The 122871-nt window shown below is 42.4% G+C and overlaps 1 protein-coding gene across 2 annotated transcripts; it reads left to right on the top strand.

Annotated features, from left to right (window-relative positions):
- The first annotated feature begins 33623 nt into the window (after positions 1 to 33623).
- acss1 (acyl-CoA synthetase short chain family member 1) lies at positions 33624 to 107542 on the top strand. 2 transcript variants are annotated; one of them, XM_072265662.1, is made up of 14 exons: positions 33625 to 34153; positions 52856 to 52952; positions 63450 to 63649; positions 65295 to 65470; positions 69396 to 69548; positions 74639 to 74786; positions 78318 to 78455; positions 79751 to 79843; positions 83023 to 83135; positions 88363 to 88489; positions 91777 to 91904; positions 93809 to 93872; positions 97735 to 97856; positions 103317 to 107542. In XM_072265662.1, the coding sequence occupies exons 1-14, from the start codon at positions 33775 to 33777 to the stop codon at positions 103494 to 103496; spliced, it is 2118 nt and encodes a 705-aa protein (XP_072121763.1). In that variant the 5' UTR covers positions 33625 to 33774; the 3' UTR covers positions 103497 to 107542. The 2 variants fall into 2 exon arrangements, with proteins under 2 accessions (XP_072121764.1, XP_072121763.1); XM_072265663.1 differs by lacking the exons at positions 88363 to 88489; positions 91777 to 91904 and having other exon boundaries at positions 33624 to 34153.
- Positions 107543 to 122871: the final 15329 nt, after the last annotated feature.

Raw genomic sequence — 122871 nt, 5'->3', positions numbered from 1 at the left:
ACCTTTATCCTAATGCTGCAGTACCTCTTGCCTGAAGGTAGGAGGTCAATGAGATTGGAGGACAGATGGGAGGGATCCTTGACAAGTGTTATTTCACCGATGTAAAACTTATTTTCCCAAGTGCTTCAGTGATCAGGTTGATAACGTGAGGAAAGTTTGGGCAACGCAATGGATGGAAGGAGATAAGATGCATCTTATCGTGCTCTAATTCAATGTTGGCTCATGTTTGGGGATTGAATAGATCAGTCCTGTTCTTTAGATTATATGGATTAAGTAAAGCATGGACTCTAGGGCATAGAGCATATGATTATACCACTAGATTAATTATCTGGAGATCTGGTATAATGATCCAAAGGCAAGAGTTCGAATCCCTTTATAAACAGTAGAGAATTTAGATTCAATGAAGTAAATACTGTAAATATGGAATAAAATATGTCAATAATGGTACCATTGAAACTACTAGATTGTCATAAAAACCTACCCGGGCCAGTGGTGGCTGTTTCAGGAAGTATTAGAAACCTCAACCAGCTTATATCCAGTTCCACATTCCCGTCAATTTAGTTGACTCTTAATTACTCTCCGAAGTCATTTAGCAAGCTACTAAACTCTAAGGCAATTAGGAATGGGGAATACATTCTTTTCCTGTCGACGTCAACCACTTGAAATGAATTTGAGAAGGCAAGGCAGAGTGCATGGGACTTAGTGTGCAGTGCTCTGGGTCGCAGATGGGTTCTGGGGTTTTTACGTTGTGGGTAATGTGCGGTGCTGGCTCTGATGCACCAGGTGTAATAGGAAGCAATGTTGGCTATAGAATGCAATGGATAATGCTAGAGTACTGTGGGATTTAAAGAGATTAAAGATCTTAACAATTAGATTTATTACAGATACATTGAAAATACAGGCACAAGCTTCAGTGAGAGATGGATGACCGCTGAGGAATGCAATCCAGTGGCTAATGGATCTGTGTAAAACTACTTCAGTGTTCAGAAGCCGTGCTAAAGGATTTATACATTATTTCAAGTTGGACTGTTCTAAAGCCTTGCATCAGTCTTACCTCCCAAACATTTTAGTTAGGTGTTTAATATTCCGTTTACCTCCCTGGGTGGAATGCAGAGTCTGAACCCGACCTAATCCTGAAAGCTTCAAAGTTCAACAATGATCCTGTGACACAAGCTGACCTAAGAGGAAACAACGAGAAATTAGGAGGCAGACTTTGCAGATGGTCTTTTTGATTCTGTTAATAAGATTTCCAACTGTTAGGTTTGGTTATGAAGTGAATATTTGTGTGATTAATGATAAATTGTATATATTTTAAAACTTCTGTTAAAGTTTTGTTTTGACAAAAAACGTTACATTCCTGTGTACTGTTCAAGATCAGTGTTACTTGTTAATGTTTTGTTCAGAGCCATAATCCTAAACATTGTCTTGTCCTTTGGGATATCTTCAAGTGGATGGACAGAAGAGTGGACAACAGGCCATTGTGATTCTTCCTAATAGTGTCAACTCTTCCTTTCCTATTGTAGCCATTGCAGCAGAATTTTCATGTATTCATGCTGTTAAAACATAAGAAAGTCACCTCTGCTCCATCTGCCAAAAGTGGAATTTCCTGGTGGCCAAGCATTTTAATTCCAATTCCTAACCCTGTTCTGGCATGTCAGTCCACGGCCTCCTCTTTTGCCAAGATGGGGCCACCCTCAGGGTGGAGGAGCAACACTTTATATTCCGTCTGGGTAGCTTCCAACCCGATGGCATGAATATTGATTTCTCCTTCTGGTAAAAATTTTTTTTTCTCTTCCTCCCCAATTAGGCCCCTTACCTCTTCTCACCTGGCTATCACCTCCTACTGGGTCTGCTCCTCCTTCCTTTAGTCCTATGGTCCACCCTCCTCTCCTATCAGATTCCTTCCTCTTCAGCCCTTTCCCTTTCCTTTCACCTTCTGGCTATCCTCCTTCCCCTCTCCCCACCTTTTTATTCTGTCATCGTCTCCCTCCCTTTCCAGTCCTGAAGAAGAGTCTCGGCCCAAATTGCCGACTGTTTATTCATTTCCATAAATGCTGCCTGACCTGCTGAGTTCCTCTTGCACATTGAGTGTGTTGCTAAGAAAGTAAATGGCGAGGCTTTTCCTGGAAGAGCTGCGATGAGGATACTCTGATTGTACTGATAGCTAGGGAGGTATTAGAGTCTGGCTGAGCGACAACAACATGTTGGAATTAGAGTGACGACTGTAACTTGTGAGATCAGATTAAAGATGACGCTGTTCCTAATGGCTAGAGAGAGAGGCAGACATAAAGGTGCAGTATGCCAGGTAGAGAGAATTAACAAAAATGCAGAGCATATGGGGAACATGAACCTGAGAGTGAGGGACCCGCATGGTGATTAATCTCAAAGTTATTGCTACAGATGGAGAAAATACCAATGGCGGATGGTGGAGGAGTTTGATAAGCAACTACTTATCAGCAACACACTCAAAATGCCAGAGGAACTCAGCAGGTCAGGCAGCATCATGTGGGTAAAGAGAAAGAGATGGTACAGGCTTGATCGAATGAATGATCTACTTTGGCATGGTGAAGCAGTCTTTGACTCCACATTTGGTTGGCAAAGAGCGTCCTTAAAACAGACTGTGGAGTGGGTGGTAGATATTCCTCAAATCGTAATGGCACAAGTTGATGTAATGTCAAAGCAAGTCCTTCAAGGCAAACTGAGACCTTTTGATCATGACTGACTGACCCCAGTATCACCCAATATAAATCAGATTGGCTCCAATGGTGAGTTTATTTCAATTAAAATGCTCCAGCAGAATATAAAGAATTGACATCTCAAGTTTTTTTTCTCAGTGTAGTTTTTTCCCAACTTTAATATCATATTCAACCAATACTCAGGATGATTAGTAAGCCATCCTTATTTCAAAATGACCTATGGTTGGAAATATGCCTCAGGATGAACATTCTCAAAAGTAGGAACTATAAATTATTCTACAGCAAATAAAGCTACAATCTGTGGGACTAGTCCAGTTTTAGACCAATGGTTTGTTGTGTTCTCATAAAGCACTTTTGCTGTATGGATATATAAAAATTTTATATGTAATCTATTTTCCTTTCTTAAGAATTGATAAGTATTAGACATTAATGTGTAAAGCAGAATAAAGTTACAATTTTCAGTATTCATGTTTTGCCTTTTCATTGTATGTGTTTTGCACTCAGTGGCCACATTATTAGGTACACCTACTTGTTAATAAAACTATCTAATCAGCCAATCAGGTGGCAGTAACTCAACGCATAAACGTATGCAGATATGGTCAAGAAGTTCAGTGGTTATTCAGAATGCGGAAGAAATCTAAGTGGCTCTGACCATGGAATGATTGTTAGTGCCAGATGGGATGATTTGAGTATCTCAGGAACTGCTGATCTCCTATAATTTCCACAAACAACAGTCTCTAGAGTTTACAGAGAATGGTGCAAGAAACAAAGAACATCCAGTAAGGCCACACTTGGAGTACTGTGTCTAGTTCTGGTCGCCTCACTATAGGAAGGATGTGGAAGCATTGGAAAGGGTACAGAGAAGATTTACCAGGATGCTGCCTGGTTTAGAGAGTATGGATTATGATCAGAGATTAAGGGAGCTAGGGCTTTACTCTTTGGAGAGAAGGAGGATGAGAGGAGACATGATAGAGGTGTACAAGATAATAAGAGAAATAGATAGAGTGGACAGCCAGTGCCTCTTCCCCAGGGCACCACCGCTCAATACAAGGGGACATGGCTTTAAGGTAAGGGGTGGGAAGTTCAGGGGGGATATTGGAGGAAGGTTTTTCACTCAGAGAGTGGTTGGTGCATGGAATACACTGCCTGAGTCAGTGGTGGAGGCAGATACACTAGTGAAATTTAAGAGACTACTGGACAGGTATATGGAGGAATTTAAGGTGGAGGGTTATATGGGAGGCAGGGTTTGAGGGTCAGCACAACAATGTGGACCGAAGGGCCTGTACTGTGCTGTACTATTCTATGTTCTATGTAAACGGCTGTTCTGTGGGTGGAAACACCCTGTTGATGAGAGAGGTCAGAGGAAAATGGCCAGGCTGGTGCAACCTGACAGGAAGGTGACAGTAACTCAAATAACCTCACATTACAACAGTGATGTGCAGAACAGCAACCCTGAAAGCACAAAACACCGAACCTTGAAGTGGATGGGCTACAGCAGCAGAAGCCCACAAACATACACTGGTGTCCACTTTATTAAGTGCAGGAAATACCTGATAAAGTGGCCAGTGAGTGTATTTGGTTGCGCTACAGTAATTGGTTGTGGAATACAACTAATAGTATTCATGTTGAAAGGAGTGCGGGAACTGTAACAGAGAGTCAAATAGCACAGATGAATGCCATTCGGCCCATCTTGATAATCTGGACTGTCTACACTTCACTACCCTTTCTCATAGATGTGACTTGCTTTTTCTTTTCATGTATTCCATTCCATTTTGCAACTTGTTACTAAACTTCCTTTTACTGTCCTTTCAACCAGTGTGTAACAATTCACTGTGTGAAAAATATTATTTTTATTTCTCTGTGTCTGCTGGTTACTGCTTCTGCCAGTGTAAACACAAATCTATTAAAGCTCATTAAATTTGAACACCTCTACTCACTTCCCCATTTCCTCCCCTGTTCTAAGGGACAAAATCCTAGCTCCTCTAATCTCTCCACTCTGCTACCATTTTGGAAAATCTTGCAGGTTCACGAGGGAATCCGACTCATTTGTTCACTAGGAATCGGAGAAGGCAAAAGTAAACCAAATGGAATTGGTTTCATTTCTCTGAAGCAGACTCCATATGAATCTAGTCTGGATGTTACCAAAAGCGCTAAACACTGGAATTCAAATCTGGCACAGAATAAAGGGGACACAGAGTCAGTTGCAAGGGACTTAATTACATCTCAGTTCACCTTTGCTCCTTTGTTAATCTTAGAATTGATTTCCCAGCACAAAGTAAATTGTCATCATTGTATTCCCAAGTTAAAGCCTGCTCCTTGTGGTTGTTCAGTAATGCTTATCATTACTTGTAGACTCAATTTGCTGTCAATTTCAAAAAGATATTTTAATTTATTACTGGCTCATACACCTTGAGGTTATGTTCAGTATGATTTGCAGCAGAAGGAAGAGAAATGAAGGAAAACAAAATGGCAGTAAAATTTCCAGTAATGTGCAGGTGATTGTTAATGTGCAGCTCTGATGGGATCAAATGTTCCTGTTTAGGACAACTACAGCTGAAATCCACAGTCAGAGTGGCAGGTACCGTAGTAAGCGGCATCATCTTAAGTCATGCAAGAAACCTACTGAACCTTGGACTGCAGAGTTGGGTCATGAGTGCAATTCCTCTTTAAGAAAATGGAAACGGGGAAGCTGTGCCATTCTACAAGTATGATTGAAATGCAGAGGCCTTAGACTTCCACTCCACATTATCCTGCTGGTGAATGTACTGTCTCTGGAAAGTAAAACTGAAAACCTCAGAGCAAGATTACTGTACCAGAGGGACCATAAGAGACATAGGAGCAGAATTAGGCCATTCAGCCCATCGAGTCTGCTCCGCCATTTCATCATGACTGATCCTGGATCCCATTCAACCCCATACACCTGCCCTCTAACTATATCCCTTCATGCCCTGACCAATCAGGTATCTGTCAAGTCCCACTTTGAATACACCCATGGACTTGGCCTCCACCGCAGTCTGTGGCAGAGCATTCCACGGATTCACCACTCTTTGGCTAAAAAAAAAACTCCTTCTTACTTCTGTTCCAAATGGTCGCCCCTCTGTTCTGAGGCTGTGGCCTCTGTTTCTGGATACCCTCACCAGGGGAAACATCCTCTCCATGTCCACCTTATCTAGTCTTTTCAACATTCAGTAGGTTTCAAAGAGATCCCCACACATTCTTCTAAATTCCAGCGAGTACAGGCCCAAAGCTGCTAAACGCTCCTCAGATGTTAACTTCATTCCTGGAATCATCACTGTGAACCTCCTCTGGACTCACTCAAGGATAATACATCCTTTCTGCGATAAGGGGCCCAAAACTGTTGACAATACTCCAAGTGCTGCCTGACTAGTGACTTATAAAGCTTCAGTATTATCTCCTTTCTTTTATATTCTATTTTCCTTGGAATAAATGCCAACATTGCACCTGCCTTCTTTACAACAGACTCAACCTGTAAATTAACCTTCTGGGAGTCTTGCACAAAGACTCCCAAGTCTTTTTCTCCTTTTACCAAAATGCATTATCATACATTTCCCAACATTGTATCCATCTACCACATTTTTGCCCATTTTTCCAATTTGTCTAAGTCCTGCTGCAATTGCATTGCTTCCTCAGCATTACTTACCCCTCCACCTATCTTTGTAGCATTCACAAACTTTGCCACAAAGCCATCAATTCCATTATCTAAACTGTAGTAACTTCTACTTTGAAAAAGGCACACTCGACAACTTCATGCCCAAGAAACAACTTTATCTCGAACTTCAAAACCGTTATGTATATACATAGGCTTTTTACAACCCGTACGGCATGGCAGGAACACTATATACAAAGCCCACCAGAAGTAAAAAGAACGGAAGTTAAACCCCCCCATTATCCTAATTAGTATTAACTTACTTTTAATAATGCTCACATTACAACATAAACCATTGACAAACAACATGAAAAATAGCTGAGCTAATACTGACCCAGAGGAATAGCACTAGTCACTGGCAGTCAACCAGAAAATCACCCCTTTATTCCCAATTGCTGCCTCCTGCTTGTCAGCCATTCTGCTATCCATGCCAGTATCTTTCCTGTAACACCATAGGATTTTGTCTTGTTAAGCAGCCTCATGTGAGGGCACCTTATCAAATGCCTTCTGAAAATCTAAGTAAATGACATCCACTGCCTCTCCATTGTCCACCTTGCTTGTTATTTCCTCGAAGAACTCTAACAGATTTGTCAGTCAAGATCTCCCTTTACAGAAACCATACTGACTTTGACTTATTTTATCATTAGTCTCCAAGTACCACGAAACCTCGTCCTTAATAATGGTCTCCAACACTTTCCCAACTACTGAGTTAGGCCAACTGGCCTATAATTTCCTTTCTTTTGCCTTCCTCCCTTCTTAAAGAGCAGATTGATATTTGCAATTTTCCAGTCCTCTGGGACCACGCCACAATCAAGTGATTCTTGAAAGATCATGAGCAATGCATCCGTTATCTCTTCAGCAACATCTCTCAGGACACTGGGATGTAGTCCATCTGACCCAGGTGACTTATCCACCTTATGACCTTTCAGTTTGCCTAGCACTCTTTCCTTTGTAATAGCACTCCTGCTTCCTGACACTCTTGGACCTCTGGCATGCAGCTAGTGTCTTCCACAGTAAAGAATGAAGCAAAGTACTTATTAAGTTCATCTGCCATTTCTTTGTCCCCCATTACTACCTCACCAGCATCATTTTCCAGTGGTCCAATATCAACTCTTACCTCCCTTTTATTCTTTATATAACTGAAAAAAACTTCATATCCCACTTTATATCATTGGCTTGTTTGTCCTTATATTTTATCCTTTCCCTTATGACTGTTTTAGTTGCCTTTTATTGGATTTTAAAAGCTTCCCAATCATCCAGCTTCCCACTCACCTTTGCTACCTTATATGCCCTTTCCTTGGTTTTTATGCAGTCCTTAACTCCCCTTCTCAGCCACAGTTGCTTGGCTCTGCCACTTGAGAACTTCTTCCTCTGTGGGACATATCTATCCTGTGTCTTGTGAACTATTCCCAGGAACTTCAGCCACTTCTGCTCTGCCATCATCCTAGTCAGTATCCTTTTCCAATCCACCTGGGCAAGCTCCTCTCTCCTGCCTCTGTAATTTCCTTTATTCCATTGCGATACTGATACATGTGAGTTATGCTTCTCCCTTACAAACTGCAGAATGAGTTCAATCATATTGTGATCACTGTCTCCAAAGGGTTCCTTTACATTAAGCTGACTGATAAGATCTGGGTTGTTACACAACACCCAATATAAGATTGCCTTTCCCCGAGTAGGCTGAAGCACAAGCTGCTCTAAAAAGTCATCTCTGCGGCTATAAGAGCGGAAATCGCAGACACCTGACTCCAATTGTCTGCAGTGAGCTGCTGAACCGTTGCTGTGAGGGATGATACCTGTTCCTCCAGATGCAACTGGGCTTGTCAGCATGAAATTACCTATCGTATTGCTTCAGTAACTTCACCCAGAACAGATTTAATTGCCTATTGCTTGACACCCTGCCTGACCAATGACTCTCAGGGTCAAGGTCAGCTGTTGTCTCTCTGCTGGGTCCATCTTTGTGTGGTTGAGGCTTGCTGTCACCGAGTTCAGATATGGCTCGAGTGCAGAGCAAGAGAGAGAGGGACACCAAAACGGGTCGGCAGTTCACAGATTTGAATGTGAACAGGATTTTAAGGGAAAGGAAAACAATAACCACTAGGCCAAATTGGGTTGTTAACCAAAACTCTCAAATGGAAAACTAGATGCCAACATGGCGGCTGAAAGGAATAACTAATTACAAAATGAATATCACTTGTCTTCAGCATCAGCCAACTGAATAGTCCACTTTCTCAGACAAGGCTGAATGCAAGTAGGCAGCGTAACATTGCTGTGCTTTGCTGAAGTCTCCACAAGTGCTACAATGAAAAGAAGGGAGTTAAATGCTGTCATAATAAAACAGTGATTAACTGACGAGTGCAATTGCCAAACCTGTTGCACAGCCCGCCTGTGTGGGCCGTAGACCTTGCAGCAGACCCCGTGGTTGTGACAAATGGACTGCTGTGTACTCTGCTTTATGGAAACATGGCTATCTCCCGCTATTGTGGACACAGTGCTGCAGCTCGATGGTTTCACTATTTTCTGCAAAGACAGGACAGCTCAGTCTTTTAAAGGCAGAGGAGCTGGAGTGTGCTTTATGAGCAACTCATCATGGTGCACAGAAGACTTGATGATTCTGTCTCTGTTCTGCTCACCTGTTGGTCAAATGTCATCCATTTTATCCACCGAGGAAGTTTACCACCATTATCTTGGTAGCACTGTATATTCCACCTCAGGCCAACATCAGACAGGCACTGGAGGAGATGAGCAACTTAATCTACAGGCACAAAACCATGCACTCTGGTACCTTCACTATCACTGTGGGAAATTTCAACCAGGCCAGCTCTGAACAACTACCACCAACACATCACCTGTGGAATTAGAGGAGCCAAAACACTTGACCACTCTTGCACTGACTGTGCCATCCCCTGATCACACTTTGAAAAGTCCGATCACCTGGCTGTACTTCTACTCTCTGCATATAGACAGAGGCTAAAGACTGTAACACCAGTGGTGAGGACCAAGGAAGTATGGTCAACGGAGGTGGAGGAGTGCTTACAGGACTGCTGTGAATTAATGGACTGGATGGCATTCAAGGATTCATCTTTGAATCTGAATGAATACGCCACAGTTGTCACCAACTTCATCTGGACCTGTGTGCCTTCAAGAGCATACCAGACATACTGAAACCAAAAGCCAGGGGTGAACCAGGAGATTCCGAGTCAGCCGATGGCTAGGTCAGTGGCATTCATGACCAGTGATCCAGAACTACACAAGAAGTCCAAGAACAGCAGGGTGAGCTGCCTCAGTGACTATCGCCCAGTGGCACTCACGTCTACTGTGATAAAGTGCTTTGAGAGGTTAGTCACAGCTAGAATCAGCTCCTGACTAAGCAAGGCTCTGGACCTGCTGCAATTTGCCTATCGCCACAAAAAGTCTAGAGTGATGGAATCTCATTAGCTCTCCACTCGAAGTTGGATCACCTGGACTATAGTAAAACCAAAATCAGTCTGCTGCTTATTGAGTACAGCTCAGCGTTCAACACAGTCATCCCCTCAGTACTCAGCAACAAGATCCAGAACCTGGGCCTCAGTACCTCCTTCTGCAACTGGATCCTTGACTTCCTCACCTGGAGACCACAGTCAGTGTGGTTTGGAAGTAACAGCTCCTCTTTGTTGAAAATGCCTTGTTGAAAAGGACAATGGCCAGACTGGAAAAAACTGTCAGGGAGGCAACAGTAAGTCAAATAACCATGTGTTACAACATTGTAGTGCAGACGAGCATCTCTGAACACGGAGCATGTCGAAACATGAAGTGGATGGGCTACAGCAGCAGAAGACCATGAGCATACACTCAGTGATCACTTTATTATGTACAGGAAGGTATCTAATAAAGTGACCATTGAGTGTAATTTCACTGTTCTTCGACTGTTAGACTAGATTAGATTAGATTCAACTTTATGTTGTCATTGTGCAATTAAGTTGTCACTTGTTGTTGTATTTAGAAGTTTCAGTCAGGTTGTAAACATGATTTATTGTGCTGGAATGGCTTTAATATATAACAAATTCTGGCTCTTCTTGTCAACTCAAACTTCTCCAACCACTTCTCTGATTATTGTTACCTATAACTGATATTAAGCTTACTGGCTTAAATCTGTTGGCTAGACTTTACACCCCATTTGCCATTTTCCAGTACTTTGGCAACAGTCCTGAATCTAGGAAGTACTGGGAGATTGCAAGCCATTTAAAATTCTCCATTAGCACCTCCTTCAGCAACCTTTGCTGTTTCCTTCTAGACCAGGTGATTTATGTACATTAAGCATAGGCAGTCTTTCTATCCAGCTCCTCCTCCTTATCACTTTCACTCTATATATTATTACTCCTCACTCTTTCTGCTGGCATTTTGTCAGTGACTCTTCCTGATATAAAAATGCATTTAGTATTCCAACTACACCTCCTACCCAGTCCCAGCCTTGCTACAACCCACCTGGGTTCAAGTCTCTCTACAGTTGCAGAGTGCAGCAGGCCGCGCTGTTGGAAGGTTGAGGTGTTAAATTGCTTGTCCTCTCTGGTGAAGGGATCCAGAGGAAGCATTTTCCTCAGTGAAAAACATTTCACTGTACTGTTTCCGTGGGAGTTTCCTGCGCATAGATTGTTTGCTGCACGTTCTACACTACAACTGTGACTACAATTCTAATGTTTACAATTAGTGTTATTCGTCACATGCACATTGAAACATACAGTGGAGTGTGCCGTTTGCATCAAGGACCAACACAGTCCGAGGATTGCCTGGGGGCAGCCTGCAAGTATCGCCATGCCCCTGATGCCAACATAGGATTCCCACAACTCAGTAGCCTTAACCCTAACTCATGTGCCTTCTTAATATGGGAGGAAACTGGAGCACCGGATGAAAACCCAGCATCACGGGAGAGAATGTACAGATTCCTTACGCACAGCGGCAGGAATTGAAGTCCGATTGGGGATCACAGGTGCTGTTCAGATTTGCACTAACCACAGGCTACCATGCTACACCAAGAGTATATACTGAGTGTAAAAAAACTTTGTTATCTCCCATAATGGACATGAAAACAAGAATATAATCGCAAGTAACATTTACGCTCTGTCCGCCAGAGAAAGCAGGATCTCCCAGTGGCCACACATTTTAATTCCACATCCCATTCCCATTCTGACATGTCTATCCACGGCCTCCTCTACTGTAAAGATGAAGCCACACTCAGGTTGGAGGAACAACACCTTATATTCCATCTGGGTAGCCTCCAACCTGATGGCATGAACATTGACTTCTCTAACTTCGGCTAGGCCCCCCCTCCCCCTCGTACCCCATCTGTTACTTATTTTATGCACACATTCTTTCTCTCACTCTCCTTTTTCTCCCTCTGTCCCTCTGAATATACCTCTTGCCCATCCTCTGGGTCCCCCCCCCCGTCTTTCTTCCCGGACCTCCTGTCCCATGATCCTCTCGTATCCCCTTTTGCCTATCACCTGTCCAGCTCTTGGCTCTATCCCTCCCCCTCCTGTCTTCTCCTATCATTTTGGATCTCCCCCTCCCCCTCCCACTTTCAAATCCCTTACTCACTCTTCCTTCAGTTAGTCCTGATGAAGGGTCTCGGCCTGAAACGTCGACTGCACCTCTTTCTACAGATGCTGTCTGGCCTGCTGCGTTCACCAGCAACTTTGATGTGTGTTGCATATAATCGCAAGTGTTTCTTTTAATCACTAAACCATCCAAAACTTTCTGTAAAGGGCATATTTTGGACATGTTCTAGTTTTGTTTAGTACGTTAACATCTATAAAAGATTGACTATAAGATTTATTAATATTTCAACATTGTGTACACACCAAAAATATTGTCGAAGTAAAACGAAATGTTAAAGCTTCCTTTGGTATCTGAAGCAGTATGGAAGCTGTACACCAGAGGGCGCTAGATCTCTTCCCTCCCCATCCAACAGCCCAGTGATCCAGTGTTTGCAGAGTCACAACAGTTTACAGAGAATGATGCAAAAAATAAAAAACTTCCAGTGAGCAGCAGTTCTGTTGACAAAACTGCACTGTTAATGAGAGAGGTCAGAAGGGAATGGCCAGACTGGTTCAAGTTGAAAGTAACTCAAATAACCAAGTGTTGCGGAAGAGCATCTCTGAATGCACAACGCATGAAGTGATTGGGCTCAGCAGCAGAAAACCACAAACAAGTACTCAATTGCAACCTTATTACGTACAGGAGGTACCTAGTAAAGTAACCACTGACTGTGAAGTGTTGGCGCGTGGTTAAGGCATTGGACTAGTGATCTGAAGGTCGCAAGTTCGAGCCTCAGCCGAGGCAACGTGTGGTGTCCTTGAGCAAGGCACTTAACCACACATTGCTCCTGCACGTTTATAGCCCAGCGGCGGTGGTTGGTGCAGTACGGACAAGACAAGAATATAACCTTAAGCTCTGCCAATCATGTATGATACTAATGAAACCCTTCTCTTCCAACACCTCTCTACAAAAAGACCCAAACCTTGACCACTGTCCCTCAGAAATCTGATCCCACCCACCCAGCTCTCTTGAATGTTCCATGGCATCCCATTGGGCAGCATGTTACAGGACGTTATTACGACAAACCCGATCAGTTTTCACAGCATTCCAAACACCTCCTTCTCTTAGCAGAAGCCAAAACACTAATCTATGAAGCTTAACTAACAGAATACATTACATTTTGCAGAAAAACTGCTAAACTATCTAACAGCCTGGAAGTAGAAATACAATAAAACATACTGTTAACTAGGGCATTACACTCCTGAGGCCAGTAGTCAATGAATGGCAAAGTTAGCAATGTCAATCCCTACTGTTTGAAAAAAAGGGAGGGAGATAAAATAGGGAACTACATGCAGACCCCTCAGCAGAAAAGCTGCAGCTCTCTACAATAATGGATGTGATACTAGAACAGAGAAACATTCAACAGGATGAGAAAAGGTCAACAAGGATTTATGGTCGTGGTCCATGTAGGTACCAATGACATGGGTAGGATGAGTGACAAGGTCTGCATAGGGAACTCAGGGAGTTAGGCACTAAGTTGAAAAGTTCAAAGTTCAAAGTAAAATTTATTAACAGAGTACATGCATGTCACAACATAAAACCCTGAGATTCTTTTTCCTGCGGGCATACTCTGCAAGTCTACAGGACAGTAACCGTAAACAGGAACAATGAACTGCAGCTGTGTAAATGCAAATATAAATAGCAATAAATAATGAGCATGAAATAACAGGATAAAGAGACCTTAAAGTGAGACCATTGGTTGTAGGAACGCCACAAATAGAATGAGTGTAGACATTCTCTGCGTTCTAGAGCCTGATGGCTGAGGGGTAATAACTGTTCTTGAACCTGGTGATACGAGTCCTGAGGCACTTTTACCTTCTTCCTAATGGCAACAGCAAGAAAAGGGTATGCCCTGGGTGGTGAGGATCTTTGGTGATGGATGCTGTTTCTCTATGGCAATGTTTCATATAGACGTGCTCAATAGTTGGGAGGATTTTACCTGTGGTGTACTGGGTGAATCTATAATCTTTTGAAGGATTTTCCACTCAAAAGCATTAGTGTTCCCATACTAGGTTGCAATGCAGCCAGCCAGCAGATGTTCCACCACACAGAACGTCCTGGGCTGTGATCTCAGGATTGCTACTTGTGCCAAGTGATAGTGAGGCCAGAACTAGGAGGGTTATACAGGTTAATATGTGGCTAAAGATTTGGTGCAGGAGGGAGGGTATAAGATTTTTAGATCATTGGGCTGTCTTCCAGGGAAGGTGGGACCTGTACAGAAGGGACGGTTTGCACCTGAACTGGAGGGGGGAGAAGATGGCGGCGCGATGAAAGCGCGCATGGCCACTTGGGTGATGAATATCTGTTATCTGTCAAGTAGGGGACCGTGCACAATCCTGATTTGATGGAGACAGACGTGAGAGCATTGCGGAACATCTGGAAAACTTCTGAAATGTCTACTTTGCTACCGCCGCTACTGTGTGGTAACCGGAATCTCCGGAGCTGAAGGCCCCAAAATCCTCGGCTTTGCGTGTTTCAGCGGTTGTGGCGGGGTCGAAGGTGCTCAGCAGAGGATGGCGCTCGGGAGGCTGTATCGAAGAGGCTGCTCGGAAGCTCGGAGTTTTCGGATGGATGGACTCAGTGTCGGCTGGGGTTGGCTGCTTCCAAGGTATCGGCAAGTTGACGGTGCCTGGAGGTTTATGGCAAGGAATTTCTCCCTTTTGCTGCCTGCTATCGGGGACTCGGGAGTCGATCGACTCGGGACTTTGAGACTTTTTTTGACTGTGCCTATGGTCTGTTCTTTATCAAATTATGGTATTGTTTTGCACTGCTGTAACTATATGTTATAATTATGTGGTTCTGTCAGTGTTAGTCTTTGGTCTGTCTTGTTTTCTGTGATATCACTCTGGAGAAACATTGTATCCTTTCTTAATGCATGTATGCATTTCTAAATGACAATAAAAGAGGACTGAGTGTCCTCATAATCTAATCCTAGCAGGAAGGTTTGTTAATGCTGCACAGTGAGGTTTAAACTAAAGTTGCAGGGGATGGAACCAGAGTGCCAGAACAGTTAGTGGAGAGGTTGTGGAGGCAGATGTTGGTAAGACCTCAGAGAAAATCAGGAATCAAAAGGTTGAGCATGGTGCGAATAGTGTTCTAAGATGCATATACTTCAAAGCAAGAAGTATCGTGGGAAAGGCAGATGAGCTCAGGCTACAGATCAACATCTGGAATTATGGCTTAGTCATCAGTGAGACTTGGCTGTAGGAGGGGGAGGACTGGCAGCTCAGTACTCTGGCTTTCATTGTTTTAGACGTGACAGTGTGCGAGGGGTTAAAGGAGAAGGGGTGGCATTACCAGTCAGGGAAAATGTCACCGCAGTGCTCAGTCACAACAATTGGAGAACTCAACCAGTGAGATGTTATGGGTGGAACTGAGATATGAGAAAGGTATGACCACGTTAATGGGGCTATATTATAGACCATCCAACAGTCCGAGGGATTTAGAGGAGCAAGTTCGTAAAGAGATCACAGACTGTTGGAAGAAACATAAGATTATTATAGTAGGTGATTTTAATTTTCCACATATTGACTGGGAATCCCATACTGTAAAAGGACTAGATGGGATAGAGTTTGTCAAATTTGTTCAGGAAAGTTTCCTTCAACAGTATGTAGAAGTCTCAACAAGAGAGCATGCAATACTGGATCTGCTATTAGGGAATGAGACAGGGCAGGTGACAGAAGTTTGTGTAGAGGAACACTATGCATCTAGTAGTTTCAAAGTAAATATGGGTTGAGATTCTTAACTGGAGAAAGGCCAATGTTGATGGCATCAGAAGATGATGTGGCAAGCGTGGATTGCCACAGGCTGTTTTCTCGCAAAGGTGTACTTGGAAAATGGGAGGCCTTTAAAAACAAAATTTTGAGAGTACAAAGGTTGTATGTGCCTGTCAGAATAAAAGGTAAAGATAACAAGTTTGAGAGATATTGAGGCCCTGGTTAAGAGAAAAAAGGAGGTGCATAGCAGGTATAGGCAAGTAGGAACAAATGAGATGCTTATGGAGTACGAGAAATGTAAGAAAGAAATCAGGAAGGCTAAAAGAAGGCAAGAGGTTGCTCAGGCAGACAAAGTGAAGGAGAATCCTAAGGGATTCTATAGATATGTTATGAGCAAAAGGATTGCAAGAACCAAATTGGTCCTCTAGAAGACCAGAATGGTAATCCAGGTGGGTGTGGAGCCATAACAGAAGGGGGAGATCTTCAGTGGATTCTTTGCATTTGTATTTACTCAGGAGATGGACACAGAGTCTATAGAAGTGAGACAAAGTGGCACCAACTTCATGGACTCTGTACAGATTACAGAGGAGGAGGTGTTTGCTACACAGAGTCAAATCAGGATAAATCCCCAGGGCCTGAAAGGCGTTCCCTCAGACCCTACAGGAGGCAAGTGCAGAAATATTTAAAACATCCATAGCGACAGGACAGGTACCAGAGGATTGGAGGATAGTCAATCTTGTTCCACTGTTTAAAAAAGGCTCTAAACAGAAACCAGGAAATTATAAGCCAGTGAGTCCGACATCAGTTGTGGGAAAGTTATTGGAAGGTATTCTAACGGACTGGATATATGACTATTTGGATAGACATGGACTGATTAGGGATAGTCAGCATGGCTTGGGCATGGTAGGCCATGTCTAACCAATCTTATAGCATTTTTCGAAGAAGTTATCAGGAAAGTTACTGAAGGATAGGCAGTGAAAGTTGTCTACATGGACTATAGCAAGGCTTTTGACAAGGTCCCGCATGGGAGGCTGGTCAGGTGGGTTCATTCGCTCAGCATTCAGGATGAGGTAATAAACTGGTTTAGACATTGGCTTTGTGGGACGAGCCAGAGAGTGGTAGTAGAGGGTTGCCTCTTTGACTGGAGGCCTGAGATTAGTGGTGGGCCGCAGTTGTCAGTATTGGGTCCGTTGCTGTTTGTCATCTCTCAATGATCTGGATGATAACGTGGTTAACTGGATCAGCAAATTTGCAAATGACACCAAGATTGGGGGTGCAGAGGACTGTGGGGAAGGCTATCTGACTTGCAGAAGGTTCTGCATCAGCTGGAAAAATGGGCTGAAAAATGGCAGGTGGTATTTAATGCAGACAAGTGAGAAGTTTTGCACTTTGGTAGGACTAACCAAACACAGTGAATGGTAGAGCACTGAGGAGTGTGATAGAATAAAGGCATCTGGGAATACAGGTTCATAGTTCATTGAAAGTTGCGTCACAGGTAGGTAGTTTATAAAGAAAGCTTTTGGCATATTGGCCTTCATAAATTAATGCATTGAGATGGGATGTTATGTTGAAGTTGTATCATTGAAGCCTAATTTGGAGTATTGTGTGCAGTTTTGGTCACTGACGTACAGGAAGGATATAAACAAGGTTGAAAGAGTACAGAGAAAATTCACAAGGATGTTGCTGGGTCTGGAGGATCTGAGTTATAAGGAAAGATTGAATAGGTCAGGAATGCATTGTTTAGAACAAAGAAGATTGTGAGGAAATTTGAGAGAGGTGTACAAAATTATGAGCGATATGGATAGGGTAAATGCAAGCAGGCTTTTTCCACTGTGGTTGGGCAGGACTACACCCAGAGGTCGTGGGTTAAGAATGAAAGGTAAGAAGTTTAAGGAGAACATGAGGGGAATCTTTTTCACTCTGAGGGTCATGAGAGTGTGGAACGAGCTGCCAGCACAAGTAGAGCACGCGAGCTTGATTTCAAAGCTTAAGAAAAGTTTGGATAGGTGCATAGATTGAAGGACGATGGAGGACTATGGTCCCAGTGCAGATCTACAGGAGTAGATAGTCTAAATGGTTTTGGCATGGAATAGATGGGCCAAAGGGCCTGTTTCTGTGCTGTTCTTCTCTATGACTGTGTGACTCTACGACTTTATTAGGTTCACCTGTACACCTTGTTAGTGCAGATAACTAATTAGCCAATCATGTGGCAGTAACTCAATGCATAAAAGCATGCAGACATGATCAAGAGGTTCAATTATTGTTCAGACCAAACATCAGAATGGGAAAGAAAATGTGATCTATATGATTCTGATTGAGGAATGATCGTTGGTGCCAGACAGGGTGGTTTGAATATCTCAGAAAATGCTGTTCTCCTGGAATTTTCACACACAAAAGTCTTTAGAGTTTACAGACAATGGTGTGAAAAACACAGTAAAACGTCCAGTGAATGGCAGTTCTGTGTATGAAAATGCCTTCTTAACGAGAGAGGTCAGATGAGAACGACCAGACTGGTTCAAGCTGCTAGGAAGGCAACTGTAACTGAAATACCCATGCATTACAGGATGGTCAGCATTCCTGAAAGCACAAAACGTGAAACCTTGAGATCGATGGGCTACAGCAACAGAAGACCACAAACATACACTCAGTGGCCTATTTATTAGGTGCAGGAGGTATCTAATTAGGTGGCCACCGAGTGTAAGCTGATTGAGGATACTCTTGTAGTTACTCTTCCGTGAAAGGCAAGAACTGGTACCACTCTAGACTCTTCAATGCATGCAGAGGTGCTGAAATGCTGCAGTGATGGTCTTTTATGCTGGGGAATGCTAGGGCTCACCAGCTGCTTTGCTGCACAGAACCCTGGCTGCTGAGTTACACGGTGTCTCGTACCAACCCAGGCCACTAGATGAAAGTGGTGAATCCCCTGCCTGTGACATGACATCCAGCGCAGTGGCAGGTCTATGGCAGAGGGCAGCAGGGTGCCAATAGGACTTCCACCTCACAGCTGTACAACATGAGAACTTACTCCCACATTGCCTTTAAAGCCCCCCAAGGATGTATGAACATAGAACATAGAATAGTACAGTACAGTACAGGCCCTTCGGCCCACAATGTTGTGCCGACCCTCAAACCCTGCCTCCCATATAACCTCCCACATTAAATTCCTCCATATATCTGTCTAGAAGTGTCTTAAACTTCACTAGTGTATCTGCCTCCACCACTGACTCAGGCAGTGCATTCCATGCACCAACCACTCTCTGAGTAAAAAACCTTCCTCTAATATCCCCCTTGAACTTCCCACCCCTTACCTTAAAGCCACGTTCTCTTGTATTGAGCAGTGCTGCCCTGGGGAAGAGGCACTGGCTATCCACTTTGGCTATCCGCTGGCTATTTCTCTTAATATTTTGTTCACCTCTATCATGTCTCCTCTCATCCTCCTTCTCTCCAAAGAGTAAAGCCCTAGATCCCTTAATCTCTGATCATAATCCATACTCTCTAAACCAGGCAGCATCCTGGTAAATCTCTTCTGTACCCTTTCCAATGCTTCCACACCCTTCCTATAGTGAGGCGACCAGAACTGGAAACAGTACTCCAAATGTGGTCTAACCAGAGTTTTGTAGAGCTGCATCATTACCTCACAACTCTTAAACTCTATCCCTCGACTTATGAAAGCTAACACCCCATAAGCTTTCTTAACTATCCTATCTACCTGTGAGGCAACTTTCAGGGATCTGTGGACATGTACCCCCAGATCCCTCTGCTCCTCCACACTTCCAAGTATCCTGCCATTTACTTTGTACTCTGCCTTGGAGCTTGTCCTTCCAAAGTGTACCACCTCACACTTCTCCGGGTTGAACTCCATCTGCCACTTCTCAGCCCACTTCTGCATCCTCTGCAATCTCTCTGCAATCTTTGACAATCCTCTACACTATCTACAACATCACCAACGTTTGTGTCGTCTGCAAACTTGCCAACCCACCCTTCTACCCCCACATCCAGGTCATTAATAAAAATGACGAAAAGTAGACGTCCCAGAACAGATCCTTGAGAGACACCACTAGTCACAACCCTCCAATCCGAATGTACTCCCTCCACCACGACCCTCTGCCTTCTGCAGGCAAGCCAATTCTGAATCCACCAGGCCAAACTTCCCTGGATCCCATGCCTTCTGACTTTCTGAATAAGCCTACCGTATGGAATCTTGTCAAATGCCTTACTAAAATCCATGTAGATCACATCCACTGCACTACCCTCATCTATATGCCTGGTCACCTCCTCAAAGAACTCTATCAGGCTTGTTAGACACGATCTGCCCTTCACAAAGCCATGCTGACTGTCCCTGATCAGACCATGATTCTCTAAATGCCCATAGAACCTATCTCTAAGAATCTTTTCCAACAGGTTTCCCACCACAGACATAAGGCTCACTGGTATATAATTACCCGGACTATCCCTACTACCTTTTTTGAACAGGGGGACAACGTTTGCCTCCCTCCAATCTTCCGGTACCATTCCCGTGGACAATGAGGACATAAAGATCCTAGCCAGAGGCTCAGCAATCTCTTCCCTTGCCTCGTGGAGCAGCCTGGGGAATATTCCATCAGGCACCGGGGATTTATCTGTCCTAATGTATCTTAACAACTCAACACTTCCTCTCCCTTAATATCAACATGCTCAAGAACATCAACCTCACTCATATTGTCCTCACCGTCATCAAGTTCCCTCTCATTGGTGAATACTGAAGAGAAGTATTCATTGAGGATTCATCTGAAGCCACACTCAGGTTGGAGGAACAACACCTTATATTCCGTCTGGGTAGCCTCCAACCTGATGGCATGAACAGCGACTTCTCTAACTTCCGCTAAGGCCCCACCTCCCCCTCGTACCCCATCTGTTACTTATTTTTATGCACACATTCTTTCTCTCACTCTCCTTTTTCTCCCTCTGTCCCTCCGAATATACCTCTTGCCCATCCTCTGGGCCCCCCCCCCCCGTCTTTCTTCCCGGACCTCCTGTCCCATGATCCTCTCATATCCCCTTTTGCCTATCACTTGTCCAGCTCTTGGCTCTATCCCTCCCCCTCCTGTCTTCTCCTATCATTTTGGATCTCCCCCTCCCCCTCCAACTTTCAAATCCCTTACTCACTCTTCCTTCAGTTAGTCCTGACGAAGGGTCTCGGCCTGAAACGTCGACTGCACCTCTTCCTACAGATGCTGCTTGGCCTGCTGTGTTCACCAGCAACTTTGATGTGTGTTGCTTGAATTTCCAGCACCTGCAGAATTCCTGTTGTTTGCATTGAGGATCTCGCTCACTTCCACAGCCTCCAGGCACATCTTCCCACCTTTATCTCTAATCGGTCCTAACTTCACTCCATAAGACAAAGGAGCAGAAGTCGGCCATTTGGCCCATCGAGTCTGCTCCGCCATTTTGTCATGAGCTGATCCATTCTCCCATTTAGTCCTACTCCCCCGCCTTCTCACCATAACCTTTGATGCCCTGGCTACTCAGATACCTATCAATCTCTGCCTTAAATACACCCAATGACTTGGCCTCCACTGCTGCCCGTGGCAACAAATTCCATAGATTCACCACCCTCTGACTAAAAAAATTTCTTCGCATTTCTGTTCTGAAAGGGCGCCCTTCAATCCTTAAGCCATGCCCTCTCGTACTAGACTCCCCCATCATGGGAAACAACTTTGCCATATCCACTCTGTCCATGCCTTTCAACATTCAAAATGTTTCTATGAGGTCTCCCCTCATTCTTCTAAACTCCAAGGAATACAGTCCAAGAACGGACAAACGTTCCTCATATGTTAATCCTCTCATTCCGGGAATTATTCTAGTGAATCTTCTCTGTACCCTCTCCAACGTCAGCACATCCTTTCTTAAATAAAGAGACCAAAACTGCCCACAGTACTCCAAGTGAGGTCTCACCAGCGCCTTATAGAGCCTCAACATCACATCCCTGCTCCTATACTCTATTCCTCTAGAAATGAATGCTAACATTGCATTCGCCTTCTTCACTACTGACTCAACCTGGAGGTTAATTTTAAGGGAATCCTGTACGAGGACTCCCAAGTCCTGTTGCATCTCAGAACTTTGAATTCTTTCCCCATTTAAATAATAGTCTGCCCGTTTATTTCTTCTGCCAAAGTGCATAACCATACACTTTCCAACATCGTATTTCATTTGCCACTTCTTTGCCCATTCTTCCAATCTATCCAAGTCTCTCTGCAGACTCTCCACAAAGCCACCTATTCCATAATCCAAATCATTGATGTACAATGTAAAAAGAAGCGGCCCCAACACAGACCCCTGTGGAACACCACTGGTAACCGAGAGCCAACCAGAAAAGGATCCCTTTATTCCCACTCTCTGTTTCCTGCCAATCAGCCAACGCTCTATCCACGTATGTAACTTTCGCATAATTCCATGGGCTCTTATCTTGTCAAGTAGCCTCATGTGTGGCACCTTGTCAAAGGCCTTCTGAAAATCCAAATATACAACATCCACTGCATCTCCCTTGTCTAGCCTACTGGTAATTTCCTCAAAAAATTGTAATAGGTTTGTCAGGCAGGATTTTCCTTTAAGGAATCCATGCTGAGTTCTGCCTATCACTCCTGTCATCCTTTTGTTCTTCACATAATTGAAGAATGCCTTGGGGGTTTCCTTTACCCTACTCGCCAAGGCCTTCTCATACCCCTTTTTTGCTCTTCTCAGCCCCTTCTTAAGCTTCTTTCTTGCTACCCTATATTCTCCAATAGATCCATCTGATCCTTGCTTCCTAAACCTCATGTATGCTGCGTTCTTCCACCTGACTAGATTTTCCACCTCATTTGTCACCCATGGTTCCTTCACCCTACCATTCTTTATCTTCCTCAGCGGGACAAATTTATCCCTAACATCCTGCAAGAAATCCCTAAATATCGACCACATGTCCATTGTACATTTCCCTGCAAAAACATCTTCCCAATTCACACCTGCAAGTTCTAGCCTTATAGCCTCATAATTTGCCCTTCCCCAATTAAAATTTTCTTGTCCTCTCTGATTCTATCCTTTTCCATGATAATGCTAAAGGCCAGGGAGCGCTGGTCACTTTCCCCCAGATGCTCACCCACTGAGAGATCTGTGACTTGACCCGGTTTGTTACTTAATACTAGATCTAGTATGGCATTCTCCCTAGTCGGCCTGTCCACGTACTGTGACAGGAATCCGTCCTGGACACACTTAACAAACTCTGCCCCATCTGAACTCTTGGAACTAATCAGGTGTCAATCATTATTAGGGAAGTTAAAGTCACCCATGATAACAACCCTGTTATTTTTGCACCTTTCCAAAATCTGCCTCCCAATCTGCTCCTCTGTATCTCTGCTGCTACCAGGGGGCCTATAGAATACCTCCCAATAGAGTAACTGCTCCCTTCCTGTTCCTGACTTCCACCCATATTGACTCAAAGGAGGATCCTGCTACACTACCCACCCTTTCTGTAGCTCAGTAGCTCACTCCTCTAATCTTCCTACACCCATGACTATGTGGCTAGGTACTGCTCAAATGCCAACTATAAATTTGCTGACAACATAACTAACATTGGCAGAATTTCAGATGGTGATAGGAAGGCATTTAGGATTGGGATAGATCAGTTGGTTGATTGGTGTCACAGTAACAACCTTGTACTCAATGTCAGTAAGACTAAGGAATTGACTGTGGACTTCAGGAAGGGTAAGAAAATCGCACGCACACCAGTTCCTATTGAGGGATCAGTAGTGAAAAGGGTGAGCTCTTTCAGGTTCCTGGATGTCAACATCTCGGAGGATCTACCCTGGGCCCAGCATATTGATGTAATTACAAAGAAGGCATGGTGGTGGCTATGTTAGGAGTTTGAGGGGATTTGGTTTGTCACTAAATACATTTGCAAATTTCTACAGATGCCCCATGGAGAGCGTTCTAACTGGTTGAATTTACACCGTAGAGAGCGTTCTAATTGGTTGAATTTACACTGTGGAGAGTATTCTAATTGGTTGAATTTACACCATGGAGAGCATTCTAATTGGTTGACTTTACACCATGGAGAGCATTCTAATTGGTTGACTTTACATCGTGGAGAGCGTTCTAACTGGTTGAATTTACACTGTGGAGAGCACTGTAACTGGTTGAATTGCCATCTGGTATGGGAGGACAAGGTGGGAATAACTGCAGAGGACCGAAATAAGCTGCAGAAAGTCTACTCCATCATGGGCACCAACCACCCCAGCGTCCAGGATATATTCAAGGGGCGATGCCCCAAAAAGACGCATCCAACATTAAGGACCCTCCATCACCCAGGACATAAGACCATTAGACCATAAGTTATAGAGCATATTTAGGCCATTTGGCCCATTGAATCTGCTCCACTCCTTTGTCACGGCTGAACCATTTTCCCTCTCAGCCCCAGTCTCCTGTCTTCTCCCCGTATCCCTTCATACCCTGACCAATCAAGAACCTATCAACCTCTGCCTTAAATATACATAAAGACAGTCTCCACTGTAATCTGTGGCAATGAATTCCACTGATTCACCACTCTCTGGATGACCAAATGCTTCCTCATCTCCATTCTAAAAGGATGTCTCTCTATTCTGAGGCTGTGCTCTCTGGTTCTAGACCCTCCCATCATAGGAAATGTCATCTTCACATCCACTCTATCAAGGCCTTTGACCATTTGATAAGTTTCAATGAGGTCAACCCTCATTCTGCTGAATTCCAGTGAATACAGGCCCAGAGCCATCAAACACTCTTTACTTAACAAGAAAATCCTGGAATAGTTTTTGTAAATCTCCTTTGAACCCTCTCCAGTTTGAGCACATCTTTTCTAAGGGGCCCAGAACTGTTCACAACACTCTGAGTGAGGCATCACCAGGGCTTTATAATGCCTCAACATTACAACCTTGCTTTTATATTCTAGTCCCCTTGAAATGAATGATAACATTGCATTTTTTCTTCCTCAGCACAGACTCAAATCTGCAAGTTAACCTTTAGGGAATCCTGCACAAAGATTCCCAAGTCATTTTGTGTCCCTGTTTTTTGAATTTTCTCTCTATTTAGAAAATAGTCTGTTCTTTTATTTCTTCTACCAAAGTGCAAGAACAAACACTTCCTGACATTGTATTCCATCTGCCATTTCTTTGCCCATTCTCCTAATTTCCTTTATTCTCACTCTTTGCCTCCTGCCAATCAGCCACTGCTTTATCCATGTTAGTACCTCTCCTGTAATACCATGGGCTCTTAACTTTTAAGCAGCTTGATGTGTAGCACTTTGTGCAAGGCCGTCTGAAAATCCAAGTACACAACATCCACCGATTCTCCTTTATCTCTCTTCCTTGTTATTTTTTCAAAGAATTCCAACAGATTTGTCAGGCAAGATTTTCCAATCAGGAAACCATGCTGACCTTGGCCTATTTCATCATGTGTCTCTAAGTACCCCGAAACCACATCTTTAACAATTGACTCCAACATCTTCCCAACCACTGAGGTCAGACCAACTGGCTTATAATCTTCTTTCTTCTGCCTCTCTCCCTTCTTGAAGAGTGGAGTGTCATCTGCAATTTTCCAGTCTTCCGGAACCATTCCAGAAACTAGTGATTCTTGGAAGGTCATTACTAATGCCTCCACAATCTCTTCAGCCCACTCCTTCAGAACCCTGGAGTGTAGTCCTTCTGGTCCATGTGACTTATGTACTGTCAGATCTTTCAGTTTCCCAAGAAACCTTTCCTTAGTAGCTCTGACCCCTGATGCTCTTGAACTTCCAGCATGCTACTAGTGTCTTCCACATTGTACCGATGCTGCATAAAACAAATTTCACGACATACATGGTGATATTAAACCTGATTCTAAATCTGATTCTGAACTTACTGCCTTTCTCCTGAACGGATCACCGAGACATCACTTGAAATACGGCTCCAAGTGATAACGAGCAGTAACACATCCGGGCAGCCACACTGGTATGACCAAAACACACTAATACACTGCAAAGTGCACATAAAGTATATTTAACTGCATATTTTGATGTTTGATGCACACGTGACAAAGAAAGCTAACCTTTAAACTTAGACCAACACACACACAAAATGCGGGTGAACGCAGCAGGCCAGGCAGCATCTATAGGAAGAGGTACAGTCGACGTTTCGGGCCGGGACCCTCCGTCTGGACTAACTGAAAGAAGAGTTAGTAAGAGATTTGAGAGCGGGAGGGGGAGGGGGAGATCCAAAATGATAGGAGAGGACAGGAGGGGAGGGGTGGATCTAAGAGCTGGAAAGTTGATTGGCGGACTCCGCCTTCCGCCTGTGAACATGTAAGACACAGTGTCTTTCTGTCTGCCTTTAATTTCTTCCTTTCCTGACTTAAACTTCGAAATTTAAACTTTATTCAGTCGGATCTTTCAAAGTGATAATCATTGTTATGGCTACCTTGAGAAGCACTAAAAAGAATCCCGATACAGGTAATGGTAAATCTAAAAAATCTCATGAAGCTCCTGAAGAGCCAGCCTGGGTTAATAGATTAGAGACCCAAATGAGCTCTATCATCGCTGAACTAACTCAACTAACAGAAAGTCTTCTCCCTTTGGAGGAAAAAATTGACTCTTTGAGCTCGGATCTTAAAGAAGTAACTCACAATGCAGCTGATATTTCTTCTTGTCTGGAAAAGGCTCAAAGACGAATTATTGATTTGGAAGCTCGTTCTCGACGGAACAATATTCGAATTGTTGGATTGAAAGAGAAATCAAAATCTGCCGACATACTGGACTATTTCGCTAAAATGGTTCAATCTCTACTTCCTCAGGCATTTTCACAATCGCCCGACATCGAAGTAGCCCATAGGGTTGGAATTCCGAGACAAGGTAAAAACAGACATGTTATCGTGCATTTCCTTCGTATTCGAGACAAAGACCGTACTATTAAACTGGCAAGAAAACAAATTCTGTTTAAATTTCAAGGCTCTGAGATTTGTTTCTTTCAAGATTTTCCCCGTGAAATTGTTCAGAAACATTCTGGATTCGCGGCCGCAATGCGAATGGCCTTTCCAAAGCAGATGCATCCCTTTCTTCTTTATCCAGCTAAATTAAGGCTTTTCGCTAAAGGCTCTGGGGTTCGTAACTTTGAGGATCCAGCCGATGCACTGTGTTTATTAATTCTCTCCCGGATGAGTCTGAAGCCTGAAGTTTAAAAGACTTACAAGTATTTGATCGTTTCGCGATATAAGAAATGATGAGATCGGAAGAATTGAGGAGTACAGAAAATCTTGGTATTAAAAAGTACCTTTATCTTTGAAATAGACTGGTTTGGACCGTTTTAATTTTAGAAGATATCTTATGGGATCTGTTGGAAGACTGTAGAAATTTTAAACCACTTAGAATTTCTTTCTGTTTGCTACATCTGTGAGTTAATTGTTTTTTTTTGCTTTGTATGTTTTTGTTAAGAACTTTTAACTCACTATTCCGTTTTTTTTTCCCATTTTATAGATAGATGTAATAAGTTAAAGATGGTGATGTTTTCTGTGCAAATATTTCAAGAATTTGTTTTGGAAGCATTTTTTTCTTATCTAATGTTATGAAGGTTACTTTCTAAATTGAAGGTTGTTTCTGTTAACTGTTTTTTTCTAATTTATTTGTAAGGGGTTGTATGTCGACTGTATTGAGTTGTATACTTGGGAGAGGGAGACAGATTACCTTTTTTCATCTGTACCTTTTATTTAGGCATGTGGAGTTCAGAATTGCTTCTTATGCATTCCTTGGGGCTTGCATCATTTGATATGGACTTATTTCTGGGCTTTGTAGGTTGGGTGGGTTTTTTTCTTTTTTTTAATTTCTTTTTTTTTATTTGCATTATGGAATTCTGGAGCACACGTAAATTGTTATCATTGTTGCTTATCACCACCATTCACAACTACCTTATCCTGACATGTGTTTAATTGTTTTCTGTAGATATAAAGTTTCATGATGTTAGTTAAACAATTAAATGTTTTAAGTTGGAATGTCTGTGGTTGGAATCATCCTATTAAGCGTAAGAAAACATTTAAAATTATTAATCGATTCCAACCTGATATAAGTTTTGCACAAGAGGCACATGTCAGGTTATGTGATAAAAATCAATTTTTTAAATTTTGGAAAAATCCTCAGATTCATGCAAACTCTCAAAGTAAAATTAAGGGTGTTTCCATTTTTATTGATTCTAATATTCCCTTTAATCAGGAGGATATTATATCTGATATTAATGGTAGATTTTTGATTGTTAAAGGAACAATTTACAATAAGAAAATGGTTTTGGTTAATATATATGGACCAAATGCTGATGATCCTTCATTTTTTTAAAAGATATTTTCGCTCTACTACCTGATTTAAATGAATAAATGTTATTAATGGGTGGTGATTTTAATACTTGTTTAAATCCCCTCTTAGATAAATCATCATCTAGACATCAACTCCCTAATTGCTCTGCATCACTTATTAATTCCTTTTTAATTGATTATGGTTTAATTGAAGTCTGGAGACATATGCATCCTACCAATAGAGAATATTCCCTTTTTTCCACATGTTCATAATAAATATTCGAGAATTGACTATTTTATAGCCAACCCTTGACTTTTACTTAATGTTCAGAAAAGTGAATATGATGCAATTGTTATTTCTGATCATGCTCCTTTAAATTTAATATTCGATTTGAAAGATGTTGTTTCTACAAGACCACCTTGGCATTTTCCAGAACATTTGTTACAAAGTTCAGATTTTGTTGAGTTTATTGAAACTCAGATAAAAGAGTTTTTCCTCTTTAATAATACAGGAAACGTCTCAAAGTTAGTAATTTGAGATACGTTAAAAGCTTATTTATGTGGTCAGATTATTTCTTATTTGGCTAAGTTAAAGAAACAGACAAGAATGGAAGTAGATAAAATTGCTAGACAAATTAAAGAATTAGATAATATCAACGCAATTTTTCCAAATGTTGATTTGTTTAAAAGAAGAGTGGAATTACAATCACAATATAATTTATTATTAACTTACCTTATTGAAGGATATTTGCTTAAATTAAAAAGGCAGTTTTATATTTTTGGGGATAAAAATAATAGGCTTTTAGCTTCCCAATTAAGGGCTGCTAAAGCTAAAAGACAATTTTTAAAGATTCGTAAAGATAATGGAGATATAGTAAGTAATTATGAAAACATTAATAATATTTTTCAGGATTTTTATTCCGATCTTTATAAATCTCAGTTTCCTGCAGATCCCTCCAAAATGAAGGCTTTTTTATATAAGATTAAATTTCCTCAAATTACTGCTGAAGATCAACAGACCCTTGATGCTCCAATTCTTGAGCATGAAATTCAGAAAGCTATATGGTCAATGCAATTAGGTAAAGCTCCTGGACTCGATGGTTACTCGGTAGGATTTTACAAAAAATTTGAAAAATTACTTTCTCCATGCCTTTTGGAAATATTACACAAATCTTTTGAGAAAGGGAATTTACCTTTTTCTTTTTATGAAGCTTCTGTTTCTTTAATCCTCAAGAAAGATAAAGTTCCTACTGAATGCTCATCTTACCCACCTATTTCACTATTAAATGTGGATGCTAAAATTCTTTCTAAGATAATGGCTAACCGTTTGGAAAATATTTTATCTAAAATTATCTCTATGGATCAAACAGGCTTTATTAGAGGCCGTTACTCTTTTTCTAATGTTCCAAGATTGATGAACATTATATATTCACCATTATCCAAAACACCCCAATGTGTCATTTCTCTGGATGCAGAAAAGGCTTTTGATAGAGTCGAATGGACTTATTTGTTTAATGTATTAGAGAAATTTGGCTTTGGTAATAATTTTAGTAAATGGATTCAAATGATCTATAAGAACCCTGTCGCCACTGTTATTACTAATAATCTTAGGTCTCCCTTTTTTCACTTTCACGAAGTACTTGACAAGGATGTCCATTAAGTCCTTTATTATTTAATCTCGTACTGGAGCCCTTGGCTGTAACAATTCTTGAAGCTAAAAACATTCATGGTATTTCTATAAATGGGATCATGCATAAGATCTCTCTTTATGCAGGTGATCTTCTGGTTTATATCTCGAATCCTGAAGCATCTATTCCTAATCTTTTGGAATTATTAAATGATTTTGGAAAATTTTCAGGATATAAACTTAATATAAATAAAAGTGGATTGTTCCCTCTAAATGTTCCTGTTTTTATATATAATGATATTCCATTTAAAATTGTGAATTCTTTTAAATATTTGGGTATTACCATTACAAAAAAAAAAGGATCTTTATAAAGCAAATGTAGTTCCTTTATTGGACTCTATGAAACAATTATTTTCTAGATGGAATCCTCTTACACTTTCTTTAATAGGTCGTTTTCATGCTGTGAAAATGATGATTTTACCTAGATTTTTATATATTTTTCAAAATATACCTATTTTTCTAACTAAAAATTTTTTTGATCAAATTGATTCTACTATTTCGTCTTTTATTTGGAATAATAAAAAAACCAAGAGTTAACAAGTTTTATTTGCAAAAATCCAAAAAAGATGGTGGACTCACGCTACCTAATTTAAGATTGTATTATTGGGCTGTTAACATCTGACAATTATGTTTTTGGTTATAAGAGCCAAAATCCAATTGATTTGGAATTTAAAGCTATTAATCAATTTTATTTAACTTCATTATTAGGAGCTCCATTACCTTCACAACTTGCTAAAATTTCCAATTTAAATCTGTACCCTTTTATTAAACAGTCCTTATGGATTTGGTTTCAGTTTTGCAACTCTTTTAATTTTAAACAATTTAAATTGTCTAGCCCTGTATTTCAAAATTTGCTATTTAAACCTTCAATTATTGATCCTATTTTTCTTTTATGGAGAAATAAGAGGATCTGTTCTTTTGCAGATTTATTTAGTGATGGTCAATTGATGACTTTTGAAGAGTTAATTAGCAAATATTCTCTCTCTTATACACATTTCTTGCAATATTTTCGAGTTAGACATTTCTTACAAAAATATGTTTCTATGTTTTCATAAATGCAAGAATCTGATTTGTTCGATACTATTTTGAATATGAATCCTTTAGTGAGAGGTTCAATTGGTAGAATTTATAATTTATTTTTACTACAAAAAGATAACTTCTCACTAAAGATTAAAAAGATTGGGAGAGAGAACTTAATATGACTTTTGTTAATGAAGATTGGTTGCGAGTTCTGAAAATGGTTAATTCTTCTTCGATATGTGCCAATCATTGTTTAATTCAATTTAAAATTGTTCACCGTTATTATTTAACAAAGGAGAGGCTATCCAAAATATTTCCTAATATAGATAATTATTGTGATAGGTGCAAAAATGAAGAAGCTACTTTGTCACATATGTTCTGGTCATGTCCCTCATTGAAATCTTTCTGGAAATCTTTATTTTCTACAATTTCTAAAGCTTTGAAAATTAATTTACAACCTAATACATTGACTGTTCTATTTGGAATAGTTCCGCATCATATTCAGGGTATTTCATTTTCAAACCAACATGTAATTGCATTCACGAGGAAATCTGCAGATACTGGAATTTCAAGCAACACACATAAAAGTTGCTGGTGAATGCAGCAGGCCAGGCAGCATCTCTAGGAAGAGGTACAGTCGACGTTTCAGGCCCAGACCCTTTGTCAGGACTGACGAAGGGTCTTGGCCCAAAACGTCGACTGTACCTCTTCCTAGAGATGCTACCTGGCCTGCTGTGTTCACCAGCAACTTTTATGTGTAATTGCATTCATTACATTGTTGGCAAGAAAGGCTATTTTATTGAAGTGGAAAGATACCTCTGCTCCTACACTAATTCAATGGTTTCCCCAAGTAATGTTATGTCTTAGTCTGGAAAAAAATTAGAAGTAGAACTTTTGATCCTTGATTCGATTTTGAGAGAAGGTGGGGCTCTTTTGCCAAATATTATCATTTAATTTGAGTTAATTTATATGGTTTCTTTCCAATTTTATGTTATATAAATGTGATTTGGTGGTTGTTGTTTTCTTTTTCTTCTTTTATATATATAAATGATTGTAAGACGTATTGCTCCGGGAGTTGGTTCCCAATGTTTTTTTTCTTTTTTTTTGTTTTGTAGTTAGTGGTTTTTTTTTCAGTTAGTTGGCGTTCCCTTTTTTCCTTCTTTTTCTTATTATGATTTTTCTTTCATTAGCATATATAAGTTTTTTTCAGCTTTATTAATTATATTGTTATGTACCCCGTAACTGGGTTGCCAAACCAGCAGAAATGGATCACTCAGTTGGAGTCTGGATTACTAGATCTAAGAAAGTTTTATTAAAGAAACAAGCAACACAGTAATCGAAAGGATAATAAATGCAACAGTTCAGCAATGATAAACACACATGTGCACAGAATTAGGGTAACAGGATCAATCAAGCTCTATCGTTGTCTAGGGGTAAATTACCAATTTCAAAGTGACACAAAGTCCAGTTCAATTTAGTTCAGTTCGCAGTAATCGTTGCCATGGCGATGGACAATGTGGGGGGAAGGAGAGAGAGAAAAAGAACAAGAACGAATGATCATTCAAAACGGCTTCCACTCACAGACCTGCGATATTGCTCACAAGCAGCTTTCGGGCGAGTCCTTTGTGATGTCACCTGAGGTCACCAACTGTGACCCCTCCTCCAGATGTGGTCGATCCTCTGCAGTGAACCTGGCACCCAAGCGAGGGTGGACACACACCGGGTTCCCGCTGATCGTACCTTTCCACCCTGTGCGTCTATGGCTTGATTCCGCAACCAGCCTTCCAAAACGACTCCCACCGACTTGCGAGGGGGGGGGGCACCGCTTCCAGGGTCTCATTACCTCGGGGTGTCGTGTGTGTCGCCTTAGCGAACCTGTCCCTTTTTATCCCCCTGCTGGGGTATCGCCTGTCCATCACTTCAAACAGTTCAGGGTTCAAAGGGGGAGCCGCTCTAGACAGCTCTCTCTCCCGTCCCTTCATTACACATCTCCAAATACTGCTCCATTGTCTTCCTTATCTCTCTCTCTCCCGAAGACAGGTGGCAGATCAACTACTGATCACACAGGACAGCTAACATCTATGTGTATTCTTGTCACAATATATATACTAATTTGCTGAACTTCTATATTTTATAGCTGTAGAAGATTATATATCAATAAAAAGATTTTAAAAATGGGAAGTTGATTGGCAAAAGGGATACCAGGCTGGAGAAGGGAAAAGATCATGGGACTGGAAGCCTGGGGAGAAAGAGAAGCAGGGAGGGGAGCCCGGAAGGTGGAGAGCAGATCAGGAGTTATAGTGAGAGAGACAGAGGGAGAAAAAAAGAGAGAGAAAAAGGGGGGAAAATAAAAAATATATATTAAAAATATTAAATAAACAAATAAGGGATGGGGTGTGAAGGGGAGGAGGGGCATTAACGGAATTTAGAGAAGTCAATATTCATGCCATCAGGTTGGAGGCTACCCAGACAGAATATAAGGTGTTGTTCCTCCAGTCTGAGTGTAGCTTCATCTTTACAGTAGAGGAGGCCGTGGATAGACATATCAGAATGGGAATGGAACGTGGAATTAAAATGTGTGGCCACTGGGAGATCCTGCTTGCAGCATCTTTTTCAGCATGTTTTCCAGCATCTGCAGATTTCCTCGTGTCTGCGTCTTTAAACTTAGATCTTTAGCTGAGCATTAAGCTTGTTAAAATCGTTTTCTAGAAAAGGGAGTGCTGGGACAGAAACAGAAGGCTACTATTTATATGGCGCTATATAACAATCTTTCTTGGTAATAAATTTCTTATACAGTCAGTAACCGCTGTAGTGCGCAGGGCGCTGCCACAGTCAGATTGCGACAGGGGATTGATCTATTTTGGCGATGTTTGTTGAGGATAAATATTAGGTCTGGCAATTTAACAAAATGTTTTGTTGCTTCGGTAAGGCCCCCTTTAGCCCAACCTTCACGCAGCAACAGCTTCCTCTTCTGGGTCTGACACCACTCAGACTCGGCACCTCCTCTTCCACCGAGAGAGGCAAGGCGCCCGGGGAACTCTCGTTCGTCGCCGTTTCCCAAGTGAACTCATTCTCCTCCGGGGAACTCCCCCAAACTCTTAAATAGTCTGGGGCAACATGGCAACGATCATTCGGTGCTGCCGCATGCTGCGGAGTCCCTTCAAGCGGCGCCTGTTTCACGGTGGATATGTCGGAGATAGACGGGCGGCCAGAGCGGGAGCTTCTGGCCGCGGTTTGGGATCCGGGCAGATCCGATCGTTCCACGTCGCATCGTCAACTCTCAGTATCAGCGCCTTCATGCCAGAGTCCAGCTCCTTCCCAGGGGTGCGATCGTACACCGACCTGCTGGACTTCTCCGTCAGGGATCCCGAGACGTTCTGGGGGACCGTGGCCAAGGAGAGACTGGCGTGGAACCGGCTCTTTCACACGGTTCGGGACTATGACTTCAGCAGCGGTCGGATCGCCTGGTTTCTGGGAGGACAACTCAACGTGTCAGGTACCAGATCTTTGTCGCTCACATCGCTACCACACATTTCAAGTGCTGCGCTTTCTGTACTTTCCAGATGGCCGGTAGACACCCGCTAATAACAGAGAACTGCGCTTCAGATCAACTGTGCCCGTTCCAGACAAATGCTAGCCCTGAGGAGAAAAGCTTCCTTTATTGTTATTGTACTACAATACTTTATTCTCCCTCGGCTAGGGAACAGAATGTTCTCCGGGTGGGGGTGGCATAACGCAGGGTTTCCACCCGAAGCGTCGACAATACCCTTCACATCACAGTTGCTGCTCGACCCACCGAGTTCCTCCCGCAGACAGCAGGTTGGCCTGACAGCAGCACCAGGGACAGAGTTGGCGGGTACTGAACGGACTCGGGCTGTGGTAGGGAGTGAGTGAAACAGCACAAGGGGTAAAGTCTGCTTTACCTCATCCCGTAAGGTTTTCCTGCTGCGAATGTTTCGGGAATATCCCGAAGAATATCCCAGAGTTGGCCGGACTCCTTTGGGCCTGGGCCTGTAGTTCAGAAGAATGAAGAAGGATCTCATTGACACCTATCGGATATTGAAAGGCATGGCCCGAGAGGAAATTTCCCGTATTGGGGCAGTCTAGGACCAGAGAGGAGAATAGAGAGCATCAGAATACAAGGACGTCCCTTTAGAACAGACAAGAGGAGGGATTTGTTTAGCCAGAAGGTAGTGAAGTTGTGGAATTCATTGGCACAGACGGCTGTGGAGGCCAAGTCATTGGTTCATTAAAAGAGAAGTTTGATGGGTTTTTGATTAGTAAGGGTGTCAAAGATTATGAGAAGGCAGCAGACTGGGGTTAAAAGGGATAATAAATCAGCCATGGTGGAATGCTGGAGAAGACTCAATGGGCCGAATGGCCTAATTTGCTCCCATGTCTTATGGTCTTACAGTTTCTCAAAAACAAATGTAAATGCTGGAAGTCTTAAATAAAAACAGAAAATGCTGGAAACACTCAGCAGGCCAGTCAGTGTCCGTGCAATGACAACGAGCTGAAGACTTGGCCTCCAGATCCTTTGTCCGATTCCAATTCCAATTTATTGATCAAGGGTCAGAGATCAACTTTATTCACCAGATGTATTTACAGTACACATATTAAGAATTTGCTGTGGTGTGTTGGTGCAACATGCAACAAAAACAACATTAAACAATTATAAAGAATAAAGCATCGTATAAAATTTAAAGTTAGAGATTAAAGTATGGAGATGGAATAAAATGTGCATAAATAGAACCATGTATTTACAATGTAAACAGCATTATAAAATGGTTTAAAGTGTTTACAGTGCAGTGACGGAGGTAATAGATAGAGAGAATGGGGTGGGGTGAGTTAGAGTGATTGATCAGATTAACTGCCTAACGGAAGAAATTTTTGAGATAAGACCATAAAACCATAAGACATAGGAGCCATTGTGTCTGCTCCACCATTCCGTCATGGCTGATATATTATGCCTCTGGGCCAGCACATCTTTTCTTATATAAGGGGCCCAAAACTGCTCACAATACTCCAAGTGTGGTCTGATCAATGCCTTATAAAGCCTCAGCGTTACATCATTACTTTTGTATTCTAGTCCTTTGTAAATGAATGCTATCAATGCATTTGCCTTCCTTACCACCAACTCAACCTGCAAGATGACCTTCAGGGAATCCTGCACAAGCACTCCCAAGTCCCTTGCACCACTGGCTTTTGAATTTTCTCCCCATTTAGAAAATTGTTCATGCCTTTATTTCTTCTGTCAAAGTGGACAACCATGTACTTCCCTGCATTCCCTCCACGGGAATGGTACCGGAGGATTGGAGGGAGGCGACTGTTGTCCCCTTGTTCAAAAAAGGTAGTAGGGATAGTCCAGGTAATTAAAGACCAGTGAGCCTTACATCTGTGGTGGGAAAGCTGTTGGAAAAGATTCTTAGAGATAGGATCTATAGGCATTTAGAGAATCATGGTCTGATCAGGGACAGTCAGCATGGCTTTGTGAAGGGCAGATCATGTCTAACAAGCCTGATAGAGTTCTTTGAGGAGGTGACCAGGCATATAGATGAGGGTAGTGCAGTGGATGTGATCTATATAGATTTTAGTAAGGCATTTGACAAGGTTCCACATGGTAGGCTTATTCAGAAAGTCAGAAGGCATGGGATCCAGGGAAATTTGGCCAGGTGGATTCAGAATTGGCTTGCCTGCAGAAGGCAGAGGGTGGTGGTGGAGGGAGTACATTCAGATTGGAGGATTGTGACTAGTGATGTCCCACAAGGATCTGTTCTGGGACCTCTACTTTTCGTGATTTTTATTAATGACCTGGATGTGGGGGTAGAAGGGTGGGTTGGCAAGTTTGCAGACGACACAAACATTGGTGATGTTGTAGATAGTGTAGAGGATTGTCAAAGATTGCAGAGGGGTTGCAGAGGATGCAGAAGTGGGCTGAGAAGTGGCAGATGGAGTTCAACCCAGAGAAGTGTGAGGTGGTACACTTTGGAAGGACAAACTCCAAGGCAGAGTACAAAGTAAATGGCAGGATACTTGGTAGTGTGGAGGAGCAGAGGGATCTCGGGGTACATGTCCACAGATCCCTGAAAGTTGCCTCACAAGTGGATAGGGTAGTTAAGAAAGCTTATGGGGTGTTAGCTTTCATAAGTCGAGGGATAGAGTTTAAGAGTCGCGATGTAATGATGCAGCTCTATAAAACTCTGGTTAGGCCACACTTGGAGTACTGTGTCTAGTTCTGTTTGCCTCACTATAGGAAGGATGTGGAAGCATTGGAAAGGATACAGAGGAGATTTACCAGGATGCTGCCTGGTTTAGAGAGTATGCATTATGATCAGAGATTAAGGGAGCTAGAGCTTTACTTTTTGGAGAGAAAGAGGATGAGAGGAGACATGATAGAGGTGTGCAAGATAATAAGAGAAATAGATAGAGTGGATAACCAGTGCCTCTTCCCCAGGGCACCACTGCTCAATACAAGGGGACATAGCTTTAAGGTAAGGGATGGGAAGTTCAGAGGGCATATTAAAGGAAGGTTTTTTACTCAGAGAGTGGTTGGTGCGTGGAATGCACTGCCTGATGTCAGTGGTGGAGGCAGATACACTAGTGAAGTTTAAGAGACTACTAGACAGGTATATGGAGGAATTTAAGGTGGGGGCTTATATGGGAGGCAGGGTTTGAGGGTCGGCACAACATTGCGGGCTGTGCTGTACTATTCTATGTTCTATGTTATATTAAATCTGCCACTTCCTTGCCCATTCCCCCAGCCTGTCTTAAGTCCTTCTGCAGATATCTTGCTTCTTCAACACTACCTGCCCCTCCACCTATCTTCGAATCATCCACAAACTTAGTCTCAAAATCATCAATTCCTTTATCCAAATCATTGACATACAACATGAAAAGAAGTGGTCCCAATACTTATCCCTGTGGCACACCACTAGTCATTGGTAGCCAACCAGAAAAGTCCCCTTTATTCTCACTATTTGCCTCCTGCCAGTCAGTCAATCTTCTATGCACACTAGTACCTTCCCTGTAATATGATAGACTCTTAGTAAGTAACCTCATGTGCTGCACCTTGTCAAAGGCCTTCTGAAAATCCAAATAAACAACTTCCACTGGCTCTTCTTTGTCTATCCTGTCTGTTATTTCCTAAAAGAATTCCAATAGATTTGTCATTCAAGATTTCCTCTTCAGAAAACCATGTTGACTTTGGCCTATTTTACAATGTGCCTCCAAGTACCCCAAAACCTCATCCTTAATAATAGAATCCAACATCTTCCCAATCACTGATGTCAAACTAACTGGGCTATAGTTTCCTTTTTTTTTCACTCTGGTTCCCATCCCCCTGTCAAATTAGTTAAACCCTCCCCTACAGTTTTAGCAAATCTGTCCCACAAGGATATTAGCCCCCCTCAGGTTCATGTGTAGCCTGTCCTTTTTGTACAGGTCATACCTTCCCCAGAAGAGATCCCAGTGACCCACAGATCTGAAACCCTGCCCCCTGCACCAGTTCCTCAGCCATGCATTTATCTGCCAAATCGTCCTATTCTTAACCTCACTGGCACGTGACACAGGTAGAAATCCAGAGATGACCACCTTGGAGGCCCTGCTTTTCACTATATTCTCTCATCAGGGCCCCCTTCCTTTTCCTACCTATGTCATTGGTTCCAATATGTACCACAACTTCCAGCTGTTCACCCTTCCCCTTTAGAATGCTATGGACTCAATCCAAGGCATCCCTCAACCTGGCACCTGGGAGACAACATACCATCTGGGTATCTCTATCGCACCCTCAGAATCTGCTTTCTGCTCCTCTAATTTTGGAATCCTCTATCCCTACTGCACTTCTCTTCTCCCCCTTCCCTTCTGAGCCACAGAGCCAGACTCAGTGCCAGGGAATTGGTTGCTGCATTTCCTCCAGTAGGCACCCCTCCCCCAACAGTATCCAAAGCAGTATACTTATTATTGAGGGGAACAGCCACAGTGGTACTCTTCACTGGCTGCCTGTTCCACTTCCCTCTCTTGACGGTAACCCAGGGACCTGCCTCCTGCATCTTAGGGGTGACCACTGTCCTGTAGCTCCTGTCTATCACCTGTTCATTCTCCTGTATGAGCTGAAGATCATCGAGCTGCAGCTCCAGTTCCTTAACACAGTCTCTAAGGAACTGCAGACCGATACACTTTGTGCAGATGTAGTTATCAGGGAGATTGGGGGTCTCCCAGCTTTTTCACATCTCTCACAAGGAACGTGTCACAACCTCCACAACCATTCTCAGCACACTAGTCATGTACTAATAGAAAAAAACAACTTACTAGAAACTTTCTTGTTTACTAAGAAGCCTGTGCTTGCCCAAGCCTGTTCTCGCCTAAGCCAGTTGAGCCAAAGCTGTACCACTTTTAACACTGGCCCTTTCCAACAAAGGCCATTCCACTTACACCTCCTTCCTTTTTATTTTTCCCACATTGATTTCAACCAACCAAAAGAAAGGTGAAAGCTCTCAAGCTCCATTTAAACTTGGTGCTGCGTCAACAACAAACAACCACTCATGCTGATTTCAGCCTGCAGAAAGATAGCATGAAGTTTTTGTTTTAACAGCCCTATATCGCTTTCCAGAAGGGAGCTTTTGGGCAAGGCAGTTTGCAGGGTGGGTAGTCTCTGCAATAATTTTTTTCCAGCCCTGTTCTTTGTCCTGGACACATACGAGTGATGCTAGTATTACAACAGTAGTGTGCAGAAGAGCATCTCTGAATGCACAACATGCCGAATCTTGAAGTGGAACAGAAGGCCACAAATATACACTCAGTGCCACTGTATTAGGTACAGGAGGTACCGAATAAAGGGGCTCCTGAATGTAATAGAATCAGTTGAAGATTTTTGTTATGATGGCGATCTGAGGAAGGGAAGATGGATTATGCACTCAGCATTTCTGGCTGGATAGGTCAGTCTAGTATTCGGCCCTCAAATACCATCATTTGTGGTAGGGGATTGTCATAACCAACAAGGTAGTAGAGAGATGGGTTCAAGAGCTTAGAAAAGTGAGGATAATGTAGAAGGAGGGAGAGTACAGGAGAGATGAATAAAGTCTCTTGAACAAAAAAAAGACAAAAAATTTTAAAGGGATCAGAATTTAACTTCAGGCAACATGGAGACAAAATTGAGAAGTGTGATAAATACGGGCTGAAGCTGTTATATCTGAATGCGCACAGTATAGATAATAAGGGAGATGATCTTGTAGTGCAGTTGGTAATCAGCAGGTATGATGTTGTGTACTGAGTCGTGGATGAAAGGAGATCGTAGTTGGGAGCTTAACATCCAAGGATACACATTGTTTGGAAAGAACAGGATGAAGGATAGAGTTATTGGGGTGGTTTTAGAACAAAGAACACAGAACATAGAAATTTACAGAAAATTACAGGCCCTTTGGCCCACAATCTTGTGCCGACCATGTAACCTACTCTAGAAGCTGCCTAGAATTCCCCTAGTGCATAGCCCTCTATTTTTCTAAGCTCCATGTACCTATCTAATAGACTCTTAAAAGACCCTATTGTATCCGCCTCCACCACCACCGCCAGCAGTGCATTCCACGCACCCACCACTCTCTGTGTGAAAACCTTACCCCTGACATCCCCTCAGTACCTGTTTCCAAGCACCTTAAAACTATGCCTCCTCATTAGCCATTTCAGCTCTGGGAAAAAGCCCCTGGTTATCCACACAATCAATGCCTCTCATCATCTTATACACCTCTATCAGGTCTCCTCTCATCCTCTGTCGCTCCAGGGAGAAAAGACCAAGTTCACTCAACCTATTCTCATAAGATATACCCTCCAATCCTGGCAACATCCTTGTAAATTTCCTCTGCACTCTCTCTATAGTATCCACATTCTTCCTGTAGTGAGGTGACCAGAACTGAACACAGTACTCCAATTGGTTCTGACCAAGGTCCTATTTAGCTGTAACATTACCTCACGGCTCTTGAACTCAATCCCAAGGTTGATGAAGGCCAACACACCGTATGCCTTCTTAACCACACTGTCAACCTGTGCAGCAGCTTTGAGTGTCCAATCAACACGGACCCTAAGATCTCTCAGATTCTCCACACTGCCAAGAATCTTACCATTTATACTATATTCTGCCTTCAAGTTGGACCTACCAAAATGAACCGCTCCACACTTATCTGGGTGAAGTCCATCTGCCACTTCTCAGCCCAGTTCTGCATCCTATCGATGTCCCGCTATAACCTCTGACAACCCTACAAACTATCCACAACACCCCCAACATTTGTGTCATCAGCAAGCTTACTAATCCACCCTTCTACTTCTTCATCCAGGTCATTTATAAAAATCACAAAGATTATGAGTCCCAGAACAGATCCCTGTGGAACACCACTGGTCACTGACCTCCATGCAGAATACGAACCACCTACAACCACCTTCTGTGGGCAAGCCAATTCTGGATCCACAAAACAAGGTCTCCTTAGATCCCATGCCTTCTTACTTTCTGAAGGAGCCTTGCATGGGGAACTTCATCAAATGCCTTACTGAAATCCATATACACTACATCCACTACTCTGCCTTCACCAATGTGTTTTGCTACATCCTCAAAGAATTCAATTAGACTCATAAGGCATGACCTGCCCTTGACAAAACTATGCTGACTATCACTAATCAGATATGTCTCTTCAAATGCTCATAAATCCTGCCTCTCAGGATCTTTTCCAACAACTTGCCCAACACTGAAGTCAGACTCACTGGTCTATAATTTCCTGGGCTATCTCTACTCCCTTTCTTGAACAACAGAACAACATATGCAAACCTCCAATCCTCTGGTACTTCCCCCGTCCATACTGATGATGCAAGGATCATCGCCAGAGACTCAGCAATCTCTTCCCTCGCTTCCCACAGTAGCCTGGGGTATATCTTATCCGGTTCCAGTGATTTATCTAACTTAATGCTTTCCAAAAGCTCCAGCACATCCTCTTTCTTAATGTCTATACACTCAAGTGTTTCAGTCCACTGTAAGTCATCCCACAATTGCTAAGGTCTTTTTCCCTGGTGAATACTGAAATAAAGTATTCATTAAGCACCTCTGCTATCTCCTCCGACTCCATGCACACATTTCCACTGTCACACCTGATTGGTCCTATTCTCACAAGGCTCATCCTCTTGCTCTTCACATACTTGTAGAATGCCTTGGGGCTTTCCTTATCCTGCTGACCAAGGCCTTCTCATGGCCCCTTCTGGCTCTCCTAATTCCATTCTTAAGCTCCTTCCTAGCAACCTTGTAATTTTGTAGTGTCCCAACAGTACCTAGTTTCTTGTACTTGTTGTAAGTTTTTCTTTTCTTCTTAACTGTATTTTCTAGATACTTTGTACTCCATGGTTCTTTAACTCTTTCATCCTTTCCCTGCCTCAATGGAACATACCTATGCAGAACTCCATGCAAATGTTCCCTGAACACTTGCCACATTTCTGCCATGCTTTTCCCTGAGAACATCTGCTCCCAATTTATGCTCCCAAATTCCTGCCTAGTAGCATCATATTACCCCCTACTCCAATTAAATGTTTTCCCAATTGTTTTGTTGGTAAATAATGAAATAAAATCCTTAGAAAGAAGTGACATAGGATCAGAAGATGTAGAATTCTTGCGGGTAGATTTGAGAAACTGCAAAGGTAAAAAGACCATGATATAGCCAGTTAGTTTGCTTTCCGTGCTTAGTAAGATGTTTCTGTGCTTAGTGAGTCCATTATTAAGGATGAGATTTCACGGTACGTGGGGGCACAGGATACTTACCACTGTACCATTGAGAGCATACTCACCAACTGCATCTCAGTGTGGTATGGCAATTGTCCTGTATCGGACCGCAAAGCACTCCAGCGTGTGGTGAAAACTGCCCAGCGAATTATCGGCACCCAATTGCCCACCATTGAGAAAATCTACCATAAGTGCTGCCTGGGCAGGGCGAGAAGCATTATCACCCTAACCATGGACTTTTTACTCTCCTCCCATCCGGTAGGCGCTACAGGAGCCTCCGCTCTCGCACCAGCAGGCACAGGAAGAGCTTCTTCCCTGAGGCTGTGACCCTGCTGAACCTCATATCACAGCGCTAAGCAGTATCGCATCCGTATTGTACTGTCTCCGTAATTTTATATTTGTATGCTGTAGCACTTTTTATTCACAATTATTTTGTAAATAACACTATTCTTTGCATTTCTGGTCAGATGCTAACTGCATTTCATTGGCTTTGTATCTGTACTCGGCACAATGACAATAAAGTTGAATCTAATCTAATCTAATCTAATAGGTTGAAGTCAGTTTAGTTTTCTTAAATGGAAATCTTGCTTGACAAATCCGTTAGAAATCTCTGAGGAATTAACAAACAGGATAGACAAAGGAGAGTTGGTGGATGTTGTTTACTCAGACTTTCAGCAGGCATTTGACAAGATGCCGCCCATGAGGCTGCGAAACAAGATAAGAGCCCATGGTATTGCAGGAAAGACGCTAGCATGGACAGAAGATTGGCTGACTGGCAGAAAGCAAAGGGCGGGAATAAAGTTGGCCTTTTCTGGTTGGCTGCCTTCGACTAGTGGTGTTCCGCAGGGGTCAGTGTTGGGTCAGCTAATTTTCATGTTATATTTTAATGATCTGGATGTTGGGATTGATGACTTTGTGGCTAAGTTTGAAGATGATCCAAAGGCAGGTAATGGGGCAGGTAGTGCTAAGGGAGCAGGGAGTCTGCAGGAAGACTTAGACATATCTGGAGAGTGGGCAAGGAAGTGGCAGATGGGAAGACAGTGTAGAGAAGTGATTGGCCATGAGCTTTTGCAGAAGGAATTAAGGTGTAGGCTGTTTTCTTAACAGAGCAAATCCTTAAATCAGAGGTGAAAAGTGACTTTGGAGTCCTAGTGCAGAATTCTGTAAAGGTTATCTTGCAAGTTGAGTTGGTAGAAAGAGAGGCAAATGGAATGGTAGTGTTTATTTTGGGAGGACTAGAATAAAAAAGCAAGAGTGTAACGCTGAGGCTTTATAAGGGATTAGTCAGACTACATTTGGAGTATTGTGAACAGTTTTGGACCCCATATCTCAGAAAAGATGTGTTGACATTGGAGTGGGTTCAGAGGAGGTTCACTGGAATGATCCTGGGAAGGAAAAGGTTAATGTATGAGGAGCTTTTGATGGTTTTGGGCTTTCTCTCATTAGTGTTGAGATGAATGGATGGAATTTTATTGGAACCTAAAATTGAAAGATCTTGATAGAGTGGACATGGAGAGGATGTTTCTAATAGTGGGTAAGTATAACACCAGAGGGCACAGCCTCAGAATAGAAAGATATCTCGTTAGACAGAGATAAGGAAGAATTTCTTTAGCCAGAGAGTGGTGAATTTGTGGAATTTATTGCTACAGACAGCTGTGGAGGCTGCCTTTGGGTATATTTAAAGAAGAGGTTGATATATTCTTGATTAGTAAGGGTGCCAGAGGTTTTGCGAAGAAGGCAGGAGAATGGGGTTGATTAAATTGTCGGTAGAACTAGAGATGGTAGGCTGAGGGTTTATAAGGCACTGGTCAGATTGCACCTGGAGTATTGTGAGCAGTTTGGGCCCCTATCTGAAAAAGGATGTACTGGCATTGGTGAGGGTCCAGAGGATGTTCAGGAGGATGATCCCAGGAATGAAAGGGTTGACATATGAGGAGCATTTGATGACTCTGGGCCTGTACTTGCTGGAGTTTAGAAGAATGAGGGGGGATCTCATTGAAACCTATTGAATATTGAAAGGCTTAGATGGAGTGGGGACATGGAGAGTCTAGGAACAGAGGGCATAGCCTCGGAATATAGGAACATCTCTTTAGAGAAGAGATGAGAAGGTATTTCTTTAGCCACAGTGTGGTGAATCTGTAGAATTTATTGACACAATTGGTTGTGGAGGCCAAGTCATTGGGCATATTTAAAGTGGAATTTGATGCCAAACCTGATTAGTCAGGATGTCAAAGGTTACAGGGAGAAGGCAGGAGAATGGGTTTGAGAGGGGTAATAAATTAGCCGCAATGGAATGGTGGAGCAGACTCGAAGTGCCAAATGGCCTAATTCTGCTCTAATGTTCTTATGGTCTTATTGTTTAGTATACTGAAGCTGGAGCCCAGGAGGACATTTTGCTTCAGAAGGCTATTGCAGACAGGATGAGAGGCAGATGCTGAAAATTAGATTGGGGAAGCATTAGGACACTGTGGGTAGATTTGGCATTAAACCCTCTTTTGTAATTGGATTGGGAAGTGGCAGAGGTACTGTTTCTGGTGAACTTAAGTTGGGATAAGTTAGTGGGAGTATTTTGGAAGAGCAATGATTAAATGGAGAGGTAGGTAAGGAGTTTGGATCCCAACATATTGATGTAGTTATAAAGAAGGCAAGACAGCGACTATTCTTCATGAGGAGTTTGAAGAGATTTGGCATGTCAACAAATGCACTCAAAAACTTCTATAATTGTACCGCAGAGAGCATTCTGACCAACTGCGTCACTGTCTGGTATTGGGGGGGGGGGGGGCCGGGGCGGGGGGGGTTGCTACTGCACAGGGCTGAAAGAAGCTGCAGAAGGTTGTAAATCTAGTCAGCTCCATCTTGGGCACGAGCCTACAGAGTACCCAGGACATCTTCAGGGAGTGGTGTCTCAGAAAGGCAGCATCTATTATTAAGGACCTCCAGCACCCAGGGCATGCCCTTTTCTCACTGTTACCATCAGGTAGGAAATACAGAAGCCTGAAGGCACACACTCAGCAATTCAGGAACAGCTTCTTCCCCTCTGCCATCCGATTCATAAATGGACATTGAACCCTTGGACACTACCTCACTTTTTTAATATACAGTATTCCTGTTTTTTGCATGTTTTTAAATCTATTCTCTATACGTATATTGTAATTGATTTACTTATTTATGTATTATTAATTTTTATTTTATTTTTTATTGTTTCTCTTCTATATTATGTATTGCATTGAACTGCTGCTGCTAAGTTAACGAATTTCACGTCACATGCTGGGGATAATAAACCTGATTCTGATTCTGATTCTGATAGGGTTTGGACTGGTATGGTTGACGACAACATCAGCTGAGTTGAATTATACAGTATGGCTCATCCGTGAGTGTTATTGCCACAAGAAGGATTTGAAACATTCCCTCTGTAAAATGAATACTCTCTCTGAATTATAAAGAAAACTTTCTTCATAAATCACATAATCCAGCTATAAAACTGATGAATTGGATTCAGGAGGCTGATAGTTCAAGGCCCCCTACTATAGTTTCTTGGGTGGCAGGAATAGAGGTGTAAGGCGCTCCTTCCCTCCGCTAGCCTGCAGGTCACCCTTGGGCAAAATGTAGCACTTGCTTAGTCCCCCCCCATCAGGGACACATGAAGCCATGTAGATGGTTATATGAGCAACTGGTGCACATCACAGTCCTGGTTAAGCGACCCCTGATGCCAGGCAGACAATCTCTGAAAAGTATTGATAAAGGCTGGGGTCACTCATCTTGTAAAGGCACTGCCCAGAAGAAGGCAATGGCAAACCACTTCTGTAGAAAAATTTGCCAAGAACAATCGCGGTCATGGAAAGACCATGATCACTGACGCCATTCAACATGGCACATAACGAATGAATGAACCATAGTTTCGAGTGCAAGATCCGGGCAGGACTAAGGGAGGTCACAGTGTTAGTTTCCAGTTAGGCATTAAACATAGTCCCCACAGCTCCTGCTAATATAGATCCCATAGCATGAAGTAAATTGTGTTATTATTATCCCATGTATTGAGGTACAGTGAAAAGCCTTTGTTAAGCATTGCATCAGTGCATTGAGGTATCGCAAAGGAAATAAATAGAGTGCAGAATAAAGAGTTGTGTTTGTAGACAATGTGCTGTACCGGCAGACAATAGGGGCAAGGTTATCTTAGAGAAATAGAATTGAGATTTAAAAGAACAATTATAATAGCAGCGTTGAGTAGATCTACAGCTGACAACGAGTCGGCATATTCCGTGTCTAAGAACAGCAGAGAGTTCCATCGAGATCCAATCTGAAGTACCTAAAACTGACCGGCGTTCTTTTCTCGTTGCCATCATTTAAACTCATGAGTAGATTATTCTGCTGGGATTCCTATATTCTAATAGTGGAGGAAGGAGGGTTGGAACTGGCCGATCCTGGCAGAACCCAAATCGTGGTAATACTGCTTGGTAGCATTGCCAAACATACCCTCATCACTTTGTGATGACTGGGAGCAAACAGGTTGGATGGTAACTGAGGGCACTGGACCAGCCTGCTTTTCACAGATAATAGACGAATAGGACGTAGGAGCAGAATTCAGCCATTCAGCCGGTTGAGTCTGCTCCGTCATTGCATCGTGGCTGATTAATTATCCCTCTCAGCCCCATTCTCTTGTCTTTTTCCTGTAACCTTTAATACCTTTATTAACCATGAATCTATCAATATCTGCTTTAAATATACCAATGACTTGCCTTCCACAGCCATCTGTGGCAATGAATTGCACGGATTCACCACACTGTGGCTGAAGGAGTTCCACCTCATCTCTGTTCTGAAGAGACGTCCTTCTATTCTGAGGGTCTTCCCTCTAGTCCTAGACTCCCACACTATAGGAAACTTCCTCTCCACAATACACTCTATCTAGGCCTTTCAATCTTCAATAGGTTTCAAAAAGATACCCCCTCATTCTTCTAAACTCCAGTGAGTACAGGCCCAGAGACCTCAGATATTCCTCACACCTTAACTCCTTCATTCCTGGAATCATTTTCTTGAACCTCATCTAAACCCTCTCCAATGCCAGCACATGTTTTGTTAGATAAAGGGCCCAAAACTACTCACAATACACCAATTGTAGTCTGACCAATGCCTCATAAGGCCTTAGCATTACATCCTAGCTTTCATATTCTAGTTGTCTAGTTGAAATGAACACCAACATTGCATTTGCCTTCCTTATCACTGACTCATCTGCAAGATAACCTTTAGGGAATCCTGCACGAGTACCCCCCAGTTCCTTTGCACTTCTGATTTCTGAATTTTCTCCCCTTTTAGAAAATAGTCTACGCTTTTATTCCTTCTGAAGTGCATGACCATAGGCTTTCTTGTGCTAAATTCCATTTGCCACTTCTTTTCCCATTCTACTAATCTGTCTAAGTTCTTCTGTAGACCCTCTGCTTCCTCAATACTACCTGCCCCTCCACCTATCTTTGTACTGTCAGCAAACCTGGCCACAGCAGTGGGCATTTTCCCCACCTTATCAGGAGATAGATGCCAGTGTTGTAGCTGTACTGGTACAAGTTGGTTAGAGGGCAGCGAGTTTGGGTCCACAAGGCCTCAGCAAGGATATTTTTTACTTTTTTGCTGTATTCTGTGTGCTCAGTTACTTCTGGTGTAGAATTAGTCAATGGATTAAGACTGGCTTCTGTTGTCCTTGGGAGGAAGCAGAGATGGGACATTTATTTGACACCTCTGGATGCAAACATTTCACTCAAATCATTTACCTTTTCCATGTTCTTGTCAGTCGTTTTAACTGTCCATCACCATTCTCTCAATCTAGAGGCTGGACCAAATATGGCTGTCATAGATACTGCCACAGTCCTGTCTTTCAGACTTCTACAGTTGGCTGAAGTGTTCATCAATAATCTACATATAAATAATGGCTGCTGCTAAGTGTGAGTTAGAACATTACAGCAAGGTACAGGCCTTTCAGCCCCCGATGTTGTACCGGCTCCAAAACCTACTCCAAGATAAACCTAATCCTTCCCTCCCATAGCCCTCCATTTTTCTATCATCCATCTAAGAGTCTCTTAAATATCCCTAATGTAAATGACCCCTGGCAGGGCATTCCATATGCCTACCACTCTCTGTGTAAAAATCTACCTCTGACAGCCTCCCCTATACTTTCCTCCAAGCACCTTAAAGTTATGCCTCCTCAAAAGAAGGTGATGGGTGTCCACTCTACCTATGATCCCCTAGCAAGATCAAGTCACCTCTCATCTGTCTTCTTTCCAAGAGAAAAGCCCTAGCTCGCTCAACCCATCCTCATGAGATGAGCTCTAGTCCAGGCAGCATCCTGGTAAGTCTCCTCTGCACCCCGTCTAAAGTTTCCACATACTTCCTATAATAAGGTGACTAGAACTGGTCACAATATTCCAAGTGCGCTTTTATAGAGCTGCAACATTACCACGCAGGTCTTGTACTCAATGTCCCAATGTAGGCTAACACACCATATGCCTCCTTAATCACCCCATCAACGTGCACTGTAACTTGTAGCAGAGGACAGGGCTTGCTGCTATGAGTGTGGCTTTGCCTCACTAGGCAGGATTCCCAGCACATTAGATACATTCGAGGCTTTTAAGAGACGATTAGGCACATGTATATGGGTGCCTGTAGAGCACTTCTTTTGTCTTGAGGCAAGGTCATTCAGGGCCTTGTTTTGTTGTCAGGTTGTTTGAGAGAAGACAATCATAACCACAAGAAATTGTGCAGATGGTAGAAATCCAAAGCAGTGAAAGTCCTGAAGAAGGGTCCCGGCCGGAAACATTGACTGTTGCTTCATTTCTATAGATGCTACCTGACTAGCTGAGTTCCTCCAGCATTTTGTGTGTGTTGTTTTATGGGGCCATTGAGATCCTAGACTTTGATGTTCGTGCAGCTGCATTTCTGTTGCCTCTGTTGGGTTGAGGATAGTCTGATGGAGATATCAGAACAGATTAGGCAGTGACTGGCATGGAGGGTGAGGGAATCTAACATATATCAGTACCTGGAACTGACAGTGTTGTCTGAGGTTTTACATTTGTTTCTCTGACTAAACATAGTCCTGGTTAAGACATGGTGATGTTCCAAGCATATTGTCAAAAAGAGGGTCCCATGGAGATTGCTTATGTAGTTTCCAGGGTTGAGGTGTATGTGTTGATGATCATGAGGTACTGGGGTCAATACCAGAGTGAGCTGAGGGGCATGAAGGGTTCACTTGTCCCACAGGAAAAGCCACTGAGATGTCAGGTCACCTCATTCTTGACAGTGAAATCCATCCTCTGAAAACTCCTTTCCTCCTCTGCCCTTTCTGAAGAAAGTGCACCAACCTCCTTGCATTTGAACTGGCCATCTCTTTTCTGTCTTATCTCACTCAGAGCCATGATGTTAATGTTGAAGGGACTGAGTTCTTGGCCTATAATGGCAGAGTAACTTTCATGTCTGTCACTGCTTGGGCTGTTCAAGAAAGCCCCGATATCCCAGGTCATAAACTTCATGTTGAGGAACAGAAGAATGCAATGTGTGATGTGGCAATGCACATCAGCTGCCATATGAACTAGAACAGGGGTCCCCAACCTTTCTCGCTCCGCGGACCGGTTTAATATTGACAATATTCTTGTGGACCAGCTGACGGGGGGTGGGGGTTGGTGGTGGTGGTGGTGTTCAAGTAGGGTTGCCAACTTTCTCACTCCCAAATAAGGGACAAAAGTAGCAGTCAAATATGGGACACTTGTGTTTACCCTGAGAAACACTACCATGACCACGAAGCCTTGCGCGGGCACCTGTGTGCGCATGCGTGTAGGTGCTGATTTTTTTTCTATAAATCGGTTTTGGCTTAATCTTCCCGATTCTGTTAAGTGGAGCTACACTGTACATATATTCTTTCTACTTTATATAGGCTGTGTATTTATCACATCATTCCTGCTTTTACTATATGTTAGTGTTATTTTAGGTCTTATGCGTTATTTGGTATGATTTGGTAGGTTAATTCAAGTTCAACAGTGTGTGACAGGGAATGAGGAAAGGTGCAGCTGGCTCATATCGTTTCATATCACCAAATCATATCGTTTCCTCACGGCCCGGTAGCACATGCTTTGAGGCCCGGTACCAGTCGGCGGCCCGGTGGTTGGGAACCACTGAACTAGAAAGAAGGAGGTCTTGGTCTAATGGCAGGAAGGTTGAAAACTATAGGAATCCAGGAGGTGACATGCATGACATGAACAGGTATGGACAAATGGACTTGCACTCAAATACGTGTCTCCACATCTCATCCCACACACTGACAGACAGGCACAAATACATTGTATAGGTAAGCTCCGACACACTCCTTCACCCAGTGCTCCTTCCCCAGTTCCCTACCTTCTCTGAACTGCCTCTCATTCATAATCTAACCCATCCCTAAATCTTCCTTCCACCTCCCAAACGGTTCTCTTCCTCTCAGTCCCTCTATGAACCCCCATCCCAACATGTGCATTCCTGAGTGAACCAATAGAGCCCGCCAAGAGCAGAGGCAAAGCTATTTTGAGAAGAGCTGACCTACATCAGGTAGAAGTTTCTATATAAGACAGCAAGTGGCATTTGAAGTACAAAAAGCACCAATTCCTTTACTCTTTTAGAGCCTCCGTGTAATGTACTTCTGAAAGATGTGATGTGGTGCAAAGCATCTCGGTTATCACAGCCCAAAATCACATTTCTTCCAACCCAATTGCTATAAACGAAACGTTCCCCTCCTCTGCACCATAGTCATGTGCTTAGCAGCTGACTCAGTGACTGTCAACAGGAGGTGGAGAGCACCCTGGAGGTGGAAGCACTGGAATGAACAGATGAGTATCAAAGGTCATTGTTGTTGGCACAGAGTAATAAACCATAAATGAACAAACTGTTCTAAAAGCGGAACTTATTTCCAGAAGAGATTTAACCTCTGCTGCCTTTAAAGTGGATTTTGAATTTATTCTGTGTCAGTTTTCCTCCCCTTACATTTAAAACTGAGGCGTGAGAAACTAAATCTATCTTTCTCATCACGGGGATCTCCTCTCCACTCCAGGTTTGAAACCCTTCCCTTTTCCCATCCCTGCACAGCTCATCTGCTGAAATCCTCAGCTGTGCTTTTGTGATCTCAGACTAGATTATCCAAATGCACCATTCGTGGCTAGCCAAGTCATCAGGTATACTAAAGTGCAAGCTGATAGGTTCTTGATTAGTAAGGGCATTAAAGGTTACAGGGAGAAGGCTGGAGAATGTGGTTGAGAGGGATAATAAATCAGCCATGATGGAAGGGTGGGACAGACTCAATGTGATGAATGGCTTAATTTTGCTCCATGTCTTATTGTCATTCAGAAACCCTAGCCCATCCAAAATTCTGCTGCCCCGATCCTAAGATAGGCTGCGTCTTACTCACCCATTAACGTTGCTGTTACTGACTTATCCATTATGACCTGGAAGGCCATTCAGCCCATTTGGTCTATGCCAGTTCCCTGCAATATTCTTTTTTCACTTTTCCTACATGGACTTCCAGATTTGACTGTCTCAAGTTAGAAGTACAAATTCTTGCACAGCCTTTCTCTGCCTGTAATTTACAGCAGCCCAACTTCAAAGAAGCTTTCTCATATGGGAGCCCACGTGCTCACCACACTTCCTTCACCTTAGATTTGGCAACCATTCAAGTTATGGAATTCCCTTTGTAAACGTCATTGTCTCCTTCTCTGTCCCCCTTTGTTTAAAAGAAAAACACATGTCTGAATGAGCTTTGTCATCACTTTGAATAACTTCTCGCCATGGTAAGGATTGTTGTTGTAAAACATCACCATGAAGCACTTTAGGAAGATACCAGGTAGTGGATGAGACTTTTTTGTTTTGCAGACAGTGGGAGTCGAGTACAACCTGAAAGGTTAGTGGAATTAATATATGCTGGAAATAGAAGACTTTTCGGAGCATTAGAAGAAAGAATGAGGGAATGGACTAATTGGATCACGTTTTACCAAAGAAATGGGACAGGAGTAATGGGTTGAATGAATTGCTATGATGTAGGATTAACATATACTGAACTATGAATCAGTATAATCTTTTTTATGCAAGGGTCTATGGACTCCAGGATGGGAACCCTTGACCTAGGTGAAGGAAATGCATTAACATTAGAGGATTTTTGGAAATGAATATTTATATGTATAACCCTCTGCATATTTTTCATTATTTCTATATTCTTCTAGCAATGAAGTTCTGTTGTTGCAAACATTTCTTAAGTAGCTTTCAGTGTTACAGCATTAAAATTAAAATGTTAGCACATTCTTTATAATATATTTCTTTAAGTTAGTTTTTGATCGTCATTCTGTGTGGTGTGGTGCCAAATTTTGTTTCATTACTTGTTGCCCTTATGTATTTGGGATCAAAATGCTACCACTGATCATCAAATCTTTATCATTAACATTCATTTCTTTTCAGTGAACTGTTTGGATCGTCATGCCAACCAGTCACCCAACAAGGTGGCTTTGATCTGGGAGAGGGATGAACCAGGCACCGAAGTAAGAATTACATACAGGTATGGCCCAGTGTAATCATAGCGGTTTAGAAAATGTGTGTTTTGTTCCTCTCTACACAAAATCATAAGTGTATTGATACTGATGAAAATTGTGAAAACAGATTGCAATCTTGACTGACCCATTACAGGAAGGAATGGAGGCTTTAGAAGAGATGCAGAAGAGGTTTGCCAGGATTACAGGGTATGAGCTGGAAGGAGACCCTGGACAAACTTGGGTTGTTTTTTTTGCAGTGTCAGCAGCTGAAAGAAGACTGGATAAAAGAATATAAGATTATGAGAGGGCTGCCAAGGGTAGAGTCAGAATCTTTTTCCCAGAGTAGAAGTGCCAAATTCTAGAGGACAAGAACTTAAGGCGAGAGAAGGAAAGTTTAAACAATACTTTACACAGAGAGTGATAGATGCCTGATATGGGCTGCCGGGTGCTGGGGGCGGGGGGGGGGGGGGGGTTGGTGGAAGCAGATATGATAGTGTCTTTTAAGATGCTTTTAGACATACACATCAGTATGCAGGGGCTAGAGAGATATAGATCATGTAAATGTGGAAGAAAATTAGTTTAATTTTGTCATCATGTTCAGCACGATGTAATGAATAGAAGGGCCTGTTCCTGTGCTGTATGCTCCATGAATTGAGGTAGTTATAGAATTATAGACACAGTTCTTCGACCTACCAAGTCCATACCAACCCTTTACACTCATTTACACTAAACCTACCCAACTCATTTTATTCTCTGATCACGTGATCATTTTTTTCCTTTGGCTCAGAGGGTGAAGCATACAGGGTGCAAGCATTTTGGACTTGTCCGAAGTCATATTTCAGACTTAGATTGATTTACCACACGTACATCGAAACACAGAGTGAAACGTGTCATTTACGTTAATGACCAACACGCCCAAGGGTGTGCTGGGGGCCGCCGGCAAGCATCGCCACACATTCTGGAGCCAACGTAGCTTGTCTTCAGTGCTCGGCAGAACAATACAGACCACAGCAAGTCAGAACATAGCAAGTGACAAAGCAACAACTGCGAATCAAGCCCTGCCCCTCCCTCCCTGCCACCCACCCACCCACGCACAGTCACCTCGCTCCAGGACAGGCCGTCTCCGGGCTCAGCCTCCAGCGGATTTGTTGATTTGCAGACATTGGGTCTTCAACCTTCCCAGTGGACTCGCAGAGACCCACAGACGTGTGGCTCCGGATATCGGGCCTTTACTTCGAGTCTTCCATTCGACCTTCGGGGACCCAGGGCTCACTGACGATGACAAGTGAGGCTGCTGGATGAGGATCTGAACTCCAGACTTGCCGCAGACAGGACTCCAAACATCCTTGCTGCTCTTTCAGCTTGACATACGACCATGTTCGTGTCGCTGTCCTTTGAACGCGGAGTGGAGGCTTAGACTCTGGCCTGCCCTCTAATTCCCCACGTCCCTGTCCCTGAGACCTAAGCTGACCTTTAACATCCCTCTCTGTCGTTACGACCATCCCTAAAAACCTAACAAATATGTAAGTCTGAGCGGTGACCTTGATGGAGACTGCAGCTCGGCGCCATCTTCACTTTGTCCCCATTAACCAAAACACCAAAAATGCAGATAAGGGAGTTTCATTCTTAGCTGAGAAGCCCAAAGCAAACACTCAGCTGGATCACTGTAGAGTCTCTATGAACTCCTTGCAAGCAGTATGCTTCTCCTGAGAGCTATCTGTTGAACTTGCCTCTCTAGGCCTCTTAGTACACCTTAGTACGCGTTTCCTTCCTTTTCACACATTGCTACAGCAGCTCCTCACACCTTACATCTGCAGTAGTGGTGCTTTTCTGAAGGGCTGGGTCCCAATGTTACTGCTGTGTGGCTTCCTCCTGGCAGCTGTACCACGTCAGCTTATTGGCACGTGCCAAGGCTGAAGGTGTGCCCTGTTCAGTGAATTCAACAATGATATTTAATAGCCTTATTTACTTCTTTCTGAGCATGAGAAGGAAAGGGGAGACTCCAGGCCAACAGAGGCATAGAATTTTAGCTATAAAATATGATAACATGTTTTATCTATGGAAATGAATAAACAGTTGATGTTTCAAGTTAAGACTATTTTTCAGGATCGAAATGCCGACGGTCTATTCATTTCCATAGATGTAGCCTGACCTGCTGAGTTCTTCCAGCATTTTGTATGAGTTGCCCTGGATCTCCAGCACCTGCCGAGACTCTTGTGTTTATAACAGTCAAGTTTGTTGTCATGCTGAGATTCAGGTACAATATAAAACTTGCTTTCAGCAGCATTACATATGTGTACAAGCAACATATAGAACATAAGTTAAATGTAAATTATATAAGATGTGAAGTGAGTATGAGAGAGAGAGAGGAGAGGGAGAGAGGGGGAGGGAGAGAAGGGGAGAGAGGAGAATGTGAGAGTGAGGGGGGAGGGGGAGAGAGAGGGTTAGAGAGAGAGGGAGGAGGGAAGGGGAGTGACAGGTGGGGAGAGAAAGGGGGAAGAGGGAGAGGAGGGAAGGATAAGGGATGAAGGGAGGGAGAGAGAGAGGGGGAGAGAAAAAGAGAGAGGGAAGGAGGGAGAAGGAGTGGGAAAGAGAAGGTGAGAGCATGAGGGAGCATAAGTGACAGAGCATGTGAGATAGAGAGTGTGTGTGAAATAAGACTGTACCAAGCCAAGACCTTAATGCAATAAAGACACAATTGGAGCCAAGTCCATGCCAGTGCAGGAAATGGTCTGTAGTGTGCCATTGCTGAGATAGGCAGGTTAGTTCAAAAACCTCATAGTAGTAGGAAAGTAGCTGTTCCTGAGCCTGGTGATGTGGACTTCAAGCATCTGTACTAGCGGACTGATAAGGATGGAAGGGGTCTCGTCATTGGCGATTTTGGCGTTTGAGGCCAAGAGTTCGGGACTCATCCAGGGTCCTGATCCGTAATTATCTGTGAGTCCTGGGTCGATACCGAAGATTGAAGCCCAAAAATCAATGGGAGGTCCGGATCGAATCCTGAAAGCTGATTGGTGGTCATGAAGCCTGAAGACCAATCGGAGGTCCAGATCGAAACTGGAAGACCAATCAGAAGTCCAGAAGTCAAGGTCCAACGTGTGGAGCCTGGAGTCTGTGAATCGTTGTGAGTCCACCGGGGAGTCATGGGCCAGTGTCTGCAAACCCATGAGTTCACCGGAGCTGGAGGCTGAAGACTGCCTGTCCTGGGGTGAGGGCGACACTCACAACACGCTGGAGGAACTCAGCAGGTCGGGCAGCATCCGTGGAGAAGATCGGTCGATGTTTCAGGCCGGAACCCTTTGTCAGGACTGTAGGGGGAAGGGGCAGAAGCCCTATAAGGAAGGTGGGGGGAGGGTGGGAAGGAGAAGGCTGGTAGGTTCCAGGTGAAAAACCAGTAAGGGGAAAGATAAAGGGGTGGGGGAGGGGAAGCAGGGAGGTGATAGGCAGCTGGGGGAGGGGGCAGAGTGAAATAGGGATAGAGGAAGGGAGGGGGAGGGAATTACCGGAAGTTGGAGAATTCTATGTTCATACCAAGGGGCTGGAGACTACCTAGATGGTATATGAGGTGTTGCTCCTGCAACCTGAGTTTAGCCTCATCATGGCAGTAGAGGAGGCCGTGTATGGACATATCTGAATGGGAGTGGGAAGCAGAGTTGAAGTGGGTGGCTACTGGGAGATCCTGTCTGTTGTGGCGGACAGAGAGGAGGTGCTTGACGAAGTTGTGGCGGACGGAGCGGAGGTGCTCGATGAAGAGAGGCCTGTGTGGGCATGTGGGTGGGTGGAAGGAAGGAATGGGACTTGTTTAGTTGTTGTTGCTTTGTCACTTGGTTTGTTCTGTTTTGCTGTGTTCTGTGTTGTTCTGCCGAGCATTGTGGGAGCCAGAATGTGTAGCAACACTTGCAGACTGTCCCCAGCACGTCCTTGGTTGTGTTTAGTTGTTAATGCAAATGATGCATTTCACTCTGTGTTGCAACGTACATGTGAGAAATAACTCTGAATGTCCTGCTTGACAGAAACCGCAAGAAGAGGGTATGACCTGGATGGTGGGGGATCCTCAGCGATAGATGCTGGCTTTCTCCAGGTAGAGCCGCCCGTGGATGCTGTCAGTGGTGGGGACGGCTGTGCTCTGGGTGGGCCAGGCATCTCTGCAGCTTCTAGCATTCCTCTGTGTTGGAAATGCCATACAAGATCATGACTTAACCAGTGTGGATCTGTACAAGTTTGTTAGGATATTTGGTGACATGCTAAATCTTCTTAAGCTTCTAAGCAGAGAGCCTGACATGCCTTCTTCATCATTGCATCTACAGTACTGTGCACATATACAGTATATAGCTAGGGTGCCTGAAACTTCTGTACAGTACTGTATATTGTCTATCCAGTCACCAAATTACTGAGCTAATATAAAGCCAAGTATTCTTATTTCTATCTCCCAACCATCTTCCTATATATATATATATATATGTAATACCCTGGTTCATATTTTACTGTTATGCTGTATGTATTTCATTTTGGCAGTTCTGTAAGAGCAGCTTGTTTTCAGCTTGTTTGGGCTACTGTTGAAGATAAGAGATAGGAGAACTATATGCCAACCAATTAGGATGGTCAGATTAAGGGGATGTTCCTCTTGTGAGGGACACTAAGGTTGGGCTTGGGGCTTTTGGTCGAGAGGAGATGAAGAGATAAGACGCCGGGTGGATCGGTCGTAGCCTATGATCAGGTGGGAGACCCGTTTATTTGAGATGGATTGCGAACGACATTTGGAAGGTGGTGTGTGCTTTCACGTTGACTGAGGGCCCAACACGTGAATGACAGAGAAGTTCAAGATGAGCTCCAACTTGTGCACATTTGACTGTTTAATTAGAATGGGCCCTTTCCTTTTTGTTAATCTTTACTAACCCTTTAGTTAAGTTAAGATTCATAAATATAATTCCTTTAATCACATGCAGTGAACTGTTTTATTTCATAGCACTAATTTGTAACAGGGCAGCCAATGACACAGCACCCACACAAACCAGGGTTTGGGGTGGGATGAGCCATCTCAATCTCACGAGTTTGGCGGGACGTGAGAGTGTCTTCCCTAAACTTACACAGCCAGGGAAACCAGAGTGTTTCATATATATGTATATACACACACACACACACACACACACACACACAATGAATGAGGGTCTCCATCGGTCAGAGCTGACCATGGATATTCTGTCCTAGCTGTCTAGATACACAAGCCTGGGCAGTACGATATCGAGAGCAAGCTGTTGCCCATGTAGCAGGCTCCCCCTCTCCACGCATCTGATGAACCCAAAGGAACTCAATGCAGGACTGCCTTAGGGACTCCAGCTCCAGACTTTTCCCTCGGGGTTTACCCTGAAGCCTTCCCCATGAGTGGGTATAGCTGCAAGGCAGCGGAGATTTGAGATCAGAGTTTTGCTTCTCCTAGATGAGCTGCCAACCACAGCTTATGAGCCCCATCTGCCCGAAGGGCTGGTTTTAAGGCGTTGGTAACCCGCCTTTGCCCCTTCTGTCAGTAGAAACGGTTCCGTCGGACTTAGTAGCTAAGCCACACGTGAAGGCCAGGAGCTGGACCTGGTTGTCAGAGGCTATTTGAGGTGCACGCCTTTGGGAGCATTTTATAGGTAGTGGGAGCTTGTCCCCATTACTACCCCCGGCTATAACAACCTTAATGAATCTAAAGCTTTTGTACAGTATTGTATGTGCTAGGCCCAGGACAGGTTATCCATGATACTAAATCCCCGGAATATGAAGCTGTGAACTCCCTCTGTCTCTGACCCACCAATGAGGACAGGCACGTAGTCACCTGACTTCCCCTTTCTGGTCAAAGGTTTCGTCCTCGGTTTTGCTGACGTTAAGCATGAGGTCGTTGTCATGGCACCGCTCAGTCAGATGTTCTCCCTCACTTCTGTATGCTGACTCGTCAGCCCACAACAGTGGTGCTGTCAGCAGATTCACAGATGGCATTGCAGCTCTGCTTAGTGGCACGTCTATGTGTAGAGGGTGTAGGTCAGGCGACTTAGCATCCAGCCTTGAGGTGTTGTTCGGGGAGCAGGAGACTTTGTTGGTGGTCCTCACTAACTGAGGACTGCCGATGAGGAAGTCAAGGATCCAGCTGCAGAGGAAGGTTCAGAACCCCAGGTCTTGGTTTGGTATTATGGTGTGGTCGTGCCTGATGATCCCCAACTGAGTGCTGAGACAGCGGAATAGTGTTCACTGCAGCAGATCCAGGTCATTTCTGAGGCAGGAGTTGATCTGCGCTGGGATACTTCCTCATAGTTGATGTTAGGTACTCTGAGACAGTTGTCATTGTGTCCTTCTTGGACACTGGTATTGCAGATGTCCTTCTGAAGCACGTGGGAGCCTCAGGCAGCAGAAGCGAGAGGTTGAAGATGTCCTGGACTGCACCAGCCAGTTGGTCTGCACAGAGCTTCAGTGCCTGGCTAGGTGTGCTGCCTGGGCTGGATGCTTTTCAACGGCTCACCCTCTGAAAGGGATTCTTTGATGTCGGCCTTGGAGACTGACATCCCAGGATTATCAGGAGCTGTGGGGGGGGGGGTGTAGGAGTGTCACTAATCCTTCTTTCACAGCTTGCAGAAAAGGCATTGAGCTCAGCAGGGAGTGATGGTCATTTGTCAATTATACGCCCCCGTTTTGCCTTATCAGAAGTGATCACATGCAAGCCCTGCCACAGTTGTCGAGTATCCTTCTGTGATTCCAGTTTTGACTGGCATTGTCTCCTCACGCTTGCTACAGCCGTACTGAGGTTGTACCTGGACTTTTAGCCTTATGACTTAACTTATCCACACCAGGCTAACCTAACCCATTTGCCTTGCTTCCCTCAAACCTTTCCTTTCCATGTACCTGTCAGAATCTGTATCAGAATCAGGTTTATTGTCACTGACATATATCATGAAATTTGTTGTTTTGTGATAAAAATGACTATAAATTACAAAAATAAATGAATAATGGAAAAGGGGAATTGCGAGGCAGTGTTCATGGGCTCATGGACCATTCAGAAATCTGATGGTGAAGGGGAAGAAGCTGTTCCTAACGTATTGAGTGTGGGTCTTCGGGCTCTTGTTGCTCCTCCTCAATGGTAACGATGAGAAAGGGGGTTGCCCCAGATGGTGAAGGTCCTTAATGGTGGATGCTGCCTTTTTGAGGCATCACCTTTTGAAAATCTCCTCAGTGGTGGGGAGAGTCGTGCCTGTGATGGAACTGGCTGAGGCTACAGCCCTCCGCAGTCCCTTTCAATCCTGTGCACTGGAGCCTCCATATCAGTTGGTGATGTAATAACCACTCAGAATGCCTTCCACTGTACGTACCTCTGTAGGAAATTGCATGAGTCTTTGTTGACTTGCCACATCTCCTCAAACACCAAATTAAGAATAGCCACTGGTGTGCCTCCTTCGAGATTGCATCAATGCGTTGGGTCCAGGATAGATTTGACGCCCAGGAACTTGAAACTGCTCTCCCTTTCCACTGCTAATCCCTCAATGCGGACTGGTGTGTGTTCCCTCAACTTCCCCTGCCTGAAGTGCACAATGAACCTCCCGATCTTGCTGATAGTCTGTGCTGGTTGTTGCAGGAACACCACTCAACCAGCTGGTCTGTCTCACTTGTGTATGCCTTCTTGTCGTCGTCTGAGGTTCTGCTAACAACAGTGGTGTCACTGGTGAATTTTTTGTTGGCGTTTGAACTAGCTACACAGTCATAAGTGCAGAGGGAGTAGAGCAGTAGGCTAAGTATGCATCCCAAATGTGCGGCAGAGGACATAGTATTACTGATCTGTACTGATAATGGTCTCCCTGTGAGGAAGTCAGGGATTTCAGTTGCAGAGTGAGATCCAAAGGCCCAGGATTTGTAGCTTGTTGATTAGTACTGAGGAGATGATGGTGTTGAACGCTGAGCTGTAATCAGTAAACAGCAGCCTGATGTAGGCATTTCTGTTTTCCAGGTGCTCCGAAGCTTAGTAGAGAGCCAGTGAAACAGTGTCTGCTGTAGAGGTGCTGTGATGGTAGGCAAATTGAAGTTGGTCCAGATCCTACCTTTTGCAGAAGTTAATTCTAGCCAAGATCAAGCTCTCAAAGCACTTCATCACAGTAGATGTTAGTGCCACCAGGTGAGAGTCACTGAGGCAGCTCACCCGACTCTTCTTGGGCACTGGTATGATTCTCATCCTTTTGAAGCAGGTGAGAACCTCCGACTACAGCAGTGAGAGATTGAAGATGTCCTTGAACACTCCAATCAGTGTTTCAGTACCCTGCCAGGTACCCCATTGGAGTCTGATGCCTTGCGAAGATTCACCCTCCTGAAGGATGTTCTGACTTTAGCCTCTGAGACAGAGATCACAGATGCTGCAGGGATCACACAGGTGCATAAAAGGCACTGTGCTCATCGGGAAGTGAAGTATAATCCTGCTTAGGTTGCTAGGTTTCACCTTATAGGAAGTAATGGCCTGCAAACCGACAACAGGTGTTGTGCATCCGATTTTGTCCCTAACTTCACGCGGAATTGCCTTTCCACTCTCACGATGGCCTTTTGCAGGTCATACCTGGACTGCTGGTAGGGATCTGGAATGCTTGTCTTGAACACCACAAACTAAGCCCTCAGCAGACCATGAATCCCCTGATTCATCCAGAGCTTCATGCTCTGTATGTTCTCAAAGGCATGCACTCTTCCACACACGTCTTGACAAAGTCAGTCCGTCCAAAGCAAAAACTTCTAATTGTACTTATTTCTGTCACTTCTGGTAGCTCGTTCCAAATACCCATGGCCCTTTGTGTGAAAGCATTGCCCTTCAAATCTCCTTTAAGTCTTTTCCCTCTCACCTTACATCTATGGCCTCTAGTTGCAGACTCCTCTGTCCTGGGAAAGAGACACAGACTATTATTCTGACCTGTGCCCTCATGATTTTATAAACTCCTATAAGGTTACTCCTCGATCATCATTGCTCCAGGGAATAGAATCAGCCAATCCAATCCGTCCTTATAACTCAAGCCCTCCAATCCCGGCAACGGCATGTGAACCTTTTTTGCGCCCTCTCCAGCTTAACCATATTCACCTTATAGCAACGTACCAGAACTACACACAATATTTAATTGGTATAACTAACATTTTGTATGAGTATAACACAATTGTATTTCACGGTGATAATAAACCTGATTCTGATTCTGAAATGTCGTAAACCTTGTATTCATTGCTACAGATTGAGAATAAACATGCTATGCCTTCTTCATAACTCTGTCTACCTGTGTTACTGCTTTCCAGGAACTGTGCACTTGTACCCTAGGTCTCTCTGTTGAACAGCACTCTCCAGGGACCTACAATTTTCTCCCTTTTGTGCACTTGTCACATGAGGCCATAGGCACCTAGATCCCATACGGCAAAGCTAGAGACCCAATCTTGAAATGTTTCTTTGATCATCAGACCTATGCGTAGCTGCTGGGAAAAATGTCTATGTGCTGAGATGTTGTTGTGATCTATTAATGTAATAGGATCAGGCAAGGAACAGAGCGATATGGACCGTGTGTAGGCAGATGGGATTAGTTAGACTGGTACTGTGATCAGTGCAGACATGATGTGCCAAAAGACCTGATCCCATGATTTACTGTTCTGTTTTTATGATCTAGTGTGCATTAGCAATTAGGCCTCATATGTCTGAAAAAAGGTCATAATGAAATTGAAATGGAGGAATTCATTGGGTCGAGCAGTATTGGTAGAGGGGAACAAACAGTCAATGTTTTGGGTTGAGAAGGGTCTCAAACAAACTTGCCAACTGTCTACACTTAGTGGCCCTTTACTAGGTATGCCTATACACTGGCAAGTTTCTAATCAGCACCTCAATGCATAAGAGCATGCAGACATGGTCAAGAGGTTCAGTTGTTGTTTGGATCAAACATCAGAATGGAAAAGAAATATGATCTAAGTGATTTTGACTACGAAATAATTGATTGCTGGTGGCATACAGGGTGGTTTGAGTATCTTAGAAACTGCTGATCTGCTGGGATTTTCACACACAACAGTCTCTAAAGTTTACAGAGAATGGTGCAAAAAACAAAAAAAAAATCCAGTGAGTGAGTGGCAGTTCTGTGAGTGAAAAGACCTTGTTGATAAGAGAGGTCAGAGGAGAATGGCCAGACTGGTTCCAGCTGACAGGATGCTGACAGTAACTCAGATAACCATGAGGATGAACAGTGGTATGCAGAAGATCTTCTCTGAAAGCACATCAGGCTGAACCTTGATGGGCTACAGCAGCAGAAGACCACGATCAGACACTCAGTGGCCACTTTATTTGGTACAGGAGGTACCTATTAAAATGGCCCCGAAGTGTATTTCTCTCTGGCTGCTGATTTCCTTCTGCATCTGATTCGAGCATCAGCAATCTTCTGTGTCTCCAGTTTGGAATTCAGAAATTGTTTGATCCACACCATTTATACTGCTACCAACTCCAACTTGACGCCACCACCACCTGTTCACCCTCATGATTAGTAAATGATTGCCTGTTACAGGGAGCTTTTGGAGACTACGTGCCGTCTAGCCAATACCTTGAAGCGGTATGGTGTGAAGAAAGGAGACAGAGTTGCTCTCTACCTCCCAGTATCCCCGCTGGGCATAGCTGCAATGTTGGCGTGTGCGAGGATTGGTGCCGTACACATGGTTGTCTTTGCAGGGTTCAGCAGTCAAGCGCTGGCTGGAAGGATTTGTGATGGTACGTGGGAAAAGTTCTTGCACTCCTTTGATTGCACACCTCTTTAGTTAAGAGGTATTTTATTTGTAAGTTTAAGCATTTTGCATCCTTTTATTGGAAACAACTAATAAGATGACAGCGATCTGTCCAATCAACATAAATTATATTTCAGAATATCCCATTCTATTTGTGATCATCTTGTCATGGTAAAAAAGTTATGTTAATACCTGCTCTCCAACTTCCTCTGGGCTTCCCTCCCCCTTTCTTTCTCCCCGGACCTCCTGTCCCATGATCCTCTCATATCCCTTTTGCCAATCACCTGTCCAGCTCTTGGCTCCATCCCTCCCCCTCCTGTCTTCTATCATTTAGGATCTCCCCCTCTCCTTCCCACTTTCAAATCTCTTACTATCCCTTCTTTCAGTTAGTCCTGACGAAGGGTCTCGGCCTGAAACGTCGACTGCACCTCTTCCTGCAGATGCTGCCTGGCCTGCTGCGTTCACCAGCATTTTGTGTGTGTTGCTTGAATTTCCAGCATCTGCAGATTTCTTCGTGTTTGCGTTATGCTAACGTGCTTGGCTTTCTGTAAGTTGAGAAAACAAGATAAATAGGAAATGTTTTTATATTTTAGGCAGCCATGAAAAATTCTAAATTGATTTTGGATTGCTGACCCTTTGTCTTTTAAGGGAGAGTATACAATATGCAAACTGTGAGGTTTTCTGTTGTTTCCAGAGAATTATCCGGCTTCCTTTAGCATGGTGACAGACTCTATTTTAAAAAAAATTATCTGGTAATAGGACTGTAATCAGGCAGATTTTCACTCTGCCTTCTGTGAAGATAAACGTGGGCAGTTAAGTGTTCCTGCAGACTGGGCAAAAACCCTACTGAAACCACAGATCTATTGAAGTGAGTATTGTATGCCACAACTTCAGCATGCCCTCTGACCTCAGTAGGTGTCTCACACCCAAGTCAGGAAGGCGGCAGGCTGCACTTTGTTACCTGCAGCTTGCCTGTCAAACTGAACTAAAACCATGCCTTCCAAATCACAGTAGACCAATGCTCTATATCAGAATTTTATATTTAATCTGTCCTCAAGTGAAGTCTCCAAATGGAGTGTTTTGATGCAATTTGCCACCCCAGTCCGTCTGCCTAAAGGGGGAGGAATCCTGAGTAGGTTAGCGGCAATAGTTGGTATCTGTATGGAGCCAGGAGGAACATGTGGCTGTCACCCAATTAGCAAGAACAATGCACAAGCCACTTTCAAATGCCATGTTGCAAAGCCTGCAAAGGAATTGGAGGAAGTCTTTCATGTTATGCAATGTAGGAACAAACATATTCTGAAGACAATATTTTAAGCTGAAATTTTGCCCATGTGCACATTTTGATTTAAGGGGGGAGGGGGCTGTAGCGAAATACAGAAAGCCTGAGCCAATCGCAACTAGTGCAACCCAGGGATACTTATAAGCCTTTTGCTGACTCATGTAAGGGCCCAATACTTGGTTAAGGCAGTTATCCAAAACAGCTGAAGACACAGTTTTCAAGGCCAAGGTGGTGTCTTCACTCAGCCTCGGGATTTGTTGCAAAGCTTCATTAATCACCCCGCCTTTGCTGGTTGTGGATTTTTATTGTCAATAACATCACGTAACGCTGTTTGTCTTCAATAAATTAGCCCAATGCAAGGTTGTTATCACCTGCAACCAGGGAGTCCGTGGTGGCCGCATTATCGAACTGAAGAGGACGGTGGATGAGGCAGTGAAAACATGTCCCACAGTGAGACATGTTTTTGTAGGTCAGAGAACGGACAAGAAGGTTCCCATGGGTGAGATCGATATACCACTTGAGGAAGTAAGTCACTGTTAAACACAGAACTGTGGTTTCATTTAAATAGGCCGTTTTTTTTCATGTTGAAACCGGGGTAATTAGAAACTGCTAAACACAAGAGACTCTGCAGGATGCTGGGAATCTAGAGTAACACAACAAAATGCTGGGGGAACTCTGTAGATCAGGCAGCATCTATGGAAAGGAACAAAGAGTCGCTATTCTGGGCTGAGGCTCCTCACCAGGGTTAGAAACCATTGTTTTGTAAAGGTTTGTTGCTTAATGTTACATGAAGTAGCCGTGTTGTTTGGGCAGTGGTACAGATAATGATGATAGCCAGGAAGCTGGGAGACCACCACAAGGAACAGGTGGCTGGTGCAGGAGTTCCCTGTAGTGATCCCCCTCAAGAACAGGTATAAACTGGTGGTATAGCTGGCAGTGTAAAAGGCCATCTAAGATTACAGCAGGAAATTTGACTCAGTCAGACAAGTGCAAAAGGTTGCATTTTGGAATTTAAATCAGAGCAGGTCATACAAAGGGAATAGTGGGGTCCTGGGGAGTATTGTCGAGCAGAGATCTGGGGTGTAAGTACATCATCATCACCGCAATGTGCTTTGTCGTATGATGTAGGCCATCATGATCCCATGACCACGATTGTTCTTGGCAATTTCTCTGCAGAAGTGGTTTGCCATTGCTGTCTCCTCGGCAGTGTCCCGACGAGACAGGTGACCCCAGCTGTTATCAATACTCTTCAGAGATTGTCTGCCTGTCGTCAGTGGTCGCATAACCAGGAATTGTGATATGCACTGGTATTTTGCTCATACGGCCCTTCACCACCTGCTCCCACGGCTTCAAGTGATCATGATCAGGGGTGGGGGGGGGGGTCTAAGCAGGTGCTACACCTTGCCCAAGGGTGCCCTGCAGCCTAGTGGAGGGTAGGAGTGCCTTACCCCTCCTTTGGTGGAGACGTATCTCCATGCCGCCACCCAATTAAGTACTTAGTTCCCTGAAATTTGCAAAACAGGTTGACAGGGTGGTGAAGAATATGCATATGGCATGCCTGCCACCATTGGTATGGCATTTTGTACAAGAGTTGGGATGTGTACAAAATGTTGGTCAGACCCTGTGAAACATTGTGTGCAGTTCGGTTTACCATGCTGTAGGAAGGTATGTTGTGTGCAACTCTAGTGGCCACATTATAGGAAGGCTGTGATGAAGCTGGAGAAATTTCATAAGGTTGCTGGCAGGATTGGATGGCTTGCGTTATAAGGAGAGATTGGATAGGTTGAGACAGTTCGCAATGAAGAGAACAGGGCTGAGGGGTGACCTTACAGAGGTGATAACCGGTCTTTCCCAGGATAAGGTGTCTAATACTCGAGGGCATGGTTTAAGGTGAGAGCACAAAGATTTAAGGGGGATCTGCAGACAAAGTTTTCCACCTAGAATATAGACAATAGACAATAGGTGCAGGAGTAGGCCATTTAGCCCTTCAAGCCAGCACCACCATTCACTGTGATCATGGCTGATCATCCACAATCAGTACCCTTTTCCTGCCTTCTCCCCATATTTCTTCACTCCGCTATCTTTAAGAGCTCTAACTCTTTTTTGAAAGAATCCAGAGAATTGGCCTCCACTGCCTTCTGAGGCAGAGCGTTCCACAGAACCACAACCCTCTGTGTGAAAAAGTTTTTCCCCAACTCCATTCTAAATTGTCTACCCCCTATTCTTAAAGTGTGGCCTCTGGTTCTGGACTCCTCCAACATCGGGAATATGTTTCCTGCCTCTAGCATGTCCAATCCCTCAATAATCTTATATGTTTCAATCAGATCCCCTCTCATCCTTCTAAATTCCAGAGTATACAACCCCAGTCGCTCCAATCTTTCAACATATGACAGTCCTGCCATCCCGGGAATTAACCTTGAGAACCTACGCTGCACTCCCTCAATAGCTAGAATGTCCTTCCTCAAATTTGGAGACCAAAACTGTACACAATATTCCAGGTGTGGTCTCACCGGGGCCCTGTACAACTGCAGAAGGACCTCTTTGCTCCTATACTCAATTCCCCTTGTTATGAAGGCCAACATGCCATTAGCTTTCTTCACTGCCTGCTGTACCTGCATGCTTACTTTCAGTGACTGATGAACAAGGACACCCAGATCTCGTTGTACTTCCCCTTTTCCTAACTTAACACCATTCAGATAGTAACCTGCCTTCCTGTTCTTGCCACCAAAGTGGATAACCTCACATTTATCCACATTAAACTGCATCCGCCTTGCATCTGCCCACTCACCCAACCTGTCCAAGTCACCTTGCATTCTCATAGCATCCTCCTCACATTTCACACTGCCACCCAGCTTTGTGTCATCTGCAAATTTGCTAATGTTACTTTTAATCCCTTCATCTAAATCATTAATGTATATCATTATTGTAAATAGCTGCGGTCCCAGCACCGAGACTTGCGGTACCCACTAGTCACTGCCTGCCATTCTGAAAAGGACCCATTAATCCCTACTCTTTGTTTCCTGTCTGCCAACCAATTTTCTATCCATGTCAGTACCCTACCCCCAATACCATTTGCTCTAATTTTGCCCACTAACCTCCTATGTGGGACCTTATCAAAGGCTTTCTGAAAGTCCAGGTACACTACATCCACTGGCTTTCCCATGTCCATTTTCATAGTCACATTCTCAAAAAATTCCAAAAGATTAGTCAAGCATGATTTCCCCTTCGTAATATATGGAACAAGCACCCAAAGAAAGTGGTAGAGTCAGGCATCTAGATTTGGGAAGATACATGGATAGGAAAGGTCTAGGGGGAATATGGGCCAAATGTAGGCAAATGAGATTATCTCAGGAAGGCACCTTAGTTGGGCTGAAGGGCCTGTATACAGTACCTTCGCAAATCTCTTGAGATCCAATTAAATCAGAGTAATATGAGAATACTTGGAAAGGATGAAAGTCTTCCTTTTACATTGCACCTCCCTGGACTTCAGGGCATTCCAAAGATTTTTTACAGCCAATGTACTTCCAAAGGATTGGCAGAGACGCTGCAGTCAGTTTTTTGCATCTGTAGATCCCTTCAGGAGCAATGATAATTATCTTTTTTGATGTGGTTTGAGTTATAAATATTGACTGGGATAAACCGGAGAATTTTCCGACTTTTCTTCAAAAATACCATGGGGATTTTTTTACATGCGTATATTAGATGGTGGTTTTATTTTAATAACTTCAAAAATTCAACACCCTTGACTGTATGGTAGTCCAGTTGCAGATCTTGATATTGGTCTGCTTCTTCTCAAGGAAATAAAAGCAAGTGAAAGACACTAATCAATATTTATCAATTAGTCTGCAACAGATACAAATATGAGATGGGGGTTTTGAAGTGAGAGGACAAAAATTAATTGTTACCCATCTTTTCTCATGTCATGCCTCAGAAACTAGTATTCCATGACATTGGATTAATAATCTATTCCAGTCTCACAGAGCTGATTTGAAGTCTCAACTTCAGTTTTAATATACAGTACCTGAAAATATTAAAAAAAGTGCTGGGCAAAAGTAACAATGAAGTTGTGGTTGAAAATAAAACCCTAGCTGTTTAAGGAATGAAATGACTCTTAAATTCTCTCCGAGGGACTTATCAAGCCATTTTGTTAAGGAAACCCACCTACTGGAAGGTTCAAGTGAAGTCCACTACCTTGTCAGAACAGATAAGGCACCAATAACTGCTTTTGCCAGCAATGAACAGAAATATTCAGTGCCCTGGCATCATTGTTCTTCATCCTCTCCCATGAACATAAAGAGTTTTAAGAGACCAAAGACATGGGCAATAAAATGGTTCTGGAGTAATTGAACCCTGTTGTTTGGAACACAAGTGTGTTTTGTGGTGTTATCTCTACTAAATACATTTTGTCCTGGAACAAAGACTATCTGTGAATCTGTCCTCTGTTCTGTAGGAAATGGAGAAGGAACAGCCTGTGTGTGATCCTGAATCAATGGAGAGTGAGGACCTGCTCTTCCTGCTGTATACTTCTGGAAGTACGGGGAAACCCAAAGGACTGGTGCATACTCAGGCTGGTTATCTGCTGTATGCATCTTTGACCCACAAGGTATCAGCGGAATAACTCAATGTCTGTAGTGTCGATCTCTCCCCACCACCACCAGCTCGCGCTCTCTCTCTCCCTCTCTCTCACACACACACGGGTAGAGACAGGCAGACACACACACATACACACACACACACACACACACACACACACACACACATGGGTAGAGACAGGCAGACACACACACACACACGGGTAGAGACAGGCAGACACACACACACACAGACACAGACACACGGGTAGAGACAGGCAGACACTCTCACACACACACACACACACGCACACGGGTAGAGACAGGCAGACACACACACACACACACACACACGGGTAGAGACAGGCAGACACACACACACACACACACACACACACACACACGCACACGGGTAGAGACAGGCAGACACACACACACACGGGTAGAGACAGGCAGACACACACATACACGGGTAGAGACAGGCAGACAGCCTTAACTGGCTGTGTGCGTCCCATTAATGAGGAATGCTTTCATGCAATACATTGCTCGGATCCTCATCTGCAGACCCCATGAAGCTTCCCCAGTGCACCTACAGAATCACTTTTGTCCCATGGGCAGGGAGTTCAGTTTAAGGGATGAGGTAACTAACCTCCAAAGAAGGGCTAGATCTGTGGTGATCTAGAGCAGTGCAAACTCTAGGCATGAAATTCCCTCTCTATCCCACACCACTAGATTGCCCTCATGGTCGCCAGGTAAAAGGTAACCAGAGGTTCTGCATGGTCGGCTGGATGTCATCCCATTTAGCCCATGAAGCTTATGCTGCTATTAAGTAACATCATGGCTCATCTGTGAGCCAATTCCCCAATATCCTTTAAGAGTTTTAGTTAAGCAAAAGTTTTAAAATTAAACTAATTGTTCTAATGGGACCTGCCATCAAACTTTGTATGATGATGCTCCCATCAAATGTCATGGGATGTTCTGCTACTCCAGGTTAGCAGTATAAATTCAAGTCATTGTTGCTACTTAATATAAAGCCATAGCTATAGAACAGTGGAGCATGGATGTAGGTGCTTTGACCCAACGAGTCCATGCCAGCCATGGTGTCCATCTAGCTAACCACAAATTCCTGCATTCAGCCCATATCCCTCCAGGACCCTCCCCTGTAAGTTCCTCTTAAATGAAGTGATTGTACCTGCCTCAAACACTTCGTCTGACAGATCATTACATCTGCGTGAAAACGTTGCCTCTCAAGTCTGTTTTGGAACTTTCTCCTGACCCTAAATCTATGCTCCCTAGCTTTGGACTCCCCTACCGTGGGGAAAATACTGTTACCAGCCACCTTATCAATGCCTGTCATAATTTAAATACACTCAGTGGCCATTTTATTAGGTATTTCCTGTACTTAATAAAGTGGCCACTGAGTGTTTGTTCGTGGACTTTTGCTGCCATCCAATTCAAGGTTCGATGTGCTATGCATTCGGAGATGCCCTTCTGCAAACCAGTGTTGTAACTTGTCTTTGTTTCAGTTACTGCCGCCTCCCGTCAGCTTGAACCAGCCTGACCAGTCTGACTGACCTATGCTGTTAAGGTGTTTTTGCCCACAGAACTCCTACTCATTGGATGATTTTTTCATTTTTTGCACCATTCTTTGTAAACTGTAGAGACTGTTGAGTGTGAAAATCCCAGGAAATCATCAGTTTCTGAGATATTCAATCCAGACTAACAATTGAGAGATGCTAGCCAACTTTCAGCCTTTGAGAACTTTACCAGTGGTTAATGATGAAGCAAATGTCTCCGCAAAAACTTCTGCAATTCCTCCCCTAGCCTTCCATAAAGTCTGAGGATGTACTTGGTTGGGTCCTGAGAAGTTATCCACCTTCATACACTTTACGGCTCCAAGTACCTCCTTCCTGGTAATACGGGTGTTCTGAAAATCATCTTCACTCCCTCTTCTCTCGCGCAACCATGACTTTTTCCTCAGTAAACAATGAGGAGAAATATTCATTGAAATCCCACCCATCTCCTGTAGCTCGCATATGTCAAGAGACCCCCTGGAAATGAAGCTCAGCACAGCTGTTTCCAGGAGGGTGAGTGGGTTTAACTGGGTTGCTGGCTGGATTGTGGCTGATTGCTGCTTTGTTAATTGTGCAATGTTAATTGCCAAAAGGTGCTGGAATCCGAACTGTTTATGCTGTCCACTATTGTGAATGAGTCAGCAATTTATCTGAAAGGAATCATAAAGCCTCTGCCAAAACATTTGGCTTACAGAAACATTCTTTGTTAGTAATACATTCACGGTAATTGAAACTTCTTCACCAGTATAGTTATGACTGGTATGAACAAGAATTTATTGCCAATTTACTGCAGTTCCAGTTATTATCAGCATATTCCACTTATATATAGGGTATATTTCATCTCGACAAATATATTGGCTATGAATGAAGCTAAGTTTGGCCAGGTTTGGCGTATGAACTTGAAGACTGGAAGAGCTGACGCTAGCACTGGGAAGTATGTTAACTGGGACTGCCACATTAACCCGGTGTAAGGCCGAGCCAGCAAAAGTATAGACTTGCAGGCCAAACCAGGAAGCAAAGAAATAAAACAAAATGATTGGGATATCATAATGGATTGATCTTGTAAAACTTTTTTAGCCAGCTTCAGAACGCCCAGTCTTGTCTTATGTTCTTTTCCTCCCAAACTACCGCCACCACTGCCTGGAGGAGTGTGTGGGGAAGAAGCAAATTTTTGCAGATTCCATTATTGGCATTTTAACCTTCACCTACCAGCCCAAACATGCTCCCTTTAATGACATTGATGACAATGTATATTACCTACAGAATGTAAGAACATCTCATCCAGGCTTCTCCAGCTAGAATGATGAAACACCAAGAATGCCATTTCTGGTTTAACATACAAGGCTGTATCTCCTGCATATCAATAGCAGCCGAGGAAAATAAGTTGCTCATTCCAAGGTTGTCATGGCAGTGGTGAGGGCAGTGATTGTAATGAAAAGTGGTTATAGTGCTGTGATACTGAAGTAGTAATTAGGTTGTACAGGCTGGTTCAAGAACCGAATGGCTGAAGCAAAGTAGCTGGTGGTGTGGGACTTCAGGCTTCTGGTTACAGTTGGTTAAATTCCTACATTATGAAATCACAAACTGATGTTCCTATTCCCAACATGGGATAAAAGTTCAATTTTGAAGTGGGTGTAAAAAGAGAGAGATCCATTGCCAGCCATTAACACATTTTGCAAAGTTGGGTAGATAGGTTCACAAAGTTGCCAATAGAACATCTGGGACCCTGATCTTTATTTTATTGACTGGGGAAAGAGTAGCCTCCAAAAGGTAAATAAAAACAAGAACTCGAGCTATAAAAGTTTGCTCCAGCTGGAGTATGGTGTCCAATAACTGAGGCTACGTCCACACTAGACCGGATAATTTTGAAAACGCCAGTTTCACGTTAAAAACAACAGGCGTCCACACTAGGTGTTTTTAAAAATACCTCTGTCCACATTAAAACGGATATTTGGGTGAATCTCCTCCTACTGGGCATGCGCAGGACACATAGAAAACAAGCGAAGAGGAAGTGGTATACTTGGTGCACGTTTGTCCAGTTACAGACTAGAAAAACTTAAAAGGAAATTGCCAAACGAAAGACTTGGTGTGCGTTTGTCCAGAAACATTTCCTACAGCCGTAGTCTCTTCACCGATGAAAGTGACGACAGCTACAACTAAAAGCAATAAGGCTTATTACTAGGCAAAAGTGAAATTTGCTGTGACCTCATTTGTTTGCCTTTGCTTTTGCCATGTCTTTGTGTATTATTTTGCTGTATTTAACATGTGTAATTAAATGAGTTACTGGGCAAAAGTGACAATTGCATCTATTGAATGTTTGCACAAACAATACATTAATGAAGCACCATGTTAAATATATAAAACATGTCTGCATCAGCGTTATCTTGTATTTCCATACAATGTTACATTAGGCTGTTACACATCTATCGTCAGATATTGTTGTGGTGTTGGAGGTTGCGTTCAAGAAAACAATGAAATGCCGCACTGCCGCCACCATTTGTTCCGGCACGTCATGACAGTGGTTTTAAAAATAGCTGGTTACCCTGTACACACTACGCCGGACATTAGGTGTTTTCAGATTTATTCACTCTGGAGAGCGTTTCTGAAAATCTCCATTTTCGGGGGAGGAAAACGCTGTTTCAGTGTGGACAGAGGGTCAAAACGAAGAGAAAAAGCTTCTGGTCTAGTGTGGATGTAGCCTGAGATCATGCTTTTGGAAAAAATCATGATTTGCTTTTACAGAGGACAGTGCTACATGAATAGACCAGAAAAATGGGAGGTTCCCATTAAAAAAATGAGAAGGGGTTTGAGAGAAATGTTTATTATGAAAAATTTATGCAAAGTAAAGGTAAATCATTGCATTTGATTAAAAAATTAACATGGAGCATAGAGTGAAAGAATCAGAGGCAACTTGAGCAAAAGCATTATTTTACTGAATATGTATTTGGATTGAACTGCCTGAAAAAGTGCTGGAAATAGAGTTTACAGATGATATTACCCACATGTGGGATGAGAGCAGGGAAGTAGGATTAAATGGAAAATGCTTTGAAGGGAGTGGTACGGACCCAGTGGGCTGAATATCCTCTTGCATAGTTTTATTTTTATCTCAAACACTTGGATATGTAAAACTATTCTTTTAACATCAATGCATCAAAATTTCCATCTACCAACATCTGAGCACTTTGATCACCAGAATTGCAGTGGGGAGGCAGTAACTGAGATGGGTCTTTTCAGCAAAATCCCCATTCTTAAAATGTGTGGAAGAAACCTCGAAGAACTTGTATCATTCATAATGATTTCCATTTGGCAATCTGAGGCCATGTAATGATGATAGCAAGAAAATCCCTAATATGATCTAATAAACATCTTTGCTCTTTTATTTTCTAAAGGCTTTCACATATTTGCAGATGGATTGCAAATATATGTGTCAGAAAATGTACCTTCAAGGCCCTAGCTTTTTTTTCTGTAAAATAGATTTTAAAATAATGCATGACACAGAGGCTACTGTCTAAGGCTGAACTTATAAAAATATAACTTTTATCTTTCAGTATGTCTTCGATTATCAGGAAGGTGACATTCATGGTTGTGTGGCAGATATTGGCTGGATTACAGGCCACAGTTATGTGGTTTATGGTCCACTCTCCAATGGTGGGACCACCGTCTTATTTGAAAGCACTCCTATCTATCCAGATCCAGGTAAGCAAGATATATCGTCACAAGGCCAGTCTTTTCATCCAGTTGTATTCTCTTTGACCATCACTTGATGGAAAATTGTTAGGGTTAGATTGCTGTGGCTTCTCTTTACAGAGATGAAGATAAAATTAGAGTGGATTTGATGACATAATTGAATTCTGACCTACATATCTAAAGTAAATTCTGTTGGCTTCAGGCAAGTGTGCTTACTCTACGGAGAACTGTAAAATGGAAAACTGCAGGTTCAGGGTCGTCATTAACACAAGTCATCTGAATGGTTTACACACTCATCTCTCGGTTTCCACTAGGTAACTTGGCTAAAATCAGCTGTAGTGCATTTGTTGAATACAATTGTTAAAGGGCAAACTTTACCAACAAAGCTTTCTATTTTGGAACTCACTGGGATATAATTAGTTAATTATGGAATGCAGTGTCAATAAATGCTTGTTTTCAGACAGAATTAGGGATTTTTGTGGATATGTATAGATAATCTTACTATATACTATTGTTAACTTATTTTATCCATATTTATAATAACACAGAAAGAAACTATTCAGCCTGTCAGACACTTGTAGCTCTCACAAGGGCAACCTCAAGCGCCTGATTACCCTTCTCCTTATCTCCCTATAACTCTGCACCTTATTCTCTCTCTTACAAGCCCACTAAATCTCATTGATTCTTCTTTGCCATTGTAGGTGAGTAGGAATTGCTGCTGTAATCATTGGCGGGATGTTAACTTGCATGACTGTGTAGCATTGACAAGACGTTGAGGAACTGGACCTGTTCCATTTGCCATACTTCTCCTATCTGATGTTGGGTACTTGCAAAGCAAGGTGTGTGTCTGCTTACTGGCATCTAGCACCTCTGGGATGTTCACAATCTCTCTTAAACTGTGGGCTCACCCCTCCTAATTCTGTCCAGAAAAGGAAAAATAAATACTCTCCTCCTCCTGCAACCTTCCTTATTCTGCAGTGTACATCACTGAAATCTCTGGGGCAATTTTAAAGGTGCATTCACTTGGAAATTAATGATTGCAGTGGTATGGTGATTTCATCTCCAGCATGTGAAGCCATGCTTACTAAACACAGGCACCTAATGCGTCATTCCTCTTTGAGAGTCAAAATGGAAAATGGTTCTCTGAAGTTTCTTGCTAAAAATGACTTTCTTCCCCTCCTCCTCTGTCCCACCTTGTGTACTTCTGCTCATTATCCTTGTCATGCTATAGTCTAAGGGAATGGCTATAACCCTTGGGTTGTCACCAAGCAGTTTTTAGGGATAACTTTTCAGTGTGGCAGTGTTGAAGTACAGACAAATCCCTTCCTTTTTTTAGTATCAGCAAGAAGTCTAAAGTTGCGCTCACAAGTAGAAATGAATCAACACTTGGTCGAAGTTAAGCTGTAACTGACCCATGACCCTGATATACCCCTTAAATGGTACACAGGGATGCTCAGTAATAGGACCCCTTTCTGCTGCTGAGTGTCTTTAGTTGCTGCATCATTAAAATCTAATATGACAACACTGGTGTTAAATTATATTGTTCCTTTGCTTGGCACATGTAGACCTTAACCCAAATTCATGGATCGTAGAACAATTTTTCCATGTGGTTTGCTGATGCATAGTGGAAATAAATCAGCCATTTTGCACAATTAATAATGTTATGGTCAAAATTTACAGCCTTAGACTGTAAAAATTGTAAAACAGTACAACTGCCTGTTTCCCATCTGTTGTGTTAGTCACTTTTGGTGAAGCTGGGTGAAACGGAAGGATAGCTGGTAGTGAATGCCTCGTCGGACAGCACGTGCATTAGTTGCCTTTACAGCCTTAATTGTAGACTTCTTGCTCTGATTTATTCTAAGCAAGAAGTCTACATATTTTAACTCTACACACTGAATCAAAGTCCTTCATCCTTGGATATGCTTAATGTAGCGAGAAGCAGCTGTAGTGGCATCTAATAGATCATTTGGCAAAAGGGACTATTTATGGTACAGAATCTGTCTTGGGTCTCAGAAAAAAATTTCTTGTTGGACCACTGATACAAATGAAGGAAACAGTCATTATTGGTTGAAAAACAACCAGAAGCTCTAGTTAAAGTAATTAAGCCAAAGGGATATAAGAAAAATGAGTTAAGAGCAGCCTGGTTTTTAAAAGCTGATTAGCACTCAATGGTCACTTTATTAGGTACCTCCTGTACTTAATAAAGTGATCATCGGTGCACAGTATTTTTGTGGTCTTCGGCTTCAGTAGCTCATCTACTTCAAGGTTCTATGTGTTGTGCCACTGTTATAATGTGTGGTTATTTGAGTTACTGTCGATTTCCCGTTGGCTTAAACCGGTCTGGCCATTCTCCGCTGACCTTTCTCATTAACAAGGTGTTTTTGTTCACCGAACTGCTGCTCACTGGATGTTTTTTTGTACCAATCTTTGTAAATTCTAGAGTCTGTTGTGCATGAAAATCCAAGGAGATCAGCAGTTTCTGAAATTCTCAAACCACCCTGTCTGGCACCAACAATCATTCCACAGTCAAAGTCACTTAGATCACATTTCTTCCCCATTCTGATGTTTGGACTGAACTGACCATGTCCGCATGCTTGTACACATTGAGTTGTGCTACATGATTGGCTGATTGGATATTTGCATTAATGAGCAGGGCTGCGGGTGTACCTAATAAAGTGGCCACTGAATGTATGTCAACACCTTTGGAGGTTTAAAGAAAAACAGAGATGACTGTGTTTGTATAAGTGCCAGTAATGAAAGGCTGTGACGTAAAACAGCAGCAAATTAGATTGTTCAGCACAATTACCAGGTCACTGTGGATCATGTGGGAGTAGGAAACAAACAGCATTGACTGACTTGTTATGACTAAATCTAGTGGAACTCCTCTTTCCTGGTAATTTAGTGGCAGACTTGATAAGAGTTACTGATCTATTAGCAAATTTGTCAATCATCAATCCCTCTCTGGAACTGAAAAATATGGAGAAGATGCATTACACATTAATAAACTGAGAATTTATTAGTAACATTGCACCAGCCAATGAATGGGGATTAGGTGGAATGCCTGTTTCTGTGCAGAACTGTATGACCTCTGTGGAGATTACAACAAACAGTTCATTGTACGGCGGGCAAATCCAATTTTAACTAGGCACAGTTTTCTTTGTAAATAGTGGAAGGAACAACAAGTATGACAGCTTCTTCCAATAAACACAGAACAATGTAGTGAATGGAAGATGATTTTATTGAAATAATGAGTGAATAATCAATTTCAACCACATGCAACAGCATGATAAACAAGTTTGATTCACATGGGAGTTCCAAATCATCTCCACTCTGGTTGGTTATAGTGTGTAACTGACAGCAGCCTTTAGTAAATGGGATTCCTTGCACCTGAGAGAAAATTTGAGGCAATTAGGAAACAGCTAGTGTTCCAATGTTCCATTACTAAGCAACATTATAAGGGAATTGGATTAGTTGAGCTGGATTTCTGGTCATATGAAGCTGAAGTGTGCAATCCTTAATCTTTATGTTTTGCTTATATAGGTAGATACTGGGAGACAGTGCAGCGGTTGAAGATCAATCAGTTCTATGGGGCCCCAACAGCCATTCGTCTGCTGCTGAAGCACGGAGACAGTTGGGTATCCAAGTATGATCGATCATCCCTGAAGACACTAGGCACAGGTAAATGACAATGGCTTCTAGCTGAACTCTACACCTTGGTGAGAGATCAGTACATTATCCACCAATTCATTCATGGAGACCAAGATACGCTGTGGGCCTGTCAACCTTTAGTTCATGGGCTGAAGAATTTCCATGGGAATTTCCATGCATCCCAACTAACTGAAGCAAATCTGGTCTTACTGAGGGCTGGCTTCATCCTATGCTTCAGTGAGCCTGAACATTTTGCTGCATATCGTGGTATTACTCAATGGCCTTGGGGAGGTTGTGTGACTCATAGCCTGACTGAGGCTTGAGGTCTGATGAAAATGAGAGAAGGGATGAAATTAACCAAGTCAGAGTTGTGAGTGGGGAAGGGATGTCCAAACGGATCAGGGACTGAGGTTTGGTGGGGGTTGCCTTGAATTATCAAAGTATTGAGTAGAGGGTAGCCTTGAATGGTTGGTACTGAGGCTGGATTTCTAAGACTGGGGCCAAGTATTATGGAGAGTGGCTGAGGAATAGGTTGGTGTTCAGTTAAGTGGTACTGATGGTAGGGATAGGCTGTGAGTAAAGCTGATTGAATTTGGGCCTTTCTTTGTGGGAGGAGGTTTCTGAAGTTGGATTTAACTGTGGCCTGAAGTTTGGGTTTGAGGACTGCGGGGAGGAACAGAAGATTAGTGGTGATCATGACCTCAATACAGATCTTGGTGGATCCGGATCTGAAGGATTGAGGGGATTGCATAAGCTTTGGCAGCAATGGGAGAACAGGAGGGGCCCTGAGGGTAATAGGAGAATTGATGGGTTTTAGAGGGTTTGAGGGGATTTAGGAAGATTGTAAGAGCTTCTAAGGGTGGAGAAGGACTGAATGGTGCTAAGGATCACAGGATGAATTAAAGGATTGGAAGTGACGTGAGATTAGGAGGATGAAAGGGCTTAGGGACGTTGTGGAATTTGGAGGAGTTTTGTGGGGGACCAGATAGTTGGAAGGATCCAAGGAGCTTCAGAGGAGGGGATAATTCAGGAGGATTGATGAATTAGGGTTTGGACCTTGATGAGTTGCAACTACATCAGAGCAGATCAGGATAGTGCCATGTGAATGAGGAGTGGGCTGAGCAGAAGGATAGAAGAGAAAGGTTTCCCTGCAATACCCGAAAGAAGTATAGACGGGGAATGACACAACTTGGTGCGTGACTGATACAGAAGTGAGAACACAAGGGAGGGAAGTTTCTGACTGAATTTCAACTGTGACACAAAACAACCTATAACCAGCTGTTAATATGTGATGTATGGATTAAGTAATAATATTTCTCTTGCAGTTGGGGAACCTATTAACCACGAGGCCTGGCAGTGGTATCATAATGTTGTGGGGGAAGGCAGATGTACCCTCGTAGATACCTGGTGGCAGACAGGTGAGGACTTCACTCAGCAAACCAAGAAGGTTGGTCAATTAGAAGATCCAGCACTGAAATTAGATGCAACCATTCCTCCAATGTTAGTTTTGTCAATATCCAACACATCTGTTACACACTATCTGAGGCTGCTCTTCAACTGACAAGCTCTGAATTCTAAAATCCCTTTCTTGATCACTCCTCCTTTATGATGCTCCTTAAAGTCTGGGACTGAACTTTATATCCCATCCTGATACTCCTTTTCAGCTTGGCATTTACGTTCATCAGACTATGTTCCAGTAAGTTGTTGTGTTTTAGAGTCTGCATTGACAATTTTGTATCAGCTATTGGGCTGGTTAAAGGAGATAGTTTAAACCTAAACCTAGAGCAAACTGGTAATCGCATAGCTAATAATGTCAGTTTAGTCAGAATGCAGGGAAGGATGGAGAAACAAAAATTATGAAAATAATAACAATGCCTCCCAACCTTGGTTTGATTGTCATTGGAACTACACAATCTGTACACTTTGTTCTGAAATGTTATTTAGCTGTTGCAGCCATCATGTTACACTGGAGAAGCTGTTCCCTAGCATTTTTGTAAGGAGATTTTGGTGATGATTTGGTTATAATGTTTAGCTAAGACCTAAGGCATCAAAGAATGCAATTCTAAGTAATCTTGCTCAGCTCTGAAGAGTCAGTAACAGACTGATAGGACAGCTGATAACCTGATACAAGCAGAAAGAAACTAGGAAGTTGGAGAATTTGATAAATTTATTTATGTATTTAGAGATACAGCACAGAGTAGGCCCGTCTGCCCCAAATAACCTGCCTATTTAACCCTAGCTTAATCAAGGGATAATTTACGATGACCAATTAACCTACTAACTGATATGTTTTTGGACTATGGGAGGAAACCAGAGCACCTGTAGGAAACACACGCGTTCCACGAGGAGGACATCCAAACTCCATTACAGATGGCATTGGAATTGAACTCTGAACTCCAGAATACCCCAAGCTGTAGTGGCATCATGCTAGCCACTATGCTACCGTGGCACTATAAAGTGAGCTGTTTTCCCTAAAGTTCACTTTGGAGCTCATTGTAACAACGCGGGATGGCTGCTGAGAGATAGTTCAAAGTGGCAGAGAATTAGTTAAAGTGGTAGGCAACTGGAAGCTCAGAACACAATACCGTGAGAGAAAAGGAGCAGGGGTAGGCCACTAGGCCCCTCAAGCTGTCCCTGCCATTCAATATCATCATGGGTAATCTACGGTGGCCTCAACTCCTTTTCTGTGCCAGTTCCACGTAGTCCTCCATTCTGCAATTTTACAAGTATTGCCCTATCGCCGCTTTAAATATATTTATTAATATATCTCCATCACCTTTGAGAAAATACCAGAAATTCATCTCTCTATTCTATGCACCTCATTTTTAAATGGCCACTCTCTTATTTTGTAGCCACGGTATCTCCCTTGTTCGTGATCCATTGACCAGTGAAAACATCTCAGTATCTACACTGTCAAGTCCCATCAGGATCTGATGTGTTTGAATAAGTTTACCCCTCATTCTTTTGTGGACTGAATGTTGGTGCTGCACAAAGTGATTGCACCATCCGTGTCTGGTTAATTCAATGCAGACAAGATCACGTTGTGGGCATCACATGCAGTATGCTAGATTGGAATTACTTGGTTTCCTGCATGATGGGAAGGGAAGAGATGATACATCTTCTGCAGTTGAATGGGAAGGTGTCACAAGATGTGGAGCAGTTGGTGGGCTTGGAAGAACAGATGAAGAGTTTGAAAAAGGAACACACCTGCAAAATACTGAAATACGACTTGGAGCTGTTGGTAATTGTGAAAGACCTTCCGTTGAACGTGGATGCTGCTGGGGTGGAAGAAGCAGACCAGGGAAAGTCTGTTCTTACTCTGTTCAAGAGGAGAGGGAGCAAGAGCAGAGGTGTGGGAACTAAAAGAAAGCCAATGTGAGTTTGTTAGAACCAAGTGATGAAGAAACAAGATGTATAAAGACAATACAGCTCTGGCATGCTTATTACAGAAGGCAATTTAGCCCTTTGAGTCCAAGCTGACTCCCAGCAAAGTATCAGTTCCCATCATGTTATTCCCTTGTAGACCTACAACTTATTCTTTCACATGCCCAAGGAGTTCCTTTTTTCATTCTTTGACATTTATCAACATTGAGGTGTAATTTGCAAGAGCCATTTCACCTCCTGGCCTATCTGGGATATGTGAGAAAACTGGACAGCCAAAGGAAATGTGTCAGGGAGACAATGTGAAAATTCCACCCAGGAGATACTTGAGGTCAGGAATAAGGTGAGGACACTGTCACTGTGAGTAAGTGAGTAACAACTGCACCATGTACTGCCTAATGATAGTGCCTATAGACTTGCAGAAAGCTTTTAATAAGTGACTCAGACCCAGATGATTAGTCAAGTTGTAGATCATGGGATAAGTGAGGCAATAGCAACAAGGATACCAAATTAGTTCAGGGATAGAAAACAGAGCTGTGGAGAAAGGTTGTTATTTGGATTGTAAAGAAGTTCACAGTGATAGTCTCCACATTTCTATCTTATTTATCTTGGAGATTGGAGAAGATGGCACATCTTCTGCAGAGTATCTCAAAGGGCCAAATAGCCTATCTCTGCTCCTGTGTCTTATGGTACAATTTGAAATGAGTAAATTAAATGCAAAGTTTACTGTGATTCTTTGGTTTTCAATATGTTCTTGGTATTGGCATATGGGTTGGTATTAGTTTATTATTGTCACGTGTACAATGAAGAACTTTGTGCGTGTGCTACCCAGGCAGTTCATGCCATGAGTAAGTACAGTGTGTTGTAAAACAGAATGCAGAACATCCTGTTGTAAAACCGAATGCAGAACAGAAAAGATTTCTCTATTCTTAACATATAGTGTTAAGAGAACATGGAGCAATTCCATTTTCTCCAAATAACTTGGCACTAAGGCAATTCAAGATTTGAAATCACTGTCAGAAAGAGAGACTCCTAATGGTGCTGAGAAAGTTGGGGAATATTTAATGTGTTTATTAACTGGTTGAAATGGTCCTCCGTGAATTATATTTCATAGAAAAATCTGACAGTATGAGGAAATGATTTCAAATTTATTTCACTTTCTATAGTACTCTGCGATCTGAAATAGGAATTTCAACATACTTCCATTTATAAACAGAAACCGGTGGGATATGCATATCTCCACGTCCTTCAGAGGAGGGAGCAAAGATTGTACCTACAATGGCCATGAGACCATTCTTTGGCATTGAACTTGCCTTAATGAGTGAGAAGGTAAGATGCTGGTTAATTGTCCAATAGCATTAATAATACCAGTGTAACAAAGAAAATCAAGCACAGGCTTGTTCCAAGCTTCCTCTTGTATAAGTGTCTGTAAATCTTGACTGAAGCAACCGAGGGTGAAAAGACTGATTATGCTGAAACCTATTCTGTGTCACACCAATATGACCCTTGGCTATCAGTCAAGAACAACATTAATTTTGTCTGGAATGGAATAAGTGAAAAGATGCCAAATATGTCCTTGAACTCAAAAAAACCCGACATCTTTCGATCATGATCTTGACAGCAGCAGCAGGAATAGTCAAACCCAGTTCTGTCACCATCCTTGGCTATGTGCGTGCTGTTTTAGCTAAAGTTATTGGGTGGCAATCAAGCTTAAAGGTGTCACAATGTGTGCTGGCAATCTCAGAACTCACATGCGGAGGAAAGATAGACTCTGATGTAGAGATGGTGATGAGAAATTATTCATAATAATGCCCAAAGAACATCAGTGGCTCAACTGAGCAACACCATGAGAAGTGACATTCTCAAAACCAGGACCCTGCAATTAGCGCTTATTGTAGTGGTCACCAACCTTTTTAAGCCCAAGATCCCCTACCTCGACCTTAGTGAAAGGCAAGATTGACTTACTAAATGGTTTAGAGAAAAACAGCTCAGATTGTACTGCCAATTTGAGGCCTTTTATTTGGGCTAATTGTATTTGAATTACACAAAATACTTTTGTCAAACTTTCAAATTAATTCAAACAAGTAAACACTGTAACTAGCATATCTTTCTTTAAGAATATTACAATACTTCACACCTTTAATTCTAAGTTTCATTATTTAATTTTATATCAACACGAAAAATAAATGAATAAAAATTGACTGTTGCACTCAGTGTGATGACTGGGGCTGAATACTTATTGCTAGTTCCCTGAAATTTGGCTCATAACTACAGACAGCCAGTCTGACATAGACTGTGAGGTGTCTGTCAGCAAGACAGCTCCTGTACTTAGATTTAATAATTTTTCATCTGTGAAAATGCAATTTCACATAGATAAGTTGACCCGAAGTAGGCACTGACTTTTAGTGCTACAAAACCAACGTGCACACTGCGCGTTGCTGGGGTTCCATCAGTAGTAATTGCCACCAGTTTATGAATGGGGATGTCATTTTCATGGACATATTTTTTTAAACTCGTAAATATCCTCACCTCTCGTTCTCTCCTTTAATTGCAAAAGAGTGAGGAAGTCCTCCTTTGTTGTAAAATCCTGGAAAGCCATTCTGACAAATACAACAAGCTGAGCTGTTTGCATTACATCCAGGGATTCATCGAACTGTAGTGAAAAATATCCACGTCCTCTGACAGTGACTCTACCCTCCTTGTCACTGTTGCAGGGCCAAGCGGTATATTACGTATTGCAGTTGTGATGTCGTTTTTGTTTTTAAAGTCATTAAAACAGTCTCTGCGGTAATGGCCATTGCTTCCTTGAATAAATCACCGTCTGTAAAAGGCTTCTTGTGTTCAGCCAAAAGGTGACTTACACGAAATGATGCTTCAATAGCAGCCTTATTTTGAGCAGCATGTTTTGTGAAAAATGATTGCTGGGCCTTGAACCCCGATTTCAGCTCTTCAGCTTTCCTGGCATGGATTGCGCTCTTTGGGGGGTAGGTGTCTTTAAATTTCTGGTGGTTGGTGTTGTGGTGCCACTCCAGATTCCCTCTTTTAGTCAGTGCTTCTGTTTGGTGGCACAACATACATACACACTTGTCTTTCACCAAGGTAAATAGAAATTCCTCTTCTCATTCTGGATGGAATTTGTATGTTTTCGCCTTCTTTTGTGGAGCGTCCACCATGCTATCAGGATATCACGAGCGCGTGCTGTATATCGATGCTTGCGGCAGTTTGTACTCTTATCCAGTGGTCCTCAACCTCTGGGCCGCGAAAAATACAGTGGTACAGCTAATTAATTAGGTGCCGCCCGGCCTCTGATCTGGGCCGGCATTTACATGCCGGCTGGCACCTAATTAATTAGCTTGTTTATTTCGGCTTTCTTCTTAAAGATGTGCTGGGTGCGTTCCAACTACCACTGTATCGCTGCATTCTTTGCTGCCCAGTGGTTGGGGACCACTGCGTATCTAATTTAATTGTTCACCTTGATGCAGCACAAGCTACGCTGAAAATGCAGTTCATGGCGGGGGCTGCTACACACATGAGCAGTGGGCAGAAAGAACGGAACTAAAACCCCGCAAACTGGAAACAATTTCTCTTTACAAACAGCTTTGTAGCAAAAGTATTGCTATATTACCATTATCCTAGTGAGTATTACTTATTTTTATAACGCTCACATTGCAACAGTATTTGCGTATTTATTTTTGATTTTTTTCGGGATCTACTGGGAAAGTCTCAAAGATCGACCGGTCGATCGCAATCGACGGGTCGGCAACCCCTAGCTTATTGGGTGTCTGCTTAAATAATCCAAGTAACATGGAATTCCCAAGCCTATCAAAATAAACTTAACCAGCTTAAACAGAAAGCGCCAGGAGACTGCATTACAAAGAGTGAGTTACTTGAGAAGGACACAAGGAACACTAAACAATTAATGGTTCTCATTGAACAACAATTAACCAATTGAGGTGCTCCAAAAACCTTGGCGCCCGATGCTCTCTGGTGCCCCCCACAGGCCCGAAGAGCTCATTACAAAAGGATTGTTGCACCATCTCTTTAAATCGGCTAATTCAGCACAGGCATCCTTACAGACACCATCATCCCAAAGTTAACAGTTTATGGGTTCAAGTGCTCCACCTGGAGAAAAAAAAAAGCCTAAGGAAATTATTTAATTGATGACTAAAATTATAATGTGTTCTCTAAGGTATAGAAGAGATTTCAAACACGGGAGAATCTAAAACAAAGCTATAAAAACAGATATTTGCAAACCAATCTAAGAAAGAATTTATAAGAAACATCCTTACCTAAAGAGTGTTTAGAATGTGAAGTTCATTATAGCAAGGAGTAGGTAGGGCAAATAGTGTAGATTTAAATATGGTTAAATATATTGACTGATATACTAATAAACGAAGATGGGACAGATGGTGCATAGGGAGATATGGAGCATTTTGAGAAGAATTACAATGAAGATGACTCTTGTAAAGCCTAATTAGTTGTAGAGAACAGATGAATCTCAGGGCCTGTTCCTATATTGTGTAACTATATTGTGTATCGCCGTAATTTTGGGTAACCCCATCAAAGTTTTAAAAACATATAGAGTAGAATAGAAACAAGGGAAATTCGGCAGATGCTGGAAATCCGAGCAACACCCACAAATGCTGAAAGAACTCAGCAGGCCAGGCAGCATCTATGGAAAAAAGTACAGTTGATGTCTCAGCCCGAAACTCTTTGGCAGGACTGGAGATAAAGAGCTGAGGAGTAGATTTGAAAGGTGGAGGGAGGGGAGAGAGAAGCGCCAGGCGATAAGTGAAACCTGGAGGGGGAGGGATGAAGTAAAGAGCTGGGAAGTGGATTGGTGAAAGAGACAGAAAGCCATGGAAGAAAGAAAAGGGGGGGGGAGGAGCACAAGAGGGAGGCAATGGGCGGGCAAGTTGATAAATGAGAGAGGGACAAGGGGATGGGAAATGGTGAAAGGTGGTGGGGGATGGCGTTACTGGAAGTTTGAGAAATCAATGTTCATGCCATCAGGTTGGAGGCTACTCAGACGGAATATAAGGTGTTGTTCTTCCAACCTAAGTGTGGCCTTATCCCGACAGTGGAGGAGACCATGGATGAACATATCAGAATGGGAATGGGGAATGGAACTTTATTGTCAATTGCTCAAGACAACAAGAATGGGGTGTTACTCCAGTCTGTGCAAAATAGATACTTGAATGCATGCAGTGTTGCTTAATTTTAAGAATTCCAATATTTACATGCAAGAAACAAACATAAAAGTTGCTGGTGAATGCAGCAGGCCAGGCAGCATCTCTAGGAGAGAGAGAAAAAGAATGTGTGTATATAAATAAATAAAGAATGGATGGGGTACGTGGGACATTAGTGGAAGTTTGAGAAGTCAATGTTCATGCCATCAGGTTGGAGGCTACCCAGACGGAATATAAGGTGTTGTTCCTCCAACCTGAGTATGGCTTCATCTTTACAGTAGAGGAGGCCGTGGATAGACATATCAGAATGGGAATGGGATGTGGAATTAAAATGTGTGGCCACTGGGAGATCCTGCTTTCTCTGGCGGACAGAGCATAGGTGTTTAGCAAAATGATCTCCCAGTCTGCGTCGGGTCTCGCCAATATATAGAAGGCTGCATCGGGAGCAGTATATCACCCCAGCCGACTCACATTCTTTTTCTCTCTCTCCTTTTTCTCCCTCTGTCCCTCTCACTATACCCCTTGCCCATCCTCTGGGCTTCCCCCTCCCCCTTCCTTTCTCCCTAGGCCTCCTGTCCCATGATCCTCTCATATCCCTTTTGCCAATCAACTGTCCAGCTCTTGGCTCCATCCCTCCCCCTCCTGTCTTCTCCTATCATTTTGGATCTCCCCCTCCCCCTTCCACTTTCAAATCTCTTAGTAGCTCTTCTTTCAGTTAGTCCTGACGAAGGGTCTCGGCCCGAAACGTCGACTGTACTTCTTCCTAGAGATGCTGCCTGGCCTGCTGCATTCACCAGCAACTTTTATGTGTGTTGCTTGAAATTCCGGCATCTGCAGATTTCCTCGTGTTTACATGCAAGAAGTAATTTTGATAGTCCATAACAGTCAAAGGCCAATGGCAAGCTAGGTTGTAGCATTACAGTATTCAGCTGCATAACAGCCTTGGGGAAGATACTGTTTTTCAGTCATACTCTCTTGGCTAAGATGTTTCTGTTTCTGCTACCAGATGGCAGGAGATTGAACAGACAGTGTCCAGGATGGGATGGGTTTTTAAAAACGTTACGAACATGCTGTAGGCATCGAGAGTTGCTGATTGTGCCCAGGTCAGGTAGCTGAGCCATTCTAATCACCCATTGGAATGCTTTGTGATCCATCTTGCTGCAGCTAGAGTACCACACTGATATTCCATATGTCAGTATGCTCTCTATGCACATTGATAAAAGTTGGCCAGCAATTTTTGAGGCAGATATCGGATATAAGGTCACCTTCAAGCTGTTGATCTCTAGAAAACCTGGTCTGTATGGCCTTTCCTAATGGTTGGGCTCGACCTTCCTTGATTAATGAAGTTTATTGATGCACTCATGCAGGGGAATCGTGTGGAGGGCAACGATGTTACAGGTGCTCTGTGTATCACAAATCCTTGGCCTGGCATGGCCAGAACGATCTACGGGGATCACCAGAGATTCCTGCGTGCATATTTCAATGAGTATCCAGGTAGGAATAATGTTTTCAGAGAAAACCATTTATTCACATTTCCATCAACAGATAACAGACAATCAAAGAAATTCATCTTTGATCAGTTGCTCTGAACGTGTGGTGTGGTACTGGCTGTGTTTATAACTGCACATTTTCATGTCATGAAATAAATGTGCAAAGCTGGGTAAAATTAGGAGCTGATACCCTAGAAATCCTTTTTTGTCAAAGATGAATTTCTTCCTCAACAACCCCCCCCCCCCCCCCACATCTGTTAGTTATTAAGGTAGCTGACTGGCACCAGTGAGGGTGCAGAGATTAACAGAATCTGATCAGGGATTAAATTCAGTTACATGGAGTGAACAGAAAAATGTTTTAAGACAAATGAGGGCAAGGGTGAATATTGTTTCCACTGGAGGGTGTATTGTTAACTACTGTAAGATAGCTGCAAAAGAGTCAGCTGGAGGATGAGACCTCCTTTACAGATTACAAGGAAAATATTTAATAGATATTTTAGTTTAATGTGGTCAAGTGCTTCAACCTGCTTAACAGAAAAGCAATCAGCCAAAAATTGGCATTGGCCTAGTATTAGGGCAGATGACCAAAGGCTTAGTCAAAAATGCTGTTCAGGGAATAATGTGAAAGAGGAGAGACAGAAACATGGAGAAGTTTAGAAACTAAATTCCAGAGTTTAGGGCTTTGAAAATTGAGATGTAGTTATCTAAACAGGACTGAATGACTTTGACAACGTGCAGGTTGTTTGAGTTTTGGAGGGTGTTGGGTTCTTGGAGCATTCTGGGATATGAAGAGGTTACAAAGAGAGTGAGTAGCAAGGTCATGTAGATTATCATATAACTAAAAATACTTCAGGATTTGAGATTGAAAAATCAGAAGAGAAGATAATGAAAGGTACCCTTATAGTGGTGCCAGGATTGCCTCTGTCATCAACTATAATTCTCATCATAATGATCTGAAGGATTCATGTGTCAGCAAGAATGAAGAACCTTAGTTGGCAGGGATTCTAAATAAGCCCAAGGTCAAATGATTAATGTGATTTTTTTCAAACTATGCAAGATACACACGCCAAACCAATATGTCACCTGGAACTCATGAATACGGTATTATTAAACACAACTTTAAAATGATGAAGATCTGAACCTGCAGCTGCCTTCACAGTTTTGACTTTCTCATTGTTACCAGCCATTTATTCTGAGGTGCCGACATAGAGTTGTAGAACACTACAGCACACAAACAGGCCCTTTGGCCCATCTAATCTGTGCCATATTATTATTCTGCCTGGTTCCATCGATCAGAGCCGTCCATACCCTTCCCATCCATGTAGTTATCCAAACTTCTCTTATATGTTGCAATCAAACCCGCATCCACCACTTCCACTGGCGGCTCATTCCAACCTCTCACTACTCGCTGAGTGCAGAAGTTCCTTCTCATGTTCCCCTTAAGCATTTCACCTTTCATGCTCAACCCATCAACCAACATCAGTGGAAAAATGCTTGCTTACATTTACATTTACATTATCTATTCCCCTCAAATATCCCCTCATCATCCTACACTCCAGGGAACAAAGTCCTAACCTATTGAAACTTTTCCTATTACACAGGTCCTCAAGTCCTGCTAATATCCTTGTAACATTTCTCTGCACTCCTTTAATCTTATTGATCTATTTCCTATAGGTAAGTGACCAGAGTTATACACAATACTCCAAATTAGCCCTCATCAACTCCTTGTACTTAAGCCTAACATCCCAATTCCTATACTCAAATACTTTGATTTATGAAGGCCAATGTGCTAAAAGCACTCTTTTTATTCCTATCTACCTGTGATGCCACTTTCAAGGAAGTATGAAACAGTCTTTCTGGATCCCTCTGTTCTACCGCACTCCTCAGTTCACAGTTACGCTGTTCACTGTGTAAGTCCTTCCAAAGTGCAACATACAATATGGCATTAAAAATTAAACTTAAAACTCTAGTATATCAATGAAGACAGTTAAATCATTGTTTTTAATAATTTTATTTACTTAATTAAATCAATTAAAAATGTAAAATGCCAGTAACATACCCATTTCCCTCTGAGGTATTCCACTTTATTCAAAGCACTCCACTTTACTCCCCGTGAAACGTTGTGCAGTACTGCACTAGCTTAGCCAATGTAATGAACTATGTAATAAAATTACATTGCTTTTAAATATCAGCTGACCCTGCTATTATATTCATGTAACAACCATTCCAAAAAATTGCATATCATGTTATTATCTTATGCAACAGAAATTTGCATTTATATTGTACTATAATAAATGAAATGTCTGTTATTACTATTCTGGTAATAGGAGAACTGAAGATATTATGGGAGAATATTCAGTGTCCATTTAATCTTCATTACTTTTAATCTCCACCATCAGATTTCTGAACAGTTTATGAAACCCATGAACACTATCTCATTTTCCCTTTTCTTGGCATTGTTTATATAGTTTTGTAATTTATGTTAAGTTTTTGGGTGACAGGGTGGAGATACGTCTCTACCAATGGAGGTATAAGGTGCTCCTTCCCTCCACTGGCCTGCAGGTCACCCTTGGGCAAGGTGTAGCACCTGCCTAGCCCCCCGATCAGGGTCACATGTAGCCACAGGAGCAGGCGGTGGATGGTTGTATGAGCAGCCGGTGCATATCATAAGTCCTGATTATGTAACCACTGATGCCAGGCAGACAATCTCTGAAGAGTGTTGATAATGGCTGGGGTCACCTGCCTTCTAAAGACACTGCCCAGAAGAAGGAAATGGCAAACCACTTCTGTAGAAAAATTTGCCAAGAACAATCATGGTCATGGACCACGATTGCCCACATCATACGACACTGTTTATAATATTGATGATGAGATTATACATTGATCGATAGTGTCCCCCTGGCCAGCCAGTGGTATAGTGGTATCTGCACTGGACTTCAAGACGAGTGGTGTCAGGTTCTAATCCTTGCACACTTTCCATCCGTGCTGGATTGAGTGTTGAGCTAACAACTCAGCCTTGTAAAAAAGAGACAAACCTACTAAAGAAATGGCAGGATGCTGTCTGATGCACCACAAAGCGCAGAAAGGAACAACAATAACAACATAGTGTCCCTATATTGTATCAGAGACTTATAGTCTTTCCCATCCCTACTAACCCACACATTCCAGAAAGACATTTAGTTCCAAGCTAAATAGTGTTGAGTATTTCCAGCTCTGCTGCCAATACTGTGCATGTCTGGGGAAGCACACACGGGGAATTTAGTTATACTTACAGTGCCCGTTCCTTTTCAGGCTATTACTTCACTGGTGATGGTGCATACAGGTCAGAGGAAGGCTATTACCAAATCACTGGCCGGATGGATGATGTTATCAACATCAGCGGACATAGACTGGGCACAGCTGAAGTAGAGAATGCTCTGGTAGGGATACTGCCTGAACAAGTAAAGTTGCATAGATATAACAAAAACTATTCTAAAATGTCATTCTGAGTTCTTTTCTGATCCTTCAGGCAAGGGAGACACTGTACTTGTATTAAAGGTACTTTTTTTAAAGTTATAAAGTTATATAGTAAAAGCGACAAGGTAATACTTATCCACACCACACAATATAGGGTGCCACAGTAGTGTAGTGGTTAGCTCAACGCTGTTACAGTTCAGGTGTCGGAGTTCGGAGTTCAATTCCAGAGTCCTCTGTAAGAAAGTTTGTACGTTCTTCCTGTGTGCATGTGGGTTTCCTCCCTCAGTACAAAGACCTACCAGTTTGTAGGTTGATTGGTCATTGTAAATTGTCCTGTGATTGGGCTAGGTGTTAAATGGGGGGGGGGGGGGAGTCGCTGGGTGGTGTGGCTCATTGGGCTGAAGTGAATAAATAAATAAATAATAAACAATATTCTGCCAGAAGAAAGCACAGGTGACTGACAGCTTTTCCAGTCTCTCTTTCTCTCTCGATGTCCTTGTCTATATCTCTAGCTCCTAGCAGTATTCACGACCCAGGCTAAGAGAAGATTTCCCACTTGCATGAAGAGATTGCCCCTTTTTATTCATTTGTATGTCTTGTGACATTCGGCCTACACACACATAACCTTAGAAATAGAAGTCAGCAGGTGCATCAGGAGGAAAGCTTTCTTCGCTGGTATCTAATCTTAACCATGTGCGCACCATTGGGAAAACAGGCCATTATCACATTCAAAGCTGACACCATTTCGTATTATACATTTTAGCATGTACCAAGGAGGAATCAGATTTAACTCGTTCTTTACAACAGAACTGAAGACAACCTTACAACATGACATGGAAGTCCAGACATTAGATCTCATCATTCCCTGATGTACTAATTAGCCTAAATACCAAATCAGGTGTTACACAAAGATATCACCAACTTGAGATATCTGCATTTCAAGAAATCATGATCATGGTTCTCTTCCATTCAGAATGTGATTTCTGTATTTACATACATTACTTGTGCTTGAAGCTGTCATTTGCATGCTGACTATTGGGAAGAGGGTCAATTCAGTAAATTATACATCCAGGGCAAGCACAGCAGGTGAGATGGAAATAAAGGCAAAGTGGAAGTGGGCGGGGAGGGTGGAATTGGTAGGGGGCAAGGGCAGAAACTGGCACTCAGGTCTTCTCAAAGAGGCCGTCTAGATGATGGGCATCAGATCATAGCATCTTGCACTGAAGCACTGGGCTCTGAGTCAGTGGTGTCTGTGAGGAAGGTTAGTAAATTAAAATGTGTGAAAATTAATGCTTATAAAAATGCCCTACCTGTGACCCTTTAATGCATTTGTATTTCTTGACTTACTACATGGCTTGCTCCTTACTTTATGTAATTAAGGTCATATCTCATTATCGTTTGATCCAAGTTCTGATAGAAAAGAAGCAATGAATGCAGATATGTGAATGACAACAGGGAAATGACACTTGCATGAAAGTGAATCATTCCTGTTATTGCTCTGTCCAACTTCTCAACGGGCAAGGCCGCAACGGGAAACGGGTGCAAAAGTTTACAAAATTATTTTTGTGTGACTTACACACAAAATAGAGATCCAATTACTAAGGTGGGATATATTCTGTGCTTGGAAATATATGGCAAGTAATGGCCTTCACCGATTTGAACCAGAGTCTTAACTTTTCAACATACATATGAATGACTTAGAGGAAGGAGAAGAGAGTTGTATGGTGATGTTTTGAGCAATGAACACTAGATTCACCAGAATGAAGCTGGTACTGTTACCTTTGGAATGAATGTTTACACTGAATAGTAAGATGATAAGGTGATACTCTTTAATTGATACAATACTCTCTGTTTAAATGGTGTTTAGGATGAACACCCCCAAGTGCCAGAGACTGCGGTAATTGGCTTTCCTCATGAAATAAAAGGGGAAGGTAGGTGAGAGAAATGGTAATCACATTTACTTTCTAAACCTACAAATATTGTTCGATTCAAGTGCTGGTGGCTTTTTGTAATTTAAAAAAAGGTATAATTTGTAAAGATTTTAAGGTTGTTCATTATAATATGAATTTCTTCAGTACGTGCTGATCTTTATGCCCGTCTACACTGATCAGTATCTGATCAGTATACTGATCAGTATCCTTCTGTCCTGTCTATTCAAGCGTCTGTCTCTTAAACAAAGAGATTGTATCTGATTCCATCAATTCCTGTGGCAGCATATTCCAAATATCATCCATTCTCTGTGTCAAGAACCTTCCTCCTCAGATCTATTTTAAAACTAATTTCAGTCTCCTTAAACCTATCCCGTCTTGTTTTTGACACTCCTACCATGTGAATAAGATTCTGATCATCTATTCCTCTTAAAATCTTATTTATCTCTATCAGATCAGCTGTCACCCTCCTTTGTTCTTGGGGACAGACATGAACAATCCAACCTCTCCCCATAACTAAAATCCTGCAATCTACTCAACTTCCGGTGAAGCTTCTCTGCATTCTCTCTAGCAGAGTCACATCTTTCCTCGGGCAGTGACTAAATCAGCACAAAATAGTCCAAGTGTGAGGCAACCAGTAATCATTTTGCAAGAGGGTTAAAAAGGCTGCAAGGTTATTTTTAAAAAAATGATTAAATATACCTTTTCTCTCACATGTCTTGACATGGAGAACCTTGACAAAGTTGGTGTGTCCTTATTGAAGCTCTACTCCAGGATAAAAAAGATATGACCACAGATCATCATCATAGATTTTTCCGTCAATCACCTGGGTTGACCAAGCATTACATATCACCACTTCCTAGTGACAGGAGGTCAACAGCTGGGGTGTGTGGAGCACCATACACTTTCATAAACTGGCCTGTTGTGTCTGACCAAGCTGATGCTTCATTTGTATTTATAAAAGGCAATATTTCATATTTAGCATCAATGCCCCTTTCTGTTACAAATAATATAGATACTATTGCTATGCAAACTGTTTCCAGTGGATTAAGGAGCAACTTGCATTGCAATCATCACCATGGGTACTTTGGGAAGAGTAACCACATGCACAAGTCATTTTCTTAACCTGGAGCATAGCACTTGGCCTCCCTTGTTCTTTTCTGTAGCTGCAGCAAATGTAAGTATCTAATCAATATTCTAAAATATGTCAATGGTAGCCAGATGATGCTGTTTTCTGTGGACTCTATTCACATTGAAACACTATCTATCCTAATGTATCATTACATGGAGGTGAGAACCCCGAAGGAGGCCATCAGTCTCATCAAGTCTATGCCAGTTCTACGCAAAACCAATCCAGCTAATCCCACTCACCTACCCTCTTCCTGTAGTCCTGAAACTCCCTTCTATTCAAGTATCTCATCATCTTTCTTTCAAATGTCCTGACTGAATCTATGCCCACTGTATCCGCTGACAAACTCTAACTACTTGCTGTATAAAATACTTCTCATTTTTATTTTATACAGTCTCTCCTGATTCCTGAACCTTTCCTCCAATGGAAACAGTTCAATTTTCTATCTAGGCTCTTCTTGATTTTAAATACCTTACTGGATCTCTTCTCAGCAGGATGGAAAACTCCAGCTTCTCTTGTCTATTTCAAATAACTAAGGTCTCTGGAATTATTAGTTACCTCCTGTACTCTCTCATCTATTCTGAATAGTGGCACCTCCATTTGTGGCCAAACCAACCTACTTCTGGTCATTTGGTCTATTTTCTACTTACGTTGCCTCAAATAACATTAGGATTGATGATTTTTGTAATGAATTAAATTGTTTTTCCACATACACACTGTGGGCATTTATTTAGATACCTCCTGTACCTAAAAAAGTGACCACTGAATGTATGCTTGTGGTCTTCTGCTGCTGTAGCCCATCCACTATCAGGTTCAATGTGTTGTGTGTTCAGAGATGCTGTTCTACACACTGCTGTCGTAATGCGTGGTTACTGTTGCCTTCCTGTCAGCTTGAACCATTCTGGCCATTCTCCTCTGACCTCCCTCATTACAAGGCATTTTCACCTACAAAACTACTGCTCATTGGATACTTTTTGTTTTTCACACCATTCTCTATAAACTCGAGAGACTGTTGTGTGTGAAAATCCCAGGAGATCCACAATTTCTTAGATACTCAAATCACCCTGTCTGGCACCAATAATCATTCCATGGTCAAAGTCACTTAGGTCACATTTCTTCTCCATTCTGATGTTTGGTCTGAACAACAAATGAATCTCTTGATTATGTCTGCATTGAGTTGTTGCTGGTTAGATATTTGCATTAACAAGCACCTAATAAAGTGGCCACAGAGTGTAGGTATAATTTTCTTGGATGCTACCTTGAAAACTAAAAGCCTGGTTTAAGTAGGTACTATTTGAAATTAGTTGATTGATGGACCCAAGATCCCTTATCCCTGCATCCCTATCTTCCCCAAGTATTCCTATTTGCTGATGCCATCAAGGAGAAGGAGCAGGACCCTCGGGATTCACAGCACCAGGTTCAAGGACAGTTATTACTGCTTAACCATCAGACTGTTGAACCAGAGGGGATAACATCACTCAGCTTTGCTCGACCCATCACTGAACTGTTCCCACAACCTTTGGACTCAGTTTCAGGGACTGTTCATCTCATGTTTTCGATATTTATTGCTTATTTTTCTCCATTCTTTCTGTATTTGTGCAGCTTGTTGTTTCTTACACACTGGTTGTCCACCCTGTTGGTGCGGCCTTTCTGTTATGGTTATTGGAATTAATGGGTATCCCTGTCGGAAAATTAATCTCAGAGTTGTACATGATGGCATACAGTTTAGCTACTGTAGTCTTGTTAGAGAAATTAATTTGTTAAGAAAATTCAATTAAAGTTGATCGCATGTAAATGAGTCACTGAATTTGAAGTAAAGACAGCGTTATTCATGTTATTGCAGGGAGTGGAACCACTAACAGTGGGTTTCAAACTCCAAATAATACAGAGAGCACAGCTCCTTTTACACAAGCACAAATCAACTGCAAGAGCAAAGGCTGTCTGATTAGCCTTGTGAGTTACAAAAGATAAGCTAGGTTCACTTGTGATAAGCTATATCCATAGTAACAGGCAAAAATTAAAGATTTAGTCCTGTGTACAACTTTGTATTAACAGACAGTTTTTCTCATATCTTTGAAGCCACTTCTTACAAGATAAGCAACTGCAAGTATTTATTCTAAGGATTGTCCCTGCTAAAAAAAAGCCATATCTATAACAAATTAAGTTGCAAACTAGTTTCCATACTCAAAAAGCCAATATTAACCCTTTGTCTATCAATACTCACAATATTTTCCTCCACAGCTTTAATAATAAATTTACTTGGCACTTCAAAACTTTTCATCCTATATGATCTGGTCTGTTTCTGACTAGTCCTGTGCCACTTTGGCTCACTCTTAAATGCCCTTTGAAGCACTCTGGTATGATATACAGTGCACCTGTATCACATCCAGGACAAAGCACAAAACTCTACAATTCAGGAAGAAGGCTCATTACCACTTTGGCAATGGCATTCAGGAAGGGACAATAAACATGCAGGTCTTAATGATGACTCAAGCATCCCAAGAAAGAATTAAAAAGTGGTTATGTTAAAGCACAGCAGCATTCCCCCCATTAAAAGTCATACTACACTTGATCGTTCAGGCAATGTGATTAGAAATATTAATGATTTCTTCAGTGATTCAATGAAAGTGAGTTCTGGGTTGTTAATGTTAGTTCTGAATTGTTGTTATTGAACACATTTCTATGTCAGAATGCACACTTGTGTACTAAATGAGTTTCTCTTATGCTTCGTTTCAGCTTCATTTGCCTTTATTGTTTTGAAAGATTTAGAGAACATTTCTGAATCAGTCATCATTAAGGATCTCAAATCAATGGTGGCATCTAGGATAGCCAAATATGCTGTTCCTGATCATATTATGGTGAGTGATCATCTTCTCCCTACAGACTGGCTCAATGAGTAGATTTCAGAGATTGCACTCGGTTTAAGCATTGATATGATGCTATATTTGTCGTTGTTACTTTGCACTGCTCCTTTGGAAAATATTTATGTGAAGTCATGGAAATATTTTCAGCCTCACATCTAGTATGGTGAGATAGACTCTCCGTGATTCCCTTGTCCATTCATCCCTCCCCATTAATCACCCTCCCGACACTTACCCCTGCAAGCAAATTAGTGCCACACCTGCCCATACACCTCCTGTCTCACTTGTGTTCAGGGCCCCAAACAGTCCTTCCAGGTGAGGCAACAGTTCACTTGTGAGTCTGCTGGGGTCGCTTATTGTGTCTGGTGCTCCCGATGCGGCCTCCTCTACATTGGTGAGACCCGTCGTAAATTGGGGGACTGTTTCGTTGAGCACCTCCGCTCCATCCACCAAAAGTGCAACTGCCTGCTTGCCAAACATTTTAATTCTGATTCCCATTCCCTTTCTGACATGTTGGTCCATTGTCTCCTCTTGTGCCAAGAGGCCACCTGAGGCTGGAGGAGCAACACCTTATATTCCATCTGGGTAGCCTCCAACCTGATATCGATTTCTCCTTCCGGTAAAAAAAAATCCCTCCTCCTACCCTCTTTTCTATCTCCCAATCTGACCTTTTACCTCTTCTCACCTGGCTATCACCTCTACCTGGTAACCCTCCTTCTCTTTCTACCGTGGTCCACTCTCCTCTCCTATCAGATTCCTTTCTCTCAGACCATGGATTTGTGCCTTGGAAGGTTTCCAGGGTACAGGCCTGAGCAAGGTTGTACGGAAGACTAGCAGTTGCCCATACTGCAAGTCTCCCCTCTCCACGCCACCAATGTTGTCCAAGGGAAGGGCATTAGGACCCATACAGCTTGGCACTGGTGTCTTAACAGAGCAATGTGTGGTTAAGTGCCTTGCTCAAGGACACAACACGCTGCCTCAGTCAAGGCTCGAACTAGCGACCTTCAGATCACTAGACGAACGCCTTAACCACTTGGCCATGCGCCAACACCAACCCCAAGACATACAGCATGGTAACAGGCCCTGCTGGCCCACAAGTCCACACTGCTCAATTACACCCGTATGACCAATTAGCCTACTAACCTATGTGTCTTTGGAACGTGGGAGGAAACCGGAGCACCTGGAGGAAACCCTCGTGGTTACAGAGAGTCCTTGCATAGAGCAGCAGGAATTGAAAATGGGCCACTGGCGCTGTAGTAGTATTACGTTAACTGCTACGGTACCATGCCACCCCCACCGTGTTCTTCCTCCTTTAGAAAGAATGATGTGAAATAAAGTTATGACAGATTTCAGTGAGTGTAAACATGTTATTTCTTAAATTGTATGGAGGGGGGAATGGTTGGTGGTTAGTTGTCTGCAGTGATCAGGGTTTAGGGTCTCCAATAACCCACCTGTTGAAGGGAGAGGATTAACCTCCAGAAATTATTATCATTCTGAATGTTCACCCTCAGCCTGGAATTAGATTAACAGCCCTGTCTTCTAGGACTGTCTGAAGCAAGTTTCAAACCCTGCATTTTCAGACTCAGCTGATACAAGAATAGGCTCACTGACCCAAATGTTATTTTCTCCACTAGTGCACCATGAGAGATGGAAAGGGTGGCAGATTTGGAGAAGGCTAGTAGGAAACCATGTCTGCTGCTGCAACAGTAATGTTCAGAACAGATTAAATCAAAATACTTCTGTATGCTGGAAATCTAAATTGAAAACTAAAAAATCAGGAAATAGGGTCTGCAGAGAGAGAGAGAGAGAAATGTGAGGCTATTAACCATACATCAGAAATGGGAAAAGTTAGAAATAATTAAGTTTTAAGAGGTCATGGTAAATGGGAAATGAGAACAAGTTTAGGACTTTATGGTAGCAGAATGCAGAAGAGATTAAATGATAGAACTATTAAAATGCATGGGAAAAAGAGGATGGAAATAGGAAATGTAAAGAGTTAAATTTAGGGGAGACCTGGGTGGAAGAAACAGAAAGCAGGAATTGAAAATGGGCCACTGGTGCTGTAGTAGTATTACAAAATACCGTGATACTGGAAATTGGAAATAAAGTCCGCTGAAGATGGTGACAGTCTGAAATTGTTGAATTTAGGGTTGAGCCCAGACTATGAAAAGATGATGTATTTTTCCTTGAGCTTAGGGTAATCGTTTGCATGAAAGATCCCAGAAGGATGAGGACAGTGATGCAAATGTGAGGGTGTCATGAAGGAGGAAAGAGATGGGTAAATGTGGTTATTGTTACACTCATTTAGGAGCGTATTCCATCATGTCTCTGATTGTATTTTTCTAAGTGGTGGAAAGGCTTTGGGATGTCAGGAGTTTTGCACTGCAGACACCAAGCCTCTAGTCTGCTTCTTTAGCTACAGTTCTTTCATTGATTCAGTTAGGTTTCTGCTTAATGGTAATGCACAGAATGTTGATACTATTAAATAATGAAGATAGATGGTTTGTTGATGGACATTGGTTATCACTTCGGTAGCATTATTATTATTTTCCACTTATCAGCCTGTGGCTGAATGTTAGCTCAATCTTCCTGCATGAAGGCACGGACTATTTCATATGCTGAGGTAATTGAGTGAAGTAACTGAAAATTGTTAAGCCTTGGACAATGCCCCCAAAGGAACTCATCCAGAGATGTTCCAGAGCTTGGAAGATTGCCCTCCAGCAGTATAACTGTCTTCCCTTGTGCAATGTACAACCTCAAGCATTAGAACATTTTCCCTTTCATGCCCATTGACTTCAATTTTACCAGGGTTCCAGGAGGGTACACTCAATTAAACGCTACCTTGTTACAAATGATCCTCGGATCATCTCTGAAACTCCATTTCCCGTTCCATGTTTGGAGCAAGGCGTGACAAAGGCTTGAGAGGCTTGTGACACCCAAACAGGGCTTTGGTCAGTTGTTTATCCAAGACCTAACGCTGCTTGATAGCATTGTTTACAACACCTTCCATCACTTTACTGGTGATTGAGAGTAGACTGATTGAATATTAATCAGCTGGATCAGATTTATTCGTTTAGAGAACAGGATATGCTGTCTCAAAAACTACTGGGAGTGTTGTTGACAGTGAGGAGGATGGTCTAAGGCTGCAGGGTGGCATTGATCAGTTTGTAAGATGGGCAGAGCAATGGTAGTTGGAAATTAGTCCTGATAAGTGTGAGCTGATACACTTTTCAAGAACGAATAAAGGATGAAAATACACAGTGAAGGGTAGAATGCCGTACTGAGGAACAGCGGAATCTTGTACAATTTTATAGATCCTGAAAGATGGCAGCATAGGTACAGTAGGAAAGCTGGTGAAGAAGGCATATTGAATACTTGGTTTTACTGGTCAGGGCACAGAATGAAAGAGCAGTGAGGTTATGGTACAACTTTATAATCATTACTTAAGCCACAGCTGAAGTGCTACCTGAGTGGATGCAGAGGAGCCTTTCAGTTACGTGTAGGGAATGGATAGGCTGGGCCAGGAGGAGACATGATAGAGGTATGCAAAATTATCAGGGACAAAAATAGGTAGATAGTAGGACATTTTTCCACAATGCATAGGTGTTCTGAACTCGAGGGCATAGGTTTAGAGATTTAGTGGGGACCTGTAGAACTCCAAGGTGAACTGTCTCTGGTATGTTAGAACAGTGCAGGCAAGGGAAGTCGATAAGCTAGATCTGTAACTTTGAGATAAAGATCAGCTCTAAAGTCTGCGATGGTCAGGCTGAGCATGAGCCACAGCTGGATGAGGATCCACTTCCCCTCCCTTTGGGAGGGGCGATGCAATGGTGATTCTGGACACTCACCACGCCCTTCCTGTGGATCACCCCAGCTGTGGTACCTATCAGCCTCCATATGGGTGGGTGGCTTCAGTCAATGCTTAGCAGTTGACTTAGAACTGGTGCGGACCCTGCAATCCTACCGTTCAACTAAATAATTATTTTCACTCTGAGGATGATTGGAATCTGGACTGCATTGCTTGTGAAGGTGATGGAGTTAGATGTTCTCACAACATTTAAGAAGTATCCAGTTGAACTCTCTAATCTCTACTGTATAAAAAAGTTACAGACCAAATTTTGATACATTCTTTAAACTTGCATACTTGATGGTCAGCATTATCATGTTGGGCCGAAGGGCCTGTTTCTATGACTTATACACCAAGTGGGTTTCCACACAGTCAGTTAATTACCAGTATTGTAACTGGCAAGGTGCCGCTTGCCCAGAGGCACATATGGTTCTGTAGTCTTTGGGATGATATCTGGCTGTTTCCCTTTCCATGGATCCTGCTATACCCAGTGCTCTGTTTCTTTATTCACATGGGGGCACATGGCTGGGTTTTATGATGATTGCAATCTCAAGAAAGAGTCAAGATAGATCATCGCCTGGCTTTTCAAACTAATTCCACTTCCAACTCTTGGCTCAGGCTCTGTAAGCAGTTATTCTTGGCTCTTGTCATTTCCGGAATGGGTATTTAGACTAATCTGACTTCTCAGTTCTTGGTCCACGTTGAGTGAGGAAGGGAAGGGAAGGCTAATGCCACTATCCTGCTGTCAGTCACTGCTGAAAGAGCTGTCATTCTAATATCACTATCTACCTATAAAGTGAAACTTGGTGGACACATCATTTAAAAAAAAATTTAGATACTTTTTAAACTCAGATGGTTTTAGCTACCATTACCCTTTCATTAGTGATTTCTAGATCCCCATCACTCCTTGGGCAGAAGTATTTTTGCAGTTCTTCTGATATCCTTCAATTTTCACAAATCAGTGTGGCCTATTAACCTTAACTAGGCAATAGGCTATCGCTAAAGGAAATAGGTCTTTCCTGTTCACCCTGTGCATAATTATACTTTTATTAAAAATAAAGTATTTTATTTAAAACAAACATTTGTTATTTTCTGAAATGCACAGGCTGCAGGGTTGCTGAAAGCAACTCCAACTGTAATTTTCTAAAGAGCATTGTTCACACAATGCAACCTTGGTTTATCTGAGTGTTAGGGACCAGCTTTAACACCTGCATCAGAAGTTAACTATGTTATATGTGAAACTAACATTTATCTAACTTTGGTCTTGCAGAACATACCTAGAATATATTTGAAATTGCAACTAAGTGAGAGATACGTAGTGTCTCCACTGCCCATTTGAAAAGGAAAGAGAACAAAAGGCAGGGAGACATTATTGGCTTGTTAAAGCTGACTGATTTCATATTGTACTGAAGCAAGAAGTCAGTAGAATTATATTGTGCTTTAGTTTTTAAATGGCAGCATATCAGCAGCTACACAAACAACAAACAACTGTTAATTGTGTCTGATGGACCTGGTAATCAATGTGCTAAGTCAGGAGATGAACCATTGTCTGCCAGATCCTTGCTGATATCACATACGGTTTGAGTATAATAAACGTTTCCAATTTTCAGATTGTGAAGCGACTTCCCAAAACTCGATCTGGGAAAATCATGAGGCGGGTGCTGAAGAAAATCATCAGTGACGAAACCACTAATCTGGGGGACCTCAGCACACTGGATGACCAAAGCGTCATTGCAGAAATCATTGCAACCTACAAAAAATATAAAAAAGACCATGAAAGCAGCCAATAGTTTACATCAGGAATCCTTAGGACTGGTTCCAGTTTGACATATGCCACCAAATGGCTGCATGGTGTTCAGAGTCATTATTCAGTGTTGCACCAATAAGTTGATAAAACTGATTCCAATATCAATGAATCATTGCAAAATGTATATGTCTAGATTTTCTCCTTGACCCATTGTCAGGGGCTCATAATTGTTATTCTATGGGCGTATACTTATGTCTGACCAAACACTACATTTTGAGTGTCTGGATGGTTTTTGCAGTTGGACTGGGTGATAATAGATAGAAACATAGAAACATAGAAAATAGGTGCAGGAGTAGGCCATTCGGCCCCTCGAGCCTGCACCGCCATTTATTATGATCATGGTTGATCATCCAACTCAGAACCCTGTACCAGCCTTCCCTCCATACCCCGTGATCCCCGTAGCCACAAGGGCCATATCTAACTCCCTCTTAAATATAGCCAATGAACTGGCCTCAACTGTTTCCTGTGGGAGAGAATTCCACAGATTCACCACTCTCTGTGTGAAGAAGTTTTTCCTAATCTCGGTCCTAAAAGGCTTCCCCTCTATCCTCAAACTGTGACCCCTCGTTCTGGACTTACCCAACATCGGGAACAATCTTCCTGCATCTAGCCTGTCCAATCCCTTTAGGATTTTATACGTTTCAATCAGATCCCCCCTCAATCTTCTAAATTCCAACGAGTACAAGCCCAGTTCATCCAGTCTTTCTTCATATGAAAGTCTTGCCATCCCAGGAATCAATCTGGTGAACCTCCTTTGTACTCCCTCTATGGCAAGGATGTCTTTCCTCAGATTAAGGGACCAAAACTGCACACAATACTCCAGGTGTGGTCTCACCAAGGCCTTGTACAACTGCAGTAGTACCTCCCTGCTCCTGTACTCGAATCCTCTCGCTATAAATGCCAGCATACCATTCGCCTTTTTCACCGCCTGCTGTACCTGCATGCCCACTTTCAATGACTGGTGTATAATGACACCCAGGTCTCGTTGCACCTCCCCTTTTCCTAATCGGCCCCCATTCAGATAATAATCTGTTTTCCTGTTTCTGCCACCAAAGTGGATAACTTCACATTTATCCACATTAAATTGCATCTGCCATGAATTTGCTCACTCTCCTAACCTATCCAAGTCACCCTGCATCCTCTTAGCATCCTCCTCACGGCTAACACTGCCGCCCAGCTTCATGTCATCCGCAAACTTGGAGATGCTGCATTTAATTCCCCCATCCAAGTCATTAATATATTGTAAACAACTGGGGTCCCAGCACTGAGCCTTGCGGTACCCCACTAGTCACTGCCTGCCATTCTGAAAAGGTCCCATTTATTCCCACTCTTTGCTTCCTGTCTGCCAACCAATTCTCTATCCATATCAATACCTTACCCCCAATACCATGTGCTTTAAGATAACTGTGTTCTTGCTCTTAATTGGTTGTTTGTATTTGCAAATTCCATTGGGAATTGAGGTATGTTAATTGGGAACCCCGACTGAATTTTTTCTTTTTTTAATTTTTTTTTCAAACTAGAAGACCCCAGGTTTCCGTGTGCTTACTGGTAAAAGATAAGGGATCTCAAGCCACTTCCACAGCAGAGTAGTACATTTAAAACCCATGCTAATAAACAAAAACACTTCAAGTTTGCTTACGTCAAAGAAGCATTGAAAATAAGTTTTTAAATGCAATATTTCAAGAAAAAACAAATATTCAGATATTTATAACCATATAACCATATAACAATTACAGCACAGAAACAGGCTATCTCGGCCCTTCTAGTCCATGCCGATCTCTTACCCTCACCTAGTCCCACCGACCTGCACTCAGCCCATAACCCTCCATTCCTTTCCTGTCCATATAGCTGTCCAATTCAACTTTAAACGACAACATCGAACCTGCCTCAACCACTTCTGCTGGAAGCTCGTTCTACACAGCTGCCACTCTCTGAGTAAAGAAGTTCCCCCTAAACCTCATGTTACCCCTAAACTTTTGCCCTTTAACTCTCAACTCATGTCCTCTTGTTCGAATCTCCCCCACTCTCAATGGAAAAGACTATCCACGTCAACTCTATCTATCCCCCTCATAATTTTAAATACCTCTATCAAGTCCCCCCTCAACCTTTTATGCTCCAAACAATAAAGACCCAACTTGTTCAACCTTTCTCTGTAACTTAGGTGATGAAACCCAGGTAACATTCTAGTAAAACTTCTCTGTACTCTGTCTATTTTGTTGAGATCTTTCCTATATTTCGGTGACCAGAACTGTACCCAATACTCCAAATTTGGCCTTACCAATTTAAAGAAAAATGATGTGGAATTTCTGACTTTGCTTTACCAAGCCACAGTTTTCTTTTTGTTAATTGTGGGCTGGAAAGTGCAGAAATGAATATGTTACTGGAAATTCACTAATCGTTTATCATTTCAGAGGTTTACAGCTACATAGATGCTATGGCTATATAATCAGGAAGAACTGATATGTTATCTCTAAAGTTCTCAGCTGTGTCAGACATCCATAATTATCTCAGAATGAAAGATTATTCTTCCAGACACTCCTCACAGCATCTAGAGAGGTACTGGAATATTCTCTTCTCTCTCCCTCTTTCAAATAGTAGGGACACTGGAAATTTGGAATTCACTGAAATACTGTTGTCTGTGGATTCCGACCGTGAAAAGGTTAGAGCAGTTTCCAAAGCCAAGTAGGTATAGCCAGTGAAAAGACACGTTGGGGATGAGCTCAATGGCAGCAATTTCTGCAGGGGTTCATCAGTTTTTCCTGCCATATACAGTGAATGAGCAGTCCCTCCTTGATGCTTAGGAAATCATTGCTGGTTTCACAGGGAGAGATTGCAAGAGAGCAATAAATTCGGGAGCAAGTGATTAAGGTGATATTATTTATTGCCATTTATATTCATAAAGACTCTGCTCACAAAAAATAAATAATTTAAGAAAATAGTGCTCCAGATTGTCTGACCCACTATTTATCCACCATTCACTGCTTATTTGTACCTACACGTGCAGCTTGGTGATTCATGAGTGACCCCATTGAACCCGCCCCTGACATTACTCAGTGGTGATTAGTATACGTGGTGGTCGCGTGAAAGGCCCTCAACCTGATAATATCAGCAGTACAGCCACATATACACCTCTCTGTGTCACTCACCTTGTAGGATGATTGCCACGTGACAAAATTAATTCATTAGCAATGAAGTCTGAGGAAATAAAAGGCACTATATAAATGCAAGTTCATTTTGAACAGCTTAGATTCATTAAAGGCATGACAGAGATGCAAATTCTTATAGGCATACTCTTTTTGTTTGGTGTCTTCTCCTTCTTCATAAACATTGTTTTTTTTGCTAGGCTAGTTAATTGAATAATGGAGATCCAGAGAATGTGGGTTCAGATCCTGTTAAGGTAGCTTGAGAATCAAGTAAAAAGAGCTGGTTTTATTAAACTTGACTGTTTCACTGGTGACTATATTTTTGGAGATGGAAACTGCTGCTTCCAACTAATCTGGCTTCTACATGGCTCCTATCCTGGGTGGAACAAAACCTCAAATCATGGCTGCATAACACAGACATTGCCCTAAAAAGAGAGACAGGATTTGGGGGCTGTTCTTAATAAGTCTCCTTAAAGGTAGATGGCCTTTGACCCAGAGACAATTCTTGAGCATTTAAAAAAAATCTTTTCTCTAGAAGATAGGGAAAAATCTCACCATTCAACGATAGGTGATTCTCTACAAAAAAAAACTGCTTTTATTAGTTTCTAATGGTGTTCATTAACTTGCAAATTGCAGTTGCTTATGTCAGTCTTATTTAGGGAGCATTACTGCATATCGTCAATTATCAGTCTTCAAATAATGAACTATAAAGTGTAACTATATAATCAGTAATAACTGCAATGATTTTGGTCCTGGCTTATTTCAAGAAATTTAACAATGATGTTCTACATTTATAATGGAAATTTTATCTTTTAAATGTTATGATTTATTTTATAATGACCTTATCTTCAGAAATAAAGAAGGATTCTGCAATACCACTCTCATGGCTTTCACTTTATTGCAGTTCTGGTAAAGCCTTTTGCAACATCCTGAACTAATCTTGCAATGATCAATGACCAACAAATGCAGCTGTTACATCTTAATGAACAACTTGCAAAATAAAACAAATCAATTCTTAGCATTTATAATAAATACTTCAACAGTGATGACCAGAAATTGTCAGTACATTACTCAGAATGATAGAATTACCATAGCCTATCACACACCCAGTGGCCACTTTTGACTGAAATGTATGGCTATGGTCCAACTGCAGACAAAGACACAATGAAGCCAATGAACAGTTCACTGATGTGATAAGAACTGTGCAGAATTAAAGGAAAAACAATAAATTTTAAGCCAACAGGGCCATTAACTAAAACTCTCAAACTAAAAGCTAATGCTGACACTGTGGCTAGGAAGCAGTAAGTTAATACCAAAATACTGCTCCTTTGCAGTGTCAACCTAAATGGTGGTCTTCCTTCCTGGAACAAGGACAAAGGTAAGCAGGAAGGATTGATTTTTCTGTGTGGGACTTGACAAGACTGAATTAAGAGGAAGGGAGTTAAATAACATGAGAATGAAACACTAATTGTCTGGAACATGTATACTCACGTGTATGAGCACCGACCCCGTTCAGCAGCCCACCTTCAAGGGTGCACAGACCCCGTGGCAGAGTCTATGGCTGTGACAATTTTATCAGGTAGATCTGTACATCTGCAAATATATAATCAGCCAAGCACTTGGCTGCAATTTAATGCATTAAAGCATGCCGGCATGGTCAAAAGTTTTAGTGATGTTCAGACCAAACGTCAGAATGGGGAAGAAATGTGATCTAAGTGACTTTGACGGTGGAATGATTGTAGGTGTCAGACATAGTGGTTTGAGTATCTCAGAAACTGCAGGTCTCCTGAGGTTTTCATGCATAACCATCTCTAGACTTTACAGAGAGTGGTGCAAAAAAATAAAATACATCCAGTGAGCAGCAGTTCTATTGGCAAAAATGCTTTGTTAATGGGAGAGGTCAAAGAAGAATGGCCAGACTGGTTCAAGCTAACAGGATGGCGACCCTAACTCAAATAACCACATGTTATAACAGTGGTGTGTAGAAGAGCATCTCTGAATGCACAACATGTTAAACCTTGAACTGGATGGGCTACAGCAACAGAAGACCATGAACATAAACTCAGTGATCACTTTATTAGCGACCTCCTGTACCTAATAAAGTGGCACTGAGTGTAGATTTCATAGAAAGTAATGGCTTTAAAGTTGTTGGAATTCTTACTGATGGCAGTAATATAATGCATAGAAATGTACACAGTTTTGAAAGAAATGCAGTTTACTATACAATGATATGATGTGTTTACCATTCCCTTATCTTTGTTCCTCAAAAACACACACAAAATCCTCCTAGTAAGTTGTATCCATGATAAGGGGAACATAGAACTGCTATGAAAACTCTTAAAAGACCAGGCTGAATACAGTGAGTTATATCACATTTGAATGCCTCTTAGAATGATTTTCCTTTCTTATGCAAACCATCTGGCTGCACAGATTGTATCAAGTTGATCTTGCAATAGTTTGATGTACTGAAATTGAAGCTCAAAAAAGGCATCCGTTCGTTTTGTGAGACCATGGATCTGCGCCTGGAAAGCCTTCACTCTCCAGGGCGCAGGTTGTATGGAAGACCAGCAGTTGCTCATGCTGCAAGTCTCCCCTCTCCACAACACCATTAGGACCCATACAGCTTGGCACCAGTGTCGTCGCAGAGCAATGTATGATTAAGTGCCTTGCTCAAGGGCACAACACATTCCCTTGACTGGGGCTCGAACTCACTACCTTCAGGTCGCTAGTCCAATGCCTTAACCACTTGGTCACGTGCCCACAAAATTGAAGCTAAGCTACTCATATACAGTACAGCTTTTCCAAACAACAACCAAATGAAACATGCAAACCCAGATTTCTCTACCAATATATTTGAAGCTCATCATATCTGAACTTCAAGCAGTGAATAAAATTTCTCATTTGGGATTGGGAAATGCACTGCACAGATTTGTCAGCTTTCTAAGGGGTTATGGAGCCGAGGATTATCAGGCCAAGCAGTGAAATGCAGGTACTCGGTTTGGATTTGCATTCATGCCATTGGTATCCACCCCTCTCAGGCTGATGTTACGGGCAAGCTGTGATCTCTGGCAGGACTGAAGAAAGGGAAAACAAGGATTCTGGATTGAAATATACCAAAGTTGCTGGTCTCCGCTTTTGAGGGATGGCATTAATCTTGAGTGTCAAATGGCTCTGAGGAAAAGGTTTTTGGTTCAGATGATGTCTCTGAAGGACAATATTCACAAAACAATGGCCCTGAAATTAATAATTGACATTCTGCATGTTTGGCTCGGGAAGCAAGGAAGCAGCTTGAATTTCAGCTTCACTGCTTTCTCTGCAACATGGTGGCAAAGCTTCAAAGTAGCACATATGACAGCAAAACCAAGAACTGAGTTTCAAGATTCAGCCTTATTCACCATATATATTTACATGTATTAGGATCAAAGGTAATGATGAATCAGCATATAGGAGGGAGATTGGAAATAACATCCTCTTACTCAATGTCAGCAAGAGCAAGGAGCTGATTATTCACTTCAGGAGGAGGAAAATGGAGGTTCCTGAGCCAGTCTTCATTGAGGGATCAGAGTTGGGGAGTGTCAGCAACTTTAATTTCCTCAGTGTTATTATTTCAGAGGACCTGTCCTGGGCCCCGCACATAAGTGCAATTATGAAAGAAGCTCAGCAGTGCCTCCAATTCCTTAGGAGTTTGTGAAGATCTGGCATGACATTTTTTCATTTGGCATGACTAACTTCTATAGATATGTCGTGGCAAGTATATTGATTGGCTGCATCATGGCCTCGTATGGAAACACCAATGGCCTTGAAAGGAAAATCCTGCAAGAAGTAGTGGATATGGCCCAGTCCATCATAGGTAAAGCCCTCTCAACCATTGAGCACATCTACATAGAGCGATGTTGCAGGGAAGAGGCATTTATCATCAGGGACCCCACCACCCAGGTCATGATTTTCTCTTGCTGTTACCATCAGGAAAAAGGTACAGGAGCTCCAGGATTCACACCGCCAGGTTCAGGGACAGTTATTTCTCCTCAACCATCAGGCTCTGAGCCAGAGGGGATAACTTCACTCAACTTCACTTGCCCCATCATTGAACTGTTCCCACAATCTATCAACTCACTTTCAGGGACTCTTCATCTCATGTTATTGATATTTATTGTTTATTTATTTTATTTCTTTCTTTTCATATTTGTGCAGTTTGTTGCCTTTTGTACTCTGGTTGCCCACTCTGATGGTGCAGTCTTTCACTGATTCTATTATGGTTATTGGATTTATTGAGTATGCCTGCAAGAAAATGAATCTCAGGGTTGTATATGTGACATACAGTATATGTGCTTTGATAATAAATTTACTTTGAACTTGAACTTTGAATTTACTGTGGTGCGTTGGCCAAGGCACGACATGCAACAAAAAAAAACTAAGTTCAAAAATTATAAAGAATAAAGAATTATAGAAAAAGTCATATTGGAAACTTAAACATGGATATGGAATAAAATTTGCATAAATACATAAATCCTATCATGTATTTACAACATAAACAGCCTTAAAAGTGTTTACAGTACAGTGTGGTGACTGAGGTAATAGATACATCAGAGGAGGTTGGGAGGCTAACTAGTAAATGTTATTCTTCTTTATAAATAATTCTATTTGTCTGTTACAATACAAATCTAAATTGTTTACATGTGTTTGTTTTTACTTGCAATTTTGAATATATCATCTTTATGGTCTTGTCAGAGATAAGGTAAATCTGAACACAAGGGGTTCTACAGATGCTGGAATTTCAGAGCAATATTACACAAAATGCTGGAGAAACTTAACAAGTCAGGCAGCATCTAGAGGGGAATAAAGATTTATTCTTCTTCATAGATGCTGCCTGATTTGCTGATTTGTTCCAGCATTTTGTAAGGTAAGACTGAGAAGTTTTATTTTGAGATTTATAATGAACACAAATTATTTTGGTTAGTTATTTATTGTTTATTGAGATACAGCATGGAATAGGTCCTTCTGTCTTAAAGCCCCAGATCCCAGCTTCCCCCAATTTTAACCCTAGCCTAATCACGAGACAACTTACAATGACCAATTATCCTGCTAACTGGTACTTCTTTGGACTGTGGGAGGAAATCAGAGGACCCAGGGAAAACCCACGCATTCCACACGAGGATGCACAGACTCCGTACAGATGAGATCGGAAATTGAACTTTGATGTCCCAAGCTGTAATAGTGTTGCGCTTACTGTGGTGTTACTGTGGCATACAGTTAATTAAAGGTAATATGACTATGCAAGCTTTTATCTCAAAAGGCAAATCCTAGTACTCAATTTTGATATTATCTAAGAAATGTGTTGAGAAGACCTTACACAAGTCTGTCAGTTTGTTGCCTTAAGATGTTTACATTAGTACTCAGATTAAACTGGAGCATAAATCGGGAAGCCAGAAATTGAACAGATATGTTAGATGTTAGATGCAGAAAACGCTGGTGGGAGTTGTGTACAGGCCACCTAACAGTAGTAGTGAGGTTGGGAATGGCATTAAATAGGAAATTAGAAATGTGTGCAATAAAGGAACAGCAGTTATAATGGGTGACTTCAATCTACATGTAGATTGGGTGAACCAAATTGGTAAGGGTGCTGAGGAAGAGGATTTCTTGGAATGTATGCGGGGTAGTTTTCTGAACCAACATGTCAAGGAACCAACTAGAGAGCAGGCCATTCTAGACTGGGTATTGAGCAATGAGGAAGGGTTAGTTAGCAATCTCGTTGTGTGAGGCCCCTTGGGTAAGAGTGACCATTATAGGGTGGAATTCTTCATTAAGATGGAGAAAGCTGGCAGGGAACATAAAAACTGACTGTAAAATCTTTTATAGATATGTGAAAAGAAAAAGATTGGTTAAGACAAATGTAGGTCCCTTACAGTCAGAAACAGGTGAATTGATCATGGGGAACAAGGACATGGCAGACCAATTGAATAACTACTTTGGTTCTGTCTTCATTAAGGAGGACATAAATAATCTTCCGGAAATAGTAGAGGACCGAGGGTCTAGTGAGATGGAGGAACTGAGCGAAATACATGTTAGTAGGGAAGTGGTGTTAGGTAATTTGAAGGGATTAAAGGCAGATAAATCCCAGGGTCAGATGGTCTGCATCCCAGAGTGCTTAAGGAAGTAGCCTAAGAAATAGTGGATGCATTAGTGATAATTTTTCAAAATTCCTTAGATTCTGGATTAGTTCCTGAGGATTGGAGGGTGGCTAATGTAACCCCACTTTTTAAAAAAGGAGGGAGAGAGAAACCGGGGAATTATAGACCGGTTAGCCTAATGTCGGTGGTGGGGAAACTGCTGGAGTCAGTTATCAAAGATGTGATAACAGCACATTTGGAAAGCGGTGAAATGATCGGACAAAGTCAGCATGGATTTGTGAAAGGAAAATCATGTCTGACGAATCTCATAGAATTTTTCGAGGATGTAACTAGTAGAATGGATGGGGAGAACCAGTGTATGTGGTATATTTGGACTTTCAAAAGGCTTTTGACAAGATCCCACACAGGAGATTAGTGTGCAAACTTAAAGCACACGGTATTGGGGGTATGGCATTGATGTGGATAGAGAATTGGTTGGCACACAGGAAGCAAAGAGTGGGAATAAACGGGACCTTTTCAGAATGGCAGGCAGTGACTAGTGGGGTACCGCAAGGCTCAGTGCTGGAACCCCAGTTGTTTACAATATATATTAATGATTTAGACGAGGAATTAAATGCAGCATCTCCAAGTTTGCGGATGACATGAAGCTGGGCGGCAGTGTTAGCCGTGAGGAGGATGCTAAGAGGATGCAGGGTGACTTGGATGGGTTAGGTGAGTGGGCAAATTCATGGCAGATGCAATTTAATGTGGATAAATGTGAGGTTATCCACTTTGGTGGCAAGAACAGGAAAACAGATTATTATCTGAATGGTGGCCGGTTAGGAAAAGGGGAGGTGCAACGAGACCTGGGTGTCATTGTACACCAGTCATTGAAAGTGGGCATGCAGGTACAGCAGGCGATGAAAAAGGTGAATGGTATGCTGGCATTTATAGCAAGAGGATTCGAGTACAGGAGCAGGGAGGTACTACTGCAGTTGTACAAGGCCTTGATGAGACCACACCTGGAGTATTGTGTGCAGTTTTGGTCTCCTAAACTGAGAAAAGACATCCTTGCCATAGAGGGAGTACAAAGAAGGTTCACCAGATTGATTCCTGGGATGGCAGGACTTTCATATGATGAAAGACTGGATCGACTAGGCTTATACTCTCTGGAATTAGAAGATTGAGGTGGGATCTTATTGAAACGTATAAAATTCTAAAGGGATTGGACAGGCTAGATGCAGGAAGATTGTTCCCGATGTTGGGAAAGTCCAGAACGAGGGGTCACAGTTTGAGGATAAAGGGGAAGCCTTTTAGGACCGAGATTAGGAAAAACTTCTTCACACAGAGCATGATGAATCTGTGGAATTCTCTGCCACAGGAAACAGTTGAGGCCAGTTCATTGGCTATATTTAAGAGGGAGTGAGATATGGCCCTTGTGGCTAAAGGGATCGGGGGGTATGGAGAGAAGGCAGGTACAGGGTTCTGGGTTGGATGATCAGCCATGATCATTCTGAATGGCGGTGCAGGCTTGAAGGGCTGAATGGCCTACTCCTGCACCTATTTTCTATGTTTCTATGTGCATTATTGTTAATGAATACCTGGAGTGACATTTTGCCCATCTATTGCCAAGAATCATATCTTAGCAGGAATGTTTGGAAATTTGGAAAAGATCATTTCCTTATTAGCATGGTTGTAGTAGAATGTACTGGGATGGAGAGGGACTGGGGAGATGATACTGGGCTTGATGCACTTTCAGAAGAGAATACAGCAATCTCAGACTAGAGAATTCACAAATAACATTAGTTAGTGCTAATATATTACATGTCTACGTCATGTAGAACCTGTAGTCTAGTTAGAAAGAAACTGATTTCATATCATTTAGATTTCTGACCACAGTCCTGGTCAGATATTACAGCACGGGTGCTGTGGTAGTGTAGCAGTTAGCACAACGTTATTACAGCTTGGGATGTCGGAGTTAAGAGTTCAATTCTGAGTCTAGGAGTCAACCATTTTACAATGTGTTATGGTCAGCTTCAGAAAAATTCCAAATAGGCAATCCCCATGTGTAATGTATCAAAAATTAAAGAGATTGTAAAGAAAAGTTCTTATAATGTGCAAACCTGAAAATATTACTGGTGAGTGAGAGAGGAATATTCTGAAGGAAGGAAGTGAAATAAAGTGGTAGAAGGCCTGTGTAGTGAACAGGTTATTAGAGACACAAGATGTTGCAGATTCTGGAATCCGGAGCAAAAAATAAATAAACTGCTGGGAATACTCAGCAGGTTGAACAGCATCTGTGGAGGCCAGGAGGTGGCTGACATTTCTTCTTGACGCCTGCATTAGGACTGTTGAATTACTGGTCTTTTTAAATATTGAAAGTTATTTGAAATTATTTGAACAGTGCTCCAAGTCAGTTGAAAAGATCAGGTTCAGTAGATTCAGGCAGCCACTAAAGTAATGAAGAGATATACATCTTAACAGCAAGAACATGCAGATTACTAAGCCGATCCAACAATGCTGACTCTGCAGTTTCCCATCCCTTTTAGGTGGTTTCTATATCTTGTTGACACACTAAATGAAATGCTGGTTATCCGTTTTAACCAACGTTATAGGAAGGAAGCTTTTTTAAAAGAACATTTGGGTGTTGATCAGAACCCTGAGCTTACTTAATTTGATAAGGGCTATGTGGGGCTGTTGTTTAGCACACGTACATCAAATTCAGCTAAGATAATTGAAGAAAGGGCATTGCCTCAGGCATAATTTTAAATTTATATTTGTGTGCCTTCACTTCTTAGTGCACTTTAGACAAAAACGATCTTTCTCATCATTTGGGAATGCACAATCAGCCAAGGTAGAAGGCAGAAACACAACATTTACACTGATACCCCTCCGTATTAGGCATAAAAGACCCTTTTTGGATCTACCTGCAGCACAACAAGTTTTTTTTTAACCTTAAGTCCAGCCAATTTATCCAAGTTGTCCTTTGGAATGAGCTCATGTTGTTTGTGACAATGATGGTGGTGATGACATATGAATATGAACACTTATGGAGATACACATCTACAAGCAGGAGTCCACTCACAACAAGCCCTGCCCACAACCTGTCTCTTAAATTTGAGATACAATGCCGGCATCTTCAAGGGCTACATTTGTTCCTCAACCAACACTTGATTAAAACACAGAGTAGTAACATTGTAAGCAAGGTCTGCTGTGTACATACATCTACTGATGCTTCTGGACACATCTTCAGTGATGTTTGTGGAATCATCGGGTGTTTCGGGTCTTTCAACATCATACAGCCTCCTCCAGGTGACCCAGCCGGGGCTGATCAGACCCCAGCTTGTGTCCAGATGGCTAGCTACTTATGACTCCATGGCTCCCCTCTTTTGAGCCACAGCCACCTTGAGGCCCTCCCTGCCACATTGCTGGTACTGCGGATGGCTCTCCTCTTCCTTTCTCCCTCGATGCCTAAAATGCTGACGGCTCTAACTAAGGAACGGGCTGCGAATCTCCTACAACCAACCTCCACTGGGAGACACCTCGCTCTCCATCCAGCCTGCTGACAGTTGCTGACCAGTCCTGCGTACTTGGAGAGCTTCCTTTCAAAGGCCTCTTCCAAGCTATCTTCCCATGGGACTGTCAGCTCCAGCAGCACCACTTGCTTAGTAGACTCAGACGCTAGGACAATGTCTGGTTGCAGGGTGGTGGCTGCGATATGGTTGGAGAACTTCAGCTGCAAGTACTGCCCTATTTGTAGTAGAACTCTGTTGTCTTAAAAACATTATTGGATGCAGTTAACAAATTCTGTCTTTTCTAAGTCAGTTGCACTAATACAATCCAGTCAAAACAGGGAAGGTTAAAATCCTCCTGTTACTATACCCTATTGCGTTCCACTCTGTCACTTCCGAAGCTTCTACACCCTGAAACATGAAACTGCCAGTCCAGCTCTTGCCTCAACCATGTGTATGCATCATTTCAGGTGCTGATCCATGCTCTAAGATCATCTATCTGACTTAGCTGTGAGATTCCTTGCATTAAAGTAAAATCAGTTAGGTCTGACATCCTTCCTAACTTGTCTCCGGCTGTGTTGCCCACTGGACTTGCTTGATATGTCCTTTAAATTTTTCTCACACTCTGTTGTACCATTTCAATGCTTCCTAATTAGGTAATTGCCAAATTAGGTTAAGTCCTCCCAAATAGCAGGAGTAAATCTCATTAATTTCCTCATTCAGTTTAGAATCAGAATCAGAATCAGGTTTATTATCACTGGCATATGTCGTGAAATTTGTTAAATTAGCAATACATAATATAGAAGAGGAGGAAAAATAAAATAATAATAATAATAGTAAATAAATAAGTTAATCAATTACACTGTACATATATTGAATAGATTAAAAGTCATGCAAAAAACAAAAATAATATATATTTAAAAAGTGAAGTAGTGTTCACGAGTTCAATGTCCATTTATGAATCGGATGGCAGAGAGGAAGAAGCTGTTCCTGAATCACTGAGTGTGTGCCTTCAGGCTTCTGTACTTCCTGCCTGATGGAAACAGTGAGAAAAGGACATGAACTGGGTGCTGGACGCTAATAATGGACACTGTCTTTCTAAGACACTACTCCTTGAAGATGTCCTGGGTACTTTGTAGGCTAGTACCCAAGATGGAGCTGACTAAACTTACAACCCTCTGCAGCTTCTTTCGGTCCTGTGCAGTAGTCCCCCCCATACAGACAGTGATGCAGCCTGTCCACAGTACATCTATAGAAGTTTTTGAGTGCATTTGATGACATACCAAATCTCTTCAAACTTCCAATGAAGTATAGTCGCTGTCTCGCCTTCTTTATAACTGCTTTGGTATGTTGGGACCAGGTTAGATCCCCAGAGATCTAGACACGCAGGAACTTGAAACTGCTCACTCTCTCCACTTCTGATCCCTTTATGAGGATTGGTATGTGTTCCTTTGTTTTACTCTTCCTGAAATCCATAATCAGCTCTTTCATCTTACTGACATTGAGTGCCAGGTTGTTGCTGCAACATCACTCTACTAGTTGGCATATCTCACTCCTGTACGTCCTCTCATCTCCAGTGGTGCAGTGCTAGCTGGAGCGCACCGCAGTGTGTCCGGCACATCTTTAACATCTTTTAGTGGCTGTTCTGTGAGCGAAAACATCTTGCTAAATCCACTCGCTGGATGTTTTTTTGTTTTTGGCACCATTCTTTCTAAACTCTAGAGTCTGTTGTGCGTAAAAATCCCAGGAGATCAGCAGTTTCTGAGATACTCAAATCACCCTGGGCGGCACCTAATTAATTAGTTGTTTATTTCGGCTTTTTTCTTAAAGATGTGCCGAACGTGCTCCGGTGTGCTTTGGCTGGTACTGCACCACTGCTCATCTCCATCTGAGGTTTTATCAACAACGGTTGTATCATCAGCAAATTTATAGATGGTATTTGAGCTATGCCTAGGCAAACAGTCATGGGTATAGACAGAGTAGAACAGTGGGCTAAGTACACACCCCTGAGGTGCACCAGTGTTGATCGTCAGTGAGGAGGATATGTTATCACCAATCCATGCAAATTGTGGTCTTCCGGTTAGGAAGTCGAGCATCCAATTGCAGGAGGAGGTACAGAAGCCTAGGTTCTGTAATTTATCCATCAGGATTGTAGGAATGATGGTGTTGAATGCTGAGCTATAGTTGACGAACAGCATCCTGTCATAGGTGTTTGTATTGTCCAGGTGGTCTAAAGCTGTGTGGAGAGCCATTGAGATTGAATCTGCCGTTGATCTATTGTGGCAATAGGCAAATTGCAATGCGTCTAGGTCCTTGCTGAGGCAGGAGAACAGTCTAGTCATGACCAACCTCTCAAAACATTTCATCACTGTAGATTAGATTAGATTAGATTATGAGGACACGCAGTCCTCTTTTATTGTCATTTAGTAATGCATACATTAAGAAATGATACAATATTCCTCTGGTGTGATATCACAGAAACACAGGACAGACCAGGACTGAAAAAAACTAACAAAAACCACATAATTATAACATACAGTTACAACAGTGCAACAATAACTTGATGAAGAACAGGCAATGGGCACAGTAAAAAAGTTCAAAGTCTCTCAAAAGTCCCACATCTCACGCAGACGGGAGAAGGAAGAAAACTCTCACTGCCATGCCCGACCACAGTCCGACTCTGAGTCGTCCGAAAACTTCGAGCCTCCGACCAGACCTCCGACACCGAGTACCGAGCACCATCTCTGCCGAATGCTTCGACCCCAGCCTCGGTCGCCAGCAGCAGGCAAAGCCAGGGCTTTTGGGGCCTTCCCTCTGGAGATTCTCGGTCGCACAGTAGCAGCGGCAGCGAACCGGGCATTTCAGAATTTTTCCAGATGTTCCTCTGTGCTTCACACGTCTGTCTCCATCAAATCAGAATTGTGCACGGCATCCTACTTACAAATATGACATAATTTCACCGGAGAGCTGTGCGCACTGCGTCCTGCTGCCATCTTCTCCTCCCGCCTCCTGGTAGATGTGAGTGCTACCAGGCGATAGTCATTAAGGCAGCACACATTATTCTTCTTAGGCATAAAAAAGGTATAATTGTTGCCTTTTTGAAGCAAGTGGGAACTTCCACCTGTAGCAGTGAGAGGTTGAAAATGTCCTTGAATACCCCCGCCAGTTGGTTGGCAGAAGTTTTCAGAGCCTTACCAGGTACTCCATCGGGACCTTCCACCTTGCGAGGGGTCACTCTCTTTAATGACAGCCTAACATTGGCCTCTGAGACAGAGATCACAGGGTCACTGGATGCAGCAGCAATCTTCACAGCAAATCCATCTGGTATAAGTCCCATCCACCTCAGAAGCGATCCCGATGATCCAGGTACCTCAAGGCCATCCCTTCTGTGCTGAATCTGTAGCATTCGTGTGTCCTATCCTCTTATTTCTACACTCACTAACATGTAGCACAGGGAGCAAAACACTAGAAATTTTGCAATAGCAACGCAACATTTGAGAAACAGCAACTAAGACACCAGCTCTGAAGAGAAGCATGAAGTTAACATTTCAAGTTGATTATTTTCACTGGGTTGAAACAAATTATTAGACATTTACCGTTATTAATAACATCTTCAAAATACAATTAATGCATGTATTAAGCCTGAACCCAAGTGCATTAATAACTGAACTAGATCAGTAGCCAGAAAACTTTTCATCAATAAGACAATGATTCGAGAACTGATAGGTAAACTCATCAGCAGAACAAGAAAACTGACAGGTAACACTGCACTGATATGATCAAACTGTTAATATTGAAGTAATTCATTGATCGGGTTAGAAAATTGGTGGAGCAGCAGGAGGTAATGGTCAGGCACTTGAACTGACAGCATCTTACTAGTGGTGACCTGCAGTTATCTGTGGTGTGCCAGTGGCATTCTTCATGGATTTGGTGTTCTGAGATCTCTGCTTTTTGTGATTTTTATAAATGACTTAGATGAGGAAGTGGAAGGATGTGTTAGTAGGTTTGCAGATGACACAAAGGTAGCTGGTGGTGTAGAGAGTGTAGAAGGTTGTTGTAGGTTACAACAGAACATTGATAGGTTGCAGAGCTGGGCTCAACCTATCTTTATAAGGCATGCTCTCTAATCCAGGTAACATCCTGGTAAATTTCCTCTGCACCATCTCTAAAGCACGGTGTAGCGTCTAACGGCCATAAAAGTGCATGAGTCTGACTCAAGTTGGAAACTGTTTGGCAATGGGAATCCTGGCTATTTTCATGATTCATTTATGTTCTTTAAGAGTTGTCCCAAATAAGTGGCTGCTCTGCTTAACCGAAGGCCCAATCAACCAGAATCCACTTGTATTTTAAGATCTTTTAAATGTCTTTCAAAATCTCTAATTAACAGAATCTGCAATAGTTTTACTGATCTATTGAAATTTATTCCTTTAGTTTTTTTCTTGTTTACTTCTTCAGTTACAGGTGGCTAATGTTTTTTTAAAATCTCTTGCCCCCTGGAGGTACTAGATAGTTCCGTATCACAGTTTCTCTCAAAATCTCTCAGCTCTTCACTTTGATTTTGCCTAGTAACAGATTTGTCTCTTTACTATGTAACCTCTCATCTTATGGAAGTCAGTCTTTCAAAACCTTAGTCGTTGTTCTGTTGAAAGCACCGGATTGAGCTTGATCAAACTATGGTCATCATTAGATATTTATTTACATACAGATGGGTTGTTTACTAAATTTGTCTCATTACCTGTTACTGAATTTAATACCTTGTGTAGCTGGATCCTGGACTTCCTGTCAGATAGCCGGCAGGTGGTAAGAGTGGTGTCCCTCACCTCTGCCCCTCTGACTCTCAACACAGATGCCCTTCAGGGTTGTGTCCTAAGCCCCCTCCTTTACTCTCCGTATACCCATGACTGTGTCTCCACCCACAGTGTATGCCGAGGAACTTAAAGCTGTTCACCCTCTCAACCCCAGACCCATTGATGTCAATAGGGGTTAGCCTGTCTCCATTCCTCCTGTAGTCCACAACCAGCTCCTTTGTTTTTACGACATTGAGGGAGAGGTTGTTTTCTTGACACCACTGTGTCAAGAACTTCTTCTCGGTAGGCTGCCTCATTATTATTTCAGATTAAACCAATCAGTGTAGTATCATCAGCAAATTTAATTAGCAGATTGGAACAGTGCCTCTTTCACCTCAGACAGTTGAAGAAATTTGGTTTGTACCCCTAAATCCTAAGAACTTTCTACAGGAGCACAATTGAGAGCATCCTGACTGGCTGCATCACTGCCTGGTATGGGAACTGTACTTCCCTCAATCGCAGGACTCTGCAGAGAGTGGTGCAGACAGCCCAGCGCATCTGTAGATGTGAACTTCCTACTATTCAGGACATTTACAGAGATAGGTTTGTAAAAAGGGCCTGAAGGATCATTGGGGACCTGAGTCACTCCAACCACAAACTGTTCCAGCTGCTATCATCTGGTACCACAGCATAAAAGCCAGGACCAACAGGCTCTGGGACAGCTTCTTCCACCAGGCCATCAGATTGATTAATTCATGCTGATACAATTGTATTTCTATGTTATATTGACTGTCCTGTTGTACATACTATTTATTACAAATTACCATAAATTGCACATTGCACATTTAGATGGAGATGTAACAAAGATTTTTACTCCTCAGGTATATGAAGGATGTAAGTAATAAAGTCAGTTCAATTCAATTCAATTCAGCATGATGTTGCACAAACTATCGTGAATTGTTTATATGAATATGTACGGCAGCTTAAAAACCCACCATCAAGATCTCCCCTTTCTCCCATTTCCCCTATTACTGCATCTTAAAAACCAGTGTTTTCAGGCAATCACTAGGTTACAACAGGGCTCTGTTCAGGAGAACTGCTCATAACCTGAGAGCTGTGGAATAATAATGGCTTGAACGTTAATTCAGTTTCTTTTTCTACAGATGCTGCCTGACCTGCTGAAGATTTACTGCATTTTTTGCTTTTATTTTTTTATCACTATTATGTCTGTATCAAATAAAGACCCAAGTCAATTCCCAAAAAATCCCAATAACAGCCAAGAAAGCAGATACGTAAACTATTTTCATTAAGTCAGCGATTATTAAAATGACTGTTCAATTCCCCAAGTTATGTCCAGTAACTGATAAACTCACAATGAGATCATAACTGAAAACTGGCATGTAGACACCTACTAATAAGTATTCACCCAAAGAGATCAGTAACTGAAAACTGTCTGATTACCTCCATCAGTAGTTCAGCAATTAGGCAATTTACAGATGAAATTTGACATGCAAAGCAGAATCAGGTAATCTGTCAGTTAGCATATACAAAATGCTGGAGGAACCCAGCAGGCCAGGCAGCGTCCATGGAAAAGCGGAAACAGTCAGGCTGAGACCCGTCATCAGGAATCTGTCAGTTAATTTCCTTTTAATAGATCAGTAATATAACTTCACAGATACATTTAGTAGTTGGAAACTCCAAGATAAATTTCCATCAATAGTCAGGAATAGATAATCTCACTGACCTCAGTAACCTGGAAAAGTTAAACTCAGTATTGGAGAATTGCCATCAATAGGCCAGTTACATAAA

The sequence above is a fragment of the Mobula birostris genome, chromosome 8 (genome assembly GCF_030028105.1).
Source record: "Mobula birostris isolate sMobBir1 chromosome 8, sMobBir1.hap1, whole genome shotgun sequence".
In the NCBI taxonomy this organism is placed as follows: domain Eukaryota; kingdom Metazoa; phylum Chordata; class Chondrichthyes; order Myliobatiformes; family Myliobatidae; genus Mobula; species Mobula birostris.
Note: the sequence above shows the minus strand (reverse complement) of the source record. Positions and strands in the feature narration are given on the sequence as shown.

Bases quoted from the DNA above. Each gene is read 5' to 3' on its own strand.
- acss1 (XM_072265662.1), top strand. From the start codon at position 33,775: ATGGCAACGATCATTCGGTGCTGCCGCATGCTGCGGAGTCCCTTCAAG. The intron at 34,154-52,855 runs GTACCAGATCTT...ATTTCTTTTCAG, and splicing joins AGGACAACTCAACGTGTCAG to TGAACTGTTTGGATCGTCAT. The intron at 78,456-79,750 runs GTAAATGACAAT...TTTCTCTTGCAG, and splicing joins CCTGAAGACACTAGGCACAG to TTGGGGAACCTATTAACCAC.